At 47.1% G+C, this 144,179-nt stretch overlaps 1 protein-coding gene across 1 annotated transcript; it reads right to left on the reverse strand.

Moving 5' to 3' along the window:
• Positions 1-1,770: 1,770 nt before the first annotated feature.
• AHNAK2 (AHNAK nucleoprotein 2) lies at positions 1,771-101,368 on the reverse strand. The gene is given in 8 exon segments (XM_090034156.1): positions 1,771-11,076; positions 11,079-18,995; positions 19,549-19,730; positions 20,402-20,543; positions 24,965-25,027; positions 26,332-26,427; positions 27,025-27,107; positions 101,350-101,368. Coding segments are annotated over 4 exon segments (16,530 nt in total). The 5' UTR covers positions 20,538-20,543; positions 24,965-25,027; positions 26,332-26,427; positions 27,025-27,107; positions 101,350-101,368; the 3' UTR covers positions 1,771-2,781.
• Positions 101,369-144,179: the final 42,811 nt, after the last annotated feature.

Raw genomic sequence — 144,179 nt, forward strand, 5'->3', positions numbered from 1 at the left:
AACTCTTCACCTCCTGACTTCACATTTTCTCCTCCCCACAACCCATCTCTTACACTCCCCACAACCTGGAGCAGAGATAGAAACTTGTTCTGGCTCCCCAGCCCTCTCATGGCAAGTCACAGCTGTGCAGGTGGAGGACGGTCAGGGAAAGTGTTTTAGCCTCAAGGTGCAACTGCTCCAGAATCAAGCTAGCATTATACCATCAACATCTGACCAGCTCAAAGTGCAACTTTAGCAAGGCCCATATGTTCTCTAGGCTTGTACACCTCTACTAGACCTACCTTGAACTCTTGTGTCAGCCATTCCTGTATTCTTATACACTTTCCCATGAACCCAGCTCCTTTCTTTTGTATCCTCCATTTCTCTACTCATGGCAGGATTCTTTCATGAGGAATGCTCTGTGGCTTTTCTATGTATTTTTTCTCCAATCTAGTATGCTTCATTCATTTCTGCTGTGCAGCCCGTGCCATCAGTTCTTACATTATCTCATTCTGTCTTCTTCCTAGCAGACTCACACAGGCAGTGTTATCTGGTTCCCGTAAGGATCCCTTGGAACACCGGGGACCAGCATTTTTGGCAGGTGTGTCACAAGGTAAGCCCTGTACCTGCGTGTTACTCCAATCCCCTTTCCCTTCCCAAGCTGTTGCTCTGCTTTCTGCTTCCTGCCTTGTGCTCGCTACCTCATCTATTGTTCTGCTTTCTTCTTCCTGCTCTGTGCTCCCTGCCCAATCTGTTGCTCTGCTTTCTGCTCTGTGCACTGCCTGTCAATGTGTTCCTGGATCTCTCCCTGATCTGTCGTGTGCCAGACACAGAGGCTCCTCATGCCACTTGTGCTACATGTGCCACAGATTGGCCACCCCTGCTTTGGAGCATTCCATTTTGTGGAGCTAAGCAGATGCGCGCAGCATCAGAAGTATTCCCATTTATTGAATGTGAACTCTAGTCTTCCATGACCTTGAAATAAGCCTGAAAAGCACTGTCTGTTTTTACCTGAATTGCTATCAGGTGCTGACATCTATTTTTGCATACATTATAGCAGCCACCATTAAAACATCCGGCCTTGATTCTCTTGCTTATCCAAACTGTTCATATTCAGTGCTATTCTAAGCTGTGCCCAGCCTCTGCAGCTATTTTAACAGCAGGGATCATTGGGTAAAGCAGCCAGAATGGCTGCTCCAGGCTACATTAATTAAACTAATAAAAGGAATAAATAGAAAAAAATATAGATGAGAAAATATTAATGCATGTTTAAAAATATAATATGTAGATTAACAATAGTGAGTAGTTATTGATTTGTCTGTAACCAGTACCAATGTCTTAACCACCTGCGGTCCCATCAAGTCCAAGCACAAGTTGCATCTGGCACCTATACTTAAACTGCGAGGCTACTCTGATGCGCTATAATTACAGTGCATTGGAGCAAGCTCGATTAATCCAGTTTGCTAGGGTGTGGTAATAACCATGTTTCAGCAGACTCCAACATCTCATGTATCAGCATCCCTGCAGTGAAAAATGGTGGCGGGGGTGCTTGAAGTAAAGCTCATTGAACTTTATTTAAGGCAACCCTGCTGCAATTTTTAAGCCCAGGGACGCTGATACATGAGATGCTCCAGGCACTTTAATTAAAGCGCCTCCCCCCCCAGACTCCCAGAGCATATTTAATCAGGTTCAGCAGAGAATTAGACTTACCCCAACCTTTCCCTAGGTCTGTAAGCAATGTCTGAAATACTTTGCACTGCAGTTTCCAAAAAAAAAGACTGATCACAACAATAATGTTACCGCATTTATTATCCATACAGTGAATTTACTGTGAATTGAGAATACATTTGACATTATAATAATACATGTACAGTGAATGCTATCAGGTATGTACCTTTTTGTTTGGTTGTGCACTTGAGAGAGGCTTTAATATAAACAAAAAAGTATATAACTATATACATCTTATTTTTCTAGAAAAGCTTTAGAGTGATTCCACTGAAGTGCTATAGATCATATACTTCATTCTGCGCATGAACTCATTTGGTACGTATATACATCATGAACCTTATTACCCCCAATTCTTGTTACTCTCCTCAGTTGCCATCCTTTATTTTGGCATTTTGATACAAATCAACTATATATCTTTTCACAACAGTCTTTTGGCTTTTAAGATTAAACAGTAATCACCCTATTAACCAAAAAAACAAAAGGAAAAAAGTATCGCCCTAGCTATTATTTCTGTTTGTTCTACATTTTAAAATGACCGTGGAATACACATATAACTCTATCTGACATAAAGAAAATCTATTTAAAAAAGCAATTTCAGGATGGAAATACATTTTAAAATACAATCTAAACAGGTAAATATGTTTCAAGTCCTCATAGCAGTAGCTTCATACTCTTTTCGGCAAATAATCACAGCCTAAACATAATTGGCATGTTTTAGACATCTAAAATGAATCAGCATCTTTGCTCCATTCGATGGTTCATTCTGCATGATCAAGAGAATTGTGATTGAACTTTATTAATTAACTATGAACACCTCGTTTTCCTTAGTAGTTGTTCCTTCTGGAGCACATCCTAGAAACAAATGTCTTTAATAGGAGCCACTATGTGACACATTTATGTACTTGAAAATGCAACTGTAGTGAAGAATGTTCTTTAGACTCGATACATTTCAGTTCTAGATGTAGTTTCATTTTCAGTTCTTTGAAAAATCTTGGTAACATATTTCTGCATGTCTTTTCTTCTAATACAGTCTGCTCCCAAATTTCCAATACGTGTTTTAGTCAAGAAAAATCCTCATTTGGTTTCAGCTTCAGGAATATTTTGTCGACTAGCTTTTTCCTCTTCCAATAATATTAGTTCTGTTCTTGCTGACGATGTAACAATAACATGAGAAACTCGAACATCTGATGAGGTCCCTGTTTCGTCGTCTTCTTTAGGTGATAAGCTTTCTTTTGCATCAAAAAATGTATCGTGAGTCTCTGAGGGGCTTTCTTCATCTGAATTTTTCCTTTCTTTTAGATTTGTCTCTTCCTTGTCAGCCGTCTTGGCCTTTTTTGATGGAGATGTAAAACCTAGTTTGGGAAATTTAAACCATCCAGTTTTTTCAGTCTGCTTCAAAGAGTCAGGATCTGATGTTGATGTATCAGCGGGTTGTGTTTCTTCTGGACCTGGTTTTTTTACTTCGGTTTTGGAGTCCATGCTTGTGTCATCAACAGAGGAAGAAAATCCAATGCTTGGAAGCCAAAACTTGAATCTTCCAGGAGATCTTTTACTATCAGGTTTTTCTTTTTGATCCTTCATATCTTTTGTTTCATCTTCTGGTACTTCAGCTACTTCACTGTCTTTAGAAAGAGGAGATACAGTTACTTCTTCTGGTTGCTTATCAAGAGGACCTTCTTCCAATTTGCTGGAAGGCTGTATTTCAACTGCAAAGGTTTTCGGTTCTGGCAAACTAACGTTGGCAGATGCTGCCATACCTGATTCTTCAGTCTCGCACCGTGGCTTATCAAGTAATGCATGCTCAGCAGTATCAGTCCTTTCCATCGCTGTTCCTGAACGGTCATCAGAGTGTTTAACTTGGTGAACTTCACTCTCAAACACAGCACTTTTATATTCTGTGTATGACTGCTGTTTGACTGGTATATCTAAGTTAATCTGCGATTCAGGAATCTTCGCTTTGAGAAGTGAAAAGCCAAAAGTAGCGGTTTTGATTTCTGATGGAAGAATCTCAGATTCTTTCACTATCTGAGTGGAGTAAGTTTCATGTTTTTCAATGTCAATACGTCCAGAGTCAACATTACCATCAATCTTTATTTCTTTGCTCTCTACATGCGACCTTGGACTGTCTAGTGCAGGTTTTGGAATACAAAACTCTGCGGCAGGCAGCATAATTTCCACCTGTGTTGTTTTAACATCAAGCTCAGTTGATGGTGGACTGCTGGCTGTTGACCTTTGTACAGTCCCACCTACAGCCTCCGGCATTTCTGGAGGGACTGCACTTCTCACTTCTAGTATTTGTGCTTCAGTGTCAACAGCAGCTCCTTCAGCATCTATTGTCATTTTGGATGTCAAAACATCAACTTCAGGTGGGAGTGCACTGTAAGTGAAACTTGGTATTCTCAGTTTGGGAATTTTAACATTTATCTCCGGCTCACTTTGTTGGTCTGGACTGTCCACTGAAATTCTGGTTGATGGTTCCTTAAGTTCTGTCTTTGGACCTTTCAGATCAACAGATCCTTCCTCTTTTTGAAACTGGATTTCTGCTCTACCTATTTCAGTTTCAGGCAGTGAACCATCTCCTGTTTCCTTTGCTGCAGACCACCCAAGTGAAGGTACACTGAATTTTGGGATTTTGAATTTACTTTCTTTTCCTTGGACATCCTTTCCTGCAGATTTGATCTCACCCGTTCCCTTTTCAGTTTTAAGTGACGTAGCTAGGCCTTGAATGTCCAGCTCTGCCTCTGGAAAAGCAAAGTCTGATTTCCCTTGTGCCCCATCCACAGCGCTTCCCCCCGATGGTGCACTGGCTCCTGTGTCTGGACTCTTCAGTCCCATGGGACATTCTGCTGCTGGGACCGCTACACACTCGGATTTGGCTTTGTGTTCTTGAAGGGTCAGATCATATCCGGGAAGCGCAATAGTTTTTGAAGCACTACTTTCTGATGCTGTGAGTTCTACCTGAGGACCTGCAGTTTTTGACATGTGAACTTGTAATTTTTGTCCGTCAGCACTGCGCTTAACTACATCAGCATAAGTTTCAGTTTTTGGAAAACTCACATCAGTGCCTGATTTTTCTGCAGTTAGTGAAACATCTGCTTCAAACTTTGACAAACTGACATCAGAACTCTTTATTTTGGGTACTGAAACTCCCAATTTCGGAATCTCTCCTTGAACAGATGGCATTGTACTTTCCAAAACAGCTTTTCCAGCAGCAGATTCAGCGTCCACCTGTGGCAACAAGTTTGCATTTTCAGGAGCACTTACTTCACCTTGTATTTCCACAGAAGGAACACTTACCTGAGCCTTTTCCAGACTTCCTTCAAAGTCAGCGTCACTTCTTTTTTCCTTTGAAGATGAACGACCAAATGCTGGCATTCTGAATTTGGGCATTTTAAACCAGCCCTGATGTTCTCCAGTCTGAATGTCCCCAGACTTTGTTTCGTGTTCTCCTTCCATTTTCATATCTTTCCCCTCAGGGCTTAGAACTGCCACCTCTGCCATTGAATCAGAAACTGATGGGAGACTAATGTCCACCTCTGGAGCCTTAATGTCAGCTGCAGGCAAGTGACACGAAGCCTCTAGTCCTTCAGCAGAAACATCAGATTTAACTTTTGGTACTGAAGTGTCCATTGCAATGTCGGTAATATCTGTTGTCAATTTAAGCTGAGGAACCTCAGCTTCTATTTTGGGTAAGCTGATCTCAGTCTCAGGCCCTTTCCCTTTTGTAAGGGAGATCCCAAACTTTGGCTTCTGGAATCTAGGCATTTTAATTTTCCCTTCAAGATCTTCAACTTTCGCCTCTGCTCCATCCCCAGCTGACGGTCCTTCAGTATCTGATCCTGGACTCTTCAGCGTAATGGGTGCTTCTTTTTCAGGAAGCTTAATATCTGTTTTCAGACTGCTATCTTCACTGCCAGCCCCTACTGTATGGTCAGCTTGATAGACACCAGCATCAAGTGGAGGAAGAGTGGTGTCAGCCTTTGATACACTAACATCTATGTCTACGTTCGGGGGTTTGATCTCTGGTTTGGAAAATTCCAAAGTAGGGATTTTCACTTTTGATGGTTTTATGCTTATTTGTGTCCCCTCGTCCATGCTTTCTCTATAACTGCTTTCTATATCGGGTATCTGTACTGAGTCATCTCTATCAGCTTCCCCTTTGGGCAAATTAACCTGAGATTTAGGAACCTTTATTTTAGAGAGTGATATTTTAGGCATGGCAAACTGAGGCTTTTTCATTTGACTTTTTTGTTCTTCTTTTCCAGTTGATACTTTAATATCAGGATCTACACTAGAACCCTGATCCTCAGCTGGAATTACTGTTAGCTTGGGGTCCATTTTGCCTGGAGCTACAGTAATTTCACGTTCTTCCAGTGGTGCTTCTGAATCAGCTTTAATAGTTGCCTCCTTCTTTGGTGACCAACTAAATGATGGTAGTTTAAATTTTGGCCGTTTGAAATGCCCTTCTTTCTCATCTCCATCTGTATCTCCAGGTTTGATTTCTCCTTCAGGCTTCACTGCCATGTCAGAACCTTGAATCTCGGTCTTGGGAAGAGAAACATCAACTGATGGAAGCCTCACGTCAACCTTTGCTGCTTTAAACTCAGTTTCAGACATTTGGTGCGTTTTGATTTTATAGCTTGCAGCTTCTGTTTCTGCACCAGGGATGATAGACTTAACTTCTAAAGTTGGTGCTTCCACAGCAATTTCAGTAATATCAGTCATCACTTTCAGGTGAGGAACTTCAGTTCCTGATTCAGCCTCCATTGCTTTCCCTTTAGAATGTGAAATGCCAAACTTTGGCTTTTGCAATTTGGTCGTTTTGGTCTTCCCTTCAAGGTCTTCAACTTTTATTTCTACTCCACCCTCACCAATACCAGCTGATGGTCCTTCAAATCCTGTGTCTGGACCCTTCAACTGTATGGAGCCTTTTGCTGTTGGACTCTTGATATCTGAGGCTGACAGGCCGACACCATCGTCAGTAGACCTCAATTTCAGGTCAGCTTCTTGAAGGCTTACATCACAAGGAGGAACTGCAGCATCAGTTTTAGGGGAGCTGATGTCCAGGTCCTGTCTGGTGGCTTTGATTTCTGGTTTGGAAAATTCCAACGTAGGGATCTTAACTTTTGGCATTTTTATGCCCACTCCAGCTTTATCTCCACTGCTTCCTTTCCCTGACATCTGTAGCAAACCATCTCCTTCTGTTTCTAGTGCTGAGCCACTAGTATCAGTGTCTATTTTGACTTTGTGACCCTTCATCTTAGGAAGTGAGATCTTTGGCATGATAAACTGAGGCTTTTTCATTTTGCCCTTTTCACCATCCTTTCCTAAAGATACCTCACTATCCAGTTCCACACTTACTCCCTGATTCTCAGGGACAGGTTGTATTAGTTCAGATTCTGTTTCTCCTGATGGTGAGGTCAAGATACGCCCCTCCAGGGTTCCTTCAATATCAGATTGAACAATGGCTTCTTTCTTTGGTGACCAACTGAAAGAGGGCAGTTTGAATTTGGGCATTTTGAACTTGCTTTCCTTGCCTTCAGGGTCTTTTTCTTCTAATTTAACTTCACCCTCTCCCTTTACTGCTTTACTTTCCAGATCTGGTCCATGAATGTCCATCTCTGCCTTTGACATTTGAACATCATCTAATGGGACACTGATGCCCACACTTGGTGCTTTCCCTTCAGCTTTAGGCTTATGAGGCATTTTGAGTGTTGGCATTGGCAATATTAAGTCTGACACTTCAATTTCTGAACTAGATACTTTAGATTTAAAATCAAAAGATGGAGTTTCAATTGATATGTCACTGACATCAGCTCCCAACTTTGCCGCAGGAGTGGCAGTCTCCGTTTCGGTTAAGTTCAGATCGGTCTTCCCAATTTTACCCTGACCTAGAGAAACACCAAATTTGGGTTTATGAAACTTGGGTATTTTAACCTTCCCTTCCAAAACTTCAACATTAACATCTGTATCTTCCACAGAAATATCAGCATGCACTTCTGGATACTTGGGCTCAGCAGAACTTCGTGTTGCTGCAACTTGAGTTTCACCCTGAGAAAGGGTTCCATCACTAATGTCAGTGTCAGATTTGATCTCAGGGACTTCAGTACTCATTTGATATTTAGTAAGCATGACATCAACACTTGGTAAACTGGAACCCTGGTCCGACTTCGGGGAGCTAATATCAAGTTTAGAAAAGCCCAAACTAGGAATCCTGAATTTAGGTAAATTGATATTAGTGCCGCCAAGATCTCCTTTCACGTCAGGAACATCAACATTGCTTCCTGCCCTTGATATTGGGAATGGTTCTCCTTCCAATATAATATTTGGATCCACCATAGATTCAGAAATATCACTTTCTAATTTGGGATGACTCCCTGGCATTTTTGAAATCTTTGAAAGTGACACCTTCGGCATTCTAAAATGAGGCATCTTCAATTTCCCCTTCTCCCCCTCTTTGCTGGCAGACACCCCAATGTCGAGGTCCACAGCGGGAGCCTGGATCTCAGCGGCAGGCGCGCTGACCTCTGCTACCACGCTGGCGGCCGGCAAGGTCACCTGGGGCCCGGTGAGGCTCACCTCCACATCGGCTGCTCCCACCCGCGCCTCTTTGGAGCTGGACCAGCCAAAGGAAGGCATGCCGAATTTGGGCATTTTGAACTTGCTGTCTTTGCCTTTGGCCTCCTTCTCGCCAGGTTTGGTTTCACCTTCAACCTCCATCTTCCCAGCAGCAACTTCCAGCCCTCCAACCTCCACCTCAACCTTTGGCAGGCTGACGTCCACCGATGGCAGGCTGACGTCCATCTTCGGGCCTTTGACGTCAGCTTTTGGCATTTTGGGCATTTTCAGGGATGGCATTTGCACTTTCCAGCTGGAGACATCGGCTTCGGTGTCTGGCACCTCGGCTTTCACCTGGACCTCGGGGGTCTCCAGCGACACGACCGCCCCCTCGGCTGTCACTTTGGCTTTGGGAAGGTCCCCTTCCACCACGGGCAGGCTGATCTTGCCTTCTGGCACGTGCCCTTTGGGGAGGGAAACTCCAAACTTTGGCTTGTCAAATCTTGGCATCTTAACCTTCCCTTTCAGGCCTCCGGTGTCCAGCTCGGCAGCGCCCACTGCAATCTCGGCAGATGGTGCTTCGGCGTCAATCTGGGGTGTCTTCACATCCAGGCTGCCTTCCAGTGCAGGAGCCTTCACATCCGGCGCGGTGATGCTGATGTCGCCGGCCACGGGGCCCGCCTTGAGGTCCGCTTGGGGAAGCCTGACCTCGCAGGTGGGCAGGGTGACGTCGACTTTGGGTAAGGTGACGTCCACGTCGCGTTTGGGCGCTTTGATCTCGGGTTTGGAGAATCCCATACTAGGCATCTTGACTTTTGGCATGTGGATTTTCATCCCTGTGCTCTCGGCTTTGCCTGCAGGCATGTCGATGCTGCCTTCTGCAGCTGGCACCTTCACTGCGAAGTCTCCCCCTTTCAATTCAGCTTGGGTGTCGGGAAGTGACACATCAGCCTCCGCCTTCGGCAGGCTGACCTGCACGGGTGGCATCTTCACCTTGGGAAGCGTCACGCTTGGCATCTTCAATTTCCCCTTCTCCCCCTCTTTGCTGGCAGACACCCCAATGTCGAGGTCCACAGCGGGAGCCTGGATCTCAGCGGCAGGCGCGCTGACCTCTGCTACCACGCTGGCGGCCGGCAAGGTCACCTGGGGCCCGGTGAGGCTCACCTCCACATCGGCTGCTCCCTCTCGCGCCTCTTTGGAGCTGGACCAGCCAAAGGAAGGCATGCCGAATTTGGGCATTTTGAACTTGCTGTCTTTGCCTTTGGCCTCCTTCTCGCCAGGTTTGGTTTCACCTTCAACCTCCATCTTCCCAGCAGCAACTTCCAGCCCTCCAACCTCCACCTCAACCTTTGGCAGGCTGACGTCCACCGATGGCAGGCTGACGTCCATCTTCGGGCCTTTGACGTCAGCTTTTGGCATTTTGGGCATTTTCAGGGATGGCATTTGCACTTTCCAGCTGGAGACATCGGCTTCGGTGTCTGGCACCTCGGCTTTCACCTGGACCTCGGGGGTCTCCAGCGACACGACCGCCCCCTCGGCTGTCACTTTGGCTTTGGGAAGGTCCCCTTCCACCACGGGCAGGCTGATCTTGCCTTCTGGCACGTGCCCTTTGGGGAGGGAAACTCCAAACTTTGGCTTGTCAAATCTTGGCATCTTAACCTTCCCTTTCAGGCCTCCGGTGTCCAGCTCGGCAGCGCCCACTGCAATCTCGGCAGATGGTGCTTCGGCGTCAATCTGGGGTGTCTTCACATCCAGGCTGCCTTCCAGTGCAGGAGCTTTCACATCCGGCGCGGTGATGCTGATGTCGCCGGCCACGGGGCCCGCCTTGAGGTCCGCTTGGGGAAGCCTGACCTCGCAGGTGGGCAGGGTGACGTCGACTTTGGGTAAGGTGACGTCCACGTCGAGTTTGGGCGCTTTGATGTCGGGTTTGGAGAAACCCATACTAGGCATCTTGACTTTTGGCATGTGGATTTTCATCCCTCTGCTCTCGGCTTTGCCTGCAGGCATGTCGATGCTGCCTTCTGCAGCTGGCACCTTCACTGCGAAGTCTCCCCCTTTCAGTTCAGCTTGGGTGTCGGGAAGTGACACATCAGCCTCCGCCTTCGGCAGGCTGACCTGCACGGGTGGCATCTTCACCTTGGGAAGCGTCACGCTTGGCATCTTCAATTTCCCCTTCTCCCCCTCTTTGCTGGCAGACACCCCAATGTCGAGGTCCACAGCGGGAGCCTGGATCTCAGCGGCAGGCGCGCTGACCTCTGCTACCACGCTGGCGGCCGGCAAGGTCACCTGGGGCCCGGTGAGGCTCACCTCCACATCGGCTGCTCCCACCCGCGCCTCTTTGGAGCTGGACCAGCCAAAGGAAGGCATGCCGAATTTGGGCATTTTGAACTTGCTGTCTTTGCCTTTGGCCTCCTTCTCGCCAGGTTTGGTTTCACCTTCAACCTCCATCTTCCCAGCAGCAACTTCCAGCCCTCCAACCTCCACCTCAACCTTTGGCAGGCTGACGTCCACCGATGGCAGGCTGACGTCCATCTTCGGGCCTTTGACGTCAGCTTTTGGCATTTTGGGCATTTTCAGGGATGGCATTTGCACTTTCCAGCTGGAGACATCGGCTTCGGTGTCTGGCACCTCGGCTTTCACCTGGACCTCGGGGGTCTCCAGCGACACGACCGCCCCCTCGGCTGTCACTTTGGCTTTGGGAAGGTCCCCTTCCACCACGGGCAGGCTGATCTTGCCTTCTGGCACGTGCCCTTTGGGGAGGGAAACTCCAAACTTTGGCTTGTCAAATCTTGGCATCTTAACCTTCCCTTTCAGGCCTCCCCCTCTTTGCTGGCAGACACCCCAATGTCGAGGTCCACAGCGGGAGCCTGGATCTCAGCGGCAGGCGCGCTGACCTCTGCTACCACGCTGGCGGCCGGCAAGGTCACCTGGGGCCCGGTGAGGCTCACCTCCACATCGGCTGCTCCCACCCGCGCCTCTTTGGAGCTGGACCAGCCAAAGGAAGGCATGCCGAATTTGGGCATTTTGAACTTGCTGTCTTTGCCTTTGGCCTCCTTCTCGCCAGGTTTGGTTTCACCTTCAACCTCCATCTTCCCAGCAGCAACTTCCAGCCCTCCAACCTCCACCTCAACCTTTGGCAGGCTGACGTCCACCGATGGCAGGCTGACGTCCATCTTCGGGCCTTTGACGTCAGCTTTTGGCATTTTGGGCATTTTCAGGGATGGCATTTGCACTTTCCAGCTGGAGACATCGGCTTCGGTGTCTGGCACCTCGGCTTTCACCTGGACCTCGGGGGTCTCCAGCGACACGACCGCCCCCTCGGCTGTCACTTTGGCTTTGGGAAGGTCCCCTTCCACCACGGGCAGGCTGATCTTGCCTTCTGGCACGTGCCCTTTGGGGAGGGAAACTCCAAACTTTGGCTTGTCAAATCTTGGCATCTTAACCTTCCCTTTCAGGCCTCCGGTGTCCAGCTCGGCAGCGCCCACTGCAATCTCGGCAGATGGTGCTTCGGCGTCAATCTGGGGTGTCTTCACATCCAGGCTGCCTTCCAGTGCAGGAGCCTTCACATCCGGCGCGGTGATGCTGATGTCGCCGGCCACGGGGCCCGCCTTGAGGTCCGCTTGGGGAAGCCTGACCTCGCAGGTGGGCAGGGTGACGTCGACTTTGGGTAAGGTGACGTCCACGTCGAGTTTGGGCGCTTTGATGTCGGGTTTGGAGAAACCCATACTAGGCATCTTGACTTTTGGCATGTGGATTTTCATCCCTGTGCTCTCGGCTTTGCCTGCAGGCATGTCGATGCTGCCTTCTGCAGCTGGCACCTTCACTGCGAAGTCTCCCCCTTTCAATTCAGCTTGGGTGTCGGGAAGTGACACATCAGCCTCCGCCTTCGGCAGGCTGACCTGCACGGGTGGCATCTTCACCTTGGGAAGCGTCACGCTTGGCATCTTCAATTTCCCCTTCTCCCCCTCTTTGCTGGCAGACACCCCAATGTCGAGGTCCACAGCGGGAGCCTGGATCTCAGCGGCAGGCGCGCTGACCTCTGCTACCACGCTGGCGGCCGGCAAGGTCACCTGGGGCCCGGTGAGGCTCACCTCCACATCGGCTGCTCCCACCCGCGCCTCTTTGGAGCTGGACCAGCCAAAGGAAGGCATGCCGAATTTGGGCATTTTGAACTTGCTGTCTTTGCCTTTGGCCTCCTTCTCGCCAGGTTTGGTTTCACCTTCAACCTCCATCTTCCCAGCAGCAACTTCCAGCCCTCCAACCTCCACCTCAACCTTTGGCAGGCTGACGTCCACCGATGGCAGGCTGACGTCCATCTTCGGGCCTTTGACGTCAGCTTTTGGCATTTTGGGCATTTTCAGGGATGGCATTTGCACTTTCCAGCTGGAGACATCGGCTTCGGTGTCTGGCACCTCGGCTTTCACCTGGACCTCGGGGGTCTCCAGCGACACGACCGCCCCCTCGGCTGTCACTTTGGCTTTGGGAAGGTCCCCTTCCACCACGGGCAGGCTGATCTTGCCTTCTGGCACGTGCCCTTTGGGGAGGGAAACTCCAAACTTTGGCTTGTCAAATCTTGGCATCTTAACCTTCCCTTTCAGGCCTCCGGTGTCCAGCTCGGCAGCGCCCACTGCAATCTCGGCAGATGGTGCTTCGGCGTCAATCTGGGGTGTCTTCACATCCAGGCTGCCTTCCAGTGCAGGAGCCTTCACATCCGGCGCGGTGATGCTGATGTCGCCGGCCACGGGGCCCGCCTTGAGGTCCGCTTGGGGAAGCCTGACCTCGCAGGTGGGCAGGGTGACGTCGACTTTGGGTAAGGTGACGTCCACGTCGCGTTTGGGCGCTTTGATGTCGGGTTTGGAGAATCCCATACTAGGCATCTTGACTTTTGGCATGTGGATTTTCATCCCTGTGCTCTCGGCTTTGCCTGCAGGCATGTCGATGCTGCCTTCTGCAGCTGGCACCTTCACTGCGAAGTCTCCCCCTTTCAGTTCAGCTTGGGTGTCGGGAAGTGACACATCAGCCTCCGCCTTCGGCAGGCTGACCTGCACGGGTGGCATCTTCACCTTGGGAAGCGTCACGCTTGGCATCTTCAATTTCCCCTTCTCCCCCTCTTTGCTGGCAGACACCCCAATGTCGAGGTCCACAGCGGGAGCCTGGATCTCAGCGGCAGGCGCGCTGACCTCTGCTACCACGCTGGCGGCCGGCAAGGTCACCTGGGGCCCGGTGAGGCTCACCTCCACATCGGCTGCTCCCACCCGCGCCTCTTTGGAGCTGGACCAGCCAAAGGAAGGCATGCCGAATTTGGGCATTTTGAACTTGCTGTCTTTGCCTTTGGCCTCCTTCTCGCCAGGTTTGGTTTCACCTTCAACCTCCATCTTCCCAGCAGCAACTTCCAGCCCTCCAACCTCCACCTCAACCTTTGGCAGGCTGACGTCCACCGATGGCAGGCTGACGTCCATCTTCGGGCCTTTGACGTCAGCTTTTGGCATTTTGGGCATTTTCAGGGATGGCATTTGCACTTTCCAGCTGGAGACATCGGCTTCGGTGTCTGGCACCTCGGCTTTCACCTGGACCTCGGGGGTCTCCAGCGACACGACCGCCCCCTCGGCTGTCACTTTGGCTTTGGGAAGGTCCCCTTCCACCACGGGCAGGCTGATCTTGCCTTCTGGCACGTGCCCTTTGGGGAGGGAAACTCCAAACTTTGGCTTGTCAAATCTTGGCATCTTAACCTTCCCTTTCAGGCCTCCGGTGTCCAGCTCGGCAGCGCCCACTGCAATCTCGGCAGATGGTGCTTCGGCGTCAATCTGGGGTGTCTTCACATCCAGGCTGCCTTCCAGTGCAGGAGCCTTCACATCCGGCGCGGTGATGCTGATGTCGCCGGCCACGGGGCCCGCCTTGAGGTCCGCTTGGGGAAGCCTGACCTCGCAGGTGGGCAGGGTGACGTCGACTTTGGGTAAGGTGACGTCCACGTCGCGTTTGGGCGCTTTGATCTCGGGTTTGGAGAATCCCATACTAGGCATCTTGACTTTTGGCATGTGGATTTTCATCCCTGTGCTCTCGGCTTTGCCTGCAGGCATGTCGATGCTGCCTTCTGCAGCTGGCACCTTCACTGCGAAGTCTCCCCCTTTCAATTCAGCTTGGGTGTCGGGAAGTGACACATCAGCCTCCGCCTTCGGCAGGCTGACCTGCACGGGTGGCATCTTCACCTTGGGAAGCGTCACGCTTGGCATCTTCAATTTCCCCTTCTCCCCCTCTTTGCTGGCAGACACCCCAATGTCGAGGTCCACAGCGGGAGCCTGGATCTCAGCGGCAGGCGCGCTGACCTCTGCTACCACGCTGGCTGCCGGCAAGGTCACCTGGGGCCCGGTGAGGCTCACCTCCACATCGGCTGCTCCCACCCGCGCCTCTTTGGAGCTGGACCAGCCAAAGGAAGGCATGCCGAATTTGGGCATTTTGAACTTGCTGTCTTTGCCTTTGGCCTCCTTCTCGCCAGGTTTGGTTTCACCTTCAACCTCCATCTTCCCAGCAGCAACTTCCAGCCCTCCAACCTCCACCTCAACCTTTGGCAGGCTGACGTCCACCGATGGCAGGCTGACGTCCATCTTCGGGCCTTTGACGTCAGCTTTTGGCATTTTGGGCATTTTCAGGGATGGCATTTGCACTTTCCAGCTGGAGACATCGGCTTCGGTGTCTGGCACCTCGGCTTTCACCTGGACCTCGGGGGTCTCCAGCGACACGACCGCCCCCTCGGCTGTCACTTTGGCTTTGGGAAGGTCCCCTTCCACCACGGGCAGGCTGATCTTGCCTTCTGGCACGTGCCCTTTGGGGAGGGAAACTCCAAACTTCGGCTTGTGAAATTTAGGCTTCTTAACCTTCCCTTTCAGGCTTCCGGTGTCCAGCTCGGGCCCACGCATGGCAACCTCAGCGGTTGGCACCTTAGGTTCTATCTGGGGCACCTTCACATCCAGACTGCCTTCAATTGTGGGTCCCTTGATTTTGGGTGTGGTTAGGCTGATGTCACCGTCCATAGGGCCTTCCTTCAGGTCCACTTGGGGAAGGCTGACCTTGCAGGTGGGCAAGATGACGTCGCCTTTGGGTAAGGTGACGTCCACGTCGAGTTTGGCTGCTTTGATGTCGGGTTTGGAGAATCCTATACTAGGTATCTTGACTTTTGGCATGTGGATTTTCATCCCTGTGCTCTCGGCTTTGCCTGCAGGCATGTCGATGCTGCCTTCTGCAGCTGGCACCTTCACTGCGAAGTCTCCCCCTTTCAATTCAGCTTGGGTGTCGGGAAGTGACACATCAGCCTCCGCCTTCGGCAGGCTGACCTGCACGGGTGGCATCTTCACCTTGGGAAGCGTCACGCTTGGCATCTTCAATTTCCCCTTCTCCCCCTCTTTGCTGGCAGACACCCCAATGTCGAGGTCCACAGCGGGAGCCTGGATCTCAGCGGCAGGCGCGCTGACCTCTGCTACCACGCTGGCTGCCGGCAAGGTCACCTGGGGCCCGGTGAGGCTCACCTCCACATCGGCTGCTCCCACCCGCGCCTCTTTGGAGCTGGACCAGCCAAAGGAAGGCATGCCGAATTTGGGCATTTTGAACTTGCTGTCTTTGCCTTTGGCCTCCTTCTCGCCAGGTTTGGTTTCACCTTCAACCTCCATCTTCCCAGCAGCAACTTCCAGCCCTCCAACCTCCACCTCAACCTTTGGCAGGCTGACGTCCACCGATGGCAGGCTGACGTCCATCTTCGGGCCTTTGACGTCAGCTTTTGGCATTTTGGGCATTTTCAGGGATGGCATTTGCACTTTCCAGCTGGAGACATCGGCTTCGGTGTCTGGCACCTCGGCTTTCACCTGGACCTCGGGGGTCTCCAGCGACACGACCGCCCCCTCGGCTGTCACTTTGGCTTTGGGAAGGTCCCCTTCCACCACGGGCAGGCTGATCTTGCCTTCTGGCACGTGCCCTTTGGGGAGGGAAACTCCAAACTTTGGCTTGTCAAATCTTGGCATCTTAACCTTCCCTTTCAGGCCTCCGGTGTCCAGCTCGGCAGCGCCCACTGCAATCTCGGCAGATGGTGCTTCGGCGTCAATCTGGGGTGTCTTCACATCCAGGCTGCCTTCCAGTGCAGGAGCCTTCACATCCGGCGCGGTGATGCTGATGTCGCCGGCCACGGGGCCCGCCTTGAGGTCCGCTTGGGGAAGCCTGACCTCGCAGGTGGGCAGGGTGACGTCGACTTTGGGTAAGGTGACGTCCACGTCGCGTTTGGGCGCTTTGATGTCGGGTTTGGAGAATCCCATACTAGGCATCTTGACTTTTGGCATGTGGATTTTCATCCCTGTGCTCTCGGCTTTGCCTGCAGGCATGTCGATGCTGCCTTCTGCAGCTGGCACCTTCACTGCGAAGTCTCCCCCTTTCAGTTCAGCTTGGGTGTCGGGAAGTGACACATCAGCCTCCGCCTTCGGCAGGCTGACCTGCACGGGTGGCATCTTCACCTTGGGAAGCGTCACGCTTGGCATCTTCAATTTCCCCTTCTCCCCCTCTTTGCTGGCAGACACCCCAATGTCGAGGTCCACAGCGGGAGCCTGGATCTCAGCGGCAGGCGCGCTGACCTCTGCTACCACGCTGGCGGCCGGCAAGGTCACCTGGGGCCCGGTGAGGCTCACCTCCACATCGGCTGCTCCCACCCGCGCCTCTTTGGAGCTGGACCAGCCAAAGGAAGGCATGCCGAATTTGGGCATTTTGAACTTGCTGTCTTTGCCTTTGGCCTCTTTGTCTGCCAATTTTATTTCACCTTCACCCTCCACAGTTACTTGTGAGTGTGTTTGTATTCCCTTTATGTCCATGCTTCCCGCCAGATATGGACCTTTGTCATCTGGCTCAGTGATTTCTACTTCAGTGGCCACTGGTCCTTCTTTTATGTCCACTTCGGGAATACTGACCATGCAAGTTGGTACAGTGACATCTACTGTTGGTGCATTTATATCCGGTTTGGGAAATCCTATTTTTGGCACCTTTACTTTCTTCTTATGGATTTTCATCCCTTTTCCCTCAGTTTTTCCTGTAGTTACCTCAAGGCTGGCTTCCCGCTCTGGAACTTTTACTGCTAAATCTTCCTCTTTCATTTGAGCCTGGGTCTTTGGCAGTGAAAGTTCTGGCTCTTTCTTTGACACACTGACCTGTGCTTGCCCAATGTCAAGGTCCAGACCTGGAGCCTGTATGTCAGATCCTTTCAGTGTTATGTCTGCTTCTCTTCCAGCTGTTGGTATAGTCATGTGTGCTGTTTTGAGTTGTGCCTCACCAGCTACTTCTGCACTTGTATCTTTTGTAGTAGACCAAGTAAATGTAGGTAATCTGAGCTTTGGCATTTTGAATTTGCTCTCTTTTCCTTCTGTATCCTTTTCTGTTATTTTTATCTCACTTTCAATATTTATAATTTTATCCTCATCAGGTGGGAATTTAGATGCCATTTGTGACTTTTTCACTGAAATATCCATTGATGGGGTGCTGATGTCCGCCTTCGTGGCTTTAAGGTCCATTTCAGGTTTTTGGGGCATTTTCAGGGATGGCATTTGCATTTTCCATACTGAGTCTTCTGGCACTATGTCCATAATATCTGATTTTATTTCATTTTTTGTTGCTTCCATTTTTATTCCAACCTCTTCAGTTTTCTGTGTTGTCTTTGGAGTGTCAGTTTCTAATTTTATTAATGTGATTTCACTTTCTGGTCCTTTGCCTTTTGGTATTGCTATTCCAACCTTTGCTTTTTGTAGTTTTGATATTTGAGTCTCATCCTCCACCTGCCTTTCTCTTGAATCTGCTTCTTGTGGTGTTTTGCTTTGTTCTGTCTTTGCTATTCCTATTTCTAGTCCCTTTACATGAATTGAACTTGGAGGTGTATGGTCTTTAATCTCTCTTTGTATTGGGCCTACTCCTTCAGGTTGTAGTTCTATTTTGGTCGGTTTTTGAATTTGTATTTGTTCAGAAGAACCTTTTTGTTTCTTCTTTCGTGTTCTTGGTAAAGCCTGAGGTATTTGTTTGCTTGCTGTTTCTGAAATTGTTTCTTCTATCTGTGTTTTTATAACAGGTACTTCTTGTTGAATATCAATGTGCTTTGATGTTGCTGTCTGGCCTTTTTGTTTTCTGATGCTAATTTCAACTTCAGGGCATTTTTTTGTATGGATCGGTAAACCATTTTCCATGTCTTTTTTGATGCTGCCATGTATTTCACCTGTTTGTATTTCAAGCGGAGAAGTAGTATACTCAACGGTTAATATTTCTGGTGTTTCCATGCTGATATCTTCTCTCTGTTTTTTATCCTTTCCAGTATGTATCACAGTTTTTATTTCTGATCTCTGCTTGTCTTCAATGTCTGTTTTTGTTCTATGCATCTTGAATCCAATGTTAGGGAACTTCAGTTTCTTTTGGCTTCCTTTTTTTTCTTTAGTTTGGATTTTTTCTTGTTGAAATTGAGACTCAGTATCAGTGCTTGTTGGGGAAATATCCTGTAGGGTGTCCTCATATGCATCTGATGTACTATGAGATCTTCTGTGCCCCAAGATCTTTTTATTTTTAATTGACTGGAATTTTGGCCATGACAATCTATCTTTTTTGGGTCGCTTTGTTCTTCCCACTCTTTGTTTTACAATTAACTTTTCTTGGTCTTCTTCTGAGATTGTCTTTTCTGAAATTTGCATTGTTTCTTCAGGAATATATTCCCTATGTTCTTTTCCCTAAAGAAGAAGGTGATTCTAGTGAATGTTTCTAAGAAATAAATAAAATTTTGGTCTTTTTTGTTTAAAATTTCTCTCTCCTTAGAGAAAAAAGAAACCGAAAATTAAGTTAAAAGTTACATGAAATGAACTTATTCTATGAATACTTTAAATGCACATAAAGATCAAACTTTAGATTCCATATAATATGTTTTAGCTTTTGTTCAATGGAAAATCCAAATGTATGTATTTAAGGGAGTCCTCAATTTACAAGTATATAAGTAAGATGCATTTTAAGCAGATGGAGAATTATAACCAAGTTCTAGCCTCAAAAAGGTCAATGAGCATATTGATTAGAAAGGGGCAAAAGTAGAGGGTCTTTTTTAATGAATTTCTGAGAAATATAAAAAACACTGAAAAAATGTGAATATAACTATTATTTACTTGATTTTGGACCAGAAGCAGACTCCTAGAATAATAAATGATAATATATATTTTTTCTAAACACATACCGCTATGTTGTGAATTATTAACATATTACTCTGTTCTTTGCTGCATGATCAGATAACTTTACCTGAATTAGTTTTTCTTTCTTGTACTGTGTTGTTGAATGAATTTGTTCTAACTCTTCTTTCTCAACAAGCTTTCTTTTGAGGCTGAATTGGACTTTATATGGCTCAGAATATTGAAGAATCTTGAGTGCATCTTCATATTTGATATTATCAAAAAATATTGTGGCACTGAGAAGCTGATCACCTGAAATTGTCACCATACATTTTATTTTAAAATATGAGCTTGCTCTATTGCATGATTTTAAAAAGTTAATTATACTTAACAATCATATACACAATAATTAACCAATTGATGATCAGGCAAAACATGTATTCATTTATTGAAATATTTATGCACAGGGGTATGGTTCCTGCTTAAATCATATTTTTCTTGTATCAGTGCATATTCATCCACTTAACAATGTTTAAAACTTCACCATAAACTGGAGCAGATTCTTCCCAATTATAATAGGAAGCTATTTTTACCTTTGCAGTTTAAAGAATTCATATCCCTGATTATTATATTTCTTTTGGAAAGAAATATTATAGTTCCAGTGGAAATTAGTATGTCAGAATTTAAAGAGACTCTACATTTCATCACCATTTAAGGTACCCATCCTGCAAAACTCGTCATGGGAGAGTAAAGTTACGTGTATAGATAATGTAGGGCTAACGTAAAGTTAAATGCAGCCAATAATGTAAAGTTAAATGCATAAGGTTTGCTGAACTGGGATTTTTTTTTGCTGCTATTTGATAATAGGCTATACTGTGTGTATATTTATAGGTACACATACTTTGGGATTTAATATAATGTCAAATTCCTCAATAATTTAATTAAAATTAAAAAATAAAACAGATTGGAAGATCAGACTGTACCTTCTCTCATACTGAATAATTTTGAAGCAGGGGATTCCTTGAGTACTTGTTTTATAAATATTCCTTCATTTCCCCCTCCAGTCACACTGAAACCGCTAGCCCCAGACTCCACTTCTGTTGTCAGGGTCACTTCCATGGTCTTCTAGAAGCAAGAAAGGTATGTTAAAATCAGTTTTAATCTGTATAGACCATTGAGGCTATTACATCAGGGGTGTCAAACTCAGCCCCCTTCAAGCTCCTTACAGACCACATCTGGACATGCTAGCAGTGGGATGAGCATCAGGAGCTCCATACCCCAGAATTATAGAGGCTGGATATTTGATATCCCTGCTTTAAAGCATTTGGTCTCTGGGAAAGAGAGCATTTCCTAATATACTGACCATAGCTCACACAAGAAAGCTTGTTTTGAATATGGAATCATATGTGGGCTCAATCCTACAAGGTGTTAAGCACCTTAACTCTAATGGGACCATGTAAGTATTAAAAGTCATGTGATTAAATGCTATACTAGACTGGGGCCAGGTCAACGTTTTGCCCTTGCTGTACCTTGTGCAAGCCCTCCATGTTTTCCTTATCTCCATGCCACGTTGCACAGTGGGCATAACTACACTGTACCTTACTGGTGCTGCCATGCTGCACCACGAGGGGTCACCAGATCCCCAAGAGCTGCCTTGATGTAGATTCTCTTAGCCCAGGGGTGGTCAAAATATGGTGCATGGGTCAAATCCAACCTGCCAGGCAATTCCATCTGGCCCGCAGGACCCCTCTGCAAACCAGTGTGTCCCTGCAGGAAGTGCTAAGCAACCACCACCCCCATCCGGCCTGACTTGCCCCAGCACTGAGTCGCCGGGGCGGGGGGCATGGAACTGGAGACAAGAAGCCTCTGCCTGGCCAAGCTTGTGCCTGGTGTCCCTGTGGCTTTTCCCACACTCCCTGCCTGCCAGAGCGGCAATTCAGGTACAGCTCCACTGGGTCAGGGACTCTCATTGGAAGAAAGAGGGCTGGGAGTGTGGGGAGCCATGTGCTATGGGGCTAGGCTGAGCTGCCCCCTCATGCTGCAGGAGCTGTGCGCTATCAGGCTGGGTGGTGCTGGCCCTGCATGCTGCTACCACATGTGGCTGGGGACTGGGGTGGGAATGCTATTGGGCTGGGTGGGGCTGGCCCCACATGTTGCTGACATGCAGCCAGGGATTTGGGTGGGAGCTGCGTGTTACAGGGCTGGGTGGAGCTCACCCCACACACAGCCGCCACCTGCAGCTGAGGACTTGGGCAGGAGCTGTGCACTATGGAGCTGGGTGAAACTGGCCCCACACCCTGCCACCATGTGTAGCTGGGAACTCAGGCAGGAGTACTTTTGGGCCAGATGGGGCTGGCCCCACAGGCTGTTGCCACCTGTAGCTGAGTACAGGGGTGGGAGTGTGGGGAGATGTGTGCTATGGGGATGGGCTCTAGGGACTTGCACACTCCAGGGACTCCGAGAGCCACCCCCCCACACACACACACCCACACCCCTCCATCCCCCACCATACCCACACATACACCCATACCCTCCCACCCCCCCACCCCAGCCACATATCCTCACCTACACCCCTCCACACCCAGCCCCTCACCCATCATACCTGCACCCACACCCCCCCCACACACTCCCTACACATACAATAAACAAGAATAAGACTGTATTTTGAGCTATTATGCAATCACCTCTAAATACACTATGTGAATACGTAACTCAGGACAAAAATCTTTTTTTAAATAACATTTATAGTAGACGTTTGATTTTTTTTTTTTGGATATGATTTGCTTTTTTCCAGTTTCAAGATGGAAACCCCCTCTCCCCCCCACCCAAAAGGGGTACTTCCAGGACAAGGGGAAGGACTTCCAATGGCAGAGGTCAGGGATTAGGGGCAGGACTTCTGGTCCCAAGGTAGCAGCCAGTAGGGCTGTGCAACACTTTGGATGCTGATTCGATTTGGAGGAGATTCAGCCCAATTCGGCGGCCGAATCTCCAAATCCAAATTGAAACAGGAGATCAATTAAAAGGTCTGAATTGATTCAGAGATCTCTGAATTGATTTGGAAAAGATTTGGAGAGCTTCAAAGATTTGGGCAGTCCCTGCTCACTGCTGCAAGGAGCTGGACCCAACTCCGTGCTGGTAGGTAGGGGGAAGGGGAGGAGGGGCTGGAGGAGAGGGGAGGGGACCATGGGAGGACCCCTGCCAGGCCCTATCCCCTGCCTGCTCTCCCAGCCGCAATGAGTGCCCACCAACCCCCACCCACTCTCCCAGCCCCACCCCCCATGGCTGCCCCACCTGGCTCCAGCTCCCAGCTCTTTAAAAAAAGCCCCTACTCACTGGGTCCAACCAGGTGGGGTGGGGGCACTCCCCACTGCCCCTTATTGCCCCATGCTGTGTGGGGGGCTCTGCCATGAGCCTCCCGTCTCCTGCCCATTCTCCCAGTGTCCCTCATGGCTGCCCCACCCACTCCTGCTCCTGGCTCTTTAAAAAAAAACAACAAAAAACCCCACATTCACCAGCCACTGCAGTGACCATTAGGGCTTCTGGGAGCTCATGGCAGAGCTCCCCACACAGCGGGGGGCAGTGAGGATTGTGTCCCCACTTGGCAAGAACTGGTGATTCAAGGCTTTTTTTTTTTTTAAAGAGCCACGATCTGGGGCAGCTGCGGCAGCCATGGTGGGGGCTGAAAGAGCAGGTGCGGGTTGGGGGCTCATGGCAGAGCCCCTCACATGGTGTGGAACAGTGGGGGGCAGTGGGGATTGCACCCCACCTAGCTGCAGCCAGTCAGTGGGGGCTTTTTTTTTTTAGGAGCTCGAAGCTGGGGCTGGGCAGCCATTTCATAGTTTCATAGTAGCTAGAGTCGGAAGGGACCTAGGTAGATCATCTAGTCCGACCCCCTGCCTTAGCAGGAAAGAGCACCGGGGTCAGATGACCCCGGCAAGGTGCTCATCTAACTTCCTTTTAAAAATCCCCAGGCTAGGAGCCTGCACCACTTCCCCTGGAAGCTGGTTCCAGGCCCTAGCCACCCTGACTGTGAAGTAGCGCCTCCTAATATCTAATCTAAACTTACCCTCCGCCAGTTTGTGACCGTTATTCCTGGTCACTCCTGGCAGTGCACGGGGGAACAGGGACTCCCCCAATACCTGCTGATCCCCCCTGACCAGTTTGTAGCAGGCCACAAGGTCCCCCCTTAGCCTTCTCTTGTGGAGGCTAAACAGGTTCAGGTCCCGTAGCCTATCCTCATAAGGCCTGCCCTGCTGACCCCTGATCATACGAGTGGCCCTCCTCTGAACTCTTTCCATATTGTCCACGTCCCTCTTGAAGTGTGGCGCCCAGAACTGGACGCAGTACTCCAGCTGCGGCCTGACCAGTGCCGCATAGAGGGGGAGGATCACCTCCCTGGACCTGCTCGAGATGCATCTGTGGATGCATGATAGGGTACGATTGGCCTTCTTGACTGCCTCCCCACACTGCCGGCCCATGTTCATCGTGGAGTCAATGACGACTCCAAGATCCTTTTCCGCCTCCGTGCTGGCAAGAGGAGAGTTCCCCAACCTGTAAGTGTGGTGCCGGTTCTTCCTCCCCATGTGCAACACCTTGCACTTTTTTTAGGAGCTCGAAGCTGGGGCTGGGCAGCCATTGATGGGGGCTAGGAGAGTGGGCAGGGGATGGGGCTGATTTGGAGATTCAGCCAATTCAGCAGCAGCCGAGTCTCTGAATCAGATTCAGCTGAATCGATTCAAGAGAGTGATATGAATCACCAAATTGAATCACTGTCCCCCGAATCCAAATCCGAAGCAAATACTAGCTGCTTCACACAGACCAGGGGGCAGGTCATCTGTCTAGGGGTGGAGCTAACCTTGTGGCCTTTGATAGCTCACCAAAAGTCATTAAGCAGCCCTCTAGCTTAAATTATTGCCTATTTTAGCTCCAAGAAGCAAGTGCAGACAGAGGAAGCCAGAGGAGGAAGGAGCAGACTACAGCAGTGGCAGCTGGAGCCATAGAGAGAACAGCACCTGGACCAGGGAGTCCAAGCCTTGGGGGATGGATATGATGTACAGGCCAGCTGGTGGATGGCCCTGAACTAAAGTAAAGAGTGACTGAGGTCTTGAACCCTTACAGCATTTGTGTATCTGTTTGCTTCAGCCATCATATGTCCCTGCACACCCAGAGCAGCTCCAGAGAAGGGTGAGCTTAAGCTACCAAGGAATCTGGGCAGGTCAGCACTGACCCCGGCGGGCCTACATCAGCTGGGCCGCACGATCCTATTTCCATGAAGAAGCAGAGTACATGACAGAGTGCATGTTCAAAACTGATGCCAGAGAAGCTGATGCCAGGAAACAGCTGAGCGCAACTTATATGGATCAAAGGAAGCTGAGGAGCACAGTAGCTCATACGAAGGGACCCGCCATGAAGTGATTATTTAAAAGGCAGCTAGTGCAACCCGTCAGAATCTCTTCTGCCCAGCCTCAGTTTGCACATTGTAACCAAACTGGCTTTTGTGCAGAAGGGGTGCCTGCAAAGAAAATATCAGTTGCTTTCAAATTTACCTCTGGATGAGCCAGTTTTTCTTTGTCTTTAGAATATTTTTTGTTCTCTAGATCTTCTTGAAGCTGAAAAAGAAATTGTAATTACTGAGCACTCAGATACAAGGGTGTTATAAAAGGCACAGGGAGTTTATATGGCTGCTATCTTGCATAAAACAAGGTCCTTGGCTGATTTTTTTTTTTTGTGGGTGACTACAAGTCATGATTCACACTGAAAGCAGAGACTCTTAAGTCCCAGTAGAGAATATTTCCATTACAGTCAAGAGAGTTCATGTCAGCATGGGGTGTATGGATTTAGTCAGATACTTTCATTAACATTAATAGGAACTAAGTACCCAGGACATCCAAGCACCATGAAGAAAATTTAGAGCTAGATCCTCAATCAGAGGGAATGTCTGTTTCATGATGTGGAAGCCTTTCTTTAGGTCTATCACATTGTGGTGACATCATGCTTTCATATCTATGATTAACATATATCTTACTTTACAAGGAGCCTTATTCTGCTGACTACTTATTCAAACCTACATTTAATTAGTTATGTGTTTATTTCTTTGTTAATCAGAAGGTCAGGATAATTTTAATGTGCTTTTCATGTACAGAGCTCTGTGCAATACTAAAAGGACTCCAGCTGGGCTGCAAAAACCTGTCTCTTTATTATAGCCAAGTGCTCAGTGCTGCTGCTTGAAGTGCGGCCCGCGGGCTGGATGGGGCCCGCCAGGCCATTCTCTCCGGCCCACAGGGCCCATAAAAAATTTAGAAAATGTCACACGGCCCTTGATAGCTTGCTGAAACTCAGTAAGCAGCCCTCCACCCAAAATAATTGCCCGCCCCTGACTTAGAGCCATTTGAAATTCTCCAAGCACATTGAGCTTCCCGGTGTCACCCTTCAAATCAGGCCCCTTACAACCTGTGTTCCAACCTGCAAGAACCCACAGCTTGTTACAACCTTTATAATATGTAAACTCAAACTTGACAGGCTTTTTTTTTAAGTTTATATCTTCCAGAAAATTATGACTGTCATGAACTTCTCTATCCTATCTCCAATGAGGAACAAAATGGGGGGAAACAAACTTTTATTGCTTAATGGATACAGCCAAATAGCAAAATAAGCATGTTTCTTACTGTAAAGTTGTATGTTGCTTATCATACCTCTTTCTTCACAATGAAATTTCAGAACTAACCTAAAGCTCTCTTGTTCATCAATAAAATGAGACACACTAGTTGTTAAGTTCAAATCCCAGTCTAAGAGGATACAGTAAGTTCAAATCCCAGTCTAAGAGAGCGGGGTTTTTGCTAGTGACTCTAAACCGATAAAACTTCCACCAACAATGATCCAAGGGTAACAGGTAGCCCTGGGGCGCATGTCTTGCCTTTTTGTTAAAATATTCTTCTTCTATGGAATATTCATAAACTGGAGAGGATCCTTGTGGCCTTGGTCGTATGTCTTCTATTGTCACTTCATTGACCTGCAAGAAAGAAATGGAAGGGATGAGGGACAAGGGCTCTTCATTGTTAAGTAAAGTTATCCAAATTTCTTGGCAGGTATCATCAGATACAGAATGGCCATTCGTTCTTTCCTCTGTAAGCAAACAAATGGGATGAAAGCAACAAAGGAGAGCATCAACGACAGAGGTAATACTTTTACAACTTCTTTAATTTTGGAATACAGGAAACTTTTGATTTAATGCTTTAGAAATTCAATCAAAATAGGGAGGTATTAGTAATTACAAGAGGATATGATGACTTGCTTTACACCTTTTTTAAGTGCTAATTTTTGTCCCTCTAATGACCTCAAGTATGGAGAAAAGCCGTATAAATGTGCTTTAAATAAAAAATCATAAAGAAGACACTAGACCTCAGACTTGCACTTTTACTGCCAAATTACAGTATACCAAGTTCTGTCCTTTAGGATTCTGTATTTCTGAAGATCAGAAGGTAGATCTGGACCTCAGAACATCTCCCAAAACAGAAATACTAATAGCAGCATCTTTGTTAAAAAAAAAAAAAATCAATAAATTAAACAATTACTTATGCTTTCAGGACCTAATGGTAACATAACTCACAGAATCATCTTCTTCTGCATCAGCATCAGCGTCAGCATCAGCATCCGCATCAGACTCTGCTGGTCTCAGCTGTCTGCCGGAAGCTGGAAACAACACAAAAGCCATCAACACCTGCGCAGCTAACAGAGTGTCAGGACAGTGAGTTTTACTAAGAGCCAGATTTACAGAGCAATACAGTTATGGAAAGTGTTCAGAGTCTGATTTCCAGTCGTTTAAATCCAACCTTTATGTCAAGGTTTCTCAAATAGCACCATGCTGGTCTCCCTTAAGATGCAAAAAATATTCAGGTGTCCACAGATACAGATATTGTGGTAAAAATGAAAGCAAGAAAACCTGATCCGGAAAAAGTATATTAGGAACTGGCGCAAACAGTCTGAATTACAGGAAGGGTTGAGCCTGATGATAAGACAGGGACTGAGCATCAGGATCTCAGTGCTTTGGTCCAAGTTAATCAGTTGACTGATCCTGTGGTCTATGCGCAGAGCCGACCCAAGGGGGTGCGGGGCAAATGAGCCTGTGCAGGGCCCCTTTAACACTGTGTGGGACCATGGGACCCCCGCCAAGGCAGGGTATGGCAGTGCCGTAGCAATGAAATTTGGCACCCAGGGCCAAGCAGATGCCATGTGCCCCCGACACGAAGCCAGGGGCATGCGGTGGGGGGCGGTGAGCAGCTGGATGCTTCTTCCATGGCGCAGGGCTGAGGCACCAGCTCCAGGCAGGCCCCACGGCCGCTTCGCCTGGCTCCACGGAGCCCCCCTAAGTGCAGGGCCCAGGGCGGTCACCCTGATTCGCCCTACCCAAGGGATGCTCTGTCGACGTGGTCCTGTTTTTCTACACCTGTAATTGTATAGCCTGAAATGCTGTGTTTTCGCATACAGAGAATACCCCTGAGTATGACGTGCACCGTGTTTTTGAAAGGCACTGCACGGAAAAATGTTCTTCTAAGTAACTGAATAGCAGCAGGTAGAGAAACTAGCCTGCTGCCAGCCCTATCCACCGGATGGGGCTCATAGATCAACCCGCCTGCCAGCCCGGTTCAGCCCACCAGGTTTAAGGTTGGGCACTGGGTTTGAGGTTGTGCAGGGGGACCAATTCAGCATGCTAGGTCTGAGGTTGCATGCCAGGTTCAGCTGTAGATTTGAACACACGTGCCAGCCTGATCCAGCACATGGGGCGATATTATTCAGCAACGGGGTTCCCCAAGGATCCAAAGATTTGGCAGCGGGGCATTGGTAGAGGAGCTATAATAATTGCTATGGCTCCTTGTGCCACTCTGAGAGCCACAGCAATTAATGCTGCCACTGCTCCCCTGCCACCAAATAATAATGCACAAGGCAGTCTCCCCTGACTGGTTGGGTGCGTGTGTGGGTGGGGGGAAATGCATGTGCTTTATGAAAGAAAATACAGTAATAATTCTTGAGATGTATTCACAGCCCTGGTTAGCAAGGTGTTAACCCTGAAGCGTAATGATGCATTTAAATATGAACGTTAACTATTTAATGTAGGTTCTTTCAGCACAAGGAACTAATGTAGATTTCTGATCTATAAGGCTTAGTACCACGCCTGGGAGATGTGGGTTACCAAGGTAGGAAAACTGCTCAGCTCATCAAGTCACATCTGCCTTTGTATGTTCATATTTTCCCTACTGCTAAAAGATTAAACTGCTGCTTTGGTAGTAAAGCTCAGAGGCGCTGCTGTAGTTTTTTGAGCATTACAAGCCCCTTTTCACCTAAACTGCTACTACGAAAAAAAATCTGCAGTGTACTCAAAATTTAAAAGAAGTTAAAGTAATAAATGTAAGTTATTTATCATCATATCATCCCCCGTGTGGGAATGCAGTCAGGAAGGCCAACTGCACCTTGTCATGCATCCACAGATGCATCTCGAGCAGGTCCAGGGAGGTGATCGTCCCCCTCTATGTGACATTGGTCAGGCCGCAGTTGGAGTACTGCGTCCAGTTCTGGGTGCCGCACTTCAGGAGGGATGTCGACAGCATGGAGAGGGTCCAGAGGAGGCCACTCGCATGATCAGGGGGCAGCAGGGCAGGCCCAATGAGGAGAGGCTACAGGACCTGAACCTGTTCAGCCTCCACAAGAGAAGGCCGAGGGGGGATCTTGTGGCCTGTTACAAACTAGTCAGGGGGGACCAGCAGGCACTGGGGGAGTCACTGTTCCCCCGAACACTGCCAGGAGTGACCAGGAACAGTGGTCACAAGCTGGCAGAGGGTAGATTTAGCCTAGGTATCAGGAGGTGCTACTTCATGGTCAGGGCGGCTAGGATCTGCAACCAACTTCCAAGAGAAGTGGTGCTGGCTCCTACCCTGGGGGTCTTTAAGAGGAGGTAGATGAACACCTTGCTGGGGTCATTTGACCCCAGTACTCTTTCCTGCCATGGCAGGGGGTCGGACTCAATGGTCTGTTCAGGTCCCTTCTGACCCTATTAACTATGAAACTATATTAATTATGAAAAATAGTTTGCCCAGCTAATATTATGCTGATTGCTTTATCTTTGGAATAATAATTCAATTAAAGCCACAGTGTTTGAATTGTATTTGACTCTGCCAAGGAATTCCCAGATCGCTGCTCAGCTGAGTGGAGTGATACTGCAGAAGCCAGGAGACTTTTTATTCATCTGCAAAAACCAAAACAGGCACAGCTTTAGGGTATTCACTGGGGGGAAAATACCCACATACAGACACTGCAGCTCAGCAGAATGACTTAAGACACAATCATTCGGATCCGTTAAGTTGCTTACTCCCCAAGACGTGAAATGCAGGACTTGAAGTCCTAGTCCTGCTAGGTTAATTATAGCACTGAGTGGAAGTTTCTGGGAATAATGTAGCTACTGGAAGGCAGAAAGGAAAGAATTATCAGTAAAGGTTCTAGGGGCTGATTCATCTCTGGGCTCCTGGTTTGCATCCGTGTTACTGACTTGAATGAAGTTTCCCCTGCTTGAAACAGGAGCAAAGCATGAGTGACTCAGGCCTTCTATTTTCAAAACCAGAACGGCTCAATATACTGCAGATGACTGATTTAGCTCTTCAGGAAGCCTGCACTTTTTCTCCTGAATTGACACCAGTTACCAGAGGAGTTCTGGTTAAAATTCAGTTAAACTACAAGAAACATTTTCAACAAAATACATTAAACTCAGGAACCCAATAAGTATGGTCTGTATCCAGCTCCCACAGTTCAAACACAAGCCATCTGACTTGGCTACTAAGATCTAAGGGAATTAAGCATCCAGTTCTTACGAACTTTTAGTTAAAGATGGCAGCCTATTCTTCATGTGCCCCTTTGAAAACCTCAGCTGAGCCTGCTGTTCCTGATGCTATTCCTGTCTATGTGTGTGGTGGGATTCTCAGGTTCTTCAGGGCAAGCATAGATAAATTGAACTGCTGAGAATAAAATAACAGTTGTTTTTCACTGTAAGTGAAAAAATTCCCAACAGTGTACTGGAAATTAGTAGGCCTGTGAGAATAGGGAACTATTCGATTTGGGTTAGGCTGATTTGGATGCCAGAGATTTGATTTGGAGATCAGAATCGTTTTTCCGATTCGATTCGGCCAAATCGCTTTGGAAAAGATTCGGAGCTGATTTGGCGATTCGGCCATAGAGTATAATGAGGAATCAATAAAATATCTATAACTGTGTCATCTTTTGGCTGATTCAGATGAAACTTGCAGAGATGGTAGCTTCTGCTGAGGGCATGACACATGCCAAGTTTCAAGGTGATAGGTCCAGGGGGTTCTGAGAAACTGCACCCCAAATTTCTGAAAGCAAAACTTCTGTCACGTGTATGTTAAGCTACAATGGGGTGATAACTGCAGGGGTGGTAGCCCCTGCTGAGGCCACAAAGCCTGCCATGTTTCAAGGAGATAGGTGTAGGGGTTTGGGGGGAACTGCACCCCAAATTCTTGAAAGTAAAACTCATGTCACATGTATGTGTTAACTGTTAAGCCACAGTGGGGTCAAAACTGGAGGCATGCTAGCCCCTGGTGAGGCCACAAAGGCTGCCAAGTTTCAAGGAGTCAGGTGCAGGGGCTTGGGGGAAAGTGCACCTCAAGCTGCGGACAAGCAACACTCGTGACATGGGTGACAACGTGCGTGTTAAGGCGCAGCAGGGTGACAGCTGCAGGCCTGCTAGCCCCTGCTGTGGCCACAAAGCCTGCCAGCTGTCAAGGAGATGGGGTCAGGGGTTTCTGGGTTCTGGGGCCCTGCACCTCTAGCTGCTGACAGGCAAAACTCGTGACATGGGTGCTTGTGCAACTGTGTCTGATTTGGGGCATGGCGGGGGGTGGGGAGAACTACTGCAGGCCTGGCTGCTAGGCCCTGCTGCGGCCACGAAGCCTGCCAGCTGTTAAAGAGATAGGGGCTCTGGGGCCCTGCACCCCTAGCTGCTGACAGGCAAAACTCGTAATATGGGTGCTTGTGGAACTGACTGTCTCTGTCTCGGGGCAGTTGACTGTCTGTATTGGTACTTTCCTCTCCTTAGTCTGTGGGTTTGTAGGTGTTAATCCTTGTGCATTAACTCGTTATCTAGTAGCTAGCTACTGTGTATTGACTACTGAGCTGGTCCCTGAGTGAATCATGATTGATTGGTAACACAGTAGCTTAGCAGCCAGGCCTGCAGTAGTTCCCCCCCACCATGCCCCAAGACAGACACAGTCCCACAAGCACCTATGACATGAGTTTTGCCTGTCAGCAGCTAGAGGTGCAGAGCCCCACAACCCAGAAGCCCCTGCACCTATCTCCTTGATACCTGACAGACTTTGTGGCCTCTGCAGGGGCTAGAAGGCCTGCAGCTTTCACCTTGCTGCGCCTTAACACACACAGTGTCATTCATGTCACAAATTTTGCTGATCTGCAGTGTGAGGTGCAGTTTCCCCCAAACTCCTACACCTATCACCCTGAAACTTGGCACACATCATGCTCAAGGCTACCATCCCTGAAAGGTAGCAGAGGCTACCACCCCTGAAAGTTTCATCTGAATCAGCCAACAGACAACAAAGTTATAGATATTTCATTAATTCCCCATTATACCCTATGGCCAAATCTCCTAATCTTTTCCAAATCTTTTCTGAATAGATTCAGAAGCTGCAAACAGATTCGGAAAGCCTAAAACTTCCAGCAATTCAATTCGGATTCATAGATTCGGCTTCCAAATCATCTGAATCATCTCTGAATCCAAATCATGATCCGAAGGTTTGCACAGCCCTTGCAATTAGGTATTAGTTACTCTTCTTTTTTAGGGATATTATAAATCTGATGCTGCCCACTCTAAATGTGCCTAGAGGTTCTCCAAAAGATGTACAGAAATGCAGTCATGTTCAGTTTAAGAAGCAAATCTATCCACAACTGTAAAGGACCCTACTCTCTAAGTTCTGAGTAGTACCGAAGAAGGTATTCCTGTGCACCATTTCTAAATGGCCATCTCCCTTTATGGCAGGACCATTTCTTCCTGAGAAATTAGGAACCCAAGCCCCTATCCTCAGGATTTATACAGAAGTGATTGGGGTGGTATTAAGGTGTAGCCATTTGTTCCAGCTATTTACCCTTCAAGGAGCTCTGTTTGTCATGCCACTGAAGGAATAGGAGGCTGTCCCCAACTTTCCAGCCTATGCACAGGCCAGTTGCTCTCTAGACTAGCCAGGCCTCTGTTCAACCTCCTTATGCAGCCATCTCAGACAAATATGCCTCTTGCTACCACTGAAACCTGGGCCTGAATTTGGCCTGAATTTTTCATATTTCACAAGATACTAAAAACAAACCCATAAAAATAAGAACCACGCCGATGAATTCCATTTTAAGCAAAGCTTTCGTTCGCTCTACTCAAATAATTGAGCCAAGAAACTATGATTCATGTGCATGTCATTTTCATGCTCCAAACAGCCATAATGCCAACATTTCATAGGTTTTAAAACTCTTTCATAAATCCTGGACAATGAAAGCTTTGTCCAAAATGTTTTCATAAACAAGCAGGAATTTACATCCATAACCACATCTCAGAGCCACTGGATTGATTTTAGAACAAGGGAATTATTTGACAGTAAGCAGTAGGCGTTATACAGAATGGAACAATGGCATATCACATGATTCAAAACCATGTTAGTGTGTTAAAATAAAATTTTGCTGATCATGCCTCTCTAATGTGGCCAGCTCAATTTGCCTGGTTTGAAGGCCTAAGCAGTGCCAATGTTACAACAAATGACAATTGCTAAAAAGCTCCAGCTGAGACATTTTCATGAAAAATTAAAGTGTGATAGGGCAATCTAATCCTAGCTGCTGTGCTTGTTGATTGTATGCCCTCACTCAATCCCAGCCTGAATTTTTCCCTGTTGGGCCCAACATGCAAACATATTTGCATGTGAGCAATTTTGCTCATTTAGGTAGTTTCATTTATGTCTATGCACAGGTTTAAAGTGTTTAAATTTTTATAGAATGAGCCTCTTAGACTGGCTCCTTATTGCCAAATTCGCTTGTTTATTTGTTCGTTTGTTTTATTTTTACTGTGAAACAACTAACATATAAGATGTACTTTATCTTTACTAGGATATTTACATGGCTATTTAATATGGACTAGGGTACACGGATTAAAAATATATTTTCCCCTAGTATAAACAAGGGCATAGCTGGAATCTTGCAAACAAGGCATAGGACTTCCATAGACCTGCTAACAGGTGTTAAAACTACAAGTGTTGTCTTCACTAGGATTGTTGACTTATGTTCGTTGCCTCATTAGCTGCCACAAGGGGAGTACACACCTATTCTTCTCATGTAGATGCATCCATAAGTGTTTGCAGGACTAGTCAGAAATTAAAGCAGACTCTGCCTTCCCACATCCGGACCGGCTGTATCACAGCTTGGGTACATAGATTTTTGTGCAGGTGGTGATGCATTTTTTTGGCCATTTTGCAAATCTTGCAATAATCATAAATGTAAATTGGCTCCACTAGAAATATTCCACCCAGAGAGAAATAGAGTATTTGTGTAGGCCTGGAGTTATAAATTGCACTGAGGACAGATCCTCAGCTGGACTGACTCAGAGCATAGAAATAACAGTGCAGGGTGCTGCATATGTGAGGGCCTGCAAAATTAGCATATTGGTGGATTTTAAACTAGCACCTATAAGAATAAAACCACTGCTGGCTGTACTGCATCCCACTGGAATATACCTCGTGTTTAGCTTCATGTCTTTAGTAACTCCACATATGTGCCTATTCACTTGTACCCTCGTGTGACTGATGGTGGCTAGTGAACAACTTCATGAGCCTACATATTTTTTTTTAATCTTAAACCCCTTTTTTACAAAGCACAGTACTGCTGCAGGCTGCACAACATATTCTTCCACTGTAAGAAGCAATTTATACAAAGAGCACAGGAGAAAACAGTTAATTATTTCCAAGACCTTTCCCTGCTCTTTTCAATACATGCATCATTAGTTATTTTTTCCTAGCCCACGCTTTCTCTCTTCAAGGCATCCTGACTATCCGGGCTCCTCCTCTCAAACTCCTTGCCCTTAGGAACACACCTGCTCTGAGAGCTGCCATTTGTAATCAACAGCCACTTTCACTTCACTTTCTCTCAAAATGCTAAATTTTGACTATGCAAATTTGCAGTTGAGGTTCTTCACGAACACAGTTCAGCACGTGCTCAAATCCCACTGACTCCAATTAAACTTTAGCATGTGCTAGAAGTTCAGCATGTGCTCCACCTTCCTGAATGGGCAACCTTTCCTGAATCAGGCTTTGGTTTGTGCAACAGCAGGATGGATGAAAAGTCTACCCATTGTGTGGCTGGAATAGCTGTGGTGTATTTCCTGGTGATGGTGAGGGCACTTCAACCTTGTTCTTTTTGTCCTTTATACCTTCACTGTTCCTCTTCCCCCAGTCTCTTTCCACTCCCTTCCTCCACTGTCTCCATCAGCTTTTGCAATTTTATTTAGAGAGAGGTAGTTAGACATGTTAGTCTGAAGTTAGGCAGGGTAGAGGTCGGATCTGATGAAGTGAGCTCTGGCTCCCAAAAGCTTATGCATCTCTGATTCGGTCTATAAGGTCTACCTCTACTTGGCCTTCTGTTATGATTGGATTATTAGAATCTGTTACTTTAATTGGCCTGTGTGTGTGTGTGTGCGTGTGTGTGTGCGCGTGCGCATGCGCGTGTGTTGTAGGAGTGAGATCTCAGCAGACTGCATCTTTAAGGATTGGTCACTAATTGTGATACCCTATCAAAGAAATGCCTAGCCAATCATGACACAACATTGGAGGGTCAGTATTAACAGCTGGACTCTATGACTTTTGGGGTTTGTTCTGCTTCACATTCTCATAAAGGGAAATTTAAGCTTTTCATTTCATTAAAAGCCATCATAGATAAACCAGAACAAAGTTATGACTAGGGTGAAACAAACCAATGCCCTTCCACTCACCATTTTCTGCCCAGAAGCATGACTCTGCAATATATAAATGACTCTCTGCACATTTGTTTATTTTATTGGCACCTTGCAGAAGCTACTGTGATAAAGAGTTACCACTATAAGCGGAACCACTTTCTTTTTCCTAACTGTATCATTTCACTCAGCTACTCAGCATTTGCCAGCCCGTGTGTTATGCAAATGGTATATCCAGCATAAAAATAGTTATTCTACCCAGTGTCATCACCAGCCTAAAATATTCCCCTGGATTTCCCCTAGAGTTCTCTTTGTACAGCTCAATTTACAAATGGAAGTGATGAGCTAATGCTACATTAGAGTAAAAAGCCCAGCACTTCTGTAAGCTGCAAGATCTATAGTTACAAAAGAAAACCACAGTGGACCTCCTGTTCAAGAGTGCAGTCTTGATTTGACATGACGGATTAAAACATCTGATTTGATGGATGGTAAAAAGACGTTAGCTCAGATTCAAGGTGCCAGGGCTTTTTTTATCTTAACTGGACACAAGAACACAAACAATAACATCTGAGACTACAGAAGAAAAGCAAGGTGACTCAGTGCCTGCCCTTTACGTTTTCCTCTTCCCAGTGCAATGCTTTCCTCAGAAGAGCAACCTAGAAAACTTCCTGATTATTACTGGTGTCATTCCTCTTTTTACTGGTTGTACTGATGCACAAGCACTGCGATGAGCCTGTGCAGAATCTTCCCCGATTCAAACCCTGATAGGTTAGACATTTTGACTGGCAAGTTTCTCCTCTCGGGGCAGCCAGGGATCTCGGCTATTAAGGAAACATCCTGCTAAAGTTACTGGCTAATGATAAAATGCATTTGAAAACAAAAAAATAAAAAGGGTGTTTTGGGTGCTTTTCCTGAGACACTGCAGTGAACTGTAAGGCACATGCTTCCTGGTTTTAAAATAGTCTCTGTATACCTGGACCAGAATGCCCCTAGGCTAATGGAAATCTTCCATAAGCATCTTTAGACTATGTCAGCTGAGGGTTGCAGGATGCATATTCTATAGAGATTTTCTTGGACAGGGCTGGCCAACCTGTGGCACGCAGGAGCACAGGTAATCTCTATGTGTGGCGTGTGGTAGATCAGGGAGGGGACAGGCAGCACAGTGACAGACAGTAGGGCTGTGCAAATAGCACTGTTTCATTTCAACTTCCGTTTTGATGGAACAGCATTTCGTTTCAAGTTTCATTTAATTAAAACCACTGTTCCATTTCATTTCGTCAAAACTGTTTCAATGTTTCGCCCATAGGTTATAATGGGGAAGCATGAAACTGCCAATAATGTTGTCATTTTGTGCCGGATTCAGAGAAACTCACAGGGATGGTAGCTCCTTCTAAGGCCATGAAGACTGCCAAGTGTCAAGGATATAGGTGCAGGGGTTTCTGGGAAACTGTACCTCAAAGTCTTGACAGCAAAACTTGTGTCACATGTGTATGTTAAGACATGGGGGAGGGGTGAAAACTGCAGGGATGGAGGCCCCTGCTGAGGCCACAAAGTCTGCCAAGTTTCAAGGAGATAGGTGTGGGGGTTTCTGGGAAACTGCACCTCAGGCTGCAGACAAGCAGAACTTGTGATGTGTGACTGTATGTGTGTTAAGCCACAATGGGGTGAAAACTGCAGGGATGGTAGCCCCTGCTGAGGCCACAAAGTCTGCCAAGTTTCAAGGAGATAGATGGAAGGGTTTCTGGAAAACTTCACCTCAAACTGTTCTGAGCAAAACTTGTGTCACCTGTAAGTGTGAAGGCACAGAGAAAGCACAGTTCAAACAATGCTTTTTACACTGTTTTTCCACCCCTCCCTCAGAGCACTGGGATTGGAAGGGACCTCAGGAAAGGATCACAGCCACTGGCCAGCTACACAGTCAATATCAGAGCTGTCCTTCCCCACCCTTCCCCCTCCCTCCTTACTTTCTGTTTCCCTGCAGGCAAGCCTAGCTTCGAAACTTGAAACATTTCAAAACTTTCAACACATTTCGACTGCCCTCGTTTCATTTCAAGGCTGTTTCAAAGCCTTTTGTTTTGTTTCGATTTCATTGTTTTGAGCTCAAAATGAGTTGAAACAGCGTCAAAACAAAACAGTCAGCAAAATTTTATACAGCCCTAACAGGTAGGACAAGGAGCAGAAAACAGAACAGCAGATTGGGCAGGAAGCAGGAAACAGACCAGAGTGGTAGCTGGGGAGGTACAGAGGTAATATGTGGCATGCCTGCTATACAGGTTGCCACTCCACTGTCCTAAAACAGTAGTTTAACCCCAGCCCTGCTCCCTGAAGGTGGAGAGGCCTGAACACAGCTGAGCACTGCACTTTTGGAGAACTGTTCCAGTCCAGAGAAAGGAAATGTATTCATCTGCTTAACGTCCACCTTTAATTCCACCCTCCACTGGGCTACATTATGGTCAAGGGGCCTTTGAGGCCAAAAAGAGCTCATTTATATAGCCAACAGCACACCAGGAAGTGCTGTCAGTAGCATCGCATCTAGCCAACTTTGTGTCCCCAGCCTCAGTGCAGGTACCCACCTACAGCTGGTTTGACTGAGGACAGCCCTGAACAGCTGTTTAGAGTCAGGTCTGAACTCACGCCCCTGGAGCTATAGCAATTTTTTTACCTCTCTGCTGTGACACCCAGGAAGGTGGCAGATAGGATATGGAGGTCTCATGTCAAGGGTAGGACTGCCTTTCCCATTAGCCCAGCAGAGGAGAGTGGGGCTACCTTGGTTGAGTGACAGCCAGGGAGACAGTGCAAACAGAGGTGTACTCCCACAGGCACTCCATCACCTCCACCAGGAAGTTCCCACCCATCACTCAGGATCTCAGAGGAGAAACCCAGCTGGAAAAAGATTTTTGTCAAGGCATCCATGCCCACAGGGACCTCTGTGGGAGCTAGGGCAACTGGGTACCACCATCACAAATCCACAAGAGTCAGGATATATTTCTTCCCTCTTTGAGACTTATGCCTTAAAGGGCCCACAATGTCTATTCCCACTCTTCGGAAGGCTTGATCAATGATAGGAAGGGACTATAGGGGAGCTTTTCTCTTAACCCCACTCTTGCCCATCAACTGGCATGTCTCACATGATCTGCAGTAGTCCATAACTTCCTGGCTAGTCTGGGCCAATACATGTTTGCCAGCAGCTGTTAGCGAGTCCAGCCCATCCATGCCCATGTGACCAGCACAGGGTAAATAATGAGCCACAATAAGCAATTGCTGCCTGACCTTATGTGGTACCACAAGGTGGCGATAGGGATCCCAAGACTCTGCATGGCTCTTAAGTACCAATAACTGATAAAGGAGTCCCTTATCTCAGACCAGCTCGTCCCTCCTATCTGGGGTAAAATCTGTTTCCTGCTCCTCAGCCATCTGTCAAAGTTAAAGGACAACACTGGCCCCCATGTCCACTTCCCCAATGATGGTACTCCCACACACTATTACCTCTGCCCTGTGGGAGGCCATCACCTCCTCTAAGTTTGTAATCTTGTAGATACAGATGCACCCCTCAGAGTGTCTATAGCTGTTGCTCGATTGACATGCCTACTGGAAATGCTCAGCTTTGGGCAGTTGGACTTGAAGTGACCAGACTCCCCACAGTTGAAGCAATCCCTCCACTCCAATTTGGGTGCATTGACCAAATCTGGGGTGGCCTTGTGCTTTGCAGGGGGAGGCCCATTCTTCTGTTTTGGGATGGCCCTACCTTCCCCCCTATTTGGACCCATTTCTGGTCCTTCCCAAAGTGGAGAGGCCTTCTGTCCAGTCCTTCTCGATTGAGCAACAGCTGATCTGCAATTACAGGAACTGCCCTGGCTGTTTTGGGGTGCCTATCCTTGACTAGAGGTGCGTATAGATGAAAGTGGGGCCGTAAATTGAAGTGGCGGGTTTTAAAAAACACCGCTTTAATTTAGGGCTGATTAAACCTCTGTGTCATGCACACGCCCTGCTGACTTACCTGCCTCTGGAAGGGAGGGAAGGGTGAGCTGCTGGTGGGCAGAGCGGTCCCCTAGCTGTTGGAGGGGAGCGGGGGCTGGTGCTTCCCCCTGCAGCAGCGGTGGCCCCCCCCGCAAGTGGCACCTGCCTGCAGCCACCCAGTGCAGGCAGTCCTGGGAGGCACCACAGCCATGGAGGGAAGCACCAGCCCCCACACAGCTCAGGCAGGCAGACCAGAGGCTCCAGCGGGGAGAAAAAAAAGATCAGGCTCACCACTTTTCTTTGGTGGAGCTTACTTTGCCAGGCAGCTGTCAGGCTACCTGCAGGGCTTCCTGCAGAGCCACAGAGCCCGGTGCTTCGCTCCATAGCTGTAGAGGCAGCAAACTAAAACTCCCCTGAGGAGTTTATTTAAGGTGTGTTACGCTGCTCAATTTAAGGTGCATTACGCCGCTCAATTTCCTACAGCGGCTGGAATTAACGTGCAATATGTTGCCGAGGCGTGCAAACACCAACACCGTTAAAGTGGTGCAAAAACATTTAGCCTGCTTTAAAGTGTCATACACACACGCCCATTTATTCATCTACACATGGCCTAGGTGTTTAATCTCCTTAGAGCACCTGAAATAGAACTGGTCCAGAACCATAAGTGTGTTCACCTCCTCTGTGGTGTTAGCTTTGGCTTCCTTCAGCCATTTACAATAAGCTTCCTCTAACTGGGCTGCAAACTCGGTCATAGACTTTCCCTGCAATGAGGTAGTATTATGACGGAACCTATCTGGCCCCAACCTATACTTCTGAAACCCGGCCTCTTTAAAAGTGGCATAGTTAGCCACAGGCTTAGTGGGGAGACTGTCCAGGACAGCAGCTGGTTCACTCGATACCAGTCCAGCAACATATTTCAAGAACTCCTCCTCTTTCACTTCCCAACGCTTTGCTTGTTTTTCTAAGTTGCTCAGAAACACTTCTGGATCCTCTCCGTCTTTGTACGGGGTGAAGATCCTGGGTTTCACTCTGGGGGGGTGCAGCTGACATCGACTGGGGTGGACCATTCCCATCTCCATCGCCTCACTGCAACCAGAGTAGTGTGAGCTCATGCTCGCACTTGTGCTGCTCCTCATGCTGGCACTCTTCCTCCTTTTCCACTTGCTCCATCTTGTGCATCTGGAGCTGGAGCTTTCACTCCTCATGCTTGCATTGGGCCTCCTTTTCTGCCAGCTTCATTTCTCAGAGGCAATTTTTCTCTTGGGGAATTTCTAGCTCTGTGGGTTTCTAATTCACGGGGGTGATAATGGGTGGAGGAGGTCACTTGGCCTGATCATTGTCCTGCAGGACTTTAATCCTTTTTCTTTTGCCCTTTTTGTATTTGGAGACCTCTCCCCTTCATTTCCTTCACCAGGTCATTCACGGTTAGGTGGTCATACTTGTTAGCCATCCCAGCTAGCTACCCTGTCCAGTTGACCCGATGCCAAATTAAGGTTTTGTTTGCTCAAGGGTTTTCGCTGACTCAATTTCCTCCCCTGGATTATGCTTTCCAGACAGCAGTCTATGGGATCCCACTGCTAATACCACATGTGGCAGGCTAGTAGCAGGCGCTACTATGCTGGGCCACCCACATCACTGTGCCCGGTCCACAACCACTCTTCAGGAGTCTCCCCAGGGGCACCTACATCTGGCCCTCCCCCTTCCTGGAGCATACCTGCAAGCCTGAGGCAACGTAGCCATCACCCAGGCCTTGGTCTCCATTAGGACTCTGTGCCCCCCGGGGTATACAGACCCTGCTGGACTTGCGGTTGCTTTGCCCACTGGTAATATTTCTGGGTGCCTCTTATAGCTTGAAGCCTCCTAGGGTAATCTTAGGTGTGTCAGAGGTACTTAATAAACAGCCAAGCTCTTCTGTGAACAGAAGGGCATCTCTGACCCCTCTCCCCACATATGTTCACAGCTAGACATGCTGAGCCAAATAGCCTTTTAATGATCAAAGAGAAAGAATAGAAAAAGGGGTATCACAATGGAAGTTAAGAGAAAAACACGTTGAGCAATTTCCAATCAACTGAGTCTTGCAAATATGAGCTCAGTGGCTCTTTTCATACGCAACTTCCTACACATAGATCATAATTTCTGGCTAGATTCTACTTACATATCAGCCTCAGGCAGCTGCCTGAGGTACGATGCTTGTCTGTGTTCCAAGATGCCTGCTTATGGAGGGACTATCCCCCACCCCCAGACCAGGTGACGTAACCCTTAAATAACTTTTCTGCCCTCATTACCTGGTTCCAATCAGGAACAAGCATTATTTGATGCAGACCAATCCTTTTAAAAGTCATCAGCATCCCTAGGTGGAGGGACCACACAGCTGGTCCCACACATATCTTGGTGGAAAAACTAGGACAAAGGATCTGGACACAGGAAGGGGGGATGGAAGGAGGTCCTCTCCAGCCCAGTCACCTAGGTGACCATGCTGCCCTAAGAGCACATAGTATAGAACAGGAGGGGGTGAGTGGGCTGTCCCAATGCAGGGCAGGGAGAGATTTCTTCACAAGAGGCACTTGATATTGCTGAAACGAAGCAGGCTAGAAGGCACTCAGCACAGAAGAATAAGGGCTATGTCAGGAGCCACAGCCCTATGGAGTGCCCATGGAAGCAGAGAGCATGTCTGTATTTGCTACTGTGCTTTACTGTCTGTAAAGCATCCAGGCTGGTTAGCCCTGTGTTAAACCTCCAGGGCTTTGTCACTGCTTGTGCTTTAATGATCCGTGACCGCTGCATTCTGCCAGTGAACGGCTCTATGAGGAATTTAGATCACAGCCTCCATATCTAAAAGCAGGGCCGCCTCCCTGAGTGAACTAGTGGAGTAGCTCTACCAGATTAACCACTCTGTAGACAGCCACCAACCTTCAGCTGCCCAGACACACAAAGCACTTTCCTGCAGCAGATCAGCCTGCCCCTTTGCTCGCCTGCCCAGCCCTGTACATGCACAGCTTGTATTCCTGCAGTGCAGCTGTACAGGGAGTTGGCATCCCGTTCTGTTTCCACTGGACTCCAGGAAAATGGTGCCACTGATTTCAACAGGTGCTGCAGCAGGTACAAACTCTTTCAGGCACTTTGTGGTCTGGTTGGAAGCCTGTATGCCAACAAATGCAAAGTGCGCCAACATGGAGAGAGAAATGGGGTTTCTGAAAGACTGGACTCAGCTCTGTGAGATTTTATGAAACCTTTCCCTCGAGTAAAGCAACTGCCAGTGAAAGGTGAGGAAGAAAACCAGTACTATCCAAGCAGAGCTCCTCCTGACAGGGGTGCTAAATGAGCCACAGGTGTGGGAAAGGACGGGTGACTACTGAAGACCAGGTGTTTCTTGTTGTGTGTTGCTCAGACATAAAACCCCTATGAAGGGCACAACTGCTCACCAGCAGGACACTGGGAACAAGGTACTTGCTGGCATGGTGACATATTTCTAATATACCTTTCAAGACAAATTTAGCAGAAGTTGGAGGCTTTCTCCACTTCAGTTATATTTTAGACAAGAGCTATATATGAAGGGGTTTCTTTCCACACCTTTGGTTCCCACTTGCCAGAGCAAAGTTTCCCAGCTCCCAAGTAAACTAGTTTCATTGAACTACCATTTTTAGAGATGCTTGACTGAGGAATACTGAAGAGTGTTTATGCCCTTTTTCCTGACCTACATAAGAAGTGTGGTTTGGTGGGGCCCACAAACCTCTTGTGTGTGCCAGGATAAAATCATTGTTATGAATAGAGTGCATTCAGGCTAACACCCAAAAAAAATGTTTTCCAGGGGAGGTGCAGTAGTTGGCAGCGAATCCTTCAGCAGATGTCTATCAAGGAAATATTGACATAAAGCTATCACCGAAGGTTGACAGCCAAAGGGACATCAAGAGTACCCAGCAGTAATGGTAAGTGCCTGTCTTTATTTTTGTCTCTTCAGGTTGGGGAAGAAGTATGGTCTTAAGGCTACAAAACTGTGGTTTGAGATTCAAAGACTCTGTTCCCATGTCGCTCCACTCAGTGGTTTTGGGGATGACTGTGTCATGTTGTTTGGCTTTGTTCTGAATTTTCCTTTGTTGGAGAGAGGAAGCATACTTTTTCTGGATAAATAGACTTTTATATTTTCTTGGCTTGGGCTAGCGGGAATTTTTCTATCTCCATATTTTGATGTGGTAGGATGGGACACTGACATGTGTTTTCCTTTCTGGATGTATTTACTGAATGTCCCAGAGCGTGTCGTAATTGTGGTGAAAATCTCCGGATATTAGAACAGTCTTCTAATAGTTGAGTTACCATCGGTTAGGGGATTTTTTCCCCTCAAGGTCTATGACGCTTCTGTTTCAGTTTCAGTAGATTTGTCACAACTTCTGGACTCCTCTAAAATGTTCTTGCTGAAATCTGAAGGGGCAGAAATGGGGTCAGGCATTAGTGCCCAACAGAGCATGTCCTTGAAAATGTTCAGAATTCATGAGCTCCTCAGTGATACTTAGCAATCTGCCATCATGGGTGGTGGTGGGGAGCTCACCACTTGCTTGACTAAAGCCTACATTCATGGTTATGCTGTTGTCCAGGCAATGCTTTCAAGGATCATGTTGGCCCATTGGGTGTTTTGGATTTTAATGGGACCTTGAAACTATGCACCTACCCGAGGCCTTAACTCTCAGACTTTCCAAATTGCAGAATAACAAAGTAGCCTTTGTCAAAACCGCGATCCAGATGTTTTGTTCCAGGTAATCACATTGCAGCCTCTTTCCCATAATAAACTTGGCCCTCATTAGTCCAATCCAGTTGTTCTCAACCTTTTTCGACTCAGGCCACCCCTCAATAGACTTGAGGCACCCCTGAGAAAACGCCACCTATTAGTTTTCACTTGTGTTTTTTGACTACAGAAAAAATAGAGCAATTCTTCAGTAGCAAGGAACTCAGAAAAGCCAGAGCAAGTCAGAATGGTTTTGACACTATGGATTATTTCTTGCAATCTCCAGCTGTGTCACATGAGCATGGACCTTTGGCTCCCCTGGGACAACTAGCAGGGTGGACACCTTGTGCCTGTGCCACACACCCCCTGGCATGTGGCAGGTTACCCCGGGTGGGGTAGGGGAGGCTGGGGCCAGTACTAAGCTGGCCCCAGAAGCCTTACTGGGGATCCTGGGGGCTTCCTGGGGCTGCAGCAGTGGTGAGTGGTGGTCCTGCTGCTCAGAGCCTGGACAGCAGCCTGGCTCTGGCCATCCAGGCTCTGGCTTTGAGTGGCATGTGCTGCCCTGACAAGCGTCACTCTGCCTTTTTTTTTACTGGTTTATTTGACCCCTGGATATCCCATCTAAAAAAAATCCCCCTGCTGCTCCCTTGCAGTGCAGAGAATATGCAGTATGTGGTGCTGCAGACGTGTCTGTGGTGCCACATACTGCATGGCCACGTTTGTCTGGACACAGCCTCTGGGTTTATCTGGTGAATCGTGTTTGCACTCTAACAATGCTCACATTGAATAGCACCCTGAAGCACCTTTGAAAAGACCTCAAGGCACCCCGGTGGAGAATCACTGCACTAATCCGAATGCGTTGGACTATTCCTGTAGACCCCAAACTCTCTCATTCCATGCCCTCCATTTTAGACAGTGGTGCCTGCAGCACTTACCATGACTCATCCAGAAATGCAGATAGGCAGTACGTGATTAAAGTCCAGAAAGTGCAAGTACATTACCTATCCAGCATTTCTACATCTCGCTGCCTCACTGCACCGAAGAGCCTGCCTGCACGTTCCCCACAGTAAATTTCCTGTTCCACCACACATCTCAGCCCTGTGCTGATTTAAAAAATTGATCAAGTAAATAAATAAAAAATGAATGTACTGCTTGTGAAGCATGCTAGATTGGCAGCCGTGGAGACAGCAGTCTTCTGTCTAACCTCTACTCGGGTACAGCATGAGCAACACTACTGACTTCCCTGCACCATCTCCCACTATAACCCAGCACTGACCTGGAGAAGTGGCAAGAAAATTAGATTCATCCTTGTGCTCTCAAGAGGGAGGAGGGGAGGAGCAAAAGGTGGAAAAAATAGTCCTGAGCATGTGTTTTGTGAACACTGTGCTACCGTGGATTAAAACCGAGACCATCAGCCCATATCCTGGATAACATTACATGCCTCGTAGTAAAATAAGTTGTAATTTATAGATGTTACTTAACAGCAGGCTGAGGGAGTTGGACACTGGGGGATGGTCCCTCAATTATGTAGCAGCAGTCGGTTAGTTAGTCAGAGAGAGACCATGGGTCTGCAGAGGTTGCCTACCACTCCATAATAAAGTTCATTTTTGTTAGGTCTTATTCATGTGTGACTGTACTTATTGAACCTAGTGATCACATAACAGGTGATATGGGCTTTATAGGGCTGTTATAACTCTGGCTTTGAACTGCTGATCAGACCAGCTTTCCTCTGCATGCATGATCTGAGAAAAGAGAAAATATCTTGCTAGAACCAAAATACCAAGAAAATAAAAATCAAACTTCATCTGGTGTTGTAAAGAAATCTCATTGTTCACCCAGACTTGTGTTTACCTTTCTCGCACTGGTAACGGTCAGTACAAGAGCAAATGCAGATACATATCAAAATGACTTGAACAATGTTACTTTGCACTTCACTGCCTCAAACATTCCCTTGCAAAATAGGAGTGAAATGAAAATCATGCAGCTTTTGTACAGCTCTTTGTATAAATACTTACTCCTGAGAATGAGGAAAAGGTAGGCTTACTTAGGCCAGACTCTTTTGACATAAAACATCACAAAAGAAAAAACTGTTTTCAATTTAAGTGTAGTGTTATATGCAATTAAAGGGAGAGTGGTAAACAGCAGTAATTGACCCTGGGAAAATATTTTACAGCAATGGTAACGTAGCTAGTTACCTAAGTTTAATTAAATAAAAATTGTTTCTGCGGAGAGACAATGGCAGTATATTTTTGGCAGCAAATAATATTTGGCACAGCACACCTTCCTTTATTTGTATGTGCTTCAATGTGGAGGAAGCCTTTAAAATGCAGCGAGAGTTTCTGGAATTTGTAAGCTTTGGGTCCAAAGAAGGCTGCATGTGAAAGCTAGTTTTGCAGATGAATTCATCTTGGGTGCAACTCCACTGAGTTCCCCAAAATTGATATTTGATTGGGTTGACTTTACGGGCCAGATTTTTCCAAGTCTTCAGGAGAAGAGTTGGGGCCAGACTGTCCAATCAGCTCAATTCTTATTTAAGCACACATAAAAAGCAGCCAAGTTTTCAAAAGAGCAACTTCCATTGTGACACTGGCCAGGCTTCCAAACCAGCTGGCAATCAACACACCACACCCTTGGGAAAAATCTTCACTGCTTCTTTTAAATAGGAGCAGGGGAGTTGCACTGTGGATGCATTTGTCCCAGTGAGTCCTAACCATGCGATGATATGCTTTGAAAAACAACTTGTATATATTGCAGCAATCTAAGTCAGAGGAGTACAAGTTTATTATCCGTTTCTCTGTAACCACTATGACATAATTATGCTAAATTAAATTTTCTATCACTCAAAGAGAATTAAGTGAATTTCAAGTAACATAACTGCGGATTCACAATAGGGGGGTTATTTGTGTATAAAAATATTACGTATGTAACATAATTTGTATTATATTCGATATATAAAAATAATCCCTCTATTGTGCATCTGCAGTTGTGTTGCTTGAAATGTGCATAATTCTCTTCAATTGACTGAACAGTTAATTTAGCATAATTAGATCATAGTGGTTACAGAAAAACAGACGATAAACATGACCTGTCTGACTTAGCTGAAGATTCAAATGTTTTTTGCAACAATTCATGATTTTTAATTGATTTTTAGCTCTCTTTTTTTGCCCCTCTTAGGGCTGAACTGACTGCACCAAATATACGCTCACATTGGTTTGTTGTTGTTGGGTAACAGAAGCAAATACAGTTCAGTTAAATCCAAAACAAGAAAACAGCCGAGCAGAGTTCAGTTTTATGTTTGACAGAGATTATTAAAACTAGTGAGGGGACAACTGGATAGCATACCTCTGGTTCATGTCCTGGATTTCCTTTTATCTTAAATTGTGGAGAAAATAACTGCATTTCAGTTCTGACAGCTAATAGGCGGTGAATGATTTGCAAAGGGTGGGAACTGTTTTAAGGATCTAAAAATAGTGTTTCTTGCTTTGCATTACTAATCCTGGTGCTGATTCCAAACAGACAAAGCAGTTTTGCTAACTAGCACAAAACGGTGTCTTTCGGGAATATGTAACCGGGCCCCTCTACATGTGCAGGTAAAGGCACAATGGGATCTAATGTGTGATTTGAGCCCCCCGCTGTGCCACACATGCATGGCTGGAGGCACGATTGTGGGATTGCACATTAGATCCCCCTGCACCTTATCCCCTGGGCAGGGCAGACCCGGATTGTGATCCTGGGTTCCTCCTTCACTAGTTCCCACGGCTGCGAGCCCCACAGCCAATGGGGCTCACAGTGGGGGCAGCGTTCCCTGTAGCCCCCACTGCACGCCCCACACCCAATGTGGGTTGCGGGGCTCCCAGCAGGGCAGTGCCAGGAACGCTGCTGCTGCTGTGAACCTCAGGAGGTGCAGGGCTCGCAGCAGGGACAACACCGCCGCCGCTGAGCAGGGCTCGCAGAGGTGGCAGCGCTCTCCCCGTTGCACCTGCCGCAAGCCTACGACAATGCCCTTGGGAGCCCTGCAGCCACAGCCAACAAGGCTCACAGTGGCGGGAGCATTTGCAGTTATTTGCCCAGCACCTGAGAAGACCGGGAACATTGCCCCCACTGCGAGCCTTGTCAGCTCTGGGGTGGGCAGTGGGTGGCGCGTTGATGGGGCTCCCAGCCACAAGGGAACATTTGATGTATGTTCATTTACCAGCGTGATTAAAACAAACTGTCGCTACACTTTTTTTTTTGTGGAATAACTTGGTAGCTTACTGCTTGTTTTATCGTGCCATTCCTTGGTTGAATTGATAGCTGAGTCACAACTTAAGGCATGATTAAATAAAAAGGGGGCCACAGTTTTGTTACCGTGGAGGCCTACTGACACTGCAAAGCTCAACTTATTTTGTGAAATGCAGTACATCAGAGTCCGTTCTTTCCGGATTTACAGTACCAGACTTTGTCCTGCGAAGAATATTAGTTCCATGATCAGGGATGAGGCATGAAGGAGTGTAAATGAAACTCCCTGCTCTGATTCTGGTCTGGCGGCAATATAAATCCATAATAACTCCACTGAGGTAACCAGAGTTATACCAGTACAAACCCAGCAAAGGTGCAAATCACCTGCACTTACAGACCTAGCCCATGCTACAAAGTGCACCTGCACTCAAACCTCTCTGCAGCAGCAGAACCCCTCTTTCTGCTGGTGGAGTTGCACCTCTTCTTCCAAGCAGGCCAAGGCAGCTGGCAGAAGATGTGGAGACCTTTCCTCCCCTTTCTGCCAATGGTAGTGGTTCCTTCAACAGCTGGTGCCTTGCCAGAGTGCACCTACTGTGCTATGCAGCTGCTACAGTGGATCTTCACCGAGCAGGGGTTGGCAACATGCTGCCCCCAGGCTGGATCTGGCCCATGGACATGAGGCTTCAAAGGTGTGGGGCTTCAGCTGTGGGCACTCTCCTCATGCTGTCAGAGGGATGGGGACAGCCCACCAGCTGTGGGTGCTCCTCCTGTGCCACTGTGGAAACCAGCGGTAGCAGTAGCTCATTGCCTGGGATGGGATCCAGGGTGGATCGTTCCAGCCCACAGCCAGAAGTTGCCTGCCCCTGACTTAGAGCCTCTGGAAGTGTATGGATTTGTACGTACTCTGGAAACTGGGCAATGGCAGCTTCTGTCTGCTGCTAGCATTTCTGGCAGAGGCTGCTAAGTACACACAAGGCTTCTTTAAGCTTGTACGTCTCTATGCTATGCCTCGCTCAACAGCTCCAACAATGGATGGTCATGACCTCCTGTAGTTGTCTCTTCTTGCCTATAGGAGCAGCAAGGTACAGTAGACCTCTTCCCCAACATCCTGTACCTGGATGCCTGAGAAGCTCCCTTATAGCCAGTATCAGTCCTCTCCTCTCCTCCTCCAGCCTGGTGGAGCCACCCCAAATAGCAGAAGGAATTAGTCTGAAGTGTGCTAAGTGTGCTTTGGGTTTCATCTTGCAGCACTGCACAAACACAACAGTAAGGGGGAACAGCACTCCATCTAGCAAGGACTGCAGAGCATTATCCCTGTAAGCAAGTGAAGGAGGAGCAGTCTGAAAGTGGGAATAAGGAAAGCCATGACTGAACATAGTCCTAAAGAGACTTCCACTCTTGCTTCTTGGGTAGTATAGCTCTAGGTGCCTAAGTGTCCAAGGCTTTCTGCATGGTGGTGAGCAGAAACAAATTAATGTGTCTCTCCCTAGTTCCAAAAATTGGTCAGAAAAATAGGCTGGATCTGGCAAACTTTTGCTACTGAGTAATGAGGCGCCTCACTGACTTTACTGTGGTTATGTCCAATATAAAGCGCTCTGCCCAGTAGCAACAGCTTGCAAAGTGGGACTACAGTCAGTAAAACCAAAAGAGAGGATGACTTCACCACTTGGCTTTATCTTATCCAGTCTGCTTTTCATAAGGCCAAAAACTCATTCACTGTCTCTTCAGTCAACAAAAAAATAACTATTGAAGCCTGGACCATTATTGCATCTCAATATACAAGCTTCAGGATTTTTCTTATTAACCCTGATTCCCATAGCAATTTATTCTCTATCCTGGTAACTAAAATATTTTAGCTCTATATGGTGCTTTGAGAGTCAGATTAAATAGGGCCTTATTAAATGTTGCACTCTGAGCTGCTCAGATGTTGATGCGTTAGTGCTGGAGTGAGTCTGGAGCAGTTGCACCTTAAGGCTAAAAACCTTCTCTGACTTTGTCCGCACCTACACAGCTGTGACTTGCCACTAGGACTAGGTGAGCAGGGGCCTGAGTAGGAACTACAGCTGTAGTTGCCACTATAGAGCTGGTGAGACTGGACAGACTTCTGCCCCTGCTCTTGGCGGGGGTGAGGAGGGCGGAGGGTGAAATATGGGGTGGGGTGGGAACATGCAATTGGGCAGTGACGAGTTAATAGGATGGGGGTGGATAATGACATAGGAGGTAGAAAGAAATGGGGGTGGAGGTGGGGGAAGGGTAGTGAAGTGAAGCAAGTGAGCTACTAAAGGATAAAATAAAAAGCAAAAAAGAAATAAAGAGGAAGTAAATGAAAGAAGGTCTCGTGTTTTAATAAGTTGGGACTTGGGATTGGGATATTGGAGGTGCTGGTTGTGCTTCCCAGGGTGGTTGGGAGGTAGGAGCAGTGAGGAAGGTGCTTTTGGAAGTACTACTGCCCCTGCCCCAGGAAGGAAGTCCCAGCTCATGGGGACCTGATCAGGCCACCTACCTTGACCCCATTCCTGGACCCAACTAGCCAGCATGTGCTGTGCAGCCTGTTTGCATGGGGTTGCACCACTGGGGGTGGGAAGGTCACACCCCTGGAGGGTGGAAGAGGGTGTTGACCCAGTGACAGAACTCAGAGGGGTTAGTTTAAGGAAAAGAGCAGAATTTCAGTATTTGTAATATATCATTTAAATGAAGAACAAAGGTGGGGCTAGGACTTGGCATTCTTTGACTCTCAGTCCTTTGCTCAGCACTGTTGCTGGATTCAGTTTGAGGACAGAGCTGACTGCTTTTTAAACAGATTTTCTAGGCATAGCTTAGTAATAGATTTCATTTTCAGTGGCTGGACTTTTAGGGGCAGACTGTCTAGTGGAGGCTGTCTGGGGCAAGCTGCATGCAGTGCACACACATGTGCTCAGACTTGGCATGTGGAGAATCCTGCACACAACTCAAATGCTAGCACCTGGGCTTTCCACAGCTTCATGAAGATGCAAGCAAGTTTTTTGGAGTGGCTTGGAAATGCAAATTCTCACTCATCAACAAATGTACCTATTAAGCCATCAGAAATATATGCAGCATTGTCTACTTAGCAAAGTGAGCAGGCATGTATGTACACGTATATTTTCACAACATATGGATCACAAGGTATCCATCCAGCCCCCAGGAAAAATGAAGACTTCCCTGCTGAGCAATGCCAGCCTGAGGTTACTGAAAGACACGTTTTACATGCATGTGTTTTTTCACATTACATGAAGCTGTCAGGAAAAGCATAAGGGCTCAGATTCCAAAATTTCCAAATAATGGGGCTGCAGCATTCACAAGGAGCCTGTCCGTGCTGCAGCCCACAGGTATAATGGCAGATAATACAGACATCTGAGCTGACTTGAAATGACTAGCTGTGCACATGACCCAGAAGTACTCGGTGGCTAACAGCACTGCTCTGCAGCTACTCAGTGTAGCTAGCTAACGCATGGGTCCCAACCACACCTCTGGATTGCAGCATAGGCAATAGTTCACTTACCTCTGTAATGTTTCCAGTGCCATTTTCAAACCCCAGCAAAATGCAAACACAACTAATCACTTGGCTGCAGTGAAATTATGAGGACCAATACAGCAAAAGGGGGTGGTCTTTTGTTTGCTTGGCTATACATTTCTTGTTGTTCAGTGAACACAGGGTCAAATTCTGCCCTGTAAATTTAGATTTTGGTGGGGCCGGCTGGGTTTCTATCAGTCTGGCAGGCAAGTGTGCCCTGTGTCTTCTAATTACAGCATCAGTTAAACGACCTTTTTATTTTGCCCTGATCAGTTCTGTCAATTTTCTACCAGGCTCTCATGCAAGCATAAACAGCCCAAGTAGGATGCAGTTGTGTGGCAAGAGCGCACCACATAAATTAAGTTAACTCTGGGTAATATCACTAAAAATATGTGTTTATAGCTCCATGCCAGCATCTGACTAATGCTTTTGTTTGTTGCTATAGAGAACAACCCACAAATCTGATAGCCAAAAGCATGTTTATGCCTAACCGTAGCTGTCTGGGGACTGCAAAATGGAATAAAAAAAACAATATGAGGAGATTGTGATAGGAAACACCTTTTTTGGCATGGGTCACCAGGAACATTAAAAAGAAGAACACGGAGAGTGGAAAACATTAGGAAATGGGAGGTTGGAACTGGGTTGGCTTTGACCCACAGAGAATCAAACATAACTTTCCTTTAAAGAAACTAAATGCAGTGAGTTTTCTTCTTTACGGATGGTATTGTACAGGCAAGAAGTCCAGGTGAGGCATTAAGGAAAGGTTGTGGAGTGTCCCGGGTTGGTGACAGTTTGGGATCAGACCCCGCCATGTTCAGAACCGTTAACCTGAGAGTCAGTCACACACAGGAGGCTGGTTGCAGTTTTGCCAGTTGTTGGTGCTGTTAACATTTGGGCAGCACTTAAACCTGAAGCAATGCCCTGTCGTGCTAGGTGTTGCGCAAACATATAATGAGAGGCTCTGCCTGCCCCGAAGAACTTGTCTGGACAAGACAGACAAAGTGCGGAGGGACAACAGAGAGGCAGTGAAGTGATGTTACTTGTATCACAATGCAGGCAGAGTCAAGAACTGAACCCCAGTGTCCTGCACCCCAGTTTGGTGCCCCAGGCTCCAGATCAGGGTGCTTCACTTCTTGACTCAAGAAGAAAATAATTCTCTTCCTCTTGTCTACTAGAAAGTTTCCTGTAAAAAGATCAAAAGATTCCTAAATGACAATCACTTAACGCACATTATGGGCGCGTCCACACCTGCAGGCACGTGTGCTTGCAGCAGCTCAAATAGCAGCGGCACAAATTTGTGCTGGGAATTTGTGCCTCAGCGCACGTGCCTGAACATGCACTTTGGTGTGGGGCAAATTGTGCCACTTGGGGCAAACTGACCGTTCCCAGCTCCTCCCGGATCTGCAGGGAGGGGGAGCTAGGGACTTGGGCCAGCACCTGTGCTGTCTCCAGCAGAATAAAAAGCTGCCCTGGTGAGCAACTCAGAGAGCTTCAGAGGCCCAGACAGTTGGTATCTGGGGACACTAGTCTCTTGTGCCAGCTGAACTGCTGAAGCAGTCCTAACCTAGAGTGGCCCCGGCACCTTCTACCCACTGCAGCAATCTGGCACTGGGGGCTACTGCTTGGCTGTGACCTGCTACCACCTGTAACGGCATCTGCCCCTATGGCTGCATGCCTGCCAGACCCAGATGGGGACCACCTGGGCACTGCAGCAGAGCCTCCTGCACCTCTGGGCCAGCTGCCAGTGGGGCGTGGCTGCACCATTGGCCTTCTTGTGGCACTGCTGGCCATATCTTCTAGTGCCCCCACACTGCCATCTGGGCAGCTATTGCTTGGAAGATGTGCTTGTTGCGGTGGCCCACTTTGAACTGTTGAAGCATGTCTTCCTGGCCCCAAATGGCCAGGAGGTCAGCCATCTCATCTGCCTTCCATCTGGGTCTCTGGTGCTGGCTCTGGGCAGGCTCCTCTGTGGGTCCCACCACTTGGCTCACTAGCAGGAATCCTGGTGTTCCCTATTTAAAAACTGCAAATTCCCTGATTAAAAAACCACAAATTCTCTCATTAAAAATACCCCAAATCTATGTTCTTCTGTGATTAAAATTAAATGCCACTATATATACAGATATCAGCTAGGCAATGTTTTATTGATATATTTACAAGTTTAAAGCAATTTGGAAGCCTACCAGTGCCTCAATCATCATCATAAAATTAATTCTAAATATCTATACACTTTGGTGTTTGCTTTTGGTTTTTTTATCATAGAAAAGTCAGAGCTGCTCCTGACCCCTTTGCTCACCAGAATGTGAAGCGCTGAGCAGCCTTGGGAGGCCAGTGCCCTGCCCCTGTCCTTGACCCTCACTCCCAATCCATAGCCCCCCCAGTGCCCCTCACTCCTGACATGCAGCCCCTGCCTCCTCCACTAGCTCCCTCCTGGCAGCAGCTCCATCCCAGCACCAGGACATAAGTCCAGCTGCAGCTGTCCCACCCACTGCATTGTGGCTCTGAGCAGTGCCAGCCTTCGCTGTTCTGCTCCCTGCACCTGTGCCCAGGCCCCAGCGATCCCTATGATGTTCCTGGGAAGCCCTCAACTGGGGCTCTGGGACTGGGCTGGGCAAGCCCCTTCCACTGAAGGCTGCTCTAGGGGAGCAGAGGGTATCTAAGCCCAACTGTCTCCTACCTGGAGCTCTACCCCATCCCCAACCCCCATCTCTCTCACACACACCGCTGCTGCCACCTCCACCCCTACCATCAGACCATCACACCCTTCAGGTGGTTCCTGTGATCGCTTGTCTCAGTACCGGTGTAGGCACGGGGCAGGGCTGCAATGTGGCAGTTGCCCCTGCAGCTCCCACCTCATCTGGCAGCTAGGCACATAGGATGTGAGATTTGTGTGGGGGACGTGGGTTGCGGATTTTAGGTTGGTGTAGAGTTTGTGGGGATGGTGTGGGGCTTGTGCAGGGGTGTGGGGGATTGTGGGTGGATTGTGGGGGGGATTGTGGGTGCAGTGCCAGGAGCCTGGGTGACAGCAAGAGCTGGCTTGGTCCTGCATGACGGCATGCACCAGTGGACTAGGCCGACGTTGTGCGTCATGTGCCAGGAGCTGACCATGAGTGCCCTGACGGCCTGCTGCTGCAGGGGAGGCTGTGCACTGTGTGTGTGTATGTGTGTGTGTGTGGGGGGGGGGGCAGGGGACCCACACCTCCCAAATAGTGGCCCCCCACCCCTATGTCCCTACTTACTGGGGTCAGAGCCTGGATCCAAGACACTACTGCCAGCTTTGCCCCACTTCTATTTGCTCCAACACACGGAGGCAGCATGCTGGAGCAGCAAGGACATACAAGAGGCATAGAGACTTTCTGCTTGGGTGCTACAGTGTCTCTCTGGAGGACCCAGCCTCCAGTTGCCTCAAGGCATGCTCCAGGAGTGCTTCTTGCACCGCTTTTTTCAGTGTTGTTTTTTTGGTTTGTTTGGGGTTTTTTTTTTTATACCAGGATTTCTCAGTATCAAATTTAGAGTCTGTGCTGCAAATATGCAGCACAAGGAACATTTTTTCATTCTCAGCATGCCTCTTGCAGTATCTCAAACTGCTCTGACATACCATAACAGGCACATGTTGGCTTGCCTGGACATGGCCCAAGTCAGACAAGGTCTATGTTACTGTTGCTGAATCATTTTTAATCCTTTTTTTTCCTTGACCCAGGTCTATAAAAGTATCAGAATGAGGTATTATTACATAGTATTCCTGGAGACTGCAAGTGGGAGAAGAACAGTGGAAAAAACCCTGGTCAGACCCAGTTCACTCTCCCTTGGGTGTATCCAGACAAGTCCACACATACAGTTTGTGGCACCTCTAAGCTGTTTGAGGCGCCGCAAACCACATGCAGCGCATATGCAGCCATTCCAAAATTTGATACTGGGAACTCCAGGAAATGGGTCTTCCAGCGAGATGTTCTGGCTGCCAATTAAAGCACCTCCCCTCCTGTAGTTGTCACCCAGCTCCTCCAGCACACCAGGAGCTGAGAGGATCTGGGAAACAGCCACTTCCCTGAAGCGGGGCATTTTGACCCACACCAAGACCCACGTGCAGAGGCATGCGCAGCAGCAAAAAGCAACAGCACAAATTTGTTCTGCTGCTATTTTTGCTGTGGCAAATGCACGCTCCCACGTGTGGGGACACGGCCCCTTTCAGCATCCATTCTCTGCCCCGTGTAACATAGGATACTGGGAAGGATGGACCTATAGTCCAGCCCAGTAAATGGTGGTTCTAAAAGAAAGTCAGCATTTCATATTGTCATTAGATATCCTGATGCTGGACTTTTTTTGGGTAATTTTCCCATCACCAAAGCTGTTTTCCAAGTTTTATTTATCTGTAGTGATCTCAATGGCAGGTTATAGCACTCTGCCACAAGTTTCATCCAATAGACATTTGGGAACATCTTTACTTCATGGTTGAAGACTTGATATATGAGTGAATAGCACTATCCTTCATCCCACTGAAGTGTGAATGTTTCACAGGACTTAGATGGTACCTGTCAATCACTTCATTACGTTGGACCAAATCCTGGAATACTCAGATTTCATCCTGCAAAGCCTAAGGGGACTGATAGGGGAACTGATACTGTGACAAGCTAAATAACAAAAAACTAAACTACATAATCATTTCCATCCTGCAAAACGTAGTGTAATCCATGGGAATACATTTTCTGAATCTCTTTCACTGTAAATATTTTCACAAAACATGCCAGTACTTTGCAGCTTAACTATTTGTTGAATCCACGAATAGGACAGCTAACGTGAGGTTCCTGAGCTCTATGCAAAATAAGGACCACAGGTTAATTGTAGAAGTGCACCAGCACAACGGCCCCGTACTGGATCAGCACCAATATAAGGAAAATTGACAGCATTGGCAACTGACTTTGTTTGGCTGATGTGGCCAATAAATGCCCTGTGCATACACGCAGTGCCAGCACAGCATGCAGGCAGCCAGGAGTACAGCCTGGCAACATGGACAGCAGCACCTAGCTGGTAAATCTGTTGTGGGGGAAGGGTCATGGGGGAGCAGATTGAGCCCCCCCATGGTGAGGGAAGGAGTGGGGATGGAGCAGGTGCTGCCCAGCCAGAGTGGAGAGGGGTGGAGCCACAAGCGGCTCATCCAGGGAGTGTGGGGAAGAGGGGCAGCTCCTGCCATTGCATGCACCCTGGGACGGTGTGGGGGGTGTGCCCCAGATCAGCATGTAGGGCAAGGGCGGGCTGCAACTGCAGGCTGGGGCTGGGGCTGTGCAGAGCTTTTCCCAGTGGGGGGCTGGGCCAGGTCTGTGCTTGAGGTGGGTGGCAGAGGCGCTGGAAGGAGGAGGCTATGGGGGGTGGCTACGGCTGCAGCCCACCCCATAGGCCCCCTGCCAGCACTCCCCACCCCAAGCGCAGCCTGGCTCAGCCCTCCTGCTGGGAAGACCCCAGCACTGTCCAGCCCCAGCTCTCAGTGGCAGTCACCCCATGTACAGATCCAGGGGCACTGGCCCCCCATGCCATCCCAGGGTGTGCATAGCAGCAGGAGCCGACCCTCTCCCCACACCCCGTGAATGAGCCACACGGCTCCGTCCCATGTCCTGCCCTTCCCTGGCTGGGCAGCACCTGCCCCTGGCTCAGCCCCAGCCCCAGCCCCACGGTCTCCCTCACTGTGGGGGCCTCGATTTGTTCCCCCATGCCCCTTCCTTCCTCCTACCCCTTCCCCACCAACAGACTTAGCAGCCTAATGCTGCTCTCCATGCTGCTGGGCTGCATATTGGCAATCAGATCAGTATTGGCTGGTATGGCTCATTTAAAAATTGGCCATCAGCATTGGACCAAAAAGTCTCTATCGGTGCACCCCTAGTAAATAGTTTTAGGGTAATGGCTTTTAAATGATGGCCTACAGATTACCACTGCTCTGCAGAGTAATTGCTAGTGGTCTGTGGAGATCTGGCTGGTCATGTGATGCTGGCTGTCTCCCTGCTCCTTAAACTTGCATGTCAGTCTGAAAAAGGAACTAAAAACAAAAGAAAAGGAAAACACACCACCTCCACAGTTTCCATGATAGGAACAGAAAGTCAAAGCCAGTTAACCACTGGTACTGAATCCAGCAGAACTGTTAGACACCAACCGTATTTTCCAGTGTATAAGATGCGTCCTCCCCCTGTTAAAAAGGTGGTCTAAAATTAAGGTGCATCTTAGGCACAGTGATTGAATTACTGTAAAAAGTCAGCCTAAATTCAAGCAATTTATGTTTTTAATTTTTTCCCCCTCGCAGTTTTATCTTCAGGGTGGGGGGAAGAAGGTGAATCTTAGACACTAGAAAATACAGTAGCTAATACTATAGCAGTTGTATTTATGGATAAATCAGTGCCACAAGGAGTTTGTGTGTTCAAGGGGTGGTTTAGGAATAACACAGCCTACATCTGTACTGGGGGTTGGAGTGGTGACCTTTGAGGTCCCTTCCAGCCCAGTGATTTAGTGAATAGGATGGGAGGCTCCCTGAGTGATCCAGTGCCCAGAGACCTGGGCCTCCTAGTTGTGAAACAAGATACACTTGTTCTGCTTTGCTTTCTGCCCTGCATTGAGAAGGAGGTGATGACTGGCCTAAAGTTCTCTTCATTACTTAGATCTGACATAGCCCTGTTCACCCACAGAGCTTAAAGTGCTGTACAAATGAAGGTTGATATCATTATCCTTGTACAGACATGAAGGCAGCAAAGTGAGATGATTTGCCCAACTCAGGTAAGAAGTCAGTGGCACACCCAGGAATAAAAAGAACCTCCCCGTTGTCTCCGCTGGACCATGCTGCCTCTCTTACCTATAAGGTGAAAGAAAAAGTTTTACACTTGCCCTTTCCTATATTCTCTCCTCTTCAAGGCTTGTGAGGTGCAGATCCCTAGTTTCTACTGACAAAGGAACACACAGTTATTCCCAGGGCTTGCAAAGAAGCCAGTCAGCATTTCTACTGAATCCCGCCCTAGCAGGCAGTGAAGACTGATGCCTTTGCCAGCTACCCTGTCAAAGCAAGATTCCTCTAATCTGCTGCATTGAAATAAATATACATGCATATTCATATCTGACACATACATAACAATTAAGAAGTAACTGATGAAGTATTTGCTGAAAGAGTAATTATGAAAACATTATTGTGGGAAGGTAACTGTAGAATCAATGCTCTTGGGCTCATCTCACATCATACTGAATCATGGCTATGTAATTATATATATATACATAAATATATAATTATAGGCAGTAACAAATAATCCTCAGTAGGTTTGTACTTACAGGAGGGAGAAGGTAGAGCAGTGCAGCATGATACTGGCATCAACCTCAGTGAAAAGATCTGCTTAAAATCTGATGATACCATTAGCATTGATTTCACATGTAATAAGTTTTTGATTTCCTGAATGGATCCTCCTAGCCTTTTGAGGGGTAGCTTTCAACACTGTCCAGAGAGCCAATTATGTACTTTTGAAATGCTACATATTTTCATAAGTGCATGAAGCCTCTATTGTTACTTCATCTTAGCAAAAAGAACCACAATGTATCATGTCTGGCTGAGCCTAGGTAGGTGTATTATTGGCTGCAATATACTATTACTTGACTAGCCTTCCTCCTTTCAGAGCAAACACCACTTCATTTTTCCTGCTAATTTCTTTAAGCATTAAGGAATGCATGTTTTGTGCTGCTATTGCTATAACTTGACTGTCCAATGCTCTGCCTTCAGGCTGCTGAATGTAATGGATGCTCCCTGGCCCAATAAAAGGTATCATCCTAAGAAATCCTTGCCTCTCAGAGGACAAATGCATTCACCATATCTTTAGAATGGAAGGTTGCATTCAGATCTGCAGAGCAACCCTCTGCTTGGATATCCCGCTTTCCTGCATGGGAACCGTGCATCTAGCAACAACAGATACACAACCCAGCTACTGCTATGCAGTTTGGCAAGGGAAAATTTGCCCTGAGTAACATGTTGAACAACTGCAATCAATGCAGGGCTGTACTATGAGCAGAAATTCCTATGAATTCCTGGAAACTCATAGACAGCAAAACAAATGAGAGCACGACCAAAACTGTTCTGTTTCCCCTAAAAGACTTAACTGCCATCACCATTGCCCCATGTGTCTGTCTTGTCCACCTGTCTTGACTTTCAGACCCATTTCTGTAAGGCAGGGGCTGTCTTTTTGTTACCTATCTGTACAGCACCTAAAACCTTGGGGCCTGAGTGTGGTTTGGAGTTCCTGGGTGCCATCATACTATGGCAATTAAATAGTAATAGTAGGAAGATTCAGTAAGACCCTCTTGCTTTTTTTATTAAATGCTACGCCTACGTTTCAGTTTTCCTTCCTCATGAAATAATTTCTATTTAAAATTGTCTCTTTCTGAGAGAATAGCTCTATACCTTTCTTAAACAACAGGGCTAGGGACAGAAGTTACACATAAACCAGTTTAAGTGATCAGAAACAAGTTTAAATGTATAACAGAATAGAAGTTTAGTGCACATAAATCAGTTTCAAAATAGTCCAAACTGGTTTATTTTAAGATAAACCTGGCTGAATGTAATATCAGACTGAACTGATTTGGGTCAAACCAGTTCATGGAACTTCTGTTCCAGACCCCTTCCTGGTTTAAGTTAAACCAGAGTCCACCAGCATCCCAGCATGCTTTTCAGCCTTGGGCTGGGCTGGGCTGGGCTGGACTGGGGTGTCTGCTCCAGAGAGCAGGGCTAGCTCTGCCCCTCTTCCCCCTAACCCCCCTGGCCCTCTTCCCTCTGGCTGGCTGAGAAGGATGTGGAGACTGCAGCCAGGAGACAGCAACATCTGCCTGGCTTCCCCCTGGCCGCCCCCACTCAGTGCTCCCTGCTCAAGCTGGGATTCTGCCCCCCCCAGCACAAACCCCAGTGGCATGGACCTCAGCCAGCATCTGATCATAGTCACGCCATCCCCATGCTAGTTAATTCCAAAAGATGTCTATGCGTGTGCATCTCCAATTTCACTGGGACAAAGGCAGACAGATCAGTGTCTACTTAGGACTTTTTGGAGCTAACCAACAGGTCCCCTGGCAATGTCCCTTCATTCTTCCTTAAAAAGACTTTGCAAAAAGCTTTTCAGAGGGAGACTGAAAGCTCAGTATCATCAACAGATGCATGCAGTCCACGCATGCAGTCCTCCCTCCCCACCCCTCTTGTCCCAGAGTGATAGCCGGGGCCCAGGAACTGGGCTTTGGCAACACTTGAATAAGTGACTAAGTGACAAGTGTCCCCGCCCCTTGAACAGCATGGTGGGGGAGGGGGGAAGACTGGCAGGGGCTGCTTCCCTTTCCCCCTCCAGGCACACCCCAGCTGGGGACTGTGCAGGCCAAGGTGGGAAGTTAAATCCCTCCCTAATCATAGCATCCTGCAGGGGCTGAACCATGTCCCCCCTCAGCTTAGCACTGCTGAAGGGGAAGAAGGGCTGTTCTTCCTGCACTGCAAGCATGTCTATGTACTTCCTAAATCAAAAGCGAATGTCTATCCACTTGCAAATCGATTCAATCTCTGCAGGTTAGACTAACCTCCAAAGTTTGAAACAATTCAGGCTCAGGCTTTTTTAAGTCTGTCCCTAGCCCAGCTCTACAGTCATATTAAGGGCCCAACTCTTAGACTGGCTCAATCAGTGCCAACTCAGGATGTCCTGACTCCTATTGTTTGATCTTGCTGTGCTTGAAACGGACCAGACCCATGAGCCTCCAGCTATCAGACAGCCAAAACTTTATCCCTATCCATCTCCTATCTCTTTGTGAGAACAGAGATTAGCGCAGCCTTCTTGTTTTTCTCGCTCTTGTTGTTGTTGGCCTGCGAGACAGCCCATATTAGGTGAGGGAGTGGTAGGCTTGACTTAGTGTTTATACATTTTAGAAAGAAAAGAAAGTGCAGGGAATAATGTTTATGTGCAGGGAATAATGTGCTTTTCTGTATCCATCCGCCATCCTCTTTCCATGAGGGTAAACGCATTAGACTCCTAAAAGTAGGGACCTCTGAAGATTGCATCTTCTCCAAACCTCTGTCTGAGGCACTGTCTTATCCAAACTGTCCCATACAAATCCTTGTCTTATCTATTACATCAACTCTGTTGCACAACTACAAGACATAGCACCATCACCTGCCACAGATAAAGCAGGAGGACAACAGTGGCCAATGACCTGCTGCGGTGAAACTTGCTAATGTACATTTGAGAGATCCAAGAGCTCCATGCCCCCTGCTACAGAGGAAGGCAAAGTCCACATAGCACGTACCAGTCAGACCTGGGGGTAAAATTCCCTGCTGAAATGGTGATAGGTCTGACCCTGAGCAGAGGAGAAAGTCCCTCTAGCCAGGAACCTCCAGGTTTTAGTTCCAGCAGCACTGGCACATCCCAGTCACAATCCCCAGCCTTGGCTGTAGCCAACCCCTATGCTTTTAAGGAAGAGGGAAACAACCACCCTGACACCTTTAGCAACAGAAGGCAGGGGAAAAAATTCTGCCTGGCCCCATAAGGCAACTAGCAATGCCCAGAAGCAAAGGAAATACTAAACACCCTCTACTCTGCTCTGCCACCTGGGGATTATTAGGTCTGCTTCTGGGAACTCTCACAGAGGCTTGTGTCTACCTACCTACCTGCTATGCTGTGCCTTGAATCTACTATCTACTTATTAACTTAAGTTTTATGCAGCCCCCAAGATTACCTGTGGTTCCCCACACATGGCAATACTGTGAGAGACTGATCTTTGTTGCCCGGTGCCAGTCATCTGACCCGAGAGCACTATGGAGGGATCATCTCCCCGTCACAAGGGAGGGGTTAGTGTCTCCTGACTCCCATGTGCCCCAACCAAAGGCCCCAGACACAAACCAGTTAGGAGAAAGTACAAACAAAACTGCTGGGTGTAGAAGTCAGGCCAAGTCGTTTTCAGTGCTCTGACTAATGAGAGGCTTGTTTTGGTCATGTGTGGGGATGTGGTCATGTGCCATCACATGTGGCTTACGAGCCTAAACAGCCTTCTGACCACATTGCCACTTCCCCAAACGGTTCCTGTCCTTGCTGAAAGTCTAGGTGCCAAGCTGGATCTTCTGCCTGGAGCTGGTTTGGTCCATGTGTTATTTGTCCTTGTTGGTGACCGGGTGACTTCTGTCGGCCACATTCCTGAGTCCTAAACGAGGAAGCCAGGCAGTAGAGTCCTTACTGGTTTTCTTCTGTTTTTTCCCATTCTTGGTGCAGGACTGCTCCTCAGAAGTGGTTATGACACGTGACCCTAGTGAGGATGGCCTGGTTGCTACCCAGGGAGCACACCACACACTTTGCTTTTTGAAATCTAACACCCCCACTTTTAATAGGGGCAATAAACATTCCTGTCGTATTTCCTCCATTCCAGTTTCCTGACTTATGCTTTAGTAACTGCCCTATAGCACGCTGTCTTTGACTTGGAACAGGGCCACGCTGCAGGCTGCAGTGTTGTACAGGCACATGGGCTTGTTTTAAATGAGTTCAGGGCTCGGAGCCATTGGGCTGCAGCGGCGTGTGGCTCTGCATGGTCTAGAGCGCAGCTTGTTTAAAGCTGGCCCAGGTATCGCCATACTCTACTGCAGACTGCGATGCAGCGTGCCCTCAGTGATACCGCCAGCAGTTCTGCCCGCAGGGGACTTGCAGGATGGGACTTACGACACACTTTTTTTCTTTGCAGATGCTGCAGGAATTTGACATGTGCTTCATAAGCAATGGCAAAAACAGAACAGGTTCGTTCTTCCTAGGTTTTGCCCCAAAGCTGCCTCTCAGGTACACTTAATCATTTATCAAGGCTCATCCACTTCATCGTTATCCCCCATTTCCGGCTGGCTCTGTATCTGCAGAGCGCACGTGCATTCTTGCTTCCTGCCAGTGGCATACTAGTGCATGCCAGCAGTCCACCCTGGCACATACATCTGCCTCCCAGAGGCTTCTTTGCTACTTGCTACTTTGCTGTGAAATTCCCTCCCAAATTGTTAGTATTCTGTCTTTTGGACACATGCAGCCATTTCTCAGTGCCTTGGCCAGATCAGGAAAGTCCTGAACAGACATACAGTCCATGACAATACCTACTCGCGACTGGATCTGTCATATGTCTTACCTGGTACTGGCTGCAAAACAGATTCATCTAAAGCCAAAAGGGTTCACTGCTGTCATCTAATCTCTCCTCTTCTAATGACGCACACCATAGCATTTACCGAGTTAATTTCTGCCTCAGCACCAGTAGCTGAGGCTGAATGAATGCAGCTCTCCTAGAAAAGCTTCCTGTCTTGATTTCAAGATTTGCAGATATTAGAAGCACAAATTGTACAGGAAACGCTCAGCCAGCTCCAGGAAAGATTAGCAATCTCCTGAGAATGCCAGTGGCTGTAGAGATACCTAGTCTGATTCCACCCCCCGCAACTTTTTTTATTCTAGATCATAGACTTTCGGATAAGCTTTGAATACATTATAATTAAGTCACCAAGCTTTAGGCTTGCTATCTAAGCCAAACAAAAAATCCAAACTTTTATGAGGTTTGCTTTTAATCTAGCTTTAACCACATTTCTTACAGGAGCAATGTTTAGTAATGCCTAATACAACTTATAAATCACTTCTCCTCTTCAGAGCACAGTGTAGGTATCAACACCTGTAAGCTCCTGCTGCCTTCCCCTGCCAGACTTCCCAGAGCATGTGTATATTTAGAGCAATACTTTTACTCCAAATCTCACATCTTTCACCACCGCCCTCTAAATAATTTTGCTAGGACTGGCTGGCAGGAATATCAAGACAAGCAGATAAGGCAGGAGCATAGGAGAGACTGAGCATCTACTCAGGGAAGAATGGCACAGACTTCAGGTCGCTCTGGGCCGTGGTGCAAAGGTCTTAAGCCCAGGGAACTGGGCTGAATATACAGGAAGAGAATGAATAAGGGCCTTGGGAGATCCTTAAAGACTGAAGCTGTCCTTTGGCGACAAAAGAAGTGGGAGGGAATGTGGATGACTGAAGGGGTTGAATATGTCATTTTTCTGGACCTGTGACTGCAGCCCTCTGGAAGGACTTCCTACATAACAGATAATGGCTGTGGCCACAGTCACTGCCGTTCTCACGAAGCACACTGAGGTAGTGAGAGTTGCATGACTGCCTTGCTCCAGGTACCGAGCAGGGGGGAAATGTAGCAGGTGGGTCCCTCCCTTCTAAAGGGCTGAAGCCCAAGCTCAAACTTCGGCACTTAGACCCTGTGGCAAGTCCCTCCTTTGGACTTGGACTGGATCCTTAGCTCTCAGAAAGTGGGGCAAGAGCAGGAGGGCAGTGTGTGACTTCAGGCTCGGATGGCTGCAAGGATGGCATGGCCATCACAGCTCTGTTTGTATAATAAAGTGGCAGCTCCATCTGCCACCGGGAAGTGGAGTGTGTCTTCCCTCTGCTGTGTGGGTAACAGCGAAGCTTATATTTGCCTAGCAGATGAGAGCTGCAGTTACTACCCTCTTAGGCCCTTTCCTGATCTTAAGTGTTTATCAGCCAGCTTGGAAATGATGTTAATTTTATAACTAGGTTTGTTTTTCTGCTCCCTTAAGTTTGATTTGTGACTAAGCACTGTTCCTATAGGTCTGAACCTGCTCCCCTGAGAGCCAGGGGGAGTTCAGACCTTGGGCCTAAAGGGGAGCCCCCTTTGTTACGTCCTCCTATTGCTTCTGTGCAGCTGGCATCCTGAAATACTTCCATTGTCTGAGAGTTTTTTACTCGCATTGCTGCCCCTCAGTCAAGAATCATAAAACAGTGGGACTGGAAAGGCCCCTGGGACGTCCCCTCGTCCAACCTCCGGCTCAGGACAGGATCCTCCCTGTCTAAAGAGTCTCACTCAAGTGTATGCCTAACTTGCTTTTAAAAACTCCCAAGGATGGAGATAGTATCTATGTGAGACGTGTGTGCCCCGACACTTTAAAGTGGGCTAAATGCTTTTGCACCACTTTAATAGTGTCGGTGTTTGCACGCCTTGGTGATGTATTGCATCCAGCCACTGTAGGAAATTCAGCAGCGTAATGTGTCTTAAATGACTTGGGGCACAGCAAACTAAAACTCCTTCGAGAAGTTTGTTTGCCCCTACAGCTGTGCAGCCAAGCACCGGGCTCTGTGCAGCTCTGCGGCTCCCCGGGAAGCCGGGCAGGCATCCTGGTCCCAGCCCGGGAAAGCAGCTCTGCGCAGGAAAAGCATTGAGCCTGATTTTTTAGTTCCCCCCGAGTCTGCCTGAGCTGCGCGGGGGCCTGGTGCTCCCCTCCACGGCTGCAGCGCCCCCCAGGACTGCCGGAGCCAGATGCCTGCAGGTGGGTGCTGCCGCTGCCGCAGAGGGAAGCACCAGCCCCCCCAGCCCAGGGACCGCTCCGCCTGCCGTCACCCCCCCGCCCCGCCATCGCCGAGGCAGGTAAGTGTGGGGTGTGTGCACGACACGGGGGTTTAACAACCCACTGCTTCAACGCAGAGCCCCCATTTCATCTACACATGTCCTCTGTCTCCAACCTCTCTAGGTAATCTCTTCCCAACGTCTGTGTTAGAAAGTTCTGGTTAGCACCCGGCCTAAATGTCCCTTGCTGCAGTTTAAGACCGTTTCTTCCAGTTGTGTCCTCTGCAGGCACGGGGAATAGTCGGTCACCATGCTTTTTATCACTGCCCTTCAGGTATCTGAAGACTGGTCAACCCCCCCAGTCTTCTCCAGAAGAATTCCAGATCTTCCAACCTTTTCTCAAGTCATAAGTCATGTTTCCTTGGCCCCTATGCATCGGATCATGCATGTTGGTAGTTCCTGCCAGCTTAGATGCTGTTCACCTCAAGAACATTTTCCTAGTCCTTTCTTTTCTTTACCCTCTTGCACTTGCCCACTTCCCTGCACTCAATTTGCCTACTATGGGTAACAAAGCTTAAGTTGACAACAGATTCTGAGTTTTGAACTCCCAAGAGGAGCAACGTTGTTCCTGCCTACTGGATCAGAGGCCCTCCCCAGCTGCACCTCCACTCCTCCAAGGCCTGGTTGCAGTTTGCACAAGAAATATTTCTCCTTACAAGAAAAGTGTCCTCCTTACATATTCCTGGCACGACGGTGGAGGAGATACGTCAGCCTCCCGGCTTCCAGGCTGAGTGCACCTATCTCAGCCAGGACATGCTGAGGGCAGCAGTTCCTAGACAGTCATTCAGTCCTGGCTGGTCTAGAGCCTCAATTTTGGAGAATATGTGCTATAACCTACTGCTAGGGGATGGCAGGAAGTAGAGTAGCCAGCTGAAAAGGAAAACAGGGTGGTCAATAAGAGCAGTAGGACTTAGAGAAGAGACAAAACAGAAGTATCAAGCCACTGCCCTAGGGGAAGCCTTAGTCTTCCTGGTACACAGAGCCATCCCTTACTGTACAGAATGGCAGGTCCCCGCACATCAGACAGAGCTGAATCTATAGTTGTGGCATTACAGAGTCATTGTTTAAATGAGTGTAAGAGTGAATCTGCAGCTGGATGTCCCTAAGTACTCGAAGTGGGGTGGGGGGGGGGGGTGGCAGCTCTGACTCCTCCATTCAAGTTTTCTTGGCTCTATCATACAGAAGGGATTACAACATGCAAAAACAGCTCCATGTAAAATTATGTGATCAATTGTACGTTACTTTCTTGTCTTTAAAATGAGTCTATTTTATTTCCTGGCTGATTAGTCCATTACGGTGATGATGTGAAGAATCCCAGAGACTCCCTACTTCAACACAGGACAACTGGCTTTTTTCAAAGCCAGTATATTCAAAGCAAAGAAGTTTTGTGATTCTTTAAAGACTCAAACCAAGGAGCATAACTTCTGACAGCTATGTGGAAGGTAGAATACTTCTCTGAAGAAGTCATTAAAGGCCAGATTCTGCTTCACCTAACTCCATGCTCTTCACAATGCCTTGGAAAACTTGCCAAGATAGTAAAATCTCAAGGAAGAGTAGAAGCATTTGGCCCTTACTTCTGATTCTCAGCTTGCTGAAGTCAATGAGGGCAGTATCAGGCCTTTAAAGGTTTATTTCCCTGGCTGTATATTCTACACAAACTGCCAGATTTCACGTCAGGGATGAGCTCCAACTCCCACTATAAGTGGATAAAGGCAAGTTGACCGCACAGCCGAGTATGCAGACTGACCTTCCAAGATGATTAATAACCTAAAACATTCACTCTTCTCAAATCATGGGGTAATCAACACTAAGAAATTACTGATACCACTTCTGACTAAACAAACTTAACATCTTTCATGCTAAAAACAGCTTTACAGTACACTGGAGTTTAGCCATCTTCAATGAATTACTTGTAAGGCCCGAGTATGGTCAAACCAACATTAGCTGAAAAAGATTTACACGAACCTTGTAATCTAATAGTTGAGTTTACTTTATGAGAGGGCCACACCAAAAATAGTAAAATGCGATTTCAGCTGACAAATCTCTAGTAACTCATAACCACCCCCCAAAAGCTAGCATGGGACTTTGCAAGCACTCAAGCAGAACTAGTACAGTTTTAGCATTTAACTTTTAAGGTTGTACAAATAGCAACTTCAAAAGTATCTAATGCAGCAGCCTAATAAAGCTCTGAAACATGATGCATTTCATGCTGCTAATTAAACTGCTGGGATTTTCTGCACTGTTTATACAAGTACATTAGCAGCAAGTGTGGGACAAGCTCATTTGCAAAAAAAAAAATAATCTCTGGCTTAATCTCTTTTGGAGCTGACACTTTTCTTACTCACTCTTTGGCATAACAAGGTGTATAACTTAAGCAATAATTACAGTTAGGTTGAAGCCAGCATTTTGTACTTTTGTACATAACAGGTAGTAATGATCAGAACAGTGTATGTGGCAGTCACTGAATGCAACTAAACCTTCAGAGTTTTTTGCTTCATAAATTTCATACCTGAACTGTTCCCTCTCCGGGATGGTTTTTGGATAATGTTTTTCTTCTTGCCTGTCAAAGATGCTAGCTCTTTCTCATTTGATGCACAGACTAGCTAGAAACTCAATGCAAAAGCCCTGCTTCAGATAATTTGTTTGAAGTTAGTATTATAGCATGGGTCGAACGATGGGATTATTGGAATTTTGTCAGAGAGACAAATCTTAATTATTATCAGGTTTTTCTATAGTAGTCCTACTACTCATAGGAAAGATATGTGGGATCTCATTTGTATATCTTTTTTAAACGTTGGAGAGATTGATCCTTATCTCATAAACTACCAAAATACGGCATTTTGGTGCCAAGCACGCATTCCAAGGTGCTATATATATTGCAAACGGTATTTATTGATATGTAATATGCATACATACAGCATTCCTCTTGTAATAAATCCACTGTAAAAATACCAATGTACATATTTAACGCAAAGCACTCACAGGAGATTCCTTTACATTTATAAATCAGTGTTACTGCAATCAAACAGCTGGGTGCACACTGCAATGCACTGAAGCAGTTTAGGGCTGTGACTTTAATGTCCTTTAAGCAGAGTTTCACAATGCCTGCATTTGGGTCCTCCTGTGCAGTGCAAGGAGTGGGGAGGAGGGAAAGCAACGTGTATGCTTGAAACAGAGGTGGTTGAATGGTGCAAAATGCACGGGACTCCAAGCGGATCCTTCCCTGAAAGCACGCGAAGTTATGCACAAGTGCTAAATCTCCCGTCTCAGGAAACCACATCAGAGCGCTGTCAAGCATGTGTTAAACTGACTAATCTCTCAGAAATCTGTTTCTCCATAAGCACGAGACCTAGACAAAAATGGATATCAGATACAGAAGTTTTAGCTGTGGGCACAGCTTCATACATGGTTGACTTGTGTAAAGTACCTTACTTGAAATCTTCCCTCATTAGGTTTCTCCAGAAGCAGCGGGGTGGTGCGCACGGAGAAGCATGCTTCACGCCTCAAGGGTGGTAGCTGCTGGCGTGACAGTTATAATCTGACACGTTATTACACCAAAGGACACCCAGAGCTAAAGTTCCTCGTTTAAAAATCCTTTTAATTTACTGCAAAGTTGTGCGAACTGCATTGCAGAAAAAGGAGGCAGAGGGAGAGGAGGGGGAGAGAGAGAGAGAGAGAGATTTAAACAAACTTACCCAAAATAACTGAAGTTCTCTAAAGTTGCCCTGAAGTTGAAATAGCCCAGAACACCAGTCCAGAGCCTGCCCCACTCTCTCTCTCTCTCTCTCTACTGCATTTGCAGTGAGGGCTGTGCAGAAATGCAGCAAAACAATTTTCCTTCTATGTAGACTGGGGCGTTCCTCTACAGTCAGAGAGGGAAAGGCTAAGCCCCAACGAGGCTTGTTGCCATAGCCTAAGCCAAAGAGTGCAGTCACAGATCACACCGCCTGTGAAACCCAATCCCTTCTGTACTGAGGAGCTGCTGTGCTGCTTCAGCTAGGGCAGGCTCCGCAGAGAGAGGCTGTACTTGTTGCTCGCTAGGATTGCCATAGAGAGGGAGGTGATACATGGCCTTCAGCGTGCAGTTTGCTCACAGCGCCGAGCACTAGGATGTATCCAGGGAGAGATCCAGCCCAGTTTCCTTGTGACTGCAAATGCATGGGATAGGAAAGTGCAAAACAAACCCCTCTCTTCCTGAGCTTCTTTCCCAGCCTTGCCTTGGGGGATGCGTGAGTCACCAACCATACATCTATACCAACAGATGTGTCTGTACTAGGTACATGTCGCTTATCACAACGCTAGAGTTCACACTTTCACTTCAAGGCTGCTCTGTTCAAGTCTTTAATTGTCAGTTCTGCATAGCATCAAAAAATTGAATGCTGGCATTAGCCGACCTGACTGTATCCTTCACTTGCACCACTGCAGTGATTTAAAGCCAGGGAGTGTCAGTCGCCTTCACGCTGCCTAGGCAAAGCATCCTGATACCGGCGTAATAAATGAGGGAAGGTGCTTAGCACTGGCAGAAACTGGTCTATTCAAGTTCCTGGCCCCTCCTTCTGTTCCCCCATTTGCAAAGGCAAGACTTCTGATAACCTGACAAGAAAAAAGCAAGCTGGGAGCACTCGGCGCAAAGGCAATGCAATGGGCTGGTGTTTGCTCCATCCAGAGATTTTACTGACCTTCGTATGTTGTGAAGCAGGCAGGAGCCCAGGGGAGGCAGCAAAATGCAAACTAGAAAGAAACAGGAAGGTGGGAGTGTCCTGTAGTGCAGCCCGCTGTTTTGCCAACACACCAGAGCAGAACAAGAACAGGTGAAAAATAGGCGAGTGACAAGGAAATGATCGTGCTTGCAGAAGAGATAATTTTGTGGCCGGGCAAATGTTGTGTGCATTGCTTATACGGTTTTATAAACCCATTTTAATGATGTTTTGAGTATCTGAAATTCTGCACATTAAATAGCGTTAGGACCCAAGTCTAAAAAAAACTGGGAGAAAGTACGAATGAGTACAGTAATTTGCATTTCCACTTGCTGCATTGGCACATGGAAAACAGGCATTTGCTACTGAAAATTGGGCACATAATTGTGTGTCTGTTTTGCATGCACTAGTACAGACCTCATTTGAGAACCAGGTCTTAAATAACAAACTGTTTACACTATGAAACCAGCTCTGCATGATGCAAATCACACCAGAAGGGAATGTGCCTCTCTGCCGTTCATGTAAAGACGCAGTCCCTCTTCTAGCCAGATTACCTGCTAAGTCAAGGGAAAACAGAAGATTACAGAGATGGAGGTAGCAAATGTAAGAAAGTTTTGAAAACAATAGGACAAGAAGAGGAAGGTTATCTGCTTTTTCAGGAATATGGTATACATGGGACATATAAAACCTAGCAGGTTTTATGAGAGGCGTTTACAAAACTATGAAGAGGGTCTTAGATACAGAGACCTGGAAGGGAAGGAAAAAACCATGGAAGAACTCAGGTTTGGTGAGCTGTATTAACATGAAGTAAAAACAGGGAACTGAAGATATGAGATGGGGTAGGAGAGAGCTCCTTGAATGTTCATAAGGGTTTCCCTCCTGTGCCGCCTCTGCAAGCAAATCTGAAGATCCTAAACCAGGGTCTGAAGGGTGGCACAGGCCCAATTCACTGAAAGCTTCATCTGGAAACCATCCACACCTAACGTGACTCACCCCCTAATAATCTTAAGGGTTACATGGCTATGTGCAGGTATCATAGGCTGGGTTGAATATCTCAGACCTTGACATTTCCTGTTTGAAATATTAAAATACAACATGGTGCAACCTTCTGGAATAGGCGGTCAGGATCATGTTATCATGGAGACAAATATTTTTAGCACTAAACATCCAGATCCAGGAAGCAGAAGCTGACAGCATTGAACAGCTCAAAGAAAGCTCAACTTCAGATTCAAAAGTTTTTAGATTCAAAAGTTTAGCCAGTCCCTATACATATACACTTGTGTGTATATATACACACAGAGTGGTTGAGCAGGACTTGGTTGCACATGTAAAGCCAACAGCATGATTGATTTTTCATTCCACAATTTATTCAAACTGTTTTGTTAAATATTTTGATTTTTTTTTTTAGTATGTCAAACACACACAAGAAAAAAAGTTTTGACTCTGTTGTTGGCAGGCTGCCTGCTTCTGCAAACACAAGTTCCAGGTGAATATGTATATAAAACTATGCTCAGTTTTGGGGTGGTGAGACTCTGCTTTTTGGTCAGTTTATCTGTAATAAGTTCATCTCAGAACAAAAAAGTGTAATCCAGATCTTGTATCTGTAGTTCTCAGCACTGACTTCAGCTGCTTTATTGCAGATTTGCTCTGGTAGCCGATGTATCCAATATCTATATATCTGTATTACATTGGCACTATATATCTGTATTACACCGGCATGGAACCATTTGTATGTCGTCTCAGTTAGACAGAGACGAGGTTTTTTCTGAAAGCCTTGACAAAAAAGTGACACACCTCAAACCAGTCTCGGATAACTACCACCCCTTTGTGAATGCACCGCACAAAACCTCCAAGAGGCACATAACTCAAGGCTCAGAACTGAGTGTATACCAGTGTTTACTCCCATGCTAGCCACCAAATACAAAAAATACCAGAAAATGTTTCAAAGAGATCCTTTCTCACAAGACACTATTGCAGCAGGGATAGCCCTAACTAACAAGGTCCAAGAAGAAAGGCAATGGAAATGGAAAGAATTGACTGAAGGAATAAATGAGCCACGCAGGAAAGCATGGTTAACCATTCGAAAGCTGAGTAATAACCCAAATAAAGTACAGCAATACCACAACATCACACAGCCAACCAGGTGGCTCACCAGCTTCAACTCAATAGTAAAGCTTTGAACAAACAGCCTAAAATACGGATTAGACGGCAGACTAATCTGCAAACTAATCAACAAATCAATTTAGCATGCTTCATTGATTTGGATCACTGTCCCTGATTTGATTTGGCCGAATCCGAAGATTTGATGCTGATTTGGAGAATCGGCGATTCTGACATAGACACAGCTTTAGAAGTTTTTTCTCCATATCTCTAGGTAGCAGTGCACCTTGTGAACGGTGAGATGCTGGGGCGCATGGAGCATCCCACAGGAGTGTGAGGTGAGGGGCCCGCCACATGCTCAGCGGCAAACCCAGAAGTGGACTGGAAGTACTTCTGGTTCACTTCTGGATGCACTGGAGAGCGTGTGGGGGGCTCCCCCACGCCCTCCAGCTCAACGATCAGCCACAAGGGGACTTCAGATGCCCCCCAGACCCAGAAGGCACCAGTCGCTGAACTGGAGGGGTGCAGGGGGGGCCCCCAGCGTGCTTCCTTGTGGACCCAGAAGTGGACCAGAAGTGCTTCTGGTCCACTTCCGGGTCTGCTGCTGAGCGTGCTGGGGAGCCCCCCACACTTCTGTGGGACACTCCATGCACCCCAGCATCTCAGCACTCACAAGCCCCTGCTACCTAGAGGTATGTAGAAAAAACATTTAAAGCTGTCTCGATGTCCGAATCAACAAATGTTTCTGAATCTCTCCAAATCGATTCAGAGGGTTCCAATTCGATTCGGAGCGATTAAAGGGTCCTCTGATTCAATGCGGATTCAGAGATACGGCCATTGAATTGGGCTGAATCTACGCTGAATTGAATCAGGGACCAAAGTTTCACACAGGCCTAATATGCATACCTGTCTTTATATAACGTCCTGCCATCCCTCTGACTGTAGCCTAGACAGGCTGAGTTTCTTCAGCATGTCTCAGCCTGGTTAAGTTGGTCAACTCAGAAGTTCCCAGAGCCAATGGCAAAGTCCATTAAGAGTCACCAAGTGTTAAACAGAGGATAATTTAGCTTAATCCATTCCCTTCTTTGTTGCTAGTTTAGCTTAGTGAACCCTATTCTATGATCCCCTCTCCCCTACAAATGGACTGTCTATATAGGAAACATTCCCAGCAACCTTCAACCTGTGTGTCAGCTGTTTTTCAGAGACTTAAGGTAGAACAGTATCACTCTCAGTCGCCAAACTGGTGTCCACCCACACTTCCCTTGTGCTTTTTACCTTTGAAATTCATGACCAGATATTAACCTGGCTTGTTCTGTTCAAGAACACCTGTGTAAAACTAATCGGACTGCATGCAAGGCATATATTTTCACAAATGAGGTGTCCACGTGTACAGCAAGTGAGGTTTCAACGTTGCCTCTCTCAAGAACTCTTAGCATTGGAGATCAAGTACTAGACGCTAATGTAAGTGTGGAGTAATTCCAGTGCAGTTAATGGGTGCAACTGCAGTGATGTCGGTGTAACCTGTTGTAATCATTTTGCATTTGTTATGTGTTATAACCTTTTGTAATAGGTGGCCACGTTCGCATACGCCAACTAGAGGCTTGCATAGTGTTTATGTAACAGGTGCTAAGTGAATAAGAGACTCTAGGGCTGCAGTATAGAAGAAACATGCGGTTGGGATTTTCCACACGGGGTTTCCCAAGGGAAGGTCCAAGGTCTGTCAGTAATGTGACAGTCACCGCTCCGAGCCAATGAAGAAGTGCCACACGCGATTAGACCGCCCTGCATCACTGAGGGTATACAAGACATTGCACTACGAACTTTGGGGTCTTTTGCACGCCCGACGGAACGTACTCACGGATCGGTTCGAACTCGGAGCGACCTTCGGCCCGGCCAGCCGGAGGGGAGGACGCCAGACCCGCCTGACCCCGGCGACCTATCCTGGAAACACCTCGCCAGTATACGACAGCAGTCTCACGTGTCGCTAGGGCGCGTGAGACGTGGTGAGCGTGTGCTCACTGGTGGACATAACACCACTGACTAAGTCTGTTTTGTTTTGCACCTCGTTAATAAAGTTGAGCCTGACCACCTATAACATCGCAGAGCGTGATCTGCTGTAAGCCCGACTATTGAAAGATCCTGTAACATAACCAAGATATGAGTCTGATTCTGAATCTCTTCAAATTTATGCATCTTGTCCCCTGCTCAGTGTGCCCTCTGCACTATGGGGCTAGGGACAGAAGTTATACATACATCAGTTTAAGTAATCAGAAATTGATTTAAACCTGTAACAGAACATAGGGTGTTTGTACTCATGCTTGCGCTGCAGCACTAGGCGCTGTGGCGTGCGCATGTGTATAAACAGCAAAATGCGCATCAGCACTGAGAAAATGGCAGCAGCGTGCTTTTGAACTAAAACACATTGAAGGTGTTTTAGTTCAAAAGCGCACCGCTGCCGTTTTCCTAGCGCTGATGTGAATTTTGCTGTTTATACAAATGTATGTGACACAGTGCTGGGCACATCAGCTCGCATGAGGAGCAGACATGATTAATCAAGTTTGCTCCGATGCACCGGATCTCTGGCCCATCAGAGCAGACAAAAGTACTTGTATAAATGCCCATAAGTTCAGTGAATATAAACCAGTTGCAAAATGGCCAAAACTAGTTTAAGATAAACCTGGTAAACATGTAGTATCAGATTTAACTGATTTGGGTCAAACCAGTTTATGCAGCTTCTGTCCTAGACCCCTTTCTAGTTTAAGTTAAACCAGAATCCTCCAACATCCCAGCATGTCCTGTATCCCTGGGCTAGGTTACGTTCTCTGCTCCAATGAGCAGGACTGGACCTGCCTCTGTGCTCTCTAGCCCAGACAGGGGTCGGGACATGGGCAGACACATCTTGGCATGACCCCATTAAGGCAAAGTGGACAGAGAGGGGGTTAATTCTTTCCTTCTTCCCCTCCAGTGCAGCCAGGCTCTGCCTGCAGCTGGGGAGGCAGAGGCAGAGGTGGGAGCTGGGGCTGGCAACCCCCAGCTGTGGTCCTGGTGGGCAGAAGGGAAGGAGGGAGGAATTAACTCCCTCCCTGCCCCCTCTGCCTTAACGGGGCCATGCTGGGATGGCATCTGGCCACATCCCCACCACTGGAGCAACAAGGAGAGAGGAGGAGGAGGTTTATTTCCCCCTTTCCCTTCCCTGTCCCACTCTGAGCTGGCCCGGGTAACCCGCTGCTTGGCCAGCCACTGCCCGTATATGCCAGGTAAGCTGTACTCCCTGACAGGGCTCAGCTTCCCTGTCTGAGCTGCAGCTGCTGGGGAGGGCCCTGCCCCTGTGGCCCGTCCCAGGCACACAAGGCTGCCTCGGCTGAGGTTGAGCGGGGCAGGGCTGGGCTGTGGGGCAGGGCCGGGCTGTGGGGCAGGGCCATCCCCAGCAGCTGCGGCTCAGTAACAGCCGCCCCCCCGCCCACACTGGGCCAGGCTGGGCAGCACTGCACAGAGCCCCCTCCGCACCTTGCGGCAGTGTGGGGGGGGGAGGAGGAGGAGGAAGAGTCCCCCTCAGCACTACACAGAGCCCCCCTCCACGCCCCATGGTGGGAGTGGGGGAGAGGAAGGAGAAGAGTCCTCCTCTGGGGCTGGGCAGTGCTGCACAGAGCCCCGCTCCCCATCCGGCAGCACTGGGAAAGAGGGAGGAGGAGGAAGGGGAAAAGTCCCCCTCCAGGGCCGGGAAGTGCTGCTGTGTGTCGGGATTGCTCCTGGCTGTCAGGGAGCCACTGCTGCGGGCAGGGCTCTCCCCCTCCTCCTGCCCCACTACAGGGGTCTGCCATTACCTATGCGAGTAGGCAGCTATTCGATCTGGCTTCGGATACGGCCGCTTTGGATGCAAGGGATCCAATCCAGAGCTCCAGACCAGGTTCCCACTTTGATCTGGCTGAAGCAGCTCCGAAGCTTTGGAGCCGCCTCAGACATCTGGCCGTAGGGTATAATGGGGAATCAACGAAATATCTATAACTTTGTTTTTTGTCTGGTTTGGATGAAACCTGCAGGGGTGGTAGCCTCTGCTGAGGGCATGAGGCTTGCCAAGTTTCAAGAAGATCAGTGCAGGCATTCAGGGGGAACTTCACCCCAACTTCTTGAAACTTGGGCACCAGACTTCAGGAGGGATGTGGGCAGCACGGAGAGGGTCCAGAGGAGGCCACTCGCATGATCGGGGGCAGCAGGGCAGGCCCTACGAGGAGAGGCTACGGGACCTGAACCTGTTCAGCCTCCACAAGAGAAGGCCGAGGGGGGATCTAGTGGCCATCTATAAACTTACCAGAGGGGACCAGCAGGGAATGGGAGAGACCTTGTTCCCCGAGCGCCTCCCAGAGTAACAAGGAATAATGGCCATAAGTTGTTAGAGGTTAGGTTCAGACTAGACATTAGAAGGCGCTACTTCACTGTCAGGGCAGCTAGGATCTGAAACCAACTTCCAAGGGAAGTGGTGCTGGCTCCTACCTTGGGGGTCTTTAAGAGGAGACTTGACATTTACCTGGCTGTGGTCATTTGAGCCCAGTTTTCTCTCCTGCCCAGGGCAGGGTGTCGGACTAGAAGATCTGCAAGATCCCTTCCAACCCGACTTCTATGAATCTATGAAAGCAAAACTCACGTCACTGTGTGTGTTAAGGCACAGTGGGCTGAAAACTGCAGGGGTGGTGGCCCTTGATGAGACCACAAAGCTTGCCAAGTTTCAAGGAGCTAGGTGCAGGGGTTTGGGGGGAACTGCCCCTCAAGTTGCGGACAAGCAAAACCTGTGACATGGGTGACAATGTGTGTGTTAAGGCGCAGCAGGGTGAAAGCTGCAGGGATGGGAGCCCCTGCTGCGGCCATGAAGCCTGCTAGCTGTCAAAGAGACAGGTGCAGGGGTTTCTGGGTTCTGGGGCCCTGAACCTCTGGCTGCTGACAGGCAAAACTCATGACATGGGTGCTTGTGCAACTGTGTCTGTTTTGGGACACGGGGGTGGGGGAAGTGGGGAGCAGCAGGGGCGGGAACTGCAGGCCTGGCTGCTAAGCTGTTGCCAATTACCATTCAATCATCATTTACTCAGGAACCAGCTCAAGACACAGTAGCTAGCTACTAGTACCTACTAGATAATTAGTTAATTAGCAATGATTAACACCTACAAAACCACAGACTAAGGAGAGGAAATAATCAATACAGACAATCAACTGCCCCAGGACAGAGACAGTGAGTTGCAGAAGCACCCATGTCACCAGTTTTGTCTGTCAGCAGCTAGAGGTGCAGGGCCCCAGAACCTGGGGGCCCTTGGGGGTCAGACTAGATGATCTACTCAGGTCCCTTCTGACTCTAGAAACTATGAAACTATGAAACCCCCCTGCACGGATCTCCTTAACAGCTGGCCGGCTTTGTGGCCTCAGTGGGGGCTACCTTAACACACACAGGGTCAGCTATATCACAAGTCTTGCCTGTCAGCAGCTGGAGGTGCAGTTCCCCCCAAACCCCTACACTGATCACCTTGAAACTTGGCAGGCTTTGTGGCCTCACCCTGCAGTTTTCACCCCACTGTGGTGAAACACATACCCGTGACATGAGTTTTGCTTTCAAGAATTTGGGGTGCAGTTCCCCCCAACCCCTGCACTGATCTTCTTGAAACTTGGCAGGCTTCACACTCTCAGCAGAGGCTATCATCCCTGCAAGTTTCATTCAAATCATACAAAAAACAGCAAAGTTATAGATATGTCATTGATTCCCCATTATACCTTATGGCCGGTTCTCTGAGGTGGCTCCGAAGGTTTTCCAAAGCAGTTCGGAAGCCCCAAACTGCTTCAGAAAGCCTAAAGAAGCCAGCCCTTTGATCTGGACATGCTGCTTCGGGCACCGAAGCGTCCAAAGCTTCTCCGGATCCAAAGCATGGTCCAAAGCCTCGCACAGCCCTACTGGTCATGCCCCTGTCTGGCCAAGCTCCCTTTTCCCGCCACACTTTGAACCCTGCAGGCCAAGGTGGGGGTTTAAACCCATCCTCAGTCATACTCAGGCCTGCTGGGACCTGGCCACGTCCCCCAGCTTAGCTTCCCTGTGGAAGGGAAGGCTGCTCTTGTGCTTCTGGGTTTCTGTCCTTATCCACTCCAGGCATGTGCCTGCATTTCAGGAATGTAATGTGGATGTCTGTCCACTTGCAAATCAGTTCAATCTCCGCCAGTTAAACTAACCTGCAAAGGTTGAATCAATTGAGCTTGTGCTTTTTGAATGTCTGCCCCTAGCCTAGGTATCTTTGAAAAGAGGTGAAAATCTGTATCTGGACTTTGTAAATGCTCCCTGCTCTAATCATTGTACTACCAGTGAAGTAAAACCATAAGTATTTCATACAATACCAAATATAGTCTTTGCTGGAAAAGGGAAATGAACATTAAAAAGCTTGCTTTATGAACTGTGCAGTATTAAAATCTTAACTAAACAAAAAAGAAAACCCAGCATGTTTTTGATGCAGTAATAGTATCTTAACTGTTATTCACCCAAATGCTCTGATTATTAAGCAGTGTATACATACTGTTCAAGGAGGATTACCCCTGTCTAAGCCATCCCAGATAAATGTTGCTGGGATGCTTAAGGAATGGAGGGCTTTACAAAGAGTTAAACCTTTTGCTGTTTTATAAGTCAAGATAGCTGTAAGTGCTGTGAGTGTATCACTCACTTGGCAAAGACTATACCCAGTTGAGGAAGTGATTCAAAACAAACCCTTCCTGAGGCCTTTCCCTAAACCTGTCATCCTTTCAGATTTCACCCATGGGCACCCATAGAATCTGCAGAGCAAACACTGGCAAGGGAGTAACTGTGAAGAGATGGAGAATGAGATGTTTAGACAAGACCCCTTGGTTAGAACAATGTATGGCTTTAGAAATGGAATGGGTATGAAGGTCTCAGAGAGCTAATAACAGGCCAGACACCACCCACATCTCAGTCAAAATAGGACTTCCATGATTCTTAAGTGGTGCCCAGTGCACAGCAGGAAATTTTATCCAGTTACTACCAAGTGACATAATTTTAGCACAGACCCAAAAAGAGGTAGTACCTTCCCCAGTCCCTCATTGCTGGATCACTAACAGTCACAGTTTTGCTCTGCTAATTGGCAGACACAGCAGTTGGTGACCAGAAAAGGTTTAGCTGCTCAGAAATAAAGATGAAAGAGGCAGTTTCTAACTGACAGCTTGACCCAGAAACTCCTTTTCCCTAGGTCTAGGTTGGACTTCCCACAGAATCCCTCAGTAAAAAGGATGGGCCTGGTTTGACTTAGCAGTATTGTGCGGGCGCACACTCAGGGAGTCCTTGTGCTACATAGGGCACTTCCCTGATGGATTGTTTGCTTTAGGGTTCTCCCATTGGTTAGCATATACCATACTGGAAAGAAGAGTCCAGGTGTTTTCCCACTTTGTCTTATCCTTTTGAGCTACTAGTGGACCAGGAGGGTGTGAAGACTCAGGAGATGACAATAGGATTAACTGTTCTCTTTCTGTGCTTAGAAGTTGAAGTAGGAATTAATTAACGAAATGACTCACCAAGGCTAAGTACAAACAGTCAAAAAGCCCAAGGCCGAATTGATTCAGTCTTTGCAGATCACTCTAAACTGCAGGGATTAAACTGACTAACAACTGAACACACATTTACTTTTTGCACCCATGTGCCTGAAGTGGCTCAGGCCAAAAGCCGGGGTGCTAGAGCATGCCTATAGCCACATAGGCTGTGTTTGATTCCTCTTCCTGCTTCCCCTGAAGTCTCTGAGATTTGCAGTCCACATTCATAGCAGCAGGACTGTGCAGGGTTGCTCATCACTTCCTCTTCCTGCTTCCAGGTGCCTCTGGGATTTGTAGCCCATGCTCACAGCCAGCAATAAGTTTAGCAGAGCAAGGCAGCTCGGTACTCAGGGGACAAGGGGTTTAACCCCCCTCCCTGGCCCCAGCCCCCAGCTGGGGTTTGCTTGGGGATAGGGATGGTAAGTCTTTGCCTTCCCGTCGCCCCCAACCCTTCTCTGCTGGAACAGACAGCACAGCCCAGGCCAGGGTTGGAAAGCATGCTGGGATACTGGAGGACTGAGACTTTAACTTGAACCAGGAAAGGATCTGGGACAGAAGTTTCATAAACCGATTTGACCCAACTCAGTTAAATCTGATACTATATTCAACCAGGTTAATCTCTAACCAGTTTCAGCAATTTTGAAACTGGTTTATGTGCACTGAACTTCTGTTCTGTTACAGGTTTAAACCAGTTTCTGATGACTTAAACTGGTTTATGTGTAATTTCTGTTCCTAGCCCTAATGGGCATGTGTAGACGAAACAAGGGTCCTAAATTGAAGTGGTGGGTTTTTAAAAACATAGCTTCAATTTAGGGCCCTTTAAACCCTCTGGTCGTGCACACACCCAACTTACCTGCTTCTCCAGCAGTGGGGAGGGGAGGGTGAGCTGCTGACGAGTGGAGCAGTACCTGGGCTGAGGGGTGGGGCTGCAGCAGTGGTGCCCCCCAGCCCTGAGGTGGCACCCACCTGCAGGCACCTGGCTTGGGCAGTCCCGGGGGGCACCACAGCTGTGGAGGGAAGCACCAGGCCCCAGCACAGCTCAGGCAGGCTCCAGGGGGAAGAAAAAAGATCAGGCTCACCACTTTTCTTGAGCTGCTGCTCCTTGGCAGAGTTTTAGTTTGCTGTGCCCCAAGTCATTTAAGGTGCATTACGCCACCACATTTGCTACAGTGGCTGGAATTACTGGACAATACACCACCAACGCCGTGCACACATGCCCCTCGTTTCATCTACACACGACCTATCAGTGTCAAATATCTGCCAGTTATCCCTGTAGCCAGGTGAAGTGTCAGTGAAACTTGATGTCTCAGCAATGTATCTCATAGATAGCTCTGCTCTCTGCATATTGTATCCATGACATGTGGATAATGAGGTCCTTCAATTACATTTGAAGATTTTAGGTCCACTGATATCTTAAAAAGCTGAAATGTATATACAAATGGTATATCCAAATGGAATGAAATTCCATCTACCCCACTGACATCCGATATGCATTCTCAAAATAGGCTTATTTGAGCATTGGCCTCGTACTGGGGTGCATTTCACACACCAAATAAACCGTGCAGTGCCTGTGAGATTCCTACTAGAAATGAACTCATTGAGAAATAAGCTAAGTAACAGAGCCCTGTGCAGGTGCATAGGAAACTGTACATTCAATGGCCTTCTGAATTTTACATAATTTGATTTACCTGGACTAGCTAATCCTACACAGGATCATGGGTAGGACAAGGTCAGTACCTTCTAAGACCAGGCCATAGTATCCCATATCTACTGCCATTAAAATTAACAAGAGTTTTGCTCTTAATTTCAATGATGTGAAACTGGTCTCCTTATCTTGCAATGCCTTTTGGTTTCTCTAACAGAACAGCAGGGATTAGCTACCTACTTCCTCAAGGTTTTTCAAGTTTATTCTTCAAGAGGAAAGTGCAGTGCAAGTTTAAAATATTCTTACTGGGATGAGCATTAAAGCACATCTGGTTCCAACACGGACATCCGTAAGTCAAATCCATTTGCTTTAGGTGTTGCCAGGGAAAATTATTTTGAACACTATGGGTAGATGTTCACGCTCGGCTTATAAGGCAAGCAGTAAGACATGATTATGGCATATTTGTCACAGCCACACATGAACCATGGTGTTAGTTTGATTGTGCTGAATCCCCATTATTTTTGAAGTGGGGCTCAAGAATAGTGCTATCTGTGTCTTGGATGGACAATAAGGGAAGGGACTATTTAATTTTTTTCCTTCCTTGTCACTTTTTTTTAAAATAAGTTCTTTGATCTATTAAAAAAAATTCTGTATGGATGCATTTTAGTATGTTTATTAGCCATTGCTTCTAAATAAACTTCCACTGGACACCATTATCCAAGCAGGAACACACCCAGGAGCTAATAATTAACAAAGCATAATTTGATAATATGTAGTAGTGGCATATTCAGTTAATGTTTAATTGTCACAGTGCACATTACTGTGCATTTGTTCGTGGATAGGAATCAGTGAAATGAGCAAATGACTTTACATGGTTTAGGAAAAGAGATTAAATAGTTCACAAGTATGGCAATACAAAAGTTTGGGGTCAGTCTTCTATATAAACTCAGTAAACATGGAGGTATTTGGAAGGATGCCACTACCATAAAGGGTCTAAAAGTTAAAACCAAGTTAGGTTTTCATAGTTTGCAAAGGAGAGAATCTTATACCACATGAGCTGGAAAAGCGGTGAGATGTTTCATTTGTAGTACCCATCCTGAGTCCACTATCTGGGTTTGTTTTTTTCCCTAATCTATTGTTTGCAGAAAAGCTTGGAATTTTTTAGCTTTTTTCGCCCTAAATACCTTTTTATTACATCCATCTAGGGATACAATTATTATAGTTTTTTCTAAATATTTTCATAAATTCTTTACAAAAATGTTTCCTACAATGTAGTTAGATGTTTAAATTTAGCATATTTTCTGGTATTTTAATTGTTTTCAAAGTAACAAGCTTCCTTTTATTTCTAGTCTCTCCTCCTTTTGGCTAAGTTGACCAAACACAAAGCAAAGCAAAAATAGGGAAATCATTTTTATAAATATATTTTGCTTTGCTCCTGAGTAGCCCGTGGTTGATTGGTGGCAGTTCATGATTGCATTTTTTTCAGGACTACACACTTAAAAATAAACATTGGTTTGAAAAATGATTAGTGGAAAGTTCAAGTATTTAAAATAAAATAAAAATATCAATACGCAGTCCATAAAAAATAATATAAAATGAAGTTTTTTCCACTTCGTATGCAGATGAGATAAAATTTTACTTGGAAACATTCAGATTTTTCTTTTAATCACTGCAGTTTCTTATTGATTTACTAACCTGAATGTTCACAACTGCTACTTAGTCATGCAATCAGATCCACAAAACTGGCCCCTGCAGTCAGACAGAGCCTAGTAAAACTTTACATAGATACTGGAATCTGACTAGGCGGACACATCTGCAGTTCAGAGCCTATATTTATGAGCCCCATTAACAACTCCAGAGATAGCGACATTTAAAAACATTTCTGCTAATGCTTCCCATTTTGTTTTCGGTCTGCTATTGCAAGATTCGGCAGGAGCGGACTTTACATTTCCAAAAGCAATTCTTAAGACATTAAATAAAAATCTCTCAGGTTACACGTGCCTTAAAGAAAACATTTTTTTAAAAATATTCTTTCCCCCCAATAACATTTCTCCTTTCCATACATTTGTGGTCTTATTTGCTAAAAAGGTAGGACAATAAACTAGAGTCCTTCTTGAGTGATTAAGAATGAATCATGATCCCACAAACTGTCGTAACATGACTTGTGTATAAAGAGATAAATCATAGTTAAAACAACATACAGTAAAGAAATTGGTGGTGTTGAATTTAGCAGTGTCTATTATAGCAGTCCTCTCAATCAGCCTGCTACACGAGTAGTTAGGACTTACTCCCGCATATGTTTCTGACCACCCGAAGTCCCACAGGATTCAGCAAAACTATTTTCAAGTATGAGCAGAAGTAGCAATCCCTGACACAGTAGAACAAAGCTACACCCCAGGTGCTCATTTATTCTGATTTCAGTGAAGTTATCCATGCCATTACTTAGTTGCTGAGTCCACTGAGATCTTCTTATGCTAAATGTATGTCTGAAGCTGTCTTGCATCTATAGCTGTTATCGTGGGTCATCATGGGGCATGAATTACAGGATCTCTTCTACCACAGCACTCAATTTGTTGACCCAGCCACTGCCAGGTAAGAGAGTGGTAGATAACCACTTCTTGAAACAGTCTCGTGGGATGAGGTTGCTGGTGCCCCCTTCTGTGTTTTTTGCAGAAATAGGCCGTGGCTTTCTGCAGAGGCTCCTATTAGAGGGAACCACTGGTTAATGGGAACCATCTGATTAACTACAGATGGGTGTGTCTGCTCTGTAAACTGGCTGACTAGATTAAATGGAGTGAAACCAGCATCAGCAGCCCTAACATTTTTCATGTGGAGTACTGCAAATGATTCATTATTCAGCCACATAAGTAAAATCGGGGGAATGGAAAATACAAAGGTAAAATTGGTGAGCAAAAGAAATACAGTGGGCAATTCAAAATGGGTTAAATCCTTGATGGGTGTAAATCAGAGACTCCTAGTAAATAGGCCTAGAGCACATCTCATCCATCCTCTCTAAAGCACATCTCATCCATCTTCCTGCCCCAAGATGGGATCAGCTTACCTCCCTGCAATCACCTTGTCTGTATATTTTGCAGCCTCAGGGCCCAAATGCCAACCTTAACTTCTGCATCTTGTTCCCTTGCTCCACCTCATCCCATACTTTACCATGTCTGTCATATGTCGTCCCCTCTCCATCTTCCCTTTTCCAGGATAAACTAAACCAGTTCTTTCAGTCTGGGAAGCTCCATTGCTGACTGTAGCATTGCGCTTATTTTCCACTGCTGATGATTCAGCCCACAAATAGTATAGCACTAGTCTTCCCCTTCAAAGCACAGCTCTCCCCTGAAAAGTCACTCTAAAAGTGGTAAGCAGCCAACCTGCGGCCATGAAACCAACCAGTCCACTCCCAGGGTGTATGCAAGCTGTGTCTTGGGGTGACAGAAGTTTCCCTGCTACTCACTCCTGTCAGCACACTGGAGCCAAACCAACTCTTTATTTTATCATACAGTATAAAATAAACGCTAATATATCTTTATTTATTTTATAATATTCTGCTCTTGGTGGAGTATATTCTCGCTTGCACTTACTTAATCAGTGCAATTCTTAACCAGGTTGGAATAGAAAAACCAAGTTCTATCTTCCTCGCTCCGCCAGGATGGATTGCTCCTGGGCTTCCCTTATAACGCTGTCCCATTTGGGAAAGTGTCTTTTGAGTGTGAAATATTTGCTCATGTGGAGTTGGACCTGTCCTCTAGAAGGCTACCACCATCCATAATCCCACTGGCTCAAACAGGAGAAAAAGATGCTAAGTACTTTCTACACCAGGGCTGTCCAACCATCAGTTATATGTGGCCCTCAGCTTCCCACTGGCTGCTCCTGCTGAAGAACAGCCAGGGGCTGTGAGCTCCCCCTCCCTCCTCTGGCTTCTGTCTCCTATCCTTGCCATAAGGATTGGGGTGGCAGGGTTGGGGTGGTATGGTTTATGGTGCAGCTGGGGGTGTGCCAAACATGCATAGTGCAGTGGGTGGAGGAGCACCCACGTCATGTAGCCTGGGGGCTTGTGGCTCACTCTGGTGCAGTCCATGTGGCACGCAGCTCCAGCCTCTTATAAGTTGGACAGTCCTGTTGTAAGCCATCCAACAGGATGCGGCCCTTGGAGACAGCATTCTGCATCTCGAGCAGGTCCAAGGAGGTGATCCTCCCCCCCATATGACACTAGTCAGGCCACAGCTGGAGTACTGCATCCAGTTCTGGGCTCCGCACTTCAGGAGGGATGTGGACAGCATGGAGAGGGTCCAGAGGAGGTCACTTGCATGATCAGGGGGCAGCAGGGCAGGCCTTATGAGGAGAGACTACAGGACCTGAACCTGTTCAGCCTCCACAAGAGAAAGCTGAAAGGGGATCTGGTGGCCACCTATAAACTTGCCAAGGGGACCAGCAGGCAGTGGGAGAGTCCCTCTTCCCCTGAGCACTACCAGGAGTAACAAGGAATAACAGCCATAAGTTGATGGAGAGTAGGTTCAGGCTAGACATCAGGAGGTGCTACTTCATGATCAGGGCGGTTAAGAGCTGGAACCAACTTCCAAGGGAAGTGGCCCTTGCTCCTACCCTGGGGGTCTTTAAGAGGAGGCTAGATAGATACCTTGCCAGGGTCGTTTGACCCCAGCATCCTTTCCTGCCCATGGCAGGGGGTCGGACTTGATGATCTGCTCACGTCCCTTTCGACCCGACCAACCATGAAACTATGAAACAACTTCTAATTCTGTTTCCAGAGCTTCTGGTCCCAAAGCTAATTCCAGAAACCTAGATCCATAACACTGATATAGGCTTAGTCTCGTCCTGCCTATGGATATTTCAAGAGTCCCAGCTGGTCAAGAAATCACAGAAGAAAGACTGCAGCTCCTGCTCCTAAACATCCTCCAGCTTTGCTGAAGGGAATTCACGTCTTTCTATTGAACAGAAAAAAATCAACCGAAAAAACTCGAAGATTTTAAAATAACAAATCCAGTTCATAAGTTAGTCAACATTTTTCTTTCCTTGAGCATAAAGAAAATTTAATTTCCTTTCTTAGGTTGTGAGCTTTATTCCTCCCACGTGGAGACATGTGAAGCCCCTCAGTGCTTCTGTCAGTGCCCCCGTTCATTGAGGAAGAGCATAGCCTACAATGGGAATGAAAAACCCTCACTCTACTGTATGATAGGGCTGGTCCTACCCGCATAAGCCCTAATTCAATGGTAGGAAGAGTTGGAAACCATACCCAGAGCCCCGGGAAGTGAGAGGACTGGGAGGAAGCCCCATATGGACCCCTTCCAGCCAAGCCATTTCTCCTGAAGGAAGGAAATACCACTTGCCTTTCACAAGTGGGGATGTGGAATTGGTTGCATGCCACATAGGCTGGGACTAGTCAGTTGGCACACGTGCAGAGCGGGATAGAAGAGGGAGACAACCTAGGTCTAGGCATGTGTGGGTGTGGAGTGATCTTAAGGGTAGCAGAGGGTTGGCCCAGTTGCTGGCAGAGCTGTAGGCTACTTGAAGGAGGATCCGAAGACCAACAGTGGACTTCCGAGTAGCACAGTGAGCAAAGGAACACGCTTGCAAAGCAACATTTGCCATTAACATTTGCCATTAAGAGCTTGCACCATACCAAAGACTGAAAGGAACTCAGGGAGCTGGACCGTTTCGTATCATGAGATTTTGGGTCAATTTAATGAATGTTGTCTCCACCAAAGCTATAACTAAAATATTCTTTCTTCACTCTGAAGGCTAATAGGTTTTCCTATCTCATAAATCCTATGGTAGTGTTGCCCCATTCCTGCTTATCTGGACTTCTTTATTTGAACTGAGTGAAAACAACAAATGAGTTCATTAAAAAATATATTCATATTTTTTATTTGGATTTGCCTTGAGTGTGTTTTTCCCCCCTCCCAATTGCTTTCTACAAGCATTCAAGTAAATTAGTTTGCTGGCATCGGTGCTTTGAGGAAAGTCAGTATTGGGGAATACCTGCGAAAAGAAAACACCAAACTTGCAAATAAGAATAATTACAGCAGAACCCTGATGGTAAGAGATTCTTCCAATCAAGAAGGAAAAATTGACTAGGTGGTCTAGGTCTCCAATTATATCTAACCAACACACTTCTGATTTTGAGTACTGAATATTCACAACGGGACTCATGAAAGGGCTCTGCATAAAAAATACAGCTGCAATATTCTAAGCAGTCTGGGGCGTTGCCATTAATAGAAGATACAAGTCTTGCTCCCCTGGGTGGTTGGAAATCACAGCCTGTTTGTAGAAACTATTCAGCAACTAATTTTGACTCATGAATGCACTGAGCAGCTTCTATGCCTTCCTGGCAATTCACCAGTAAAAAGGTTGAAAATATTCACCAATAAAAACAGTTAAAATATTAATCGCTGCCAGTTTTGACCATCTCTTGATACTGACCCCATAGCAGATAGAATATATCGTGTCCTGTGAAGCAAATGATTGTGTCACTAAGGGTGAAATTACACGTGACACTTAAACCATACTACGAGCACTTAAAATGGAAGCATCCATATGTTAAAGCTCATTAACTTGTGCGAAGTGTCCTCTAAATGTCTCAAAGTTACTCCACGTCAGGTGAGAGCTGTGGGCCACGTGACCTAGTTTGTGTTAGTGTAACTTTGGTCTGCGCTAAAGAGATATAATGAGCGATTTGCAGTCTTCCCATATCCCAGGATGTACTGCCCACAGTGTGCACATGCCCGGCCCCTGCCCCTCACGCAGATCTGAGGGGGCAAAGGTCCCCCCATGCCCCCAGGGGTGCACGCTGCTGCCAGAAGCCGGCCCCACCCCCTGCCTGAGCCCACAGGAGGCAGCAGCAGTGGGGGAGCGGGCTCCGGCTCCTGCTCCTGCTGCAGCAGCCACGGCTTTCTATTGGGAGCAGGGAGCTGCAGACCTGGGTCCCTGGCCCCATGGTCCTGGCAGCTGGGGGACCCTTCTGGCAGGGCTGGGGGGCAGGGGCTTTGGGTGGGGAGCAAGGGGCACGAACAGGGCTGGGGGGCAGAGGTTTTGGATGGGGGCAAAGGGCACAAGCAGGGCTAGGGGGCTGTTGTGGGGGGACCCGCACAAAACAAATACACAAGATCAAAGGTAGTATCAGAAGTTTTATTTATTTTTCTGGCATGCCGGCACTCTGGCCCCTTCCAAGGTAGGCATAGCGGCTTTTGTGGCACTCCGGCCAAAAAACATTGCCTACCCCTGACTTTTAACGCCACTTAACAGTCCACAAATTTAGCCTGGTCTAAGTGTGACTTGTAACTCACTCTAAATAAGCCAAATCAGAGGAGTGGACTAACGATACCGTGACGCAGTCTGCCCTCACACTTTCTCTTTCCTGTGACAAAAGCAATCTAACACATCCAGCAAGTTGACCAAAGCTACTTCCAAACTCTGTCCTTCTGCTTGAAGCAATCCACTAGCCTTTCTCATCTGTATCTTTGTTTCCTGCTGAAATCACAAAATAGGTGTTCCCCTCAGAGACAAGCACAGTCGTACGTGATTGCGTCGATGGGATTCTTATGAAGCTCTACCACGTAAAAGAGGGCTACGCTTAGACTTTGCCCAGATTTTCTGTGCCGGCCATGCTGTGCTTGACATGTCTAGAAGAGCATGGGACTGGTGACCTGAGAATCAGCCCTCATCTGGTACTGGGGGGCAAGATAAATGACCAGAAACACCTGTCAGTGTATGATGCTTAGCACCCTTACACTAAGCTGGATGCTTGCATTCAAGCAGAATCCCTCAGTTATTCAGACCTTCCTTGCTGCCATGTAATGAGACAGAATTGGTGCAATCTACCTTCCAGGGACATAGAGAAAGGTACAAAAACGGGTCTGATTTTGCATACTGAGACCTAGTTTCCACTAAATAAGTCTTTAAAACAATCGGCCTATTCAAGTCCAGAGTGGGTTTTCATGTAAGTAGGCTCTCCCAGACGGGAGCAGAAGACAGTGTGAGCCACAGTAGTTTCAGCTTCCTTTCGTCTTTCTTAGAAATGCTTAGATTCAGGTATGCATTTGGCTTGTGAATAGACAGAGGGCAGGGCTGGTGAAAACTGTCCCTTATATCTTTGCACTGAAATGCAGAACTGTCTTTCAAAAGCTATGTGTTGGCATTTGGCACACAGCTCAACGCTGAATAGACCCAATGATGCATAACTATATGAAGGAGCTCCTCTCCACTTCCTCTAATAAAATTTCTTTTAAGAAAGTACATTTACATGCCACAGCAAGGAGAAGATCCTATCAACAGTGGGACTATCCTTCCCATGGCCCCCAGCAATGTCATCAAGAAGGGCAAAAAAGAAACAAAACCAGTTCACAAGCTAGCCACTTTACCAAGCAAAACATGCAAACCCTGACAGCATGAAACGGCACGTCTCAAAAACTACTGGCTCCTCCCAGCCAGTCTATGTACACCAGTGAGGACAGCCTAGCTGGCACATGAAACCTGTTCACCAGAGTGCACCCACTTGCAGGAGAAAACAGATCACCTACCTTGGATGAGAGGCGGTTTTCTCTCTGCACAGGGCAAGATGTTGCTGCTGCAGTGGGTTGGGTGCTTTGGACCATTCCTCTGCAATGGCCTGAAGGGGAGTGTGGGTGGGGAGGTTTTAGTCTAAACGCCACACCCTGCATCAGATGAACCGTTTGTGACTGAGCAGGGTTCTCAAAGCCCTCTCAGTTTGTCCTTTTTTTTTTCTTTAAACTCTTAGGGCTTCGTGGGTTTTGCTTCTACACAACAGGTGCCAGAGCACTGGTCTGTCTGTCTTCCCTCTGACTAAAAGCCAGGGCTTTATTTCCCTCTTCTTTTTCAAGTGTCCTTTGCATCTTCCTGAATAGGTTCCACTTAATGAGTGATAAGGCTTAGCAGCAAATGTTTTCAGGTACTGTGCAGATACTAGCTAAGCACCCAGTAGGCCAGGAAAATGTTGGGTGTATAGAATCACAGCGTTGGAATGGACCCCTGAGGATCATCTAGTTCAACCCCCTGCACAAATACAGGAATGTTATTCCTAACGTATCCCTATCAAATGCAAATCTAGCCTCCTCTACACAGCAAAATGAAAACGTGATTGTAGCATGTGCAAGTTTACAGTTTGCAGGTTTCCTCCCTGGGATAGTTTCATAGTTGGTAGGGTCAGAAGGGACCTGAGCAGATTATCTAGTCTGACCCCCTGCCATGGCAGGAAAGAGTGCTGGGGTCAAATGACCCCACCAAGATGTACATCTAGCCTCCTCTTAAACACCCCCAGGGTAGGAGCCAGCACCACGTCGCTTGGAAGTTGGTTCCAGACCCTAGCCGCCTTGACCGTGAAGTCGCGGCTCCTGATATCTAATCTGAATTTACCCTCTGCCAGCTTGTGACCGTTATTCCTGGTCACTCCTGGTAGTGCTCGGGGGAACAGGGACTCCCCCAGTGCCTGCTGGTCCCCCCTGACTAGTTTGTAACAGGCCACAAGATCCCCCCTCAGCCTTCTCTTGTGGAGGCTGAACAGGTTCAGGTCCCGTTGCCTCCCCTCATAGGGCCTGCCCTGCTGCCCCCTGACCATGCGAGTGGCCTCCTCTGAACCCTCTCCATGCTGTCCACATCCCTGACCAGTGCTGCATAGAGGGGGAAGCACCTCCCTGGACCTGCTTGAGATGCACCTGTGGATGCATGACAAGGTGCGGTTGGCCTTCCTGACTGCCTCCCCACACTGCCGGCCCATGTTCATCTTGGCATCAGTGATGACTCCAAGATCCTTTTCTGCCTCTGCACTGATGAGAAGGGAGTTCCCCAGCCTGTAGGTATGGTGCTGGTTCTTCCTCCCCAGGTGCAGCACCTTGCACTTGTCAGTGTTGAATCCCATCCTGTTCTCATCCACCCACCCCTGTAGCCTGTCCAGGTCCAATTGCAGCCTATTCCTCACTTCTAGCATGCCCACATCCCCCATCTTAGTATTGTCTGCAAATTTGAACAGGGTGCTTTTCACCCCATCGTCCAAGTCACTGATGAAGATGTTGAACAGTGCGGGCCTGAGGACTGAGCCCTGGGCAACCCCACTGCCCACATCCCTCCAGGTCGAAAATGACCCGTCCACCACCACTCTCTGGGTGTGGCCCTGCAGCCAGTTGGCGACCCATCTGACTGTGTAGGTGTTGACACCAGAGCCCCCCAGTTTCTTAATGAGAACAGGGTGAGAGACAGTGTCAAAGGCCTTCCGAAAGTCCAGGAAGACTACGTCCACTGCTACCCCTGCATCTAAGGATTTGGTGACCTGGTTGTAGAAAGCAACCAGGTTGGTCTGACAGGACCTGCCCCAATGAACCTGGGATGACAGTGACAATGATGCCATAGTGACAAGGATTTTAACCTGGACTGGCAACCAAAGGATAACGCCGCAGGGACCAAGCTCATGTATGCTGATCACTAGCATAAGCTAAAGCCTGTAATGCTGTATCTTTGTTGCCTTATTATCCATGCTAGCAAACTTAAACTAGCAATGTCACTGGTATGTGCGACAATCACATCTTAATTTTGCTGTGTAGTCATACCCATCGTATCATCCCTGTATTAAAGGTGGGCTCAGCAAAAGATCAAGTGACGTGCATATGGTCACACTGCTGTCACTGAGAAAGCAAGGACTAATATTCAGACATTTTAGTTGTGTGCTCCGTCCCCATCTCTAGTGTATCCTGGCTCTCTTGATGCTGCTCCTTAATCCTAGCAATGGGCAAATGAGTTTGGCAAACCGTATTACCAAGATGCAGCTCTGCCCAATTCAAGCAGTTTCATAAGGTTAGACAGGATCCCTCTACCTACCACCTTCTCCCTGAGAGGATCCCATTGCTCGTATTCCCTGCTGGACTCGTGCCTTCAAAGCCTGCGATCCCCAGGATGCTGGTGAACAAAGCAACAATGTAATCTGAGCCAGTTCTGAGGGGAGGGGAAAGCTCTCGATGATAATAAGGAGCCTAGAGGGATGGGAGATGAAAACATCAAAGATTTAGAGGGATGATCAAGTGTCCAGAGCTGCTTTGAGTTGCAGTGGCTGAACATTTTGAGGCTCGGCTATCCTCACCTCACGCAACAAAACTCCATTACAGGATAACAGTTGTACTTTGTAAGCACGTTGCAAGTTGTCCTGATCTACAGCGGTACTGATAGCCCACCAAATGTTTTGCTAAAATACTGACCTGGCATGTGGTTTTCTTCTGTTTCTTGCTTCGTCCCTGTCTTCTTGTTTCATTTATAAAGCAAACACATTGGGCCATCTTCTCCTCCATTGTTGCCCAGGTTAGCTGGGACAGGTGTGAAGTTCTTCCTTTCTTTTCTACCTACTGCTGTTGCACAGGATCCACAGCAGAACGTGAGGGGATACACAATACAGATATGGCAGGAGAGATGGAAGTAATGGTAATGGTAATGTAAAGAGTAGTTCCTGGGGTGCTGGTTAGGTGGCACTGGAGCATCCTTGTATTGCTGTACTAATATGATTCAGAGCCAAGAGAGAACAGGGCTGGGAGTGGGACAGGGAGATGGTAAAGGCTTGTTTTAGCCTGTCATTGCTGTAGCTGCCCTCTTTCTCTTTATTCAGGTTTTAAAAAAATGCATTGGCATATATTTGCATAATGAACCATAAGGGGAACTTTCCTGGGATTTCTTTTCTTAATCTTTTTTTCCTGCTGTTCTCTGTTTCACAATCTTATCTGCAGAGGAATCCGTCTCATGGTTTCTCTCACCCTTCCTCATCCCTTGTGCTGATGATCAGGTTGTACCCCTTGTTCCCTTGCTGCACAGATTTTTCTGCTCTTCTCTGGAATACAGGGCCCTGACGTAACTGCAGTGCACTGTTGAAGGCCTGTAACTGCAGTGCACTGGATCAAGTACTCCACTCCCTTAGATTAAGTACAGACAGTCAAAAAGTCCAAGGCTGAATCAATTCAGTCTTTGCAGGTTAGTCTAAAATGCACAGATTAAACTGAAACAGAAGTGAACAGACATTTACCTTTGATTCAGGAAATGTAGCTATATGCCTGCAGTGGCTCAGGCCAGAAGCCAAGGGACACTAGAGCATAGCTCTCTGTAGCCAGCATGGGCTGTGTGTTCACTTCTTCTTCCTGCTGCTGCCCCTGCCCCCCAAGGTCTCTGCGATTTGCAGTCCAAAATCACAGCAGCAGGACTCTGCAGTGTTGCTTATCACTTCCTCTTCCTGCTTCCAGGTGCCTCTAGGATTTGTAGTCCACAGTTGCAGCCAGCAGTAAGTTTGAGTGGGGGAAGGAGTGTTTAACCCCCCTCCCTGCCCCCGGCCCCAGACCCCAGCCATGGTTTACCTGGCAAGGGGCAGCATCCCCAGCTGGGCTTGCCCCCCACCATCCCCTTGTCAGCCACCCCTCACTACTCCAGCTAGGGAGCAGAGGGACAAGGCAAGCTCTGTTCTCTGGAGCAGACAGCACAGCCCAGCTCAGGGCTGCAAAGCATGCTGGGGGCTGTCATTTAACTTGAACCAGGAAGGGGTCTGGGACAGAAGATTCATAAACTAGTTTGACCGAAATCAGTTAAGTACATTCAACCAGGTGTATCTTAAACCAGTGTCAGCCATTTTGAAACTGGTTTATGTGCACTGGACATCTGTTCTGTTACAGGTTTAAATCAGTTTCTGATCACTTAACCCAGTTTATGTGTAACTTCTGTCCCTAGCCTTACAGTGACGTAGCTCATGGGGTAAGCAAGCCATCCCAGATGATGACTTGGCTACTTACAGCTCTTTCTGCTTTGACTAGTCAGTCATCTTTTTATTCCTAACTGTTCATTTCATCTCCACCTGTGGGCCAGATTCTTCCCGCATCTCTAGCAGTGTAAATCCACTGGTGCAACCCAGGAGCTGAATTAGGCCCATAACAAAATCTGTGAGATGGATTTCCCGCATAAGCAAAGTCTTCGAAGCCAAGCAGCAGTACCATCCTCCTCCACATCCTCCTTCTTGTCACTTTTGTCTCAACATCCCAGAGAGATGGTAACCTTGGCATGATGCTATTAACAATTGTACATTGCAGTTACATAATATCTGTTGTCTCAGGTTCTCCACAGCTCTACAACCATTAATCAAGGATCAAAACAGGCAGTCTATGAGGCAAATGGGCAATAGTGTGCTCATTTTAAGGGTGGGTAAAGTGAGGCACAGAAAAAGGTGGGTGGTATTTCCAAAGAAAGGCCCTAGCCCTGCTGTCATTGGTAATACTCTCACTGATTTTATTAGGAGCACGACAAGCTCATGCTCTGTAGCAGTCATCAGTAGAATTCAGCAGTCTTGACCCCCAGTTGTTTTTGTTCCAGTGCAATACAATACCCAACGCCCACACCCCGGCAGAACCAGGACTGCAGCAAAATCCTAATGCACCCTCTGTGATGCAGCCAATGACGCTGAATAAAGGTAGTTCTGGCTGATCCCAGAAGAAGGCACAATTGTTTTGGCAAGATGCATCTACTTGGATTTGGTAGTGAACTATTTTCATGCCAAAATGTCTCCATGTGGTGGGGAAGGCCTTTGTGCCATGGAAATGGAGATCTTGAGTATGGCCACCTCGGACAAGCAGTCTTCCATAGTCATCCACATTCAGAGCACATCTCCAGTGCTGCAAGATGCTGCTGTAGACTGAAGCACTGTTTAATGCAGCTTGTGTCAAGCTCTTTTTTTTTTTTTTTTTAAAGATGAATCTGGAAAACTTCCCAGATTATACAGTGCATCTGCCACCTCAGATTTATATCTCAGAGGATGATGAAGGTGACTGGGCTCCTCATTTTCTTTTACCGCAGCATGACTGTACTCCATATCGGCACTTCTCTTCATATTTATGTGTGTGCGTGCGCAGTGTAGCCGAGCCATCAATAAAGCATCCCGCACAAAAAGTACATGTTTTAGAAATCCACCGAGAGGTGAGACAGAAAGCCCCATTGTAACAGAGGACAGCTGGGGTGGCTTACTTTTATTTCTCCTATGGCTGTGGTGTTACATGCCAATGACAGCCTCCTTGTTATGACCTCAGGCATTTGTTCCTTAGGGCTTGTCGACACAGAGAAATATTACCAGCATAACTGAGCTAGTATATTATTTATCCCACTGTAGTGGTACTGGTATAACTTTAGAGAGCCTGATCTAAAACCTTACTGGAAAGCCCCCTATTCACTGCAGAGGGTTTTCATGAGGTCCTCTAAAGCAGTGGTTCTCAACATTGTTTGAACCAGAACCCACTTGTAAACACCGATGGCCAGTCCGAACCCAGTTCCCCTCACTGCCAGCCCCCTGTCTCTTGCCCCAGGCCCCAGCCCCTTAGTGTGTGGAGGGCATGGGGGGCTCCAAGCAGCCCCTTGCAGCTGGAGCTCTGCCAGCCCACAAGGGAAAAGCCAGTTTCCCACATTTTTCTCCTTTAAAGGAGAATCCGTTTTTAAAGTTTGTTGATCCATTTTTAACGTTTGTTCGCAATCCTTTCATATATTCCTGAGACCAGTGGCAACGTGTAGGGGGTGCACCCCCTGGCCAGCAGCACTCCCTGCTTAGGCGGCAGGCGGGGGGGCAGGCAGAAGTGCCGGTGCGCGCCCCACCCCCCAAAAGCACTGGCTGGGGAGTGGGAGCACCAGGTGAAGCGTTGTGGCCACTTCCGGGAGCACCGCAGTCGTTTCCCAGTTGGTGCGATTGGTTGCAGAGGGATCCCCCCGGTTGGTGAGACTGAACATGGGGAGGATCCCCCTCCCTGGCTGCTGACTGGTGACTGGGGGGGGCACGTGCCCTAAGATGGCACCAGCTGCCCATGCCTGAGACCCACTTTTGGTTCGTGACCCACGGGTTGAGAAACACTGCTGTACAGTATAGAGAGTCACTTTGCATGGTGTAAGCACAGAAGCTTCCACACAGCCGTGGAGTAGCCAGTGCGCAGTAAATTCACACCCTTTCTTTGCAGCACCTTGGTGCAGACAAGCCCTGTTTGTCTTGGCAGTGAGTTGTCTCAGAGAACGGAGAGTGCCAGTTATCTGACTCAGCAACAAGATTTCATCACCACCAACAGCAATAGCTCCAGCCCCTGAGGCTCCAGGTGATGAACACTACCTGTGGCTCCCTTCTTGCTATCTGAGACTCCTTGCACAGGACCAACAGTCCTTAAAACGAGTGTCCTACCCTGGGCAGGTGACACAGGAACAGATGGTGCATGGGCCACCATGCCTTGACCCTTACAAATACACTCTTTCCAGGGAAGAAACTTCTACCTCCTGGGTTCTCTAGGAATTGTCCTTCTTAGCATTTCTAGACAAAGTGCTCAGGGGAAGCGCAGTTCTTGAGCTTTCTTTCAAGCCCATTTCCCTTATGAATCAGAAACATTGGCAGTAACAGTGTATTACTCCACTCAGAAGTACATACCGACCTTGTTTTTCCCAATTAGATACAAGAGAGTTATACTGTTTACTTCACAGCAGGGATGGACAAAGACAGCATTGTTGATTATGGGCTTCTCTAGGACTGAGGTTTCGTCCTCACATGGCACTGATGCATTTACCAATATACCATCAGACCTCTGAGCTTGTCCAATGGAAACACAGACATCAAATCATTTGCCCAAAATACAAGCTGGTGAGGTGACCCTAGAGGGAGAGAAGATCATTTAATAAGCTTGCCTCACTGAGCTGGCGAACATTGCCCTATTACAACCCAGAATGAATCAGAGTCCTTCTTAGCCTGTACTGGAAGCACAGTCCTTTCAGTGTTACCATGCATACGGCTGTGCATGTGCTGGTGGGGCTTTGCATCAGATAAATTGAGATTTGAGAATGTTTCTGCTGAAAGAGTAATTGCTCAGTGTTGTTTAACAAGAAGTAGGGAAATGTTAGGGTTTACAAGGCCATGACCTCAGTTGGTTGAAGTCAATGGATTTATGTCAGTTGACACCAACTGAGAGCCCAGCTCTTTGGGGTTTTTTTGGATTATTTTTACCCCCTGGCTGGGTTGGAAGAGATGTAATTAAAGTGCTTCCTCTCACGGGAAGGCCTCCTTAGAGAGCACTGCAGAGCTGATGAGCAGTCCATAGTATATGTTGTATTTTAGGTCTGCAGTTCAGTGTCCCATATTCAGTAGTTTCCATTGCTAGTGGACATCCCAACATCAATGATGTTATGCGTTGGAGCAAAGTTTTTGCCTAAAAGGAAAGGGGACGCCTGGTTTTATTTGACATTCATTGGTGTTCAGTTTTGTCTCTAGGGCTGCTCAGCTTGGCTGCTAACATCATCAATCCTCTGTGTGCCTGAAAATCCAGTTATTTTTGCATGACACAAAGATGCAGTTGGTAGTTGAGAAGCAGTGACACTGAGGGCCAAAGCCCCCAGCAAAGCAATTAGATACATGCCTAAATTTAAGCACATGCTAAATCCTATGGAAATCAATGGGACTTCCACAGGGGTTAAACATGTGCTTAAATGCTTTGCTAAATAAAGGCCCAGAAAGACTTCCACTGGCTTAACAGGCTTCAGGTCAGCCTTCAAATGATATACCAGGATTGTTAAGGTTAGACAACATTTCTGCTGACAAGGCCTTTAAGGATTGAATTTGGGGATCTGTTCATTTGTTTAAACTTAAGGGGGAAAGCCAATCTATGGAAAGCCCAGCGCTGGTTCTCATCAACAACTGCAATGTCCCTCTGGTACGTGTTTCCAGACACCCCCCCGTGCGTTGGACCACTGGGGCAATCTTGTGCCTGCCTTGCTGATATAGGACATGTGCCAACCAGTGCTTGTCTGTTTGCCATCAGGGTAAGGATCCAATAAACTAAGTGCAGGAGAATCCTATTAGCAAGAGGGGCTTGGTTCAATATAGGTCTGTTTCATAATCCTCCCCACACACACATGCACGCACACACACACTATTGTGCAAAGGAAAAAATATGGATAGCAGGCCGTTCGTGGCACAATTCATGTTCTGAGATTCCCCACTCCATGTTCAACATAGACCTGCCCCGTCATTGCACTTTTTCCTTTCTCCCTCCTTTAACTGACAAACTTAGATTAGCATCATTTGACTAAGACAGATCTATGTATTTGACACATAAAGCTGAGGTATGCAGATGAGACCTCCTGGTGCATTGGACTGCATGGCCCAGGTGGCCCCTTCCAGTCCTATGCTCCTGTGCATGGATGGTGGTTCATTTGCAAGGAACATTAACCCTAACTGTATATAGAAACCGCATTATTGGCATAATGAAACAAATAATTGTTTTGCTGGCGCAAAAGTACTTAGGCGAATGAGTGTGGAAAACATCAGTGGTGGGGAAGCATCAGTGGTGCAGTGCGAATCCTTCATTTGTCTAATTATTTATTTATTGGATTTGTAGCAGTACCTTGAGACCCCAGTCTGTACTGTTTGGACAGATGGAAAATTATTAATACCCACAAAGGCGATGCCTTTGTTTAAATTTATGACCCTGTCCAAGAAGAAAAGTACATTAGCAAATAGCAGCAGAATGTTATGGTTTGAAAAAGGAAGTATCAGAGTGGCGATGTAGCCATGATGGTCCAGAAAATATGGGAGAGGCGATGATTTTTTAGAGTGCTATGTTTTACTGGACCTACTGCGTAGTTGGGATAAGCTTTCAAATGCAAGACATTCTTCATCAGGTCTGACCAGTGCAGCATAGGATGTCTTGCACTGGAAAGCTTGTCTAACTCTGTCCCAACTATGCAGTTGTTCCAGTAAAAGGTACCAGCCTAAAAATCCTTGCCCCTCACACACGGTTTGAAAAAAGTCGTGTTCACAAAAAGAAAATCAACCTAAAAAAGTCGTCAAGACATATTCTGGAAGCACATGTAAGGTATATTTTAAGTTCACCGCATTAAATGAGTGCTTATGTATTGTTTTACAACAGAAATGGAAATCTGTTATTCAGCCATCTGAACAAAACAACAAGGAGTAAATATAAGGTTGCATTGCTGTTCACATTGAGAAGTAACCTTTTTTTCATTGAGCAGTCCCAAATGATTTCAATGCAACGAAATCATGGAGTTATGTGCTACTTATATAAGTAAAACAATAACAAGTTACCCCTTAATTCCTAGTGCTATAGAAAACACATTTATAGAATCCTAAAATCGTTCCAAAAGAGAAAGCAGAAATAGTTAAACACATTAAAATGCCTCCCTTTTTATCACTACAAAGCTTTTACAGACAGTAGGCTTTAGTTTATGACTTTTTCCCCAGGGAAAAAAGGACAGTTTTAATAAAGTAGGTAGGTAAATGCAGGACATTTTTGCTTTAAGAAAAAAGAGGTACTGTAGAAATTTCAGAACATAGGGAGTAATATAGACCCTTAACACTACTAGTTGCATATCTTAATCCTGATCAGACCTGTTCGTGAATTAGAGGAGAGATTCTAATATTTCAACAGGCTTTTGACAACTGAGAATTAGGTTTTTTATTTTTCTTTATACTTTAACATCTTTCAACTAAGTCATCTGCTGTTCTCTTGCAACAATATCTCCCACTAAAGATTATGTATTTTTCTCCATTTTAAAAGAAGTTTACATTTCTGACTTCTGTCTGCTGGCAGGAGGAAAAGACTAAGAGGAACTTTTTAGGGGACTATGTTGCTTGCTCATGAGATTCAATACAAAGCTCAGTCCACTATAAAATATACAAATTCAATTCATACTATACAATACATCTTAGCTATAGGTAAAGCAGGCTCAGTTGTGTTATGCAGGGCATACTGCTGGTTACTTTCTGTTTGCTATGAGAAATGAAGGGCAACCTTCTGACAACATGCATTCTGAAAAGAGCTAAATTAGAAAGAATTTCACTTAATTATACACAATGCTGGAGGGCCCTTTGCACTTGGCTTTAGCATAATGCAGGCATTGAGGTAAGTTTAGGCTGAATCACTACAGGCTTCTCTTAACTCTATTCCTCTGTATCTGATTCATGCAGCATCAGAGAAAGCCACACCCTGGAAGCTGCAGGGTTTGCTTCAGAGGTGGATTTGCAGCTAGCTGAGCACAGAAAGCAGAAGCACAATACAGCAAAGTATAGAAAAAGTAAGCCCACCACTGGCTGGAGATCCTGGCCAGGTAGGAAGAACTAGATGAAAGCAGTCGCACATCTTGGTGGATTTCTGCGGCACAGCAGTAAGGAGAAGGGAATGCTCTTGTTTTTTCAGAGGATCCCAGGGTAGAATCAGTCCCAATCCAGATGCAGAGACAGAGACTTTGTGATTCGGTGGTGCAGGAAAGGTGCAGCTAGACTGAAACTAAATGCTGACACACTCCTGAGCCCATCAGTAAATATACATCCTTGGATGCTCACCAAATTCTGGGCTGCCCTGCATTGCATTATGCCCGATTGATCACAGCTTGCGGAGCTGGTGCTTCAGGTCATTGGAGAGAAAGAAGAGGGAGTGATATAGCTACTCCTAGCAGGGACCAGAGACACTTAGGGAAATTGATGGAAGACACCAAGTCTGCTTCGCTCCTCGGATTGGCTACTGCTCTCCTGTAGTTGAAGTTGAGAGGGCAACACTGACTCCGGAGTGTGCAGCAGCTCCTGAGAGGCAGGGCAGATCCAGCGGCGGAGAAGGTGATTTATAAAAGCCAGTGCCAGCTCCTGCTGGTCTCAGTGCCAGGATGCAGGGTGGCAGCATGAGTGATGCACACTGCATCCTGGCACTGAGACCAGCAGGAACTGACACTCCTGCTGAAAAAGGAGGAGGGCACCCCAAAACTGTGCCTTTGTGCACTTCGAGATCCAAAGCCTGCTAAACTCAGTGGAAAAGCTGCCATTGGCTTTCCTGGGCACCAGGTCAGGCCCTTGGACTTAAAGTATGACCTGTTTAAATCCCTGCAGCTCAGAAAAGGAAGAAGAAAGGCCTTATGAGAACTCATTTTACTTACTTCTAACAGGCCTCATGAATGAAAGACAGTAGAGTATAAATTAAATGAAGCCCCTTAATATGTTGGAGCAGTAATAACGGTCTTCCAAGTCAGCAGTAAATTTCAGCTACTTGGATTTCTCACCCCCAGGCAAAATGTATAGAGGTCTCATTGCCTACCATATATGCAGCCCCATCTATGGCAAAAAAATTCATCTCTGCTTGATCCTACTTTCCCAGAACCAGTTAGACTCGTTTCACCAGTTTCAGCGAGACTGTGCTTGAGGCTGAGCTCTGAATGTGTACAGTGCTCCAAAACTGGGGGGAGCTGAGGAGGGCGGACTTCAGCTTCCCAGGTCAGCGTCCAGTCAGGGCAACCCTACAGCAGGTTTGTGAATATTGCTATGGCCTGTGGAGGCTTGCACCATCACATCTGAAGTGCTGATGACAGCCATCTGCAGAGGACAAGACGTAAGGACTATGTTCAGCTTAAGGCACATAACTCGCCTGCTGCCAGCTAGAAAAACTCAATGGGGACTGTGGATGTTTGAAAGTAAAACAGGTGTGTGGAGGCCAGCAAGGAGTAGGCTGCTTCTAAATAACACCTGAGGAAAGGGAATCAGGCCTTTATAAAAGACAACGGCCCGTAGTCGCACACGTGTGGGCTCTGGACTGATGACTGTGATAGGGCAGAGCCGAACCTACCTTGCTACGGGGGGTGGGTGCAAGGTTCTACCCCGAATGTTGGTTCAAGGACCCCCCTGCAAGTAGCAGGGCTTCAGCCCAAGGTATTCAACACCACAACACAGACCTCTGCCTCTTAAGCTTAACTCCTATGTTGGAAGCAATAGTAGGCTGTTATCCTCCAGTTAACCAGCTGCTAGATGAGAGTGCAACATCTATTTTGCCAGTAGATTACATTCACACAGCTTTACACTTCCCAGCAGCTGCCAGAATCCAGACCCAATGAGGCATCTGAACCTGTTTGTGGCAAGAGGCGTCTCTATCGCTCTGCCACTAAGGCCTCGCTGAGTTCTGCTTACAGTAAAAGGATCTGTCCAATGCCCCCCTCCTTTCAGAACTTCACAGCCAGATTTATCTTTATGATGAATCAGAAAGTAAAGTGACTCGCAAGGATCTCCTCATTGCGTGTGATCCAATTCCACCGTATTTGCAGAGTTGGCTGATTCGAAAGAGTGTGAGCATCAGGCACGTGGCATTTGACAACTGAGCTATTCCTAGTTCAGAAGGGGAAGAGGAATCCACGTGCTGTTTCCTATTGTGAACTGTATTCACAAAATTTGCTTTTGAGCTTAACATGCTAAAACATTTAGCAACGGTGGCAACTGTTGCAGAACAAGTGCAGGCAGGAAGGCCACTCAGGTGAGACCCTCTCCTTATTTATGCATTTCAACCACGTCTTTTAATCCCAGCGCTGAATTATTGGTTTGGTGGAAGCTCCTTTTGGTTTTTTTTCATTTTTGTGTCTCAGGATCCCGAATAGCTCTAAATAGAGCGTGAAAAGTTTGAGATATAATAACCCACTATATAACCATCCAATACAGAAAGATGATGAGACTGGAACTTAAAGGATTCTAGGGCTGGAGTGACTAAGCAGTTACTACCTGTAAATACACAAGAGTATATTCCAGATGGGCCCAAGATGCACTGTTCTTCTACAGACCCGAGTTCCTTCAGTTCGAGGGAGTTCTAATAGCAACAGAACTCGATGCCTTGAGCATGTCATGGGTTATAGATCTGGACAACCAGACCCAGGGGGAGAAGACTACTATTTTCTCCCTTTAGAGATGAAGTCACTAAAACAGAAAACCAGATGATCTGCCCAAGGCTATATTATATGTCAGTGGCAGAGGTAGGATAAAAATTCTGGAGCTCCAGCCCCAATGCTCAGAGTTAAATCAGGGGTAAACTACCCCTGAGTTCAGAGCAAGCTGAGATCTAGAGATTTGGTTAAGGCTCATCTTTGGTGGGGAAGTGGGGGAAAGAACTAACTGTAGGGGTTTAACACCCATGATTAAGGCCAGCTTTTCAAAGGATTGAGTCCTCCCAATGAAGCACTTACTTACATGAGTAGGACTTTGAAAGCATCCAGTTTGAAAGTATACTTTTGAAAATGCGGCCGTAAGAGGCAGTGGGGAACCATTGCAGCTTGAGACAATGCTTTGAGCCAGTGCGAAGTCACTGCATGGGATAGTGGCAGCAGTTGCTGGAATATGCATTCAGCTGAGGTAATGACGAAGGGGAGCTGGACTAGGAAGCAGCCTTGTGCATACAATACTGCATGTAGAGGACACAGGGGCATTACATTTGTATTTACCAGCAATTTGCAGCCAGATTGTTAGTAATGTGCTCGGGGTTCCTACAGAACAGGAGAGAAGGGTTCAGTAGCTGATCTCCACAGGTCCTATAAATAGAGCTGCTATTTTCTAGTCCATTTCTGGCTTTTCTACAGCCCTCCATTACCAAGGGAACACTTTACCTGTGAACAAAGATACAGAATTAATTTTGTAATAACATGAGCACCCCACTTCCTCTGAGACCTCAGCTTGCCATCCCCTCTGATAACCTCCCCTTCCTATCAGCCCTACGCACCCGCATCCTCACCTGGGGAGCAGACCCAGAAGAACCGTTGGGTTCTGAAGCCTTTGGAGCATCTGCATCATGTCAAAATTGACAGAGGACAAATGAGCAGGGAAAAGACATGTCAATATTTGGTCAGGCTTACTTACAGGAATACCAAAAATTGTTCAAGCTGTTATAGACCCCAAAGAGGTGTGCATTTTGGGAGGTGTAGGGAGGGAAGGGTTGCTTAGAGGGATGGAACACTGCTCCTATGGGCTAGGGACAGACATTCAAAAAACCTGAGCCTGAATTGATTCAATCTTTGCAGGTTAGTCTAACCTGGCTAGGCTAAATCACTCTGTAACTGCACAGACATCCCAGAAATGCCAGCACATGCCTGCAGTGGCTCAGGCTACAAGCTGCAGTGTATTACAGCAGCCCTCCCTTCCCTTGCATGACACTGAGCAGAGGGTGGGGGAGGTGGCCAGGACCTGGCAAGACACTCTGATTAGCCCAGCAGGGAATTGATAACATCGTTTATCACCCCTAACTCAGTGTTTATCTCCCCATTAAGAAAACAACAACAGGACATTACCAGCTACCTGTTGTTTCTGCCTGTTGATTCAGCACTAATTATAGCTAGCATGTGGTCTGCTAGCTAATATACAGACATCTCCTCAGCAAGGCAGAGGAAGTGGGGAATTCCGAGTTATCAGGGAGGGGGAAGGGCAGCAGCCTGCAGTCCCTGCTGGAGCTGCAGCCAGGGAGCAGAGGGGAGGGTCCAGCCCTAGTGTGGAGCAAAGAGCCCTACCCAGCCCAGAGAGCATGCCGGGATGCTGGGGAAGTCTGATTTATCTTATATCAATAAGGGGTCTGGGACAGACATTGCATAAACTGGTTTAACCCAAATCAGTTAAGTCTGATACTACATTCAACCAGGTTTATCTCAAACCAGTTTTAGCTATTTTCAAAGTGGTTTATGTTCACTGAACATCTGTTCTGTTATATGTTTAAACCAGTTTCTGATAGCTTAAACCAGTTTATGTGTAACGTCTGTCCCTAGCCATAGAGGAAAAAGGGAAAACCCAGCTTGGCCCAGCCTTGCCTGTGTGCGTTACATACTGCCAGCTCCTCATTCCTCAGGTTACCTTCTGCTACTTTGGTTGGAATTTGTTTATGCTCTGTTTATATAATACTAACAGACCACTGCTGTGACTCTGCTTCTGCATTCTGCAAAATATGCCCTGGGATGAATGAGTCACAGGTAGTAGACTCTGTCTTGGGAGGAGGGCAGAGGATTGTTTCAAAAAGCCAGGGAGGTCTCTCCTAGGACTCTGCTCTGACTTGTTCTGGATTCCTTACCTGGAGAGTCTGAACCTGGTCTCCGTGATTTGGCCAGACTAGATTGAATTTGTAGGAAGGTGGCACAAAGCTGACTTCCAGCCAGACCTGACCAGATCAGCTGAAATGGTGTCATAGAGTTGGTCCAAGTAGCTGCACATCAGGGAGGGCCTGGTGATGTGGCATTCTCAGGACAGTCTCCAACAGGGTAAGTCTAACAGGATCCATGAGTGGTTAGGTAGATGGGTGGGTGACTAAGGGCTTCTGCTCACATCAAGTTGGCCAATCAATACATTTGAATTGCGCTGTTGGCCACATTCCTGATTCCTAATATGTATGTATAGAAAGCACTGAGCTATTGCTTTACTTTTAGCTTGTTTTCCCTTTTTCTGAAACAAGAAACACTTATAGTTCCATACTCCTCAACACTCCTGAGGGCCTGCAAGTAGAAAGAACCATGTGTAACAGTGACTTGTAAAGGGAGTCTCTATTTTAATTTCCTGGAGCCAGAAGTGACAACAGGGCTCTAGATGCAAGCTCAAACCATGGTTTTCTTTACTTTGAAAGAGACCCCTTAGGCAGACAGACCCCAGCCCTTGTTCCTGCTAGTGGCACCTGGCAAAAGGGTTACCACCTATTGCAGATAGTAGCAGGTGCAAAACTAGAACATAAAATAGCATTTGCACCTTACTCTTTGTAGAAGTTTGGATCCAAATCCAAGTCCCTCAGTTTCCACCTATATTTACAGAGGAATTTTAATCTCTCTTCCATCTCCTGTTTGATATTAAGGGCTTCCTTCCTGTCCAGTGTACAGATTGGGGGGTTGTACTCTGATGGTGGAAGGCTGGACGGAACGTCTGGGGGATAGAGAGAAAAAACAAAAGGAATAGAGAGGTCGTGGTTCGTCTGAAGGTTTGGGTCCACCTGGACAGGGTATCTGGTGATGCTGGAAAGCTACAACATAAATATATATATGCTGGTCCAATATCTTTATCCAGGTCTCAGGTGGTGATAGTAACTGTATGTCCTTAGTAGACACCTATTTCTAAAGCCATTCGCCCTATGTCATTCTTTGGGAGGCACGGCTCTTCCATTCTGATTTATAGCTTTGTCCCTGCACACCGTGTTCTAGCTGCATTGTTTTCAACGGGGCACCATATGCAGTAGCACAATGGCAGGGTGAGATCACAGCAAAGAATGTCAGCTTCATAGTATACAGGTGTAACACACACAATTTTGTATTGAAGCCAGTGGCTGCAAAGTTTACCAGTGATGTCAAACTCCTGTTTAAAATAAAAATATCAGTGCAGTGTTGGGACTAGAAATCTGCTTCCTGGAAGTGTTACAACTGACCTCTCCACGGGCTGTGATTTCAGCTGGGTCGGACCTCACTGTGTCCTAGCTATATTTACTTGAACTGATGACTGTGTCTGAATGTTATCTTTCCCATGGCACAGCATGTTAACTATGCTCTAGAGAAAATGTATTCCAATAATTACCTTACCTTGTCACTTTCCTACAACTGAAAAGACTCGTATCACAGATCTGTCTCCGACATAATGTCATTGCAGTAACTGGAATGACGTAGGAATGGATACGGTACATTAAATTCAGATAACTGAAAGAGAACTGAAAGGCTAGTCTAGTCCATTCCCAATATGTCTATGCAAGATTGACTCTTGCAGGATATTTTTTTAGTTCTTTATATACTCTAGTCTTAATTTTTTGTGGGGGGGGAATTGAGGAAATTCCTTTCACTAAGTTACTATTTAAGGCAGGGATGTCAAACATAAGGCCTACAGGCCAGCTCAAGCCCGCAGAGCCACTCCAGCCAGCATAGCTTCTGTTGGTGGACCCGGGATTTGAAGACATAGCTAGTGGGGAAGGAGCCTGACACAGCATCCAGGACTATGGGGCCCCACTGGACATGGCTGTTGGCAGTGGAGGTGGGGTGGGAGAGCAAGCTAGGGCCTGCAGCTAATTGACCTGCTACCGTTTACCCTTCTGCTTGGCCTGTAGGCTCTTGCTCCACCACCACTGCCTCTTTCTCCACTGCTGCTTGCCTCACAACCATGGCCTCCACCCTGCCAAAGCCACTACTTACCCCATTGATCTGTCTTGAAAAGAAAAAAGTGGTCTGGATCTGACACAGAGCCTGCGGTGAGTTTGATACCTCGATCTAATAGATGTCACTTCTGCCAAGCTTGTTCTGAAACTCTCTACATTTTCCTTCATGCAATTCGATACGTTGCTCCATTTAGACTCACTTTTACTACCCTGAACCATTCTTCTTCCTTCATAGGTCTGGTCTGTGCTACACTCAAGTTCTGCCCGCAGCACTGTCAATGTCTGCAGTCAGAGATACTCCGTGGTGACACAACCCCTTCCTTTTGCTGGCAGAAGGCAAGGCAGGGTGGCACCTTAGAGACAAGCTGGTTCAGAGAGAATGAAATTTTGTAGGCAACAGAATACTTCATCAGGTAGTATGAATAGACTTGAAGAAAGGAAGGAGATTAAATAAAATGGACAGGGACGGGGGGAGGGGACATTGCTGAAAGAGGCAAACCATGGGTAGATTAGATCTATAGGGATAAACAAGGCAGTTTCTTGTTACTTTCAAGGACATTAGTGGGAGCAGCTGGAGTTAACAACTAGTCCAGGTAATGAAACAAGAATCCAGCATCCCTGTGGAGCCCATGTTTAGCACAGTCCAATCTGTTGGTGATTTGTTCTCCAATTTCACGTTCAAATCAGTTTTTAAAATTTTGTTTTCTAAGAGCAGCTACTCTGTGCTGGCATTGTATTTATGACCCAGATACCCTGTTCTGGGTGGACCCAAATCCTCAGACCAACCATGACCTCTCCATTCAATAATAGGCAAACTTTATTGATGCACAGTGATAGCAGATAAGAATAATGCAAACAATTCTATATCTACCAGAACTAGGACTGTCATCAGATGTCAGCAGCCTGGAGGTTGGAGGCCGAGGCCCACGTGCTCCCCGCCCCCAGTGTGGTAAATGAAATGGGCTGGTGGTGTGCCCTCTGTCCATGGCAGCCCTAGGTTCCCCTCTTGCTGCTCTGAAATCCCGTTTTTTGTATTCTTTCCCTTCTGATGACTCTTCAACCCTGGGCATCGTTGATTGGTCTCCCTGTGGTTGTCATAGTTGTCCACATTCTGTCCTGTCAATGTATTCCTTTGTTTCACAAACCCATCACATGCACACATCTTAATTTGGTTCTCTCTGGTGTCCTCCTCATTTGATTTGTTTCCCAAAACTGGAAATCCCAAGGGCTCTGCAGTGAGCACTGTGACCTGGTGCCAATGCTGCAGAGTCCCTTATCTCTGTTTGGGTACACTGTTCATGTCTTCAGTTTCCCAGTTTGTGTCAGCTTGCTGCTTGTCTGTGTCAGACACAGTGGCTCTTGAAGGAAACTTTGTCACAAACAGGCTTTTAGAAATCAAGTAACCCTTGCTATTCCCCTGGACCATTGTTCTAATACAATATCTACTTTACCTACAAGCCAATTCCCAAAAGCAAATCTCTAAATACCATTTTCTAGCCATCACACTGAGGTCAGTGGTGACACGTCCAGGGAGGCTAAAGTGTTCTGCCACAGGCTTTTGTGTGTTCCTGGAATGATATTGAATTGGTGTCCATTCACTCTCTTGTATAGGGATCACCCTGTGTGACCAATGTAGACAACAGAGGGGCACTGTAGGCAGGTGATGCCATATATACAGATGGTGTTATAATTCATGTTGTTTGGTCCAGTGATAATGTGCAAGACCCCCTCCCCCTTCCTCCAAAAGAAGGCCTCTGCTACTACATGGCAGCCAGCAGAAGGCATGTGTAGATATGCCTGTGCCGTCTGCCAAATGCCACCTCTCCTTCAGCATCTTCCCACTGTACACTTTGCCCTGGACCACGCAGCTGATGAAGTGGAGCTAAGCAGAGCCCCAGAAGCCATAAGGATGTGGTGGCTTCTGTCTGGTGACTGCCGTCTGCTGCCAGAATTTCCAGTGGCTGAAGCAGCCTAGCGTAGACAAGGCTGTAGTTTTTATTGTCTCTTGGTCAAGCTGAATGTGTGGGGTCATATTGTGCCATTAAAGCCCCTGAAGGACAGTGTAGAGTTGCACTGCCGTAGGTAGGCTGGGTACAATGTACATCCCTTCCTCAGCCTTGCAGCTTTCCTGTGGTGCCCCCACATTCTGGGGGAATTTGAAAACTGAGGAAAAACCAGGGTGCCAGCAGGAAGCAGTCCTTGCAGTTGGGAGAGCAGTGGCGACGGCAGCAGTGCCCAGACACTTCCCAGAGGAGGACAACAGGAGTGCCTCTTGCATCTTCTCAGCACCTTTCATCCCTCACTACAAAAGGCCAAACCCAAGGTATCCAGCAGTGCTTAGTAGTTTAATCCCTTTTCTATGTAAATCAAACTGTCCAGTCCCTTAATCACATTTCTTGCCCTCCTCTGAAGCTTCTTCAGTTTGCCTGTATCTTTCTGCTTGTGAATCTTTTTCTTTATGATCAGCATCCTCATTTTTGCTTAGACTTGTGTTCTGGCGAGTATTAAGAATTCAGCTATTCAATGTCCAAAATTATTGGCAGGACTGGTGCTGTAATGCCTACTGGATTATGAATTGATTGAATTGGGACTGACGCTTTGCCACCCTTGTTCTCAGTTTTTTAAGATTGTTTTATTCCATTTTCCGTGTGCCTTGGACAGATTCATTTTCTTACAAAGACTCCAGCTGTCATCCATGCTGTGATTTGGAATTTGCTTCCTTGCAAATTTTCCTAAATAGGTAATATCAAGCCAGTAGCATTCCTCAGGTAAAATCTGCTCCAATTGCTATTCTGGAAAGCATATGCACCATTCTGTTCTGGCACAAATTCCTTTTCACAGTAGAAGCAATAGAGTCCATTGGAGCCAAGTGGATGTCTTGCATTTCAGTCTTTCAGTGAGTGTTTAGAGCTTTAGTGTGAGAAAGAATGGAAAATTTAGAAGCAAGTTTTCCACTCCTCTCTGAGAATGCACCTCCAGTATTTACCAGCATGCCCAGCAGATATTTCTGCATGCAAATCTAGATGCAGAAATGACTACACTATATTTTGAGCCCCACTGCTGCCCCAGGAGACCTCCCACGACCCCAGGTAAGGCTGCTGGCTCCAGCCTCCCCTTCCCACTGGGTCACTTTACTGCACACTGGAGCGCACATGCAAGGGCATGCCCAGGGACAAATAGCAGTGGCACAACTATGTGCCATTGATATTTGTCCCATGGGAAACAAATGCCTCTGCACATGTATGCTCATTGGGATGTGTTCTTAGAGGCTAACTACTTTTGTTTGGTGGCAGTTAAAGAGATTCATTCAACATGGTTTCTAGTATGTCCCAGATTTTTTAAAGTGCAAGTGCCCTTCTCCAAATACCTGACTTGTGCATGTGCATTATACAGTATGCCAGTTTGGGGGCAAGCACATATATGTATGTGTGCCATCCAACTGTTCCAGCACTTATACACATACATACTTGGGATTAGCTGGGCAAGCTACATCTGTTAATAAAAAGATATACATTGCATTAATAAGAAAATATCTCTCAGTGGAGATAGATCACATATGATAGATCATAATTCCACAGATACACACACACACACACACACACACACACACACACAGAGCAAAAGCTTTGTTATCCGGCACCCATAGGAAATGGGGCGTGCCAAATAACCAATTATGCTGGTTACCTGAAAGGCCCAAACAAGCGTCTTTGCCTGTTCAGGCCGCTGCCCCTCCTGCCATGTCAGTGTGCTGGGGGACAGGGAGAGGGGGCCCCTGGGCACACTGGGGAAAGGCTGCTATGCCCCAGGATGTGGGGGCTCAGCAGCACAGGCTGCTTTGCCCCAGACGTAGGGGCTTGGCAAAACCGGAAGTGCCACAGTGGGTACTTCCAGTTTTGCTTTTCCCATGTCGACTGGAAAGCCAGTTAGTAGAGCATGCTGGTTTGTAAGGAGCCGGATAACATGACTTTTACTATATATATGTATGTATGTATATGTATGTATGTATATATATAGTATGTATGTGTCTGTGTGTACATGCATGTGCTTATGTGCAAGTGGATGTGTGTGTACGCATGTGTATATAATGTGTGAGTGAAACAGACAAGGATATAACCCATATTCTGAATTCACTATTTAGTCAGTGGATGTAGATCATAGATAACACAGGAATACAAGGCTAGAAGTGTTCTCAAGAGGTCATCTAATCTAATCTATCTCCTTGGGCCAAGAATGTGCAAGTCTGTGATATATTCTATTCTATTCTATTCTATTATGTAATATAACCTAGACAGGCTAGCAAGTTGGGTGCATCGGAACCAGATGAAGCTCAACATCGAGAAATGTAAAGTGCTCCACCTGGGGATGAACAATCCCCTACACACCTACAGGCCTGGCAGCACCAAACTGAACAGTGCCATGAATGAAAGGGACCTGGGGGTAATAACTGACCACAGTATGAATATGAGCCAGCAGTGTGACACTGTAGCCAGCAGGGCAAATAATACTCTAGCATGCATTAATCAATGCATCTTCAGCAAAACCAAGGAAGTGATTCTTCCTCTCTACTCAGCATTGGTGAAACCGCATCTGGAGTACTGCATCCAGTTTTGGGCATCATACTTTAACAAGGACATAATAAAGCTTGAGAGAGTCCAGAGAAGGGCCACCTGTATCATGACTTGCAAGGCAAGCCATACGAGGAAAGGCTGAGGGACCTGGGACTCTTCAGCCTGAAAAAGAGAAGGCTGAGAGGGGACTTGGTAGCTGCTTACTGCTAGATCAGGGGAGTACATCAAGGGCTCAGTGAACAATTGTTCACCAGTGCATCCTTGGGGAAAACCAGGAGTAATGACCACAAACTTCTGGAAGACCATTTCAGGCTTAACATTAGGAAAAACTTCTTTGCAGTCTGGGTGTCCAGACTGTGGACGAAGCTCCCTCCAGAGGTGGTGCAATCACCTACCCTGGAAATCTTCAAAAGGGCACTAGACGGTCACCTCACTAGGGTCATCTGACCCCAGTTGTCTTTCCTGCCTGGTGCAGGGGGCTGGACCCGATGATCTTCTGAGGTCCCTTCCAATCTATGAATCTATGGATAATATTCACACACTTATGCATATATATATTGTGTGTGTGTGTGCGCGCGCGCGCGTATACACTCACACACATATACACACACATGTCTGTGTGTGCACATACACATACAAACTCTATGCATGTGTGTACAAGTGGAAGTGTGTGTGTATGCATGTGCATGTAATGTGTGAGTGTAATGCAGGAGATATAGTTGGGCCTGCTGTACATGAACAGCCTGTACATAGAAATGTAGGGCATTTCTAGAATCACTCATGATATCATTGTGCAGATTCCCTGCTCTGCTCCTGGCTTGGTAACTATGCCCAATGACCAGAAGCACCCCCTCTATTTCTCGTGAGGTACCTGCCTCATTATCAGCCATGCTAGGCAGAGCCTGAGACTTGCGCAAGGACAATGCTTTACCATGCTAACTCTCAGAAAAGCCTTAGACTAATTGATTAATCCAGTCCTTGGGTTTATTTTCTTGGATCCCCATCAAATAATAATACTACTACTAATAATAATAATAGAAACAACTGGGGAAAATCCTAATCATATTTTCAAATGTATATTAGACAACCTCTAATCCTGAGCCAGAAGTCAGGATCAGCAGCATTCAATTCAAAAACCTCAGACTGCTTCATTAATAGGTTTCTCAGAGTCTTAAGAAAAACAGAGCAAACCTATTTTGGTTCAGTTTGCAAAAGGACTACTAGTATGCACTGACCTGTTCTGCCTGCTTACATACAGAATCTGTCTTTCTCTTTCTACTTCACCTCTTTGCTCACCAGGAAAATCAATTCCATAAACCTACTTCCTCCTCATTAGGCAGAATGCTTAATTACTATGATGCTTAGGGTGCTGGAGAGGGGTGCTGAGCCGGGGAAAAGCCTGCACTGTTGTTTTGATGCCAGCCAGTTTTCCACAGCCAAACTCCTCTTCTCAGTGGCATAGCAAATACTATCAGACACTCCTCCCTCCCCTTTCCTAACTGTAATATTAGTGGTTCTCCATTTATCAGCCAATAAAAACAGATCAATTGGTGGGACAGGTAACATCCCTCAAACAGGAGATAAGGCATTACCTCCAAAAATAAAGAATTAAGTGCTACTTTGTTGAGCACTTGAATACCGGACACAGCTGGTGCCCTGCTGTTCCATGGCACCTTCAGCCCTGAATTCCAGCTCCAGGCTTCCCATTCAGTGCCAGGGAGACGTAGTCACTTAGGAACCGGATATCTGGAAGCCAGCACGCTGAGCAGGGAGCCACTTACACTAGCCAGAGGAAGCTACAAAATGCCAAGGAAAGGGGCAAGGACATTCAAAGAGACTTACGTTCCAGTGAGGAGGCTCAGCTTTCTTTTTTGGCTTCCCAGCCAAGGACTGGAGTTAAATGTTCAAGGCAGCTTTTTCGCACACAACACAGCCTGAGAAGGTAGCCTTCCTCCACTTGTTTCCAACAGCCAGTGGTTACAGCAATCATCTTGGGTGTGCAGGGGTTGTGTTCACTTCCCCCTATGTCTTCTTGAGGAGACTTGAAGGCACATCTACCTTCCAAGTGAATGCCCTAACCGTAAGGCTACACAGTCGTTCTCCCATTCTGTCTCCCTGTGGCCCAATGGATAGTTAATTAATCCAGCTTCCACAGGGGAGATTGAGCCTGTCCTGCACTAGAATACTTGGTGGCTGGTACTTAGGATATTCACCTGAGACGTGTGAATTCAAGTCCGCTGAGGCAGTGGAGGGATGTGAATGAGCGCTCCCCACATCCAGAGTCAGTGCTCTATTCACCGCACTATTTGGTAAGAAGTGATGCATCTCCCCCTCTTCTGCATGTGTTTTGAGAGTGGCCTGCTTTGGACTGGGCTCTGCAGAGGTGGTAAGTGGCTCATGAATCCAGCAGGGCCCAGGTTTGAGAGAGACCTCTTAGGCTTCAGGTCCCACAGGATATCTGCATGGCTCACTCTGCTCTGTAAGGCTAGAGACAGAAGTTACACATAAACTGATTTAAGTGATCAGAAACTGGTTTAAACCCTATTACACGTAAACTGATTTAAGTGATCAGAAACTGGTTTAAACCTGAAACAACATAAGTTCAGTGCACATAAACCAGTTTCAAAATGGCTGAAACTGGTTTAAGATAAACCTGGTTGAATGTAGTATCAGACTTAACTGATTTGGGTACAAGCAGTTCATGCAATGTCTGTCTCAGACCCCTTCCTGGTTTCAGTTAAACCAGAGTGCCCCAGCATCCCAGATGCTGTTCAGCCCTGGGCTGATCTGGGCTCTGTGCTCCAGAGAATGGGGCTGGCCTTACCCCTCTGCCCCCTAGCCAGAGCTCCAGCAAAGACTGCAGACACAGCAGGGTCTGGCTGGCTCTCCCCCACACTGCTGCTCGCTACTGAAGCAGAAATGCCCCCTGTCCCCCTCCCATATCCCACAACACGGACTCCAGCCCCATGGAGCTTAGGCATGTAGTATGCTAGATAATGCTGAGAAGTATGTGGCTGTGTGTGTGTGTCTCCAATTTCACTGAGACAGGCAGACTGAACAGTGTCCACTTAGGGCTTTTTGGAGCTAATCAGCAGGTCAGATGGTTACATTCCTCCATTCTTTCCTTGGAAAAAGCTGTTTAAGAAGAGCTTGAACTAATGAGAGTGGCTTTTGTTTTGATGATGGGCTGATAAATGCTGTATTATCAGCTCCCTGCTGGCTCCCTTGCCAATCAGGTTACAGGCAGTATGAAGAAGCAGGGAGAGGGAGATTGAAAAGCTCAGTATTATCAACAGATGCAGGCACTGCACACACCCATTTTGCCTCAGAGTGCTAGCCTGGGGCTGGGGTTTGGGAGCACTCCCACCCCTTGAGCAGCAACCGGGGAAAAGCCTGGGACCGTACAGGCAGGGTGGGGGTTTACAACCCTCCCTAATCAGAGCATCCTGCGGGACCTGGCCACACCCCCGCCCTCAGCTCAGCATTGTGGAAAGGAAGGAAAGGCTGCTCTAGTGCCCCCCGACTTCTAGCCTGAGCCACTGCAGGCCTGCATTTCTTTAGTCCAGAGGGAATGTCTTTGCAGTTGCAAACTGGTTCAACCTAGGCAGGTCAGACTAACCTGCAAAGATTAAACCAATTCAGGCTCAGGCTGTTTGAATGTGTTTGATACTGGGGCCTCTCCTCCCAAGTACTGCCAGGTGTTCCTCAGTTTTGCCTGTCATGTTTTTTAATGCTAACCAGTCCTCTGTCCCACCCTTCTTCCCCCTAGCCTCATTCATCTTATCCGCTGAGGGTGGTTTTTAATGTAAACATGCTATATTTTTATTGCTAGTGAATCCACAACCCTAGATCATGCCTCTTCTCTCCCCCTTTTCCCATCAATCTGAATCCCCAAGATACAGCTAAGCATGAGATAATGGGCTACAACCCTGCCGAATGCTGCCGGATGGCTGCATTTCCAGGGCCTGCTGTGTGTGCCAAGTTCATGCAGCTTGGTAATTCCTCAGTGACCAGACAGGAAAGACTGATAGTTTTGTTTTGCTTTGCTTTAATTGTATGCCTGGTGCAGGCCTATCAGGTGACAGGAGGCAGGGAGTGGAGCTATCAATAGGCTGACAAGTTTGTGTCAGGAAAGCACAATAAAGGAGGCTAGAACGAAATGTTAGAAAGCTTATGTAAACTGTCAATCCCATAAACCACCCCAGGGGTTAATGGTTTCCCTTTAAAAGTAAGAAGAGACTCATATGGGGGAAAAACAACTCTCCACAAGTCTGCAGTGAAATAAATAGTGGTATAAGCTATGGTTGTGGGTGAATGAGAAAACAGAGCTAAGTGGATATAGGTCTCAGATATATCACGGGACAGGGCTGGTAGGATGTAAAGAGAACAATAGTCTGTCCCCCAGCACTAAGACAATGCAAGGATAACTAAACTACCCCTGCCCAGTATGTGCCTAACCTGTCCATAGAAACCTCCAGTGATGAGTTTTTATTAGCTCCCTAGGCAACCTGTTCCACTGCCCTACTGTGCTCCTGGTTCAAAAGAGCCTCTCAATTTCTAACATCAGTTTTCTTTCTTGCAAATTACCAGAAGTGAATTCCTTATCACATGACTGCTAGTGCATGATGTCCCTACCTGCAGGTTAGTCTATTTAGAGCAGTGGCCTCCAACCTTTTTAAGGCATTTAAAAGTAACCCAAGATCTACCATGTGCCACCGACACCCCCTATGCCCCCCCCAGTAGGTAAGTCTGTGGTGAGGAAAGTGGGGGGGAGCAGATCAAGGTAGAGGGAGAAAAAAATTATTTGGGGGCGTATCTCTACAAAAGGTAAGTCCCACCCAGCTTGGGCCCCACTCAACTTACCCCTGCTCCTGCATGTGCATGCACATGGGCACTCAGCCCCCCACCCCAGCCTTGGATCAACTCCAAGAGGCTCTTGATCCACTGGTTGGTGACCACTGATTGAGAGGAGAAGCCTCTGCTACTGCTACCAGCTTATAGAGCTAGACCCTTCACTCAGGTTTTGCGGGGGTTGGTTGTAAGCTTACAGAAGTCATTTGGGTTTTTTCTATTCGCTCCAATGGGCTTCAGTTCTGGTCTCAGTCTCTACTGCGGTGATTCTTAAGCGGGGCAGGGTGCTGCAGCACTCTGGGGTGCTGTGACAGCCTTTGAAGGGTGCCATGAGGAGGGACAAGACAAGTGCAGACTCTGTGCTTCCACTTTCTCCTTCTCCACCCCCACTCACTGCAGGGTAGGCTTTTCCCTGCCGACTGCTCATCCTTCTTCCGAGCCCCTATTCAAGCAGGGAAGCACTATAATAAATTAGTTTTCCCAATGGGGTGCTGCTCAATTCACAAAAGTTATGGAGGGGATCTCAAGTCTAAAAGGGTTGAGAACCACTGCTCTATTGACAGTTCATGCTGTTAGAGCAGCAAAATGCAATTGCACTAATCTGCCAACCAAGAGCTGTAACAACATAGGCCCAGGCATGTCTTTTTGGCATCAATGTCAGCCTTGACACCTGCGGAGAGTGGGTATTTCTGACTGAAGGCAATGGGAGGGTGCTGTCAGCACTGAGTTTTGTCCCAGGAAAGCTGGGGATCATATAGGAGGGAGGTGGAGCTGCTTAATCCTACAGTCTTGTATAGGTCGATACTGCTGCCGCCACACCTAAATCTTTTCACAGTAATTCTGCACGCGCACTCAAATGCCTAGTGACTCCTGTGGGAGCTGCTTATAATACTGGGGAAAAGTTGGCCTCCTTACCATGTTCCTACCCTCTTTATTACAGAATTGCAACTCACCTTATCTTTCGGTTGGGTTGTACAGCTCCCTTTGGTACTCTGCTCCAAGAACAAAATCATTTGCTTTGTCCCTTTTATCATTTCCTGAACGAGTAAATTTATCTCCACCACATTCGTGGCTGACAGCCCATGCCTGAATATATGCAGGAAATCTGTCTTGAAAAACATGTAATTGCTGCCAAGAAATGTATCTCTGGTCCCAAAAGACAAAAGCAGAAGACATTATAATTAGTTATCCTCAAGCGATCAAGTTTCACAAGGTGTTTACTCCAAACCTGAACACAGTTGAGTTGTACAATAGCTGCCCATGCTCCATGCCTCTTTGGGGCAACATCAGAGTGAGAAACTGTTGTTTGTTCTCATTAGATGAAGTTATCTGAGGAGCCGTTGCAAACTCATCTTGTGTGGTGCATTCATTTTGCATATTCCATTTCATGCTGGTGAGAGCGATGACTCGCCTGTCATCAGATATTCAAAGCACGGTGCACCTTTTGCTGGCTTCCCACCAGAATTTTTGCTGCAGAGGAGTTTTGTGACTGATTTCAGACTCTGTGTGTGTGTGTGTGTGTGCACGTGCGCACGTGCGCGCATGTGTGCGCGCACGCGTGTGTGTATATACACGTGCATGTATCCATATATTTTCACTGTAGTGCTTTATATTACCAGACTTACCTGCTTAGAGTTTATTGACTTGGGGATCCACCGTATTGTCTCTCGCTGGGAAAGGTAACGCCCCTCTTGAATGTTTGGAAAGTGCTGTGAACAGTGTAATTCTTATGTTAGACCCATAAAAGGATGTGGGTCAAAGCCCTGAAGTCTTTACACTGTTTTACTCAGCCTTATGTCTGGCATTATGCTACTTGCTATTTATGGGAGTTTGCCCTTCTTCAGCAGCTAGGAAAGCAAAATCCCGTTTGTAGCTCTGTGCATAGAAAGGACCCTCTGCGCATGGATCTCAGCATTCCTGCAGACGAACCAGAGCTGTTTGTTGTGGACTTGACTCTCTTCGCTTCCTTAAACCCAGTAGAGCACCCCTGCAGGTCCTACAGCTTCCCCAGTGGAGAGTGGATAGAAAAAAAGTGGGGAATAAGGAGAACAGGCATTTCTTACCAGTTTCTGATCCACTAGCTGCTTAGCCACTGAGGTGATACAGCCCACATTCAGTGAAATCATCCTCCGGAGGGAGATATCAGGGACACCCAACAATAGGCAGAGGCCTGAAGCATTATCCCCATGGTGACATACTGCCGAGGACCTGGGAGCAGCTGCTTAAAGATATCTGGAAGCCAGTGCAGCACCATAGGGTTTGCGCATGGATGGCCCTGGCCTCTGACAAACTCTCTGACCTCTGTCTAAACTTTGAGGGGGATCAGTGGGGCTTGCTGGGAATCAGAGATGCTGCTTCTTCCAGGAGGAAGGCAAACCCTCCCTCTCAAAGAGGTGATACTGGAGGGAATGTCCTGAAAGGCACCTAATAGAGTTTATTTTCCCCCTAAAAAGGTGGGTGTCATCTGCCAGGGTCTGGTCCATAGTAGGCACATCAGGTTTTTACCCTCTGATGCGACTATCACCATGTGGAGGGAACAGCCCTGTCATTATATGCTCGGTGCCAATGGTGTTGTACGTGCTGTACCCACACAGCCGGAGACCTAGTAAGTGCCCCAAGAAATTCACCACTTAAAGCAGGATCAAGGAAAAGAACATTAATTTTGCTAGAACATATGAGTGCAGAGTCAGCTGCAGCTATCATTCAATGCCTGCCATAAACCTTTGGGAGATTTCCAGCCCCGCTGGGAACAGAAGGCTTTTTCTCTGCTGGGCCTGCTGTATGCAGTCCTCCTGCCTTGGATGTTCCTCTGAGCTGGACAAATTTTTCCAGCCTGCCAGTGCCACTTTCCAAGGGAAGGGGACAAAACAACAAAGTGCATTTCATTCACTTCACCAATTGCCTACAGCAATGCTGCACATGGCAGTGAGCCCACAGCTAACAACCCATTCTTGACATCAAAACAGCCAGATCATCATGATACGTCCCTGGCTGCGGGAGGCCTGAGCAGCCGAGGAGAGGCAGATACAGCACCTGCGTGCTAGGGAGCTCCAGGGGCTGGCTGAAGAAATCATCCTTCCTGGAGCCCCCCACCAGACACTGCATCTCTGCACCGCCTCACTTGCAGGCCCGAGTCTGAGAGATTATGAAGCAGAGCGTGGCACATGAACTGGTGGTCGGTGAAGAGCTGCCTGGTGACATGGTCCTGGCTTCCAGTAAAAGGCAGATAAAAAAGGCATTGCTTTCCTACCTTTACAAGACCGGTACATGAATTAAAAGGCAAGTTAGTCCTCGCAGCCAGGAAGGTGGACGATGTCCCCCCATGCCCATTGCCTACTCAGGCATGGTTCACCCTTTGAGACTGTTGGACACCTGCTGCCCTCAGGTATTCAGGGCTAAAAGACTCAGGTGCTAAAAGAAACCATTCCTGCCTCCTCCCCCGGCTTGAATACAGAGCCCTGTAATAGATGCCCTGCTCCCTCCACTGTGTGTGCGGAGACGCGTGCCTCCAGATCGGCTGAATCAGCAGGAAATGCTAAGGACAGAATTGATTAACACCCCCAACCCCCTCCCCCGGATCATGTCTATAAGTGCCCAGTATTTCCAGAGATGCCTCAGAGGAGACCTGCTGCCCTTTCACTGATTGCTGATCCCTGGGCCTGTGTCTGCTCCTGAGGGCAGCCCATTCTCCCTCCTTGCCCAGAGTAGCTGGGCAGGAGCAAATTAGAGGAGGAACTGTGTATGCTTTAGGGCCCAGGCACTTGGGAAATCTGGGGAGTGTAATGTCACTCATGGCATTTGCTTGGGCATACCTCCCCACCAGAAATAAACCTTCCCTCCTGGTCTGGGGGTGAGGTACATACTAGGCTCCCCTATGGCTGTCGCGGTCAGTCTAGCATATGGCGATTCATCAGCACTTTGACCCCAGCACATAATCTCCTCACCTGCATTGCAGCTCAAAGCTAGGTCACATGAACTTGCCCCCAGAAAATAAGAGACATCCATCTTGAAATAATTCTCCATAACTTCCCATCAGCTGTTGTGTATGCTTGCTGATGGCACCGGAGAGGCACTCTATGCTTGGGATTAATATCTACCCTTTATTGGAACCAGCTGCATAATGTAGGTTTCATAAATCAAATGTTAATGGACGAGAGTCTGAATGAGGACAAGCTGGCACAGACAGGGAATAAAAGACCCCAGACAGCGCTTCAGTGAATCAGAATCAGGCTCTGTGACAAACGTGCTTTAGCCAATGTTGCCTATGAAGACTGGTTACACATGCGCTTTTAATAGAGACAAAGACTGCTGAGAACCGCTATGCATGGGAGATCTACCAGTTTGCCTCTCCACTGTTTTTTAAGCTGGTTACACATAATATTAGTATTTAGTATTTCCTTTGTGTTCACTAAGATTTTTTTAACCAGGTTAGAGACCATGATCATTCAGTTTTCCAATCCTGATGCAGTTCTATATAAAACTAATCTGAAATACATAATCCCTCTCTATGGCCGTGTGTAGTTGAAACAAGAGGCATGTGTGCACGACACTTTAAAGCAGGCTAAATACTTTTGCACTGCTTTAATGGTGTCGGCGTTTGCACGCCTCGGTGGCACATTGCGCATTTATTCCAGCCACTGTAGGAAATTCGGTGGTGTAATGAGCCTTAAATGACTTAGGGCACAGCAAACTAAAACTCCTTCAAAGAGTTTTGATTAGCTGCCCCTTCAGCTGCGGAGCGAAGCACCGGGCTCTGTGCAGCGCCGCAGCTCTGTAGGAAGCCCTGCAGGCAGCTTGGCAGCAGCCCGGGAAAGCAGCTTCACCCAAGAAAAGTGGCTCTGCCAAGCTGTGGAGGCATGGGGGGGGCCCCCAGCACACTCCCCGGCAGACCCAGAAGTGGACCAGAAGTACTTCCGGTCCACTTCTGGGTTCACCTCCGAGCACATGCAGGGCCCCCCACACTCCTGTGGGATGCTCCATGTGCCCCAGCATCACCGCAATCATTAGCCGCGCCTGCTGCCTCAAGGTATGTAGAAAAATGTTTTAAAGCTGTGTCTATGTCCGAATCAGCATTGAATCTTCAGATTCGGATTTGGCCAAATCAAATCAGGAACAGTGACCCGAATCAAACGGATCAAATCACTGTCCCTGATTTGGAATCCAAATCAAATACGACCCGCTTCACCCTACTTTCTACTCCCTCATCCAAGACACTAAGGAAGATATTGAACAGTACCATCCCAGGACAGAGCCTTGGGGGACTTCGCTGCCCACATTTCTCCAGGCAAAAACCAACCCATCCACCACCACTGTCTGGGTGCATCCCATAAGCCAATTTTCCACCCACCAGACTGTGCAATAATTTACACTGCAACTGTTTAGTTTATTTATAAGAATTGGCCTTTGACACAATGTCGCACCCTTTTTGAAATCTAGGTAAATAACATGTACCTCTAGTCCTTCATCCAAGCATTTTGTGACCCAGTCGTAAAAAGAAACCAGGTCAGTCAGGCGGGATCTACCTGTTATGAACCTGTGTTGGCTGCTGCTTAGCATTATTTTACCTGCTGGTCCCCCACAAATATAATCTTTAATTTTCTCAAAGGTCTTGCCAAGGATACAGGTGAGGCTAACCACGCTATAGTTACCTGGTTTCTCCTTTCTCTCCTTCTTGAAAATAGGGATCACATTGGCCCTTTTCCAGTCCTCCAGGACCTGTCCTGAGCACCACGAGTGCTCAAATAGTTGTGCCAGTGGTCCCGCTATGACTCCAGCTAATTCCCTAAGTACCCTACAGTGAAGATCATCAGGGCCTGTTGACTTAAATACATCCAACTAAGTGCCCCTTTGCTAGGTAAGCACTACCAGTTGGTGGGTTGGTATCTATCTTGCGCTTACCTAAAGTCCCATTGGGATGCATGCTTGTATCCGTGTCCAGGAACACAGATGCAAAGACATCAGTTGATGCATGCCAGTGTGTTTTTTGCCCTGCTGACCACGGCCTCACACTGATGGCTCATATTCATACAGTGGTCAGTCATTACCCCTAGGTCCCATTTGGCTGTGGTGCAAGTCAAGCCGTTGCCACCAAGCCTATATGTATGCTGAGGGTTGTTTGACCCCAGAGGGAGCAGTTCTATTTGCCCTGCTGGCAACCTCATTGCACTGTTGGTTCATGTTCATCTTCTGATAGATGGTGACCCCCAGGTCCCGTTCAGATGTTGTGCCAGCTGCTGTACCATCACCCGTCATGTAGTTATGATGAAGGTTCTTCCTACCCAGGTGAAGAACCCTGCACTTCTCCCTGTTAAACCTCATCTGATTCTGTTCCACCCATAAATCCAGTCTGTCAAGGTCATCCTGGATCTTTACCCTACCCTCTGATGTGCTCGCATTTCTCCACAGCTTAGTATCATCTGCAAACTTAATCACTGAGCTTTTCACTCCCTCATCCAAGTCATTGATAAATATGTTAAAGAGCACGGGTCCAAGCACTGATCCCTGGGGGACACCACTGGAGACGGCCCTCCAGATGAGGCCATCCCATCGATTACAACTCTCTGAGATTGGCCTCTAAGCCAGTTGTCCGCCCACCTCACTGTAGACTGGTCCAGCCCAGAACCCTCCAGTTTAGTTGAGAAAATCTTATGGGAAACAGAATCAAAGGTGTTTAATCGTTTGATAGGTATTTTGCACCTATAGCTGGTCATAAGGTAATTGTGCAGTTAACCAGTTAATTGTGCAATACCTGTAATGTGTAGAGGGGGCCTTAGTAACTTAAGCCAGCTGGAAAACAGAATTCTTTTTCCACCAGCAATTCTTTCTCTTCCAATTTTCTTTTCACCTCAAAGTTGAAGTTTCAAACTGTACTGTGAAATGCGAATTACTAAATAATTCACTATGATCGTTCCAAAATGATCATATCAATTTTTTTTCCTATGAGGTTGAATCATTTTAATTTTGACTTTCTCTGTTTTACTCTGACTTTGTTAGAGTGTAATATAAAGCTTGGAATGAATGATCTCATTCCTGAACTCTAAAATGCTCTAAACAGTGCCAATAATATGGCTGTTCCTCCACTTTGCCTGTCTTGCCTATTTTATATTGGCAGAAGGCAGGACTGGTGGCTCCCCTTACTAGACCCAAGTCATCCCTCATTAGACTCAGGGCACTCCATGGAAAATGCCAGCTCCTAGCTTTCACTCATTTCTGGGTTATAGAAAAATAATAGAGAAGTTCTTCTATTGCAGATAACTCAGGAAGATTACAACAGGTCTGAATGGTTTTGACACTCTGGATTCCTATTTGAAATGTCTGGGTTTATTTTGTGAATTGTTTGTAGGTATTTGCGGGGCTAACAGTGTCTGGCACCTCCAAGCACTCTTAAAGGGATCTCTTGGCACTCCAGGGTTGAGAATCACAGTCTTAGAGACTAACTGGTTGAAAGAGAGCCATGAGCTTTTGTAGGGGAAAACCTACTCCCTCTGTATTTTATACTGTAAATTCTATGGGTGTCTTTACACATGCTCCAGGGCGGAGCAGGGGGCACTTTAATTAGAGCAGCTCTAAGAGCATCACATGTATTCAGCATCCTGCACTTCAAAATGGCAGTGGGGGCACTTTAACTAAAGCTTGTTCAACGAGCTTTAGTTAAAGTGCCTCGCCACCATTTTGAAGTGTGCGGACACTGAATACGTGAGCTGCGGAGGCTGCTGGAGCATGCTAATTAACATGCTCCAGCAAACTTGATTAATTGAGTCTGCTCCAAGGCATGCAAATTAGCACCCATCTGAGAGCAGACATCTGGTGCAGGTCAAGGTGTCCTATGGGACAGGTACTGTCTATTACTGAAGAGCGCTTTAATTTGTTCTCATAGCAGGACCCAGGATGGTGAGAGGATGTAACTACGTAACTTCAACTAGAAATAAAGCACAGTGTGTTCCCAGTAAGGGGAATTAAGTATTGGGGCAGCTGAGCAAGGGACATGGCAGATTCTCCATTCCTTGAAATCCTGAAATCTAGCCTGGAAATCTTTGAAGTGATCTGCTCTCACGCAGCCATCAGTGATTGGGCTTGATGCAGGAATCACGGGGTGACATTCCCTGGCCCAAGTGATCTGCAGAGGCTCAGACCTGATCCTCACAATGCTCCCTTCCAGTCTTAAAGTTTCTGAATCATCACTAGCAAAATAGAGTCCCCAACTCGGTCCAGGCCTATTTGTGTGGCGACAGTACAAATAATGATACTAGTAATAATAGGTAGTCTGAAGCAATGCATATATGGAGTGAAATGGTACACACAGTAGCACAGGGGAGTGCTAGGGCTCTCCTTACTAGTGCAACTCCATTAACACCCAGGTTATTTTGTTTTAAAGGTATGTTTCCTTTCTGAGAGCTGATGAGCGCTCCCTCCCTATCCATGCCTGTGTCACATTTCATCTGTAATTCATTTTGCCCAATTAACTTGAGGCTATGTAACCTCCATCTGTGTGACTCAGCAGACTCTGGCTGTAAGCATCAAATGACTTGGAGAGTCATCTGATTTACAGAAGCCTTAGTTATAAGAGCCTGTCACACTGCCAGCCCAACCTCTTGGACTCGGAGGATGGCTGATTTGAGAGTCAAGCCACTTATGAAAGCAGATTTTCAGAAAGATGCCTCTATTAGAGCCTGTGAAATAAACTGCTAGCATCTAAAAAGCACAAACTGGACAGACAGCCTTATTTACTTGTAGTTCCTTTTGCACTTGAATTTCCACCCAGGAGCCAGGCTGCTCAGGAAACCTTGCCGCAGCAATTAGAACTACCTAGGAGCAGTATAGTAAAGGGGTTTAAAAAAAGAAAGAAAATTGGCTGGAAGTTTGGAATGAGAAGTAAAATTTTCCATGCAAACAGTGTAAGAGGAGAGGAACAGCTTAGGGCTATGGTTCTCCAAAGGGCAGAGGTTTTTATACAGGTTTTTTTAGTCTGGTAACATAGACATTATCACTTACCTTTTTCCAATAAACAAGACTGTTACGGAGTCTACCAAAGATGCTTATGTCAGGTGTGGGCTGTGTTGTACACACACAGGCTTGATGTATTCATTTAATTTGGTAAGAAAAAGCAGATACCTTCACGTTTTTGTACTAACCCCCTCCCCGTGTGTTATATTTCACCCTCCTAAAAGGGAGACATTCTGTTTCGTGGATGGGCCAATCTAGCAGACACGTCCTAGACTCATCTGAGAAGCATTATGGTTAGAACAGCCTTTCTGTGCTCATATGACTAGATTAGAAAGCAGTTATCCATCCTTTAGAGAAGACAGAGCCAGATTTGGAAGGGAATTTTAGGGTCTGTGCATGCAGTATGAGTCTGCACAAGGCAGATGCTTGAGCTCACTCTGCACACACCGTCTCCAGAACCCAAAGCAGTGTAATCATAGTCGAGTGCTGCATGCCGGATAATTAGCTCAGCTGAAAGGCAGGGATTATTAGCCTGGTGTGGCATTGCACTACCAGCTCTAGAGCTAGTGAGAAGAAAGCTTATTTGGGTATCTCTGCACAATAGTGCCTTACGCTGTGTAGACATCAATGTGTGAGCTAGTGTCTTTGCTAGTAGCTTGGACAGTAGTGTGTTGTGTTATGTAGACTTACCTTAGGCACTTAAGCCCAACACTTTGGCACCACCTTGTACATTTAGGCCAAGTCACCTCGTGGCCCTAAATATTCCTAAGCATATGCAGACACACTGGGCATGCGTGCAGCTGTCTAAAGCCTGACAGCCTTGAGCAGCAAGACATTTAGCTGATGCCTGCACCTCGGACATTCATACTGCTGGCATTTAAAAGCAGGTCCTGTGGAGGCATTGGCAACATGCAGGGGGTGCATGCGGGCACAACCCCTGCAAAAAATGTCGTGGTCGCTGCTCATCTCCCCCCACCCCACTGCCTACACCCCTGGCAGTGTCTGCGGTCAGTCCCCAAATTACCACTGGCTGCCACTGACACTGCCGGCAGTATGTGTGGGTGGTCGCCAACCGCTGGTTGGTGTTCTCTACCCCTCTCCCCTTGCATCGCTGCCACCGCCTGCAGGAGCTCCCCACTTGCTGCCGCCATACCCCTGCCGCCGCCACCGCTGCCGCCACCTGCAGGCAGTCACCATGCCGCCCCAGCCTCCGGGAGCACACGGCATTCATGTGTGGAGGAGATATTTTCTGAACCCTACACAAAAGATGTCTCCTGCCCCCACATTTATCCAATGGGCTAGAAATTAGAGCGTTTACCTAAGATGTGGAAGACTTAGGTTCAAATCCCTCTTCTTCCTGGTGGAGCCCAGATCCCCTGTGCCCTAACCAGCAGGGTGCAGGGAAGTATGCGCGGCCTTTCCTGCTGAAGCCATTCCACTCTCTATAAAACACTTGCATAGTCAAGAGAACCTAGGTCTCCCTACTCCCAGCTGAGTGCCCCAACCAGCAGGATATGGAGTGCTTCTCATTCTTGCCCAGTAAATGAAGACCAGTGGGCTTAAACCACAGCCATCACCGGTGTCTGAGGACCTGTTCATACACTTAAGGTTAAACATAGGCTAAAGCACTCCACTGGCCCAAAACCTTGCAGGATGAAGCCCTTTAGATGCTAGATGACTCTTCACAAATGCACTGTTGTCCTGGCTGAATTCCAGGTCTCGTAGCGATATTCTGCCCCCTTACATTCCCCCTTCCTCTGTGAAAGTATCAGGCAAGAAAGCCGTGCAGTGTTAAAGAGCTAATATCATTTTTGTGGAAGGAAATTCCCAGAAACATTCAACCTAGTCCTTGGAGCCTGACTTCCACGGTTGGCGCCATGACTTGGATAGGACTGCTTCTATGGTTTGATTGATTTGGGAGCAGGCAATTTAAAACTCCTTGAGATCTTTCAGGATCAAAGGAGCTCAGTCAAGGTAAGGTATTATTACCACTATTTCTTCAGTTGCCTTACTTTTCTCTAGGGGAAAATAATTTTGAATGCAGTTCATATCTCGAGGGTAGCATATGCTAAAAAAGAATTGTCATTTATTATTGGATTTAATATCATCTGTGGAGGAAGAAATGATGTGAAAGTGCCTGGGGAAACAGAAATGCAGTAATAGGAGTCCCTTTTGGCTGTGTGAAAAAGAGTCTCGCAGAGACAGAAACTGGATAAAAGGGAGTGAGTGCTAAATTAACATTCCGAATTAGGGCGGTATCATAAAGCAACACTTGTGTAGTGAGACAAGTTGACCGCCCCCATCTCCTTGCAGAAGCTCGTACTAGTATGAGCTTGTTGTTCTTATCTTTCTATATCCCTCCTGTCCTCAAGCAATTGATTTCTTTCCAACAGCCTCTACGCTCCTTTACCACTTGGAAATTCAAAAGCAGTGGGGTGGGTCTACCATCAGGATTGCATTACTGCAGTTGAGAGCTAATTTGGAAGAGCCGGAAAATTGCAAAGGTAAGTGGTGAATTAAAAAATAGTAATTTATATCAGCGTGTACACACACACACACACACACTGCAGAGGGCAAGGCTGGGAGCAAACAGCTTCAAATTGCAGCAGGGGAAATTTAGGCTGGAGACTAGGAGGAACTTTCTGACTTTGAGGATGGTCAGGCTACTTGGAGAAATTATGGAATCTCTACCCCTGGAAACTTTCAAAAGCAGGTTACACAGACACTTGGCTGGAGTGGTTTAGTCAGGGATGATCCTGCCTTGATCCGAGGGGACTGGGCTACATGATCTGTGAGGACCCACAAAGCCTTACTTTCCTATGATCCTAAGGCCACTGATAACCTAAATTTAAGCACCTATCCTATTCACTCCAGTGGAAACTAGCTTCCCAGTACCAATGAAAATCCAGCCACTTATTCTGGTGTTTGAATCCAACAAGAAGTCCAGTTTTTGGCACTCAAATTTGCAAGTGACTGGAGGAGTGTATTATGGGTACGCTGGGTGATTACCACCAGGATTAGAAGTTACCTTGCATTTTTTTAGGGGCTGGAAAAATCATAGAATCATAGAAGCAATGAGTCAGAAGGGACCTAGACAGATTATCTAGTCCGACCCCCCAGCCATGGGCAGGAAGGAGCACTGGGGGTGGCAAGGATCATAAGACTCCAGCCAGGTGCCTATCCAGTCTCCAACAGGTGCCTATCCAGTCTCCAAAAGTCAGCCTTCTTGTTTCCATTCTGCTTTGAGGTCTCCAGATTACTCTGCTATCACATCCCAGCTCTCTTGGAGGACCACCATAGCATTGTGCTGGTTTGTAAATGTTCTTGGCCACTGTGGCGAAGTGGGACTCCCTGCTTAGCCACAGTGCTAAGGTTCCCCATTTATTTGCCTTTGGGCACGCCCTCCACCTGACTCACCTGCCATGCTTTGTTCTTAATTAATTAAGATGTTAATTAAGGCAGGAGGCTGCCCATTTGTGCCCTGATGCCAGGGGGCACTATCTATGGCTCCATACCTCCCCTACACCACAGCCCAAGCCTCGCAGATGGAATCCAGATGTTATAGTGCTCCTGGCCTACAGCCGTACCAAGCTTAGGCCGTGCCGTCAGGCCTCAGTCACACACACATTCATAACCCTCTCCTCTCACTAGGGGCTCTTCACCTCCGCGCATTTCTGGGGCCACCCCTCACCAGGGCATTCTTATCCCCTCACTCGGGGCTCCACACTGCCCCCTTGTGGGGCTACTCATTTCTGCCCCCCTCACTGGGGCTCCACAGGGCTTCATTCCCCAGTGGGCTCAGATGGCCGTAGCCATGCCTGGCCTCACTCTCCCTCCTCGGGGTCTTGCACCCCACAGGGCTCAGGTGGCCTCAGCCGTGCCTGGCCCTCAACTATCTCCAGTGTTACTTAACCCACCCAAAGGTGAGGGCTGGGGTTAAGGCACCCCTACCTGCCCTTCACTGGGGTGCTAATGGGCCTGGCATTTCCTGGGCGCTCCCACACCACTGAGAGCCCCACCAGGCCACCCACTACTGGCAGGGTGCAGTTTTAGGTCATGCCCAGGACCAGGAGCCTCCAATCCATCCCCTATAGCTCCTCCCTTAGCTCCAGGATGTTACGGAGCCTTGCAGCCAGACAATGTTACTACCTGCCTAGCCAGCAGGGAACTGAACTCTTTATATAGGCAGCCAGAGATCTAAAATGGCTGCCTTAATCAAGCACTCGCTAGGTGCTTAGCTCCGGTCTTAAAGTGGCAGGCACCCACAGTGCCCTGCCACACACCTTCGCCCTTAAAATGGTACCTGGTGGAGGTTTCCCCGGCTGCTCCTCCAAAGCAGGCTCTCCTCAGAGCCCATGAGAGCCCTCAAGTGGCGAGTACCCTAAAGGTGCTTTGCCACACACCTCCCCACTTAGAATGAGATTTGGGGGCTTCGCTTGGCTGCCTTCCCTGCTGGGCTGGGCCCCAGCCTACTGCAGCCCCTGCCACATGGCAAGCACCCCAAAGGTGCTCTGCCACAACCACATATGGCAACATTTGCAAAGTGGCCCCTATATGGACCTTGGGAACAGGCTCCGGTGATGTCTGGGCTGTGATGTCACAGCATGCTGGGCACACACTGGTACAGAAACCAGCTCCCTAAAAAGTTATAAGACACAATATGAATTATTGAGTTGTTTTTAGCCGCTGTGTTATGGGTACCCCTCTTAACTTAGTTGCCAGAAGTCAGCACCAATATCCCCTCTACCTCTTCCCCCTACTCCCCACTTCAGTAGAGTGTTGATTTTGGTACTTGCAGATCACTTGTAACATTCACCCTCTTTCACACTCCCATCAATATAATGTCATTTATTGGGGGTCTTGTCTTTCCCCTGGCAGCAATGATACTGGCTGTGGGGTCATTCTGCACTGGCACAACATGGCTACAGTGCAGGAACTGGCTTTCTGGTTCAAAATACAGACTGGAGGTTGCCAGAATTGGATCCTCCCTTAGTGTTGCTTAGGCTTTAGAAAGCCATAGCATATGAAAAACAGCTGTGTCCCTGCATCCCGCTTGTAATTACATGTATAATATTATACACCGATTCTCATTGCTCCCTATTATTAAATCCTAAATTCAGCTTGGCACTAAAGCCTGTCAGGTAGGAAAGCAAGGTGCTCACACCATGCAAGCAAATGCATGAGCCAGAAGGCAGGAATGTCTTGGACAGGTGATACCACGTCAGATTGAGCCAAAAAAGCCATCCCACCTCTGGGTTACACACAGCAGCACCCGGAGAACAGAGGTGCCCAGAAATCAGAGGTGCTGAGTATGTGGGGGCCCAAGGACCCTGCCCCCCGCTTAGGCTTCAGGCTTGTGTGAAACTTTTCACATCTTAGCCTCCCCCCAGCAAAAATAAAAGTCAGTGCCTATGCCAGAGCTTGTCTGTTTGACGACTTGGAGCTAATCCCCCAGCACAGGAAAATGAACCAGAATAGAAGTGTTAGCTAACTGGGAACCTAGTTCTGCCAGCCCAGTTGTCTGTGATTGCTGTGCATACTCCACAACTGTCTTCCCTCTCTCACCCCTGACTTAACCACAGAGCATTGTAATTCTCCTTTCAGCCTTGGTGCCCTTGAACTCCTTGCAGCATATGCTGCCTGCATGTTTTTTTTCCTCCCCTGGCCATTGTATTTCCACAAGTTACAGTGCAAAAGCCTCCTGGACTGCTGGTGCTCTCCCCAGGCTGCCCTCCTCTGCATACCACATACAGAGCCACACCTAGCTCTGGTTTTGCAAGTCCTGCCCTGCTGTCAAATTCAAAGCAGAGGCAGCACTGAACAGTTTCTTAGTGCAGGGAATAATTTTGTGGCCAAAGGATTATGAAAAGCCGGAGATCCTGGAATTCTTTCCTTAACAATAAGTACAGCGTGTCAGGCCAAACTTGGCAAAGCTGGTTCTGGCTGATGTTATTTTCACCTTCCTATGCCGCAGAGGCTGGTGGTCATCCTAGAGGGCACCCAGTATCCTTTGCAGGTGCCACCATGCTGGGGCTTTCTTGCATGCATACCAGCCTCTGGCTTCTTTACTATTCACTCCACCCAGGAAGAGCACAGACCAACTGCAGATGCTTCCTCAGCCTGATGAAGGGTATTTGTACCCGAAAGCTTGCAAAGAATTTTTCCAACTATTTGAGTTGGTCTGATACAAGATATCAGATTTACCCAAAGTGCTCCACACCTACTCTACTGAGCATAGTCTGGCTGTATCGGCACACTCCCAGCCTGCCCCAGCCTCACCTCTGCCCTGCCAGCACATGCCACCATTTGAAGTTGCTCCCCTACAACTAGCATTGCTACTGTCTGGTCCCCTGAGCCATTAAGCCCTGCTTGACTTTCGCTCAGGAGGCTTGGAACTGAACGAAAACCTCAGCAGCAAACTGATTCATCCAAGCACATGTTTGGACTCGTGTGCAGTGGCAGCTGACTTTGGGAGGCCTCTTTGACAGGCTTGAGCTGCTGAAGGAAGATAATATGGGCTGGATGCAGCACCAGGTCCAGTGAAGAAAACTCTTTGCTGCAGGACTGTTGTAAGGACTGTTCTTTTCACCTGCCAACTTTAACGTTTCAAAGCCTTTAAAAGGAAAAGCTTGCTCAAAACACAGTCTCGGCTGGAGAGATTAGCAGAGTATCCACAGTTATTGTGCACAGCTGGAAAATCTGACCTTGGCTTGAATGTCTTAGGTTAATTGATTAATTAGGCCTACAAATGACGTGGCTAATGGGCCTGAGGAGCGAGAAAAAGGCTTGCAGCTCTGCCCTTTAGCACTGCAAGCTCCACTCTTCCTGCCCTCCATTTCCCCCTCTGGAAGGTCACACCTCACATCTGAATACATAAACATCAGAGCAGGACTTTTTATTTAAAACATCCAAGACAATGGGACTGCTCTGGAGTTCTGCCATTGATTTCATAGGGGACAGGACTGAGCACAAAGAAACAGAGGGAAGTTGCACAAGCGCGTGTTTGTTTTCAGGAGTTTTTACCAGCTTCAGTTGGGATTGTGGCCACCTTGTGTTAGACATTGTCCACACCCCTCCTCCCCAGTCCACGCTCACGCTCCCTGCCCAAAGGGGAAGCATAGAGTAGGGACATGCTTTGCCCAAGGTCCCCTGGTACCCAAGAACAAAACCCAAATCTCCTGAATCTCAGCACAAGGAAACGCTCAGAGCCAACTGGGACTTATTCGTGGGCACTTCCAGCCCAGCTTTCTGGGTTCCCCCAGGTTAGGCTGTGATACAGGAAGATGCAGGCAAAGCAGGTAGGAAATTATCAAAACTTTCCTTGTAGCAAATAGAGCATTACATCCTGTCAGGCTTAATGGCACATGCAGAGCACAGCGTATAGGCAGGGCCATGAATCGAGTGCTGTGCTTTGGTGGAGACTAATAGTTTATTGCACCTGTTTTTCCCCTCATTTACATGTCCTTCGCACCAGTATAACACTGCTGATTCCTACTGCAGGTCTGGAGAGAGAAAAAAATAATACCAGCTTTAAATTATGTATGTTTACTAAGCTCACTCTTACCTGTTTCATTTGTCCACTCTTATACTAGTATAAATTCACATTTAGCATTGTGAGGGCTTAGCTCTACTTCTGCAGGTGGAGGAAGAGACCAACAAAGTCCCATCGGTTCTGCTGATGCCGACTTTTGTACGTCTGCCCACAGGACACAATTTTATGTCTGTCCACAGCCTGTTACTCCTGATATATCATAACGTAAGACAGAGGAGAAGCAGATCCCCATATCTTCCTTTGTGGCTATTGTTAGTTGACCTATTATTAATGGCTGCATGGATTCTTCTTCAAAAAATAATATTTGTGGTTTTATTAAACATCATTTCCTATTAATTAAAATATGTACAAAGGTCATTTTTTCCCCCTGTTCACTATGTTTTATCAGAGGTTGTTTCTCTTTACAGCGGGCAGGTGATATGGATTAATACAAACCATGAGCTTTATGAACAGCATCCTTGAGATCCTTGTTTTACCTCCTACCTGGCATCCTCTCCTCAGCTGATTATTCTCACAGCACCTTCACCCCCAGGACTTTAAATAGATTGCACACAACAGTGGATTAAGCTTCATAATACTCCTGTGGCAGATCCCAGTTTAGACAGGAGGCAACCAAGGCACAGAGAGGTGACTTGCCAAGCAGCCACTGGTTCTGGGTGCCCAGTGGAGCATGGGTACACCTGGTGTGCCCTGTCCTCCAATGGAAGGGATGGTGGTCAGGCAGGTGCTGAAAGAGGGGCCTGCCACCTGGGAGCAGTTCCCTCTCCTCTCTACAGAGCCAGGCCGAGACCAAGCACTTAACTATATACGAATTTAGTGCTACAATAAATAAATATAAATAAGGAACATGAAATATTTACAGTAAAATTAACATGTGACACCATATAATAACCTGCAATCAACATATTATACCACTTTTAGGGACTATAAAGACATAAACCGGGTGGCTCACAGCATATACAATAATTAACCCCTCCTGCAGGAAACAAGCATTAACACATTGGAACAGGTAATCAAGGCATCAACACAATAAACGCATATGAGGATCAACTTAAATAACCCAGGTAAGTTGAGATAGCAATACCATATACATACACAGGCAACAATACAGGTATGTTCCAATAATAGGCAATAAACACATATAGACAATGTAGACAGATAAACCCATATAAACTCCCCTAAGGAATACCCATAACTATATTAACCGCTACAACATGAAACAACAACAATCACAAAATATGGGGTGCACTCAGCACCTCACGGGGTGTTTCTTGGAGCCCCTCGCTTTAGGGCCCTGGGATGTGGACACGCCACCTCCCACAATGAAGGCCCTCCTTTCCCAAGCCCACCTCCCCTGCGGCACCCACTTCCTCAGTAACTCACACTTCTGCTTTGAAGCAGCCAAGGCTCATCCCCTGGTAGCCAGTCCTGCAAGGACCTCTCTCTGGCGGTGCCTCTGGCTCCCCTCAATGGCCTGGTGCCCCACATTGGGCACCCAGGGCGCTCCCATGGGAGCTGAGCCCTTACTGGCTCCAGTACCCCGGCCTTACACCGGGGGTCCTTCCCTTTCCTGGGCCCTGATCTGGGCACTGGGGCTCTTTTAGTTTAATGTGAAGCCACACTATAGAGTTCCTGTTACTTGGCCTAGAGCCGGGGCTATCTTGAGCAGTCTTGAGTTGCTCCCAGGGTGGGCTCTCCATGTGCCAAATTGCACACCGTGTGGGGCCTAAGCATCCTCGAGCTGCTCCCAAGGGCTGGCTCTCCGTGTGGCGATCTGTGCACTGTGTGGGGCCCAAGCAGCCTCGAACTGCTCCCAGGGCTGGCTCTCCATGTGCCGATCCATGCACTGGGTGGGGCCTGAGCAACCTCAAGCTGCTCCCAAGGACTGGCTCTCCACGTGCCAGTCTGCGCACTGTTGGGGCCTGAGCAGCCTCAAGCTGCTCCCAGGGCTGGCTCCCTGTGCGCCGATGTACACGCCAGCTACCCAGCCGCTTGCCGAGTTCACAGGCTCAAGCCGCCTCGAGCGGCTCCTAGAGCCTGATCACCATGCACCGATCCGCACACCGTCAAGGCTCAGGTGGGGTCCCGAGGACAGTTGTCTCCGAAGTTCGTCTCTCCTCGCCATCCCTTATCATGTCTCTGTCTCCCACATGCTGAGCACGCTCCCCTTTTATACGCTTCAGGGGCTCCACCCCCAAAGTTCTCCGGACCTGGCTGGGCGCAGTCTCGAACCAGGTCCAAACTGCTCCTTGCTCCCTGCCTTCGGGGAAAGGGCATGGCCTTGCTTTCTCTGCTTGCTTCTGATTGGTGGATGGGCTCCACCAATCGGAACTGCAGAATCTCAAGCCCAGGACTCATTCAGAGCTCAAGGAGTAAATCTGCTGCACCGGTTTGAGAAGCAGAGTGCCTGCGCATTTGCAGATCCCTCTGACTTCATTTGGAGATGCTGGTGTCCAGCACTTCTAAAAGCAAGGCCCAGACTGTCCTAAACCATAGTAACATTTTGTTGTGTCATTTGAGGAAATAGATTGTTGTCTACAAAAGCTTGTAGCTCTGAACCAGGCTTCCAGGCAAATTTATTTTGTACTTTTTGGAATGAAATGGGTGGGAAGCAACGCATTCTCAGCATTGTTGTTATATGGATTCTTTATCAGGTCCCTGCTGTTTAAGCTCTTGAAGCAGGCGTGTAAAGGATACAGCATACAACAGCCCTGAAACTTCCCAGCAATTTCAAATATAGGAGGGAAACTGATGTTATGTTTGTTTTAAGCCAGATTTACATTTTTTAACTGGTACCTTAACTTAGCGCATAATGTGATTGTTTGTAGTACTTATTCTCCATGCCCCAGGCAGATATATCTCTTTCCTGCTGTTTTAAAATAGGAATGACAGTGTTCAGCTACATCATGGGGATCATGAGCTAACATTTAACCAAGGCTCTGAAGCTGTAAATTGATATTTGCTGTAAGGAAGGAATATTGTTGTGTAGCAGTGCTTCCCAGGCTAGGGACCACACATCGGCACTGGTCTCCAGAATACTTTTGATGTGATGCAACATGTTGACAATCACAGCGGAGACTAATGGCTGGGAAGCAAGTTTGTTCAGGGGGAGATTTCTTTTTGGTGGAGATTCAGGCTGGACATAAGGAAGAATGTCTTTACTGTCCGAGCCCCCAAGGTCTGGAACAGCCTGCCATCGGAGGTGGTTCAAGCACCTACATTGAAAACCTTCAAGAGCAAATTGGATGGTTATCTTGCTGGGATCCTATGACCCCAGCTGACTTCCTGCCCTTTGGGCAGGGGGCTGGACTCGATGATCTCCCGAGGTCCCTTCCAGCCCTAATGGCTATGAAATCTATGAAATCATTGCTCACATCTTTTTAAAGGAGGAAGTAATTATGGACACTGTGAAGTAATGATGAAATACAGTATTAAAGGAGAACAGTAACTTCATCCTGCTCATTCTTAAATTAGTTCACCAACTAAAGTTGATCTAAAAGCTTAGTATTCTCCAAATGCACTCTGCTGGGACATTAGCCCCCATGTGCAGTTATTTTGGATGCTTATTTATAGGTCAGTATCTGCCCACAGCATTCATGTAGCACCAATCTTAGTATTCAGGTGATGGCAGCTATATTTAATATACTGCTAAGGAGCAAGGTTTTACAGTCTAGTAATGCATCCAGTAAGATAAATGCAAAAATCAGTGGAAAAAATCCCTAAAAACACCACAGTGGTGCAACCGTTTCTGTAAAAGTTGAACCCACTTTGACTATCACAGGCGCTGGCATTTTGATGCATGACTCCAATTCTACTTTTTCCTCTCTGGTTTTGAATTAGAATTTGGTGAATATTAAAAATCCTCCAATAGAAGAATTCTGCCCTTTCGGTGTGTATGAACAGGCCAGAGGACATCGGTTATAATTGAATAACATCCCAGACCTTTGCCACAGACATTTACTGTGGAAGCTGAAAAATTAAGCTGACTGACTGTGCTCCTTTCCAGTCATCCAAATAGCAGTCTCCAGGGAAAGAAATATCTAAAAGCCCCAACAAAAGCAAATTATGGGGAAAATAGATGCTCAGATGAAATGCAGATTTTGGTGACTCGCTCCAAAATGCTCTAAATAGTAAAGGTTCGAACAATGCCTTGGGCAGGAATTCACAGACAACTGTCAATGTTTTCTCATTCTCTTGCCTGAAAGACAACACAGGGGAAAGTATTTTCAGTCTACAGGCATTATGCTGGGAGCACATGTCCTTTTAAGTATGAATGAGTGTAGCACAGGTGTTAATTGAGACGATACTTAATGTCTCAAAACATATCCCGTAATGAATCTGCATGTCAAGTTTTTAGGATGAGATCCAGCGAGGCGAGTTATGTGCTTAAAAATAAGTTGTAGATGGCGTGTAGTTGCCTAAGTTTGGAAAAACAAAGTCCAGGAAACCTCTACTGTGGTGACTGCAAACCACGTAAGATGCCCAGGGTTATTAGCCTTGAGTGTGTCTGCTTTTATCTAATGATTGTCTAATGCTCTGTGTATAAAGTCTCCCCGAGAATCGTGCGTTCGTGGCCATGCACTGCCCCAGCTTAAACAGGAAGGACGGGGGAGCCTTCTTTGACATCTTGGGGGTCAAGCCAGGCTCATGAGAGACGGGTTCAAATCCTCTCAGGGTAGGAGAACACAAATCTCCTATTTCCTGGGGAGTGCTTCAACCACTAGACTGCAATACATTGGGAAGTGACAATAGGGGCCCCATCAAATATTGCACAGACAGAAAACACTGCTCAGTTAGGTACCTGCTCTCTGGAGAGGGCTCCAGCCTCTGAGTCCCAAGTAGACATAGCACTTAATGTGCAGCCCTAGTCTTAGCTCCAGATGGGCAGGAGTTTCAGCGTGCCCCTGGGCCCAGCATTGCCTCTCAGTATACCTGTAGGCAGCTCCCTGCTGAGCACATGGCATTTAATAGATTGGCTCTCCGAGATCCTCAACTCTCCCCATCGACTGAATAGTTGAGCCTAGGGCCCTAACTTTGTCTCCCTGAATCAGTAAGCTGAGGACAGACATTGTACTGCCTCAGTTGGAGCCTCCTCAGTTGCCTCCTTGGATCTTATCCTTAGACAACATTGAGCAGGACAGCTATTATTACAGCATGGTAATGCCTAGTGATTCCATTGCAATCCAGCATGCCACCATGCTAGACGCTGTACACACGTGGTTTAGGAAGAGGCGCTCCATGCCTTGAGGGTCTTACAAGCTACATAGATTCCCAAGGGGCTAACAGAGTTTATGCTCCCCACCCTTATACATCTTTTGGCCAGTGTAACTCCATTAACTCCAGTTGTGTTCATTCCTAATTTATTCCAGCATAAAATGGAGAATCAGATGCACAGGGGGAAAAATACTGTTCGCTATATCTTACAGATGGGGAACTGAGGCAAAGAGCGGTTGAGTGACGTGCCAGGGTCACATGAAACAAAGGTGGGCATCGAGCCCAGATTTCTCGAACATCCATAGAGTGCCTCCTTCCTCTCAGGAAGTGCAAACTCATCTTATTCTAGGATGAATGAGAGGTAACGAGAAGCACCTGAATATCACTGGTTCTCCTTGTCATTCATTCCAATCCCTTGGATTTCTGTATGAGAGAGATCTTTTGTCTGTCATGCTCTTTCCAGCTGCCAGTGCAAGATGGGCTAATCTCCACAGTCTGCACCAAAGATTCTCAATCAGGGTGCCGCAGCCAACGCCTACACCTGATTCACAAGACAAACCCAGGGATTTCAAATAGAAATCCAGCTAAGTTCTGAGTTGTTTGCAATAAAAGAATTGCTCTATTATTTCTCCATAATCAAGAGACAAGTGAAAACTAAGAGCTGGCATTTTCTGAGGGGTGTCTTAAATCTAAAAAAGGGTGCCTTGAGAACCACTGCTTGTGACCCACCAGGAAAAGTTATGCAGACCCTTGGGGGTTCAAGACATAGTTTGAGAAAAGAGCTATAGAAAGCCTGGCTAGACATGCAACCTGGTCCAAACCCCTTGGCTAGACTTGTGCAGCACACACAGTACTGATAATCGAGCCAACCAGAGTCAGATGAGACGCCGTTGAAAAACATCAGAGTTTAATTGCAGAAGATGCCCTGTCACAGTACTGCAACTGCTGAGCATGTGCTCTAAATAGGGTGGGTATAAAATCCTATCTTTCATGAACTGACCCCTTCTTGCTTATACATCTTCAGTGAAGCTATAAAAGCCAGAATTGCAGCATGCGTAGCTTGCAGTCTTAAGAGTGATCCATTTAGAAGCTGGCACAGTGGATAGAAAAGGTTTAAGGAAAGTCTATCATTTTTTAATGAAGCTAGATGCGGGCAGAGCAGTAAACTCTCCATTACTGGGTTGTTGTTAATGTCTCCGCTCCGTAATGTGCACACGATCCATAACTACAATACCTTTCCTCTCTGCCTCCACCATTAAATCCTCATGTAGTTCTTTCAAAGCCAATCTCTTTCTATTTAAGGCAATATTAAAAGGCACTTCTACCTTAGATTTAGTCCATCCCAGCACTTTTCTTGACTGATCTGCAAGTAGCAGAAGAGGATGTATGGATGTACAAAGGAACACCTTGATGGGGTGGTAGTTGGTTGCACTGCCTCATGATGCCCAAATGCTTCTTGCTGAAGAAAGATTTAATTTAAACAGTGAGAAAATACAGCAAATGCAAACTAACTCCAAATTATTACTGAGGCAATGCAGGCAGAAAGGCGGGGGGCACTAGGTGACAGTTTATATCTCTCTTTCATGTATTCACAAGACAAGGTGAAATCAACAGCTCTGAGATCAATTTTCCCTGCCAAGTGTTTCCTATCCCCTCTCTAAAATGCTGTGCTATCCATTGAATGGCCCTTACTTTCTGCCTGTCCAGGACTGAACAACCTGAGAGCATCTCCTATCATGAAGGCTCTTTCTTAAACCAAAAGGCTTTCAGTGGCTATCAGAGCCTCTCTTTTAAGAACTGCCCCAGTGACCTAAAACTCTGTGACAACTTGACTACCTCTGTGAGCCACACTAAGGCCTTCACACTGAGCCTGAAGTACCTCCATCATGTTTTTGGTTATCAACCCACAGTCCCTAAGACCATTTTCCCCTGACATCAGCTTGGCCCCTGCCACCCCAGGCCACCAGTGAAAACATCTCTCTGCTTCTCTTCAAATGCTGCATTACGTCATACCCCCACAACCTTCAGTGCTACCTCTGATAGCTGCCAAGATGCTCTAGTGTTCAAAAGGCAAGAACCCACAGAGCCAGCCTGACACCCAGGAGAGCAGTGCTGTTCCATGCTAGGTCAAGTTATCTGCCTGTTTTGTCTCTGGTCTCTATCTAATAGGTATCAATACAGTGCACAGAGTATTATTGACATATAAACAGTTTGCTATACACTCACCTGGGACACCTGGTTTCAACCCCTGAGTCTGCTGCAGAACTGGCGTCCAACCTCAAACAAGTTCCTTAGGCCCAGATCTTCAAAGGTGTCAAGACATTAAATACCTTTGAGGATCAGGACCTTAAACTGTCTAGGCCTCAGGGTCTAGCCATAAACGGAGGATGAAAATCTTTTCTTTTGCCTGTCCTTTGTCTCTCTTATCTCCTATGCACTGAAATTGTGGGGCAGGAACAGTCTTTATCACAATGCCGGGGAAAATAAGACCTGAGTTTGGGCCACCACTGCTGTAGAGACACGTGTCATCTTTTTGCCACCAGAAAAATGGTCATGGTGGCACAAAACAAAAGCAAGCAGACACCTGTCTGCTTTGTCACACCACAGATGTGCACAAATGTCTGTGGCCGTATCAAAAGGGAGTATTAATTTGTGCCACTATTTTGCAGCAGACTGCAAACAGCCCAGAGCTGTCTACCGGGGAATTTCAAGATCAGGGCCCCGAAGCTCTGGGAGTGGCTGCCTGGGTTTTCCCACTTCCAGAGGTGAGTCTGTAGTGTGAATATTGCTGATAAAACACACCAGATTCTAGAGCAGTAGAGCAAACCCATATTGCAAGCGGCTCAGCTACAGAGAGAAACGTCAAGAATTGTTTCTGAAGTATGAACAATGCTGAGATTGGCATTATGTAATCTCACTGTGAAAAATTCAGGAAAAATGGTGTGATTTGATAGCATTTTTGATATGCTATACCTGAGCCTTTTGAAAGCAGGCAAGCTGAAGGTATGTGGCTAAACAGGAGTGTTATAAATAGCTTCTAAGGACTGGTGCCAGTTCAGGCTGAATGAATTCTCTCCATGGATAAAAAAGGGAGCAAGGTTGGGCACACTGGACTATAACTCACTCTTATATAAGTTTACACACGCACGCGCGCGCGCACACACACACACACACACACAGAGTCTTGGTGATTCATCCAACAGGGAGGGTGGATTTCATCTCTCATTCTGATGCATGGATGCCAGTTCCAGTCTTCCTTTCTCCCTGCAGCACGTGACAAGATCTCAAGAGCTCCTCCCTGTGTCCATGGCACATCCACCCATGTTCAGAAAATATTGGCCCAGATAATCTGCTGCATGTGGCTTATCCTGGGTGAAGTAGAGTAGCGAGCTGACAGCACACCTGTTACAGGTCTTAGGATCTCTGCCTGGACCTAACCCTGGAAGCAGGTGAGAGCAGCCCGAGGAGGAGGAAGCAATCCCTGCTCTCATTGCATGAGCAGCACACAGAGGGCAGGGAGGAGCTGAGGATCTGGCTCAGTGCAGAAGAGAGGATCTGCTGCATACACTCAGGAGCAGGATTTGGCCCCTTGGTTTCTTTACCAGAGAGACTGCACACTGGACATAGTGTGAAGAGGTGCAGTTGGACAAAGCCATCATTTTATGATGGGGTAGCTTGTGATTAAAAGATGCCAATTCAAGTAAAGCAATGTGTTTCACAAGCATGCATTGACTCCATTGATGTCCAAGTAGAAAAAATGCTTAAACATTTGGTTTCATAAGCTCATGTTTGTCATTTTGAGTATTATGTAATATGTGTTACTATACTGTCCAAGTCAAAATGATAATGCTGAAAGGAGCTGTGTGAACCCTGACTAAAAATGTGCTTTGATAACATAATTTGGACATTTCCATAACAAAAATGCTAAGTAGTTTCATTTTTGCATGAAATGTTTACTTTAATTCTCACTTGGGGCAGAAGGAGGTTCCAAAATGTTTGAAAATCTAGGCTTGGGGGAAACACAGTGTCCTTGGGAAGCCTGACATACGAGAAAAGACCTGGCTTCCAGCAGAACCATTTTGTAAATCCAAGTGGGCAGATCCTGAAATCTTCAGGTGTAATTTCATGTCTACTCCACTTTTAAAAAGAATGCCTTGCCTACTTGTGGTCCAGTGCACACCCTAATGAGGCAAAATGATGTACCCCCATGTACTGACTACACTAATGTCCTTACATCATGTTCTTTTTCAAGGCATAAATTCACTGTGCTCCTCAGCCAAATCCCACTGCAGTCAATAGAAAGCCTCCTGTTTCCGTGAACATGCTTTAGATCAGGTTCTATAAGGCCACTGACAGACATTATGGTAAAGGCATGATGGGATTATAGCAAGATGCATTATAACAAAGACATGATCCCAACATTGCACAGATCAGCTGCCTGGGACTCCCAGCATCAGGAGTGCACTAGTCTTGAATGGCTCAGGTGTACTCCCAAGGCTGGGAGTGGCCACCCATACAATTTAAGGTGTGCTGGGAACCAGCCACGAAGTTATTACACGTTTTGTAATAACTGTGCAGCTTTTTCCCCATTTTATCATTAATTGAATGAATGTGTGACTGGGTCACCACTTAAAACATGATTAACCAGGCAGTCTAGGCATTTAATCACTGAAGCAATCCAGGCACTTAATCCTACAGCCCCTCTCACTTTTGTTTTGCACACGGGGTGGGATTGTCCGAGTCTGACTCAGATTAGGACGTTCTTGTGGCCCCATCCCCCTGTAATACACTAAATCAGCAGCCCTCCAGCCCCAGACCCTCATTTTTTTCACATAATGGAGAAATAAAACTCTAGCCCTAGCAGCTTGCTGCTGAAGCCAAATCCACAAAG

This window comes from Crocodylus siamensis, chromosome 2 (genome assembly GCF_052110815.1).
Source record: "Crocodylus siamensis isolate JL-2025a chromosome 2, ASM5211081v1, whole genome shotgun sequence".
NCBI classification, from domain to species: Eukaryota; Metazoa; Chordata; order Crocodylia; family Crocodylidae; genus Crocodylus; species Crocodylus siamensis.